Source organism: Hyperoodon ampullatus (assembly GCF_949752795.1).
Source record: "Hyperoodon ampullatus genome assembly, chromosome: 9".
NCBI classification, from domain to species: Eukaryota; Metazoa; Chordata; class Mammalia; order Artiodactyla; family Ziphiidae; genus Hyperoodon; species Hyperoodon ampullatus.
In genome coordinates, this window is record NC_136922.1 from 10344754 (window position 1) to 10459072 (window position 114319).

Consider the following 114319-nt stretch of genomic DNA (forward strand, 5'->3'; position numbering starts at 1 on the left):
TAGATAGTGGGAAGCAGCCGCAGAGCACAGGGAGATCAGCTCGGTGCTTTGTGACCGCCTGGAGGGGTGGGATGGGGAGGGTGGGAGGGAGGGAGATGCATGAGGGAGGGGATGTGGGAACAGATGTATATGTATGACTGATTCACTTTGTTATAAAGCAGAAACTAATAAAAAAATAAATAAATAAATAAATAAATAAATAAATTAAAAAAAAAAAAAAATACTATTCACAGAATGGATGAAAGAAAAACTGAATGAAATTGCAATTTTAAAAGTACTTGGTCTGTTTCCCATATTTGCAAGACTAACCTCTTACCCTAATGTCTTTCCCCAAACAGCAGATTCATATTATGAGAATCTTTCAGCACCACTAATCTGACCCAGTAAATTCTGGCTGAGAGCAAGAGAAAGGGGATAAATAGAAGGCAGGAAAGCTGCCAGCTCAAAGTCTGCATTTCCAGGCAAAAACAAGTAAATGCATTTGCAAAACTGGGTGTATATCCCAAGGGATGCAAATTGGTCATAGGCTTTGGCAACAAGCCTATTTTGCTTTAAAGCACACCTCTTAGTACAAGGTTAGGAAAAGCAGAAATTCCCATATATAAATAATTGATCAAAATTTGTAAGAGAATTTGACAAAAACAACCCCAAACTCGTAGAAACCAGTCAAGGAGACTATTAAATAACTACAGAAAGTAAATGGTTACATTTAGCACAAGAGTCAGATTTAACTTTAAAAGACAAAAAAAAAGCAAGCCACTAATTTTAATTTCAGATCATTGTTGAAAACACAGAATTGAATATTATAAAAAGGAGGGAACAAGCAAAACTTTTAGTCCTAAGATTGTTAACTATTTTGTAGACACAGGAGGCATAAATATGTTGGAAGGGTAGATAGCATAGATAGCCAAGTACTATACTTACACAGGAGTAGAAAGATACAGGGAGAGAGCCAATTAGGGAAGAAAAATGGCTTAAGATTAAACAGCCAGCCAAATGTCTTGTCCAGGCTGACAGTCATCCTTTGGTTACTGCAGGTGATGAGTTTATCATAGGGATAAATGGGGACATGTGAACTCACAATTCAGGACACAAGATGAAGCTACCACAGTCTGAGACCAGCTCTAATGATCCAACAGCACAGCTGGCCAAGCTATCACTCAGTCTCTCTGCCTCTTGACAGTTTGGGGCAGTTTCTGCTTGTTTCTTCTCCCTTCTCCACTATGACTACTTTCTCTCTGCTTTAGGGCTTTGTTAATTCATGGTTTCTTTTGGGCCTCTGCTTTTCTAGCAGCTCTTCCTGCTTACACCCTGTCCTGACTCAAACTTGCAGTAACACAGATTCTGACTGGGTCAGCAACTCACTGTCAAGGATGCAAAGCCTCTACGGGGCAAAGTTCTTGTGCCAGCTGGTTTCATGGATTCCTCAAGGCCTATAAAATGGCTGGCTGCTTGAGGGCCAGGCACCAATTACTGACCCATTCAGCTGTGGCTGAGAAGGAAAAGTGAAATAATCCAACCAAGCTTGACCAACTTCCTGCTTTGTTCAGAGGAGGGCTGAGGGTGTAGAAAGCCCTCACAGAGTCATCTAGCATACGGTGGTCCCATCCAATCTACAACCATTAAATGTCATACTCTAGATTCAAGCACCTCTCATTGAAATATAAATGGTTTATAACATAAAATTGGAAAAGGAAAGACTGAAGATGATGATGGGGAAAACTGAGCAGATATTCTATAGGACGGCAAGGACAGAATCCTGAGCACTGATGGAGAGCTGGCCTCAGAGAGCAACATCTCTTTCACAGAACTGAAGAAGGGAGAAAAAGAATTCATGCATGATGGATCTTATCTCTCTGGTAAAGTTAGAGGAATAAAATGCCGATAGTTATAGGATGAGAGGGATTAGGAGCCTGAGGATAATAAAGGAGCTTTGGAAGAACCATTGTAGGGAACGTACAAGTGGACAGAAGATTGATTAAAGAAAAAACATTGCCAAATATAGGACTCAGAAGTTCCAGTAATATCTTGATAAGCACCATTTGCAGAAAGTCAAGTCAGATGTTCTCCAGCAACTCAAAGTTGAGCAGACAACTTAAGGTTAAGGGTTGAGACCAGGTAAAAGACAAAAAGTCTCTAGGATGTTACCAGTGAGGGAATCTACCATATAAATGAGACAGAGATCTAATAATGAAAAGATATGAATGGAACATGCACCTGATAATTCAGCAAAGTCGTTCATAATTGGATATAATATGTAGGCAAACAAAAGAATGAGAACACTTTCCTTCCACATTTTAGCATGCTGCTTATGAAGAAAAGAAATTAAACATCAACTCCTTGTAAACGAATTCTTCATGTATGATAATTTATATGAAGCATGATTCTTTTTTTTTTCTTTTTATTAGTTTCTGCTTTATAACAAAGTGAATCAGTCATACATATACATCTGTTCCCACATCCCTTCCCTCATGCATCTCCCTCCCTCCCACCCTCCCCATCCCACCCCTCCAGGCGGTCACAAAGCACCGAGCTGATCTCCCTGAAGCATGATTCTTAGTTGTATCTCATATTTGGCAGGGATGCTTATGATATCTTATGTAATATGAATGCTTTAGCTTGCAAATTTTTGTTACTTGTCCTAGGCCATTACTTATTTGGAAGGGGAAGAGAGCCAATCTTTCTCCACACCCAATACATGTCAGTTCCAGTGCTAGGTGCTTTACATATGTCATCTTAGTAATCTTCCTAACAGTCCTGTAAAATAGGTATAACTGTGAGTTATAGCTGAGAAAACCAAAGCTCACAGAGGTTAAGTAATTTGCCCAGAAATGTAAAACAAGTTTGACTCCTAAGCATGTGTGCTTTCCAAGAGGTTACACTGCAGAGAGCTGAAGAGGGAGCTGTCAGATGAATTCTGACTTTCTCCTATTGCCAAAAGCTTAGTAGTTTATCTATGACCTTACTACAAATATGGACTGATTTATAAATATCTTTGTTCTCTCCAGAATATTTTTCTATGTTTAATTATTTTGATCCATCAAGAGGTACAGAGATGCTGTTACAGAACACACCTTTGAAGGGAATAAAGGAGTGTGGGTTCTAGTTGTGGACCCTTACGCAAGCTTTTTAACCTCTTTTGTGGCCTCAGTTCTTTTTATCTGGTAAAATGAGGACTTTGGACGAGGTGGTGTCTGGGTTGTATGTGACTCAAGTCGTCATCCATTCTTTCATTCATTCAGTAAACAGACTGAGATCAGGCACTATTTTATGTGCTGGGAAAACAGTGGTGAATGTAGTTACATTCTCATGGAAATTACACTCTCTAAAATTCCTGATCTTAAGACAGTGATTCTCAAGGTGGTGAGGAATCATAGGTGGAACAAATTTTCAAAGTCACTTAGGGAATACTTTTTTGAAAGTATACCTATACCACATCCTAGATCCACAGCCTACTCCCCACAAAGTAAGCACCGTGGGGAGCCAGTGCTATTGATAAGCATTTGTGGTATCTTTCTTAAAGGCTTGGTAGAAAAAAGGTTGAGAATTAGTGTTCTAAGTGATACAGCAAATTAAAGACATGCAAGTCATATTGCTCTATTTGTAAGGGAGACTCATTAAGAGACCAATTCTAAGCTTAAAGTAAGTTGGAAAGTGCACTTGAATTAAGAGTCCCTGATTAATTTAAGTCCTATGAACACTTGCACCAATCACATAACAGAAATATTAGAATGCTTACCCATGTTATTATTGGCCATAATCTCTTGTGCTGAATTCACGTGCAAAATCACTTGATTAAAAACACCAATATCCTTCTGGCAATTAATTTTAATATCCCAGGCTACAGCCAGTTTTCTGTTTTTAAATACAAACAAACAAGCAAACAAACATTAATGATGTCATAGCATTTTGGTGATGAAAAGCCTGCACACATATTCTTCTTTCATGTTCTGAGAATCAACAAAAACTGAAATGCTGGAAAGTTTTTAAAAATGTATACCCACTCCTCTCAAATCTAACAGTTATACCTAAAGTTTATGCTACAGTAAATATAAAATTACCATAGACATGTGCATGACTTGAAAATTAGAAAAAAAGAAAACACTTCTAGTTTAATACTGTCAGTCATAGAATGTTTTATTTTAAACTTGCTGTTCAAACTTTCAAATATGACACGTGTGGCAAAGAAACAACAGTTAACACACAACATCTGCCACAATTCTATCTTCGAACTGCCTTTTCTATATTATGTGATATGTTACAATTTCTTTCAATTTCTTACATTCCTTGTACTCTTAAAGGCAGCAATGTCAATTTTTCTGCTTTGAAAACATTTCCATTAATGTTCTGAAATTACCTAAAATGACAACTTTTTCCTTTCAGTATTCTACTGCTGCCCACATTAGTGACATAATTCAACATATTAATATGTTGTTGAGAGGTACACTGTACTCAATAAATCAACTCCCAACTCTAAGTTAAAATGAACTTCAATCAAAAACAAGCATCTTCCTAAATCAGTTTACTCAGCTACTTTTCTCAAAAATATTTCCATTCTGAAATAAGTTTTTCTGTGAGATACAATAGTTTCATTTTTATTCCTAACAGAACTCATGCTGTACTTCTTTTTTTTTTCAAAATATATTCGATATATTCTGTGCAAAATGTTAAGTTCTGTATAGGTATGTACCTTATTTTGAAAAAGTTTATAAAATATAATTCCTAGAAACAACCTCAACATTAGACAATAGGGGAAGAAGAAACATATCAGACAAAGCCTAATTTTTCACAGGAGAAAATAAGTATGTTCTTAAAGCTCCAGTAATACATTCCTTGAAAAAACTCAGAATGCACTTTGGTCATTATTAAACATATTAGAACACAGGCAAATAAAACAAAATACTTTTGTTGTTTTCTACAGAAAGAAAATATGGCTGAATTGAGGCTGATCAAAAGGAATGGTGAGAGCAAAGTGATATTACGATATGGCTCTGTTCTCTACACATTCCTGATCTTAAGATGATGATTTGGGGATTAGAACTGCACCAATCAAATAAATAATTTACAATTAATTATTTTAGATTCCCAAAAACATGGTAAAAAATGTGAGGATATTCAACATGATACACCTTGCACCAAGAAAATTCTAGACTGTCTCAAATAAATTCTTTTAGAAACTAGATACCCAGTTTAAAAAAAAAAAAGTTTGCTAAAACATTTCATGTTTCACGTAACTCCTAAAATTTCTTGATTGTACAAACATAACAACTTAAAATCAAGGCCCAATGTAAGATACCATCATATTCGCCCTATTTACCTAACATGCCAACAGGATAAGTTCTCATTTGGAAACTTGGCAAATTATTTAGGGGGGAGGGGGTTAACTTTCTAGGTTAAAAGCATCTAAAATAGCCCTTATATAATTGGGGGTTGAGGGAGGAGATGTACCAGACTAAGTTTAGAAGGTAGAATTTGCAAGCTATAGCTATTTTTCCTGAAAATTCAGATACAGTTTTACAACTAATAATCAGAAGAATATTTAATTGGTTCTCAACCTTATTCTTAAGTTGTTCATTTGAGTGTGGTATGAATAGCATACACTATAGTGTACCATAGGGAGAAAATTATTTTACTTGAGTAAACATAATGTACTTTAGTAATATCAATAGGCACTTCACTTGTGAGATGAGCATATACCTCACTCAAAAGGATACCATATCATGCCCTAGTACACTATAACATATCCCATATAAAGATACGCATTAAAAGTAACAATTTTAAAAAGTGCACATTTTGAGCATGCACAGTTGGAGCTGTGCAAACAGCCCAGTGTTTCAAATAAATACAATTATTACTAGTTAAGTTTTATCAAAATATCTTACAGTATGGTAACCATTTACAATTATTGCTCTATTAAGAGTTTTATCATCAAAGAGCACTTGTTGACCTGTTGTGTAATACCATATATATTAATACTGAAGGGTGCTTAAACTGCAGCTTAATCAATTTAGATCCTGGCATTGTTCCAAAATAATTCAAAAGAAACCCTGACTGGATCTTGATTTACTGAAGAAAATGCTTTATGTGTTTAGCTGAGTCCAATGCTAGGCTATAAAGTTAAAGAAGTTTTCCTCAAGTAAGGCAAGTCACAGCATTGACGGAGAAACAGTGCTCAGCAATGGCTTCTCTTGTCATGATTTGTTATTTTGTCATTATTTACGAGCAATTACCAGGATCTCAAGTATCTGGATATCAGTTTTATCACCCTTTCAACAAGTAAGTACATCAAAGCTAAAAATAAAATATAAAGACTAAAATAAATGTAAAAAACAGTGAACAAAGTGAAATAAATATAAGAATTGCACAGGACAGTCTGATGTAAACACTTCAATTTCCCAGCTGAGACTCCTGAAGCAAAGAGTCAGTGACTGCTTTCAGGCAGCTTAGTTGGTACTCTTATTCTGGAAAAGAGGCTACATCTTCTTTTCTCTGAATTGTCATGATTTAATCTTCCAAAGCTAGTGAAAAAATAATAGAAATAGTGACTATTAGAGCCAGTTTTGATATTGCAACTTACTAAATTATATCGCATAATACTGTTTTTATCTAAATTTCATTCATAAACAAGTGTAGGTTCTACTATTTTAAATTCTTTTATCCTTTTATTTTCAAGAAGTCACCTTAAACAAACAAAAACGTGAAAATCAGATTTCTCTTGCTTTTTTTTACTAGGAAGTGGCAATATACATATACTACTTGTTAATATGAATATACTACACCTTACTCACTAGCAGCTTTGCACATGTTGGAGGATGTATGCATTGCTATATAGATAAATAATATAACTTATGGCCAAAACCAGAAATAGGGCTCTTTTTTTTATCACCTAAATTAGATTCAGATTATAGATGAGTAAAAATAAATACTTCAACTTATCCTATACAAGAGTCCCATTTGTAATGAATACTGTTCCAAATTAGGAGTTCCATCCGTATTATAAACCAAGAATATTATCACTCTTTGAAATTAAATGTGAAATTACTTAATTAATATTTAATATTATACAATATAATCAAAATGACTCCCTTACTGTACATGTGAGATCTCAAGAGTGCTGGGGTAAAATAAATGTCACAAAAATGTAATACGGCACTGAGAAATTTAAAAATACCTGCAGGCTCTTACCTTTAAATTAAATCCAAGTAAGTCACTGATAACACCAGAAACAGCTGACAGGATGACAACCTGGGTGATGTTATAAAGCAGTGGATTCATTGTAAGCCCATATAATCTAAAGGGACTGTCCAATTCCTAGCAAAAGAGGAAAAAACCATGAGCCCAGATTCATTAAGAATTATCAGTTAAATTAATTCAGGACAATAGGCAAAGAGAATTTTTAGAACACTGTTTCAAAAAAAAGTTACAAATTATGATAGTTTTAGAAAGAATAAACTTGGTTGAACTTGAAATAAGTAAATATACTTTTAGGTTTTCTTAGGAGAAAATGACTTTCATGTAAAAGAACTCTGGGGCTTCCCTGGTGGCGCAGTGGTTGGAGGTCCGCCTGCCGATGCAGGGGACGCGGGTTCGTACCCCGGTCCGGGAGGATCCCGCGTGCCGCGGAGCGGCTGGGCCCGTGGGCCATGGCCGCTGGGCCTGCGCGTCCGGAGCCTGTGCTCCGCAACGGGAGAGGCCATAACAGTGAGAGAGAGGCCCGCGTACCGCCAAAAAAAAAAAAAAAAAAAAAAAGAACTCTGTAACCTAAATTTGTAACTCCAATTTCGGTCCCAAATGAATGACTAATAAAGTATCGATCTAGTAGGTACAAGGTTAAAGAATATTTTTTATTGTAAGAATAGAAACTGAAAGAGAACAATATCTTTTGCAGAAGATTTAGAAATTTAGTTAGCCAAATTTTCAGCCAATATTAATACATATAGTAAAAACTCCCCCTTGAGACAATTTTCAAATACATGGATTCATTAATTAATTGACTGATTCAAACTTTTAAAGTTCGGTATGTGCCAGGCACTGTGCTAGACTCTGGGAAGTTAAGATTCAGTCCCCATGCTGAAGGACTTTGCAGTCTAATAGACATGCAAATAAATAATTCAACTACGAGAGTCCCACAAAAGAGATATGCATAAAAGGCAGAGGGCCATCGAGGAAGGTGCTCCTGAAACTTAGTGCATGGGGGGAAAGTGGGTATTCCCTAAGACACACGAGAACATGGCACCTTTGAATTACTACAGGTTGTGCATGGGAAGACGTACCTTACGTACTACTTAGGTAAAGGTCATTCTTTGGGCAAACTGTGCCTAAAGACTGGCACTAAAGGAATTTAACTGAGGGAGTAGTATATCAGATGTGCGTGTGAGAAATACGGATTAGAGAGCAACGAGACCAGAAGGAGGAACGCCCTGAGAGCTCAGTGTACCGAAAGCTCAAGTGAGATATGATGAGGGTCTGACTTAGAGCAGTACCGAGAGGGAAGAGGGGACGAATTGGAAGATTTTGAGAGGTTGAGTCAATGGGCCCAAGAATTTCTTGGCTGTGAAAAGTGAGAGAGAAGGCGCAACCTATATATTAAGTCCCAGGTTCTGACTAGAAGACTGTCGTGCTTTGTATTTTAGTTATTTTTATATTTCTTTCTACTTTGCAACTGAAGCTACTCACAAGTGTCATCTTTATAGCCTCCTCCCGTCTAGCATAGTGCCTACACTATCAAGATACTCAATATTTACTTATCAAAAAACTCACCCACCTCTTCTGAACTCTTTCAATGCCTTATACTGTGATGTGCAATCTATACCCACTTAATGCATTTTAAGACTGAATAATTGACTGAAGAATTAACCATAGCATTGAGACACAACTAATTTCATACCATTCTATGAACACTTAAAAACAACTTCAAGAATTACATTCAATTTGTTACAGAAACTGAGATTTAAAAAAATATTTTCCTTTTAAGAAGAAAAAGCATTACTAACATTGCAAAGCAGTGATAAAGATACTTTATTAAATTACCTCCGAAGAGTTATTATTATGAGATCAGATATACTGAAATTATATTCTTTTTGATTGTTACCAAAATGCTTTGAAAATTTAAATATTTATTGGTGATACCTATTTATTATAATGATTATGTATAACTACTTTTTAAACCAACTCAGGCGAAGCAAGCAAAAGGCTGCTCTGAGAAATACAAAATGAAAAAAATTTGCAAATTAACATCCCATCTTCTTTTTTAAAATCTATTTTAAGTTCCAGGATGCAAAAATTTCCAAAGATGCCAACCTCTACAATACTCTAAACATTATTAAAAGTCATAAAATTTCAAAAATGAATAAAATTTCAAAATGCACTGATTTGGATTACTTGGATTAGCTTTTCAATGAGAAATAAAATGTATATTGCATGAATGTGCTCAAAAATAATTTGGAAAACAATTTCGATAATCATGAAAACCAAACACCAAGTAGGATCCACAAACAAAAAACTAAGATATAATGTTAGAGCAGCAGTTTCTACATCATGTCCATTTTCAATTTCATTTTTACCTTTAGCAGTTTAGTAGCCAGTTTTAAAACATTATTCACTAGTGTCAGTTCCTCCTTTTTGTTAGGTTTCTTCTCCATTTTCAAGTAGAGGTTTATCTTATTAAAAAGAATAAATAATTAAATATACTTAAAATTATAACAAATACTTTGTTTTTAAAAGGAATTTAGAGATATCTGCTAAAATAGTAGTAGTAGTTCTCTGGCTATTATTGAGATTATAGGTGATATTAATATTCTTCTTCATACTTAACCGTATATTCCAAATTTCCTACAGTGAACATATTATTTTACAATAAGAAAATAATAACTGTTATTTAAACTTTTCAAATGTAACTAAAAGCTGAAAGAAGGAAAACTGGATGTCATTATTTAAAATGCAAAACACCTTAGTCACAGAGTCAAATCAACCCTGAGAATAATAACTGGAGTAAGTAAATCAATTGGTTTGTTTGCTACTTTCCCCTTTCCCTCTAATTGACTTGGTCTGACATGGTTACCAATTTTTAAAAATCAAACTATCCCTGACAAAATTACTCAACAAGTTCACCAGAAATAAGTTTGTTTAAATAGTTCCTATGAAATGGTAAGGAAAACGTTTAAACAAATTCATTCAAAATAAAGTTAAGCATCAAAATTACTATCCTTTATACTTTCTATTGAATGAAAGTTTATGCTTATTCAAATATGGCTCTGCTACACTGCAAAGCAAACATACACACTAATGGTTTAAAATCCATCATTTCTACAAAGGCTACTTCATTCTTATCAAATGAATATGCGACATAAAAACAGTAGATTAGACTTGAAGTCTGCATCGAGGCAGAAACACCGAAGAAAGGCTTGTGCCCTATCAAATTTCAAGTTTTGCTCTGTAACACAAATGGTCTTAATCTAATAACATAGGTTCCTGAAAATTTTAAAGTAAATATGGGACTTCCCTGGTGGTGCAGTGGATAAGAATCCGCCTGCTAATGCTGGGGACATGGGTTCGATCCCTGGTCCAGGAAGATCCCACATGCCGCGGAGCAACTAAGCCTGTGCGCCACGACTGCTGAGCCTGCGCTCTAGAGCCCGTGAGCCACAACCACTGAGCCCACGTGCCACAACTACTGAAGCCCGTGCGCCTAGAGCCTGTGTTCCGCAACAAGAGAAGCCACCGCAGTGAGAAGCCCGCGCACCACAACGAAGAGTAGCCCCCGCTCACTGCAACTAGAGAAAGCCCACACGTGGCAATGAAAACCCAACACAGACAAAACTAATTAATTAATTAATTTAAAAATGGAAGTAAATGTAAACATTTTAGTTTAATATGTAGACTATAGACATTAATTTAAAACATAATAAACATGCATTCTCACCTGTTCAGTAAGTAATATTGAGGTATTGCTATATTTTTTACTTGTTTCTGATCCAAGGGTAACAAATCTTAGGAGAAAAAGTGTTAACGAGATGCACCAGATTACCAGTTCCCAATTGTAGTGACAATCAAGGAAGATCTCATGTACATGAAGCAACTAGAAGTGTATGAAAAAGGCAATATGAAGAAACAATATGATTCAAACAATTTCTTTTTAAAAGAAAATAACATTTTACTTCATACAGATAGATCATGGATATAGAATTACATTTTTAAAACATTCCACATTTATTAGGAAATATTTCAAGCACGTAAAAGGTATAATGTAATCAAAACCCATCTAGTTACTTTTGTCAAATCTTAATATTTTGCAATATTCTTTCAGATTTTTGAAAAATAGAAGATTAAAGATTCAGTTGAAGCCCCTTTAAACTTTTCCTTTCATCATTCCCCTTCCTCCCCACCCCTCTGTAAGGGTGATGAATTTTGCATTTATCTTTTCCATGCAGTTTTTATAGTTTAGCTACATATTTATCCTTAAACTATGTTATTTTATATATATTTTAGAATTTATATAAATGCTATCACATTGCCCATATCATCCTTCAATTTGCTTTTTATTCTACTGGATCTTTGTTTTCAAAGATTATCCATTTATCCATGATACATTAAGCTCAAATTCATTCATTCTAACTCCTACAAAGGTATTACAGTAAAAGAATCAACCACAGTGGATTGGCCTACTCTACCAATTAACATTTATTGTGTTGCCAATTTCCTTATTACAAACAGTGCTGCAATAAATATTCTCTTATGCATCTCGTCTCCTTGTGCACATATATAAGACTTTCTCGAGGAGTTAACATCTGGAGTAAAACTGCTGAGTCCTTGGATATTCACACATTCAACTTTAGCAGATATTATAAACTTGTCTCTGAAAACAGCTGTGCCAATTTATACTCTCAGCAGTGTATCAGTCTTCCCTTTGCCCTCATATTTGTCCACACTTGGTATTATTCAACTTCTTAGCACCTGCCAATCTGATGAGTATAAATTGTTCTCTTACTGTTTTTACTTTTCCTGATTACTTAGGGAGAATGAATATGTTTCATATGCTTATTAGTTACTGGGCTTCCTCTTCGGTAAGTTATCTTTTTATATTCTGTATCTAATTTTTTTCTATTACATTGTCTGTTTTTTTATTGATTTGTATACGTTATATATTATGAATAACAAAGCTATTTAAATCATGTATTTTGCCAATCTCTCTTCCCAGACTCTCTTTTGTTGTTTATGGTGCCTTTTGTAGTACTTACAATTTTTAGGGAAGGGCAGGACAGAAGAAGAATATATGAGAGACTGCAGGTATCAGGCAAAAGTCTAAAATATTTACTGCCTGGCCCTTTACAGAGGACATTTGCTGATCTTGGCTTATAGGAAAAAAAATTGATTTTTTTATGTTGATGTTATATCCATTTTTGTTGATCTTGAACTTCTAAAACATGTATATTTTTAATAATTTGTCCATAAAGTTACTTGAATATTCTACACAATCATATAGTCTACAATGCTTTCTTTTCCAATCTTTATACAATTTCTTTCTTTTTCCTGTCTTCACTGGTTAGTACCCTCCATTAAAATGCTGTCTAGAAGTTATAGAGAGGGTACCCATCTCACTCCTGATTTTAAAGTAAATATCTCCAAGATAATAAATATCATATGTATAATGTTTGCTCCAGTTTTTGAAAGATATGCTTTTATCAAACTAAGAACAGTACTTTCCAGTCATTGTATGAATCTCCACTGAAATTTACCAATTTGTTTTCTGTATATATGTAGATGATCAGATGATTTCTCCTTCTTTAATCAATTAAAGGAGTTCAAACTAGATAAATGGCTTTTCTAAAGTAGAAAATCTTTGCATCCCAGGGATAGACTGTCTTGGTCATGGCATATTTACTGTTATTAAATTGCTGGCTTCATCCTTCTAGTATCTTTGTATCTAAGTTAGCTCACTGTTTCCTATTTTCATACTATCTGTCTGGTATTGGTAACAAGGTTATACTAAGTACATAAAATGAGTTGGGGGAATATTCCCTCTTTTCCTACTCTCTAGATCTTTTGTGTAGGATTAGGATTACTTGTTTATTCGAACATTTGGCAAAATTCTTCTGTAAAAACCACATGGGTCTAGATGATTTTTGTTGTTAGCAGAGTTTCAAACTATTGAATCAATACTGGTTTATGGTTATAGGTCTTCTCAGCTTTTCAGTTACTTTTTGAGTCAGTTTTAATTAATAAATTACGCATTTCTACAAAATAGTCCACTTAAGCTTTTAACGTCAATGACAAAAATAATTTATATTAGTATTCTTAAAAAAAAATTCTCAACTGTTTAATACTGTGATTTTTCTTTTTAAAAATGTGTTATTTGTTGGGGGCTTCCCTGGTGGCACAGTGGTTGAGAGTCTGCCTGCCGATGCAGGGGACACAGGCTCGTGCCCTGGTCTGGGAAGATGCCACATGCCGCGGAGCGGCTGGGCCCGTGGGCCATGGCCGCTGAGCCTGCGCATCCAGAGCCTGTGCTCCGCAACGGGAGAGGCCAAAACAGTGAGAGGCCCACGTACCACACACACACAAAAAAAGTGTTATTTGTAAGTATGTTTTGAAATTTTCAAACGTATGGTTTTCTCGTTGCTGTCGTTGTTTTCTACTTTAACTGCATACACCTAGTGGTCTGTATGTTATCAGTTGAGAATCACTTTGTCGCCTAGTACATGAAAAAGTTTTACAAACTGTTCTGTGCCTGAAAAGAATATGTATTGTCCAATTACAGAACTATATTTTTAACTATCTTGTTTAGATACATGTCTCCAGTGTATTTTCGTCTGCTTAATCTATCAATTATGAAAGAAATGAATTAAATCTTCCCAATGTGGTATTCTGTCAATTTCTCACCACAGTGCTATTGATTTTGACTGTATATAGGTATGTTTGAAGTTATGTGATCACATGCATACAAATTTGGAATTATTAGATCTTCCTGATGAATAATCCTCTAAATTTTTGTCAGGTTTCTCTTTATTGCCAATAACGCTTCTTAGGTTAGTCTCCTTCATCTGATATTAATGTAAGTTCACCAGCTTTCTCTTGGCTAGTATTTATCTGCAATATATTTTTCTATGTTTTTACATTCAAAACTTTTCAATGTTACTACGTTTCATGTGTCTTTTGTTGATAGCAATCGATAGATTTTATGTTCATTACAGACAGAACTACTACAGGATGTACTTCAGGAACATGGAAATTAAACCTTGAAGACTGAAATGCAATAAGCAATTGTGAGTAAAGAAATCAGTCTTTTTCCTTTTGGTTGCTTTTAGATTTTTCTCTCTGTTTTTGGTGTTCTGCAGTTTCTCTATAATGTGTCTAAGTGTTGATTTATTTTTATTGTGGCTTCTTGTTCTTGTTGTGCCTCCTAAATCTGAAAATTAATGTCTTCCACCAATTCAGAACAACTCTTAGCCATGACCTCTCCAAATATCGCTCTCCCTCTTCTTTCCATCTGAAATTCCTATTAGGTATATGTTGGATCTCCCAACTGTCTCAATCTCCTTTTCATATTTCCATCTCTTCATCTCTATTCTATATTCTGGGTAATTTCTTCCATCTCCCAGTTCACTAATTATCTTTAGCTGTCTTAAATCTGCTATTTATTCTGTTTGTTGTGTTTTAATAATAATGTCAGTGACCGTATTTTTTTTACCTCTATGAAGCAATGCTTGGTTCTTTTTCAAATCTGTGTTTTCTTAGTGTTATATACATCGTCAATCATTTTAAACCACCTTATAGTTTATCTGACCAGATCTGAAGTAGCTGGAGATGTACTCCTGCTGTGTGTTTATCTGTTGACTCACTCATGTTGGATTGTTTTTTCATGTGTTCTGAAACCTGAAGGGGCTTTATCTGTGGAAATCCTGTGAGGCCTAGGGTTGATGTCACATCTCCAAGACCAGTCTTGGTTTTGTTTCTTCCAGGTATCCAGGAGTCTAGGATTACTTTTTATATTAACTTCTTGACACAGGGGTTACAGGACAAGATCTGTAATGTACATTTGAACCCTGAACCTGTGTGAAAGGCAGACCTACAGTTATATATTCTTAGGAGAGACTTTCCCTGCCTCCTTGCCAAAATCCAGGCAGAATCAGACAAGCTTCCTTATTATCTTTCTGTGCTGTTAGGCACACTGTTTTTCTTATTCCACCTTTTCACTCAGACTATAGCCCTTTGAGGATTCTGGCCTTATAGTGTATGTATAAGGAGGTATGGCAGGTCAAGGCCTCATCTTCTTGTCCTCATATGGGCATAAAATCTCAAATCTCTCAGATACTAACACTGACAGGGTACCTCACCATAACATTAACACATATAATTAATTGCTGTTTTTCAATTTTATCTTCATTTTTGGCCCTTACTGTCTTATAAACTCAGACATATATGTAATATGTATATAAAAAAGCTCACTTATGTATATTAAAAGGCTGTGTTTTTTCCCAGAATTGTATGATGTTCTAAAGCAGAAGAATTTTCAGGTAATCTAGTATGTCTTATTACTTGAAATGGAAGTTTAAATTTCATAGCATAGAATATATCCTGAGATATTTTTGTGCTTCCTGACTAATCTTGGTCAATGAGAATTCTTTTTCAGAGCATGAGGCAGTCAACTCACAGTGACAATTCAGATACAAAATAAAAGAATATTAAATGTGAAGAAAGCAGAGATTCATGGAAAATAGTCTGAAAATTTTCATAACTCTAACTCATAAGTTTGTTTTGGGAAATAAAGATAACCAGGTGAATTGTAGACAAAAACTAATTATTACATGTTCAATCAATAGACACCTGAGAATAAGCTAGCTGCTGTTCATGACATAGATGAGTAACATGCATTTATTTATTCTACAGAAAAAAACCTGTAAAATGTCAATGTCAAATTACTTATTACTTTGATTGTTTATTATTAGAAAGTTGACTATTTATAGATCTGATTATCTAATTTCTACAGAACAAGTTAACTCACCTGGGCACAACAGATAAATACAACTGATATAGTTAATAAGAAAGCAGATGAAACTATGACATCAACTGATCGCTGAGGACCTCGACGCTGGGGAAAAAAGGGAAAACACTTTTAAATATATTTACTAATTAGCAGCTAATTCCATGCTTTCAATTTAGGCATTGATCCATCACTGCACGTTGATCATAGCTTACAGCACTGAAAATATACCTAATTTGTGAGATGAATTTTAATTATAAAGTGTTACTATTTCCTGAGGATTTGCAACACAGTGAAAATGGTGAATATACAGCCTAGAATTCTTAGGTTAACTTCCAAATATTCCATTCTGTCAAACACTAATCATTTATTCAACATGTTTTTTTGAGTATCTGCTCAGAATGAAGCACAGTGCTAGGAGCTGGGAACACAGCAGAGAACAAAACAGACATAGACTCTATCATCACAGGAACTTGTTGGGAGTCAGACATCAAGCTCATAGTCACAGATGTATATATAAGTTGTGAGGAGTGCTACGAAGGAAAGGTATACAATGCTTTGAGAAAACTGGTAGGGAGTTTGGTGTAAATATCACTCCCTTAGGGAGATCTTCCCAGGCCCATACTCCTAACTCCCAAAAAGATTATGTAGGCCTGGGAAGATCTCTCCAAGGAAGTGATATTTACACCAAACTAAGGTGCAGGAGCATGATGGCACATGGCAGTGTTGTTGGTAGAAGGAAGAGCATGTGCAAGAGTATAAAGATCACAGTGCATTCAAAGAACTGAAGCAGTGTAGTACGGCTGGAATGCAGGGAAGAAAGCGTTTCAAAACTAGACAAGAGGGACAGGCTATCCACAGGAGCTAGGTCATCAAGGGCATTATAAGCCCTGCTAAGATCTTGTTCTTCATCCTAAGATCAATGGAGAACCTTCAGAACGCTTTAAGAATATGTTCAAATATACATTTTTAAGACATCTCTGGTAGCAAACTGAAGAAAATATTAGAAGGAGAAAATAGGAATGCTGTGAGGCCAGTTAAAAGGCAGCTGCAGTAGTCCAATGCAGAAGATGATGGGTGGCTGCAATTAGGGTGGTGGAAATGGGAAAAAAAAAAAAGAAGTAAATGGATTCAAGATATATTTTGGAAGCAGAAAGGGTGGGAAATGGTGATAAACTGAATGTTGGAAATGCAAGAGAGGAAGTCAGTACTGAGGATAATTCCTAGGTCTGGAGTTACGTATTTCCCTCACTGAAGTGTAAGCTCCTAAGGGTAGGGATTTTTATCTCGTCAATAGTGAATGGAACATGGTTAACGTTAAATAAATGTTTATTGAATAAAATAATCAATGCATAAAAGAATGCAATACCTACTTAGGGTTGATAATGAGGGGAAATTTTAGGTGGCTTCTCACTAAGACAGGGAACAAAGGTCATATCTATCCTTCCAGAAGCGTCACAGTGAGGAAAAAATAATCTACACCAATCTGTAGCATCTCCCAGTGGAGACTAACTTAGCTGAATTTAACAAGTTAAATAAATAAACAGAATAATGAATTTTTTAAATAGAAGTGTAGACAGTGCATATTTTTTCTACTTCTTTCCTTGTTACTTCAAAATGAAAAGCATTAAAGACCTAAGTATGTCAGAGGATAGTTGGCCTTTAGGTCAATTTTATTAAGACATGATTACTCCATACATAATGAAATTCACTGCTAATGCAACAAATAATGCTCAGAAGAAGTGTTTTCCTAAAACTAATTCAGATGTTTCCCATTTCCCTCCTGAGTTTTTATATCTTAATTCCATAATTAGGAAAGTTATTTTAAAAGATTAAGGAAAAAGAATGGCATGAAAAGGATGGCTTAGAATTGCAAGCTAAAATTTCCAAATAGTAATAGGCCACTTCAGCGACTCACTGACAGATTTTTTTTTTAATTCTTTTTTTAAGCAGTGGGCTCCCTCTGCTGGCTTGTGATAATCATTCTAGGTAGAAACAAAATGTTTAATCCAGCTTTTGAATGAGTAGAAGTTGGCAAGATTTATGAACAAAGATAAATTTAGGACAATCTGATCTTGAATCATCTACCTAAAATGCATTTAAGCCTTTCAGACTTCAGATGTTTTACTGTAAAGGACCAGTTTAACATTTATTTTGAATTTCTGCATACGGATCAAAATGAACACTAAGTGTGGCCTTAAAGCACCATATGAGTACAAATCTGACTATAAATCTAGACATACATACATAATGACAAAGAAACTGGAACTATGAGAGGGAGCCAGCACGTTAAGAGTACTTTTATCACTACCATTCTACCTTAAGATAGGACCGGAGAGAGAGCCACATTTTTATATTCTGTACTTTCTTCAATCGGAAATGGGGAACCTCAGATTTTCGAGCCCTCCTTGCCGATGTTAAATGTCCAAAGAGTTTTGCAAAAAGTAATCGCTAAAAAAGATTAAAATAAAAATTAATTTTCAAGTAGATTACCATATAAAAACAAAAATCAACAAAATAAGGATTATTAAGATTTTATTTGGTTACGTATTATAAAAACAAAATAGGAAAATAATTAGCAGCTCAAAATGATTTAATGAAATTCTAAAATACTTCAGGAATACCTTGAATATTATGAAAAGGATGAAATATTCTCTATTCAGAAGTCTATATTATACCCACCTGTTTATAAGTTCTTTCTGCTACACAGAGCAAAAAAAAGAAAATCCACACAAGAGACACACGAACCACAAAACTTATTATAACCATAGAAAGAACTATGACATCTTCATTAGAACCAAATGCAATCACATAAAGTTCTGAAGCAGAATGTGCTGTGAGTTGATCCAAGTCTGTAGCTTGGGAGAGTCGGAAAACAAATGGAGTTAAACCCAGGATTAGAGAGATTGCGTTTCCAAAAATCTGGTATCCTATTCCTGGTATATGGCTGTTTACCTTTATAGAGAGAGAGGAAAAAAGAAAAAAAAACCGAAATAAATTCCTAATGAAGCATTATTTTATTTATAGCAATATGAAATAATTTTGTTAAAATATATTAGTTTTAATACATGAATAATGAAATTTAAATTTACTTAAAGTCTGTAAGTCATTATTTTTTCAGTTTTTAAAAACACTTCATTATCAGATCTCTAATTCACTAAGTAGATGCAAAAGGATTTACTAACGGGTCTTAACCGGGACCTTGAAAAAAAATTCTATTTATCTCATTAAAAAGTTAGAAATACTTACAAATACTGCAATATTGAAAAGAATGAGGAGGTCTCATATACACTTAAATTCAGTTTCAGAAAAAATCTAGAATTATACTTACTCGATAAATTTATAATTTGCGTTTTTCTTCAAAGAGTTCAATATACAAATGGACATCTCCTTAAACTCTAAAACCATTTCCTTTTATATATATACACATATATATATTTTTTTCTGAAACCATTTCAGAAGAGAGACTATGCTAGAGGGGTAAAAATTAAATAAGAGGGGGGAAAAAGGGCGGGGGAATTATAAAAAAAGGAAGTTGGAAATTAAATAATGGGAAAATATAAAATTGGTAGGACTGGGAGGGATCTTAAATATCATCTAGCTACCTTTTCATCATGATATTACAGAGTATGTAAAAATTCCCAGATAGTTAAGGTAGAGAATATCAACTAGATCCAAGTCTTTAAGGACTCCTTGTCAACAGCTTTTCATAGCTCACACTGAGATACGTAATAGGACGTGAAGTAGATCAATTTCTGAAACCAGTTATTTTAATTCCTGTCCCACATAATGTGTGCACAAAAGTTCTAGTTAACAATACACAAGAAATTTAAAATTGCAACTTAAATCATGCTTAGTTGTCCAGAGGAATCAGGTAAAATTTAAAAAGTAGTAATGATCTAATAAGAGAAATAATAATAGAAACTGAAATTAAAATCCATAGTATTTGTACTCTACATTTCAAATAACTCAAGATTTTTACTAGTTGAATTACTTCTATATATTTAAGTAGGCAAGCATCAATACAAATTTTCCAGTTTTTTTTTAATGTTTTGGGTAGTAATAAATAAATGAACCGTGATAAATTACACAGGAAAATAAGTTTTCAACAACACTTGTATACATCTAGCACCTCCTAAATTTGACCCACTGAAAGCAAAAAAAAATAACATAAAAGTAGAAAATTTTAGACTGTATCATCTCTTCTTAATCAGAATACGAAACACATTAAAAGGTGAGAGTGATTTGGTAACAAATCACTGTTGAAATCACAGTTTAAATACACATTAACTTTTTCAGGTTGAAGAAATGAGGTGAGTAGGTTATATAGTATTTCAGTAATCATTTAATATATTAATAATCACTGTCTAAACAAATAAAATTTAAAAACTCACTCTGTTCATTATCATTCCACTGATTTCAAGTACAGACATGTCTGCTTTCTTGCAGTCATTGCCTTCCCATACAATAGCGCTTATTTTTTCTAATCCCGGGTGGGAACTATGGAGCCAGGGTAAATGACTCTATAAAAAAAAAAAGAAATTGGTGAATATATTTACTGCATTTCATAAATAAGATATATATGTGTGTATACATCTGTATACACACCCAATTTTATCTACACTAAAAAACAGAAATTGGTGAATGCATTTACATTTTATTTATAGAACAAGTATATGTATCTGTACAAAGCTATATCGTGTACAGTTTCAATGACACGAAAATTCTATCTTAGTGCTTCCCTGGTGGCGCAGTGGTTGAGAGTCCGCCTGCCGATGCAGGGGACACGGGTTCGTTCCCCGGTCCGGGAAGATCCCACATGCCCCGGAGCGGCTAGGGCCGTGAGCCATGGCCACTGAGCCTGCGCGAAAAAAAAAAAATTCTATCTTAAAATCAGTTAGCGGGCTTCCCTGGTGGCGCAGTGGTTGAGAGTCTGCCTGCCGATGCAGGGGACACGGGTTCGTTCCCCGGTCCGGGAAGATCCCACATGCCGCGGAGCGGCTGGGCCCGTGAGCCATGGCCGCTGAGCCTGCGCGTCCGGAGCCTGTGCTCCGCAACGGGAGAGGCCACAACAGTGATAGGCCCGCGTACCGCAAAAAAAAAAAAAAAAAAAAAAAAAAAAAATCAGTTAGCATATACACTGAACAGATGGCATAAGGAATTACGTTTATAAAAATGCATAAGTTAAGAACTTTCTGTAACATCTATTAGGCAACCTACTGTTCAAAAATACTCTAAAATTTGTCAGCAAAAGCACTTAGTTGTCAATCTGTCTACATAACTCTTAATATACAAGTGTTCAAAGACAAATGCACATTAAATTCATATTACTAATTGTTCATACTACTGACTGTCCAACTTATGATCATTCAATACGAAGGAATATGATAGCTGAGATATGAACCTCTTTGAAGGACTAAACAGTGATACAATCTCATTCAGAAAGAGATACAAACTTACCCTTAATATTTGATTTAGTTACTTTTCTGATTTTTTAATCTAGCAATTCTCCAAAGGATCAATTTAACTTTTCCCCCCTTGGAGCAGATATTGCAAACTGAAGCACCTAGAGATAGAAGGACCCTCCCAACTAGAATAACGCATCTCTCGAAGTTTCAAGGAATAGAAAAAGGTAAAAAGAAAAACTGAAAGCTTTAATACAAAAATATCAGATACTTAAAGTTGGGGTTTTTTGTTTGTTTGTTTCAGATCTATAATTAAAAGAATAAAACTTCAAAATAGGATAGATGGAGGTTAAAGATGGCAACAAAATTAATAAAACACTAATATTTACATTATCAGATATTGATAGAAATAACACTAAAAGATTAGCCCCAGAATGGGATAAATTTGTTTTATTATATTACATTCTTTCTAAGTTATTTTTATAATATATTTCAGTGAAATAACTTCTAACAATGAACAGAAGAATCTACTTCAGAATACTCTTTGAGGACAAAAACGTGATTGAAATATGGTAAAGATATGCTTCTGTAAACTTAAGGAAGATATTTTCCTCTAGGGGAAGTAAAGTTGCATTCACTCATTTCAGTTAAAGGTATAAAATAATAATACAATAATATGTAAGAAAATAGACATGGGAATTATTCTGACCTCGCACATTAATTTTCTTTATGAACAATTATATAGGCAAACCATAATGCCAGTAGTTATGCTACTGGCAAAGCTCTTTTACATTTAGTTATTTGGCTACCAAGAGGTTTTCTCTAAAAATTTATCTGTTCCAAAGATATAGTATTTTAATACACATTAACCTTCACAGTATATATTTCACTACTGGAGAGCCTTAAGAGCTATGAAATACTAGTTATTAACTATCCATTTAATTCCTCAAATTACATTTTATAATTTTTCCCCAAACAAAATACTCTAGTTTGGGATAAAAATAATTTGCACCAAAATATGTATCAAAATTTCCCTGGAACTTTAATAATTATGAAACATAATGGAACTAAAAAGCTAAGAACAAGTATGAAAAGCTGAATGGAAAGAGTGTTAAGCCACAGAGGTAACAGATTAAAACACCGATATACAGGCTTTTTTTTTTTTTTTAATTCTCAGTCTGTAACAGTGAATTACATGAAGCAAGACATACAATACCAAGAATGTACATCTAGAGACAGAAATAGGAAATCAAAAAGTTCTTCACTCTACTTCCGAAAGTACTCATTTTGCCCCAGTACCTTCTAACTAGCATTTGACAGCATTTTCCTATTTCCAGAAAGGCAAAAGGCAAGAGAGTAGAGAGCAACTAGAAACTGGAGAATTTTAAAACAATTAATTAAAAGATACAGGGGCGTGTGTGTGTGTGTGTGTGAAATGTACTCAAAAATAGGGGATATAGGGATAGATGTATAAGTATAGCTGATTCACTTTGTTATAAAGCAGAAACTAACACACCATTGTAAAGCAATTATACTCCAATAAAGATGTTAAAACAATTTTTTAAATATTGTACAAATACGTACTGCCTTCAGTACATGAGACTTTTTTAAAAAGTTTCAAAGAAAACATCAGAGCAAATCATTCCATTTTATAATTTTATGACATAGATTCTTCTTAGTTACGTTTTTCAAACTAAAATTTGGAACTCTTTCAATGGTTGCTCTTTATCCTCATCAAAATCTCAACTGCTTTGCTCCCTGTTCATTCACAACTGCCTGGAAACCTCAACACTTTAAATGGCAGCATGTTTTATTTCAGATAAATTCACCATGACAGTTGCTTTCCTGAAGTTTCCACCTGTGGGAACGGTAGCCATTAAAATACGGTTTTACCCACTGAAGAATTAATTTCACTTTAATGTGGCTTTATATTTTATTATATACTCAGCCGTGACTACAGGAGAAAATTTTTCTCTTTTAGAAATGTTTCAGTAACTATTTACCAAGAAAATAAAACAAAACTACAAATTTGGTGACATACTGACTAGAACACACTGATTCAAATACTCAGTGCTTCTTCACACGAGGAGGAATTTTTCAGTCTTCATGGTAGGCAGAAAAGGGTCCTCCAAACCTAATACAGACCTTAGTCAAACAAGAAAAAAAGCAGGCAGCCTTTCATTAAAGGGAGCTAATTTCAGCCAAAACTGAAAATATGAGCTTATTTTTTAGGAGCCTGAGAATACAAAATGTGTGTATAATCAAGTATATAATCCAAAAACAAAACCAAAGTAAAACTAGAATACTATAATTAATATGCAGAGTAGAACATTAAAAAATGTTTATTTTACCAAAAAACGAAACAGAGTAGTGTGACAGATTTAGGACCAATTTATTCTGTAGAGCATTCATTCAAACAAATTTTTTAATCATTTAAGAAAGGCCTAATTGGCATGTTTTGAAAATTTTTATTTTGTTTCATTCATTCACTCAACTAATATTAAACACCTACTATGTACCAAGCACTGTGTGATACAACAATGAGCAAAACAACACATGGTCTCTGCCTCTGTGCCACTTATGGGATTGCTGGGAAAATGGCTCACAGGCATTTTCCTAAACCTCAATTCCAGTTATTATCCTCTATGACTTAGATGAACACACAGATGACTCATCCAACACCCTTTTCTCATGCATTGTTCATTGTGTTTTTCACTTCTTAAATTCCAGGGAGCTGCGGCTATTCCCATGGCCACACCCTGGACCCTGTCACCACAAATTGTTCTACATCTGAAATGAGTCTCCAGCCACAACTTCTCATCTTACCAGGTCTCTCAAACCTTCACAATTCAAAACACACTCTTCCCTGAACATACCTATTCTTCAACCTATCAGTCCCTTCTTGGTTTCATTTCCTTCTCAATCTAACATGTCTAGATTTTTACCATATCCATTATTTCAACCAGCATATCATCCCCTCTCCTGTCCCTTGAATAGCAACTATTTAGCACCTACACTGTATGACTTTGGGTGCATTATTTAACTCTGAGCCTCCATTTTCTCATCTACGAAACAAAAAATAACCTACATTGTTATAGGTCATGTGGATTGTATGAGACAATGCATCTAGATTACTTTGCACAGTGGAAGATATATAATAAATGCTTATTAAATGTTTGCTACTATTATAATTATTACAACTATATTCCAGAGAATAGCATACAACTATGTAGAACGGGCAACTACAAATTCATAGTTTCAGATTCCAACTGGACCCTCAACCACGTGGCAGTGTGACTCTTTTTAATGCGTTACTTGGCTTGAACACAAGCAAACACAAACTCTCTCCCCACCATCTCCATTTCCCACAAATGAAAATGTCAAGCCTTCACCACCATCCACAAGCCCCTTATCCTATCATCTCACTTCTTTACTGTTGATAGACCACCTGGCCTCCTGCACATCAAAGAACAGAGATCATCAGGCAGTAACTCCCTCGTGGTCTTACCTGCTTCGTGCACTCTTCCTCCTCCTATTTCAGCAGAGGACATGTTCCTCGACCTGCAGAATCATGCGTCCCCTCCAGAACCCTAATCATTCAACAACTTCTCCTGTACCTCTTCAATTCTTCCCTACTGTTTTTTCTCCTATGCACATAAGTGCTCAAGTATCTCACATCTTCACATTTAGGAGGTGGGGACCAAAACATTCCTTCAGTTTCTCCAACCTGTCAGGGCCATGCTTCTTAAACCTCATTCCTCATTTTCACCCCTCGGCCCTCTTAGCAAAGCTTCTTTCCGCTAAAAGTTTTCCTGAAGCTGAAGCCAAAATGAATGGATATATTTTTAAGAGAAACATTTCAATCAGATCGAGAATAATAATACTTGGCTTTAACATATATTTATTTTACCCCCATTTGCTCCAGGTATTTTAATTTACAAAAATTACAGGCAAAATTGAAACTTACGTTGTACCCTTCCCTGCTCTCATTCCCTTTTTAATTCCCCAGATCTACTATCCTAAATTTGGTGTTCATTATTCCCTTGCATGTTTTTATATGCTTACTGCATATGCTTTTATTCCTAAACAATATATAACCTTGCATGTTTTAAAACTTCATTATAAATGGTATATTGTATGTATAATTCTGCAACTTGCTTTTTTTATTCAAAGTTATATTCACAAGATTTATTCTTTCTGATATATGTAACTGAGTTCATTCAATTTCACTGCTGTATATTGTTTTATCATATGCCATGATTTATTAATTCTACTATTGTTGGCTATTGCATTATTTTCCATCTTTCACTATCACATACAATGCAATGAACATTTTTCAATATGTCTCCTTGTGCCCATCTTCTAAAGTATCCTTGGAGTGAGAAGAGTCTTATAGTATGTAGACCTTCAATTTTATTATAAAGTAACAAAGTGCTCTCCAAAGTAGTTGTGCAGATTTATATTAACATCAGCTTTCAATAAGAGCATTAAAAAATTCTTTTCTTAAAATAGTGAAAAACAAACCAGTATTTTTTGCAAGGAATGGAAATTCCAGCTAGCTCAAATAAAGGTAGTGATTGGATGATGGTGTTTCTCATCAGAAACATTTTGTGGTGTCCAAGGAAAACTTAACGGTAACTAGGACTTAGGACAGAGGAATCAGCGGCCCTGGGGACCCTCTGTGCCTTGTAGACTTTCAGTCAATTATTCTGCCATTAATGTGCCTCAGCTGAACCCCATGTGTCTGTTCCTCTTCTATTGAACTTCAGTTACGTGTTTGTGTACAGACACACGTGTTACAATCTCATTACACATACTCTCTCACAACCCTTTTTCTGATAACAAGAATAGAATTCATTCTATTCCTTGGAAGGAGGAAGCAGAGATAAAGACAGAACTGTTCAACACTAAGTCTTCAGTAGAACTGACTAAAAATAAGATGTTTGATATGAGAATAGTTTTTCCTAAAAATGTGCCAAGTAGTAGCATTTCAAATTTGGGTTGGTGTGAGGTGAGACAGAAGTAGTACTTGCCTGGAGATTAGCCAGAGCAGGGGACCATGAATACACAAACCCGGAGAAAATAACAGATGTTATGCAGCAAGCTTTGGGCTTTGGGAGGGTTTAAGTCAAGTTCTCCTAAGTCTGATGAGCACGAGCCCAGAGGGAGGGAGCCAGGTGCCCCCTTCTGGGCTCTGCTCCTGCGGTGCACCTCCCTGTGAAGGAAGGAGTTTGCAGAGTTGGGGATATGCATATCTGGAACCCACACCCTTCTGGATCCATGGGACCTAGAATCCCCTAGCCTACTGGTCCCAAGCTGCCTTCCTAGGCCTGCACAGGCCTCTTGCCCAGGTCCCTCTGGAGAGGGACCCCACCAGTGTGTATATATCTGGGCCAGAGGAGAGGCCAAGGAATTTGGTTTGGAAGGATGTGGAAGGAAGTTGGGTGTTGGACCCTAGGATGTCCATATTCACACGTGAGCCCCTCCTGATGCTGGATGAAGCCTGGGATGAAAAGACAAAGGGCTTAATCCAAAAGCCTCCATTGATACTTTTACCCTAGTACCTGAAAATCTGAGAAGAAAACTTATCTACGAAGGACAGTGTGGCCCGAGCTGACATTCCATGTACTATAATTTGAGAGGCATCGCAAAACCCTGCTTATAATACAAGGTATGCCTTGGGTAAACCTGTCCTGAGAATTAACCATGAACCTCCTCCCTAACTAATATAGTAATGAAGCAGTGAGAAAAAATCACCTACAATTTTAATTTTCAAAAGCTCATTATGCATTATGATCTTGTAAGAAAAATATTTCATACGCAGCCACCTGTAAAGTGAAAGAGGCTAAAGGCTTGGTTCTCATACAAGGCAATAATTTCTCCATTTGGAATGCTAGCAATGTTCTCTCTCTGGAAAGTTTATAGAGCTTATATCCTGCCTGTTCTCCTTTAATAAAGAAACATTAAATATTTTTAAATAAACTTTCTTTAATGAGCTAGAAAAAAAATTCTTTTCTTACTTAAAGTAACAAGTATTTTTTTCCTATAATTTCTTCTAAATATTTTAAAGTTTTATTTCTTCACACTTAGGAACTATCTGGAATAAATTTTTGTCTTTGGATAATTATTTGACCCACAACCATATACTGAACAGTCCACCCTTTTCCTACTGATTTGTAATGTCACTTATGTCATACATTAGGGATCCATACAAACAGGTATCTATTTCTGGGTTTTCTATTCTGTCCCATTGGTCTATCTGTTTACACACTGAGGCTGTCTGGCCTGCTATAACAAAGTACCACAGACTAAACGGCTTACAGACAACAGAAATCTGTTTCTCGCAGTTCTGGAGGATGGGAAGTCCGAGATCAAGGTGCTGGCATATTTGGTGTCTGGTGAGATCTCACTTCCTGGTTCACAGACTACTCTCTTTTTGTTGTAACCTCACATGACGAAAGGGAAAAGGGAGCTCTCTAAGGCACCTCTTTTACAGGGGCAGTAATCCTATTCATGAGGGCTCTACCCTCATGATCTAATCACTTCCCAAAGGCCCCCATCTCCAAATACTATCACATTGGGGATTAAGCTTTGACATATCAATTTGCGGGGGACATAATATTCAGTCTATAGTGTACAGCTGTACCATACCATCTTAATTACTACACCTTTAAAGTAAATTTTTATACTCAGTAAGAAAAGTCCTCTGTTCTTCAAATTTATTTTTGCTATTCTTGACATTTTGCTCTTTAATGTGGACTTTAAATCAGTCTAAGTTCAACTAAAACACAAACAAACATACATGGTGGTAGGATTTTGATAGCAAAAGCAGTGATAATGGGTATCTCTTTCTTGTTCCTGACGTTAATAAAAATGATCCTAAAATTTCATCATGAAGTATGACAGGTTTTTAGAAGGTTCTTTGACAGTTACCTTTTATCAGATTAAGGAAGTTTCCTTCCATCTCTAGTTGTCTAAGAGTTTACTTGTTGGTTTTATTATTAAGATTTGATGAGAAGTTGGATAAGAGAGAGAAGAAGGTAAGGAAGAGTAACCCCCAGGTTTCTGAACTGGCGAGTGAGTGGATGGAGATGTCATTCATAAGAAAAACAGATTTATGAAGGAAGACGAAGTATTTGGTAAATGTGAAGTACTGGTGGGACATTCAAATGAAGATATCCTATAGACCTGTGCTGTCCAATATGGTATCCTACTCACATGTGGCTAGTGATTACTTGAAATGTGGCTAGTCCAAATGCTGTTAAGTGTTCACAACAGATATTGAAGAAAGTATTAAAAAATGTAATGTATTTCATTACTATTTCTCATACTAGTTATAAGTTGAAATGATAATATTTTGAATATATTGGGTTAAACAAAACATACTTAAATTAATTCCACCTTTTTAAATGTTTTTAAATGAGACTACCAGGAAATTTTAAATTACATATGTAACTCTCATTAAACTTCTGTTGGATAGCATTACTATAGGCACTTGGAGATACAAATCTGATACTCATGAGATGTGAATTTGTGAATTATAATCTTATAGGTGGAGTTAAGGCCACAGGTATAGATGAAACTGACCATGAGGTATGCTGAGTGAGAAAAGGACTAATGCATCTAAAGTACAATTTGACTTACAAAACTCTATTAACTGACAATTTCTCAGGAATATATGTTTGCAAGGTGAGTGACACAATCATTATACAAATACTGAGATTCTATGTTCCAGTGAAGCCAGACCGCAGCTCACATGAAAATAAAAATAATATAGGAACATTATTTTAATTGTAAGTTTTTTCTTCACCTCTGTAAAATCTGTACTTACATTCAAAGGAGCTGGACTTACAGCCCCACATAATCCAACACTGTAAACCAACCTGATGAAAAGGGTCGTCTCTATATTCTTTTTTCACACATGGATTAATTTGAGGATTTTCCACATCTGTCTCACTGGTACAAGATGATCGGCATTCTGCACAATGTAACAAGTCTTCCCATAATACATCTTCTGTTTCAGATTCTGGCCTTGTGCTCTCAGAATCCTGTCTGGAACTTGAACAGCGAGAGCTGCAACTAGTACCCGATTTAGGGGCATCCTGAAATCAAGATATTCTTTGACATTAATACAATTTATGTACCCTTTCCAACTCAAAGGATTCTATCAGAAATATATATTGCTACTTTTTGCTAAAACAACACACACACTGTCAAATGACAGTGAAATAAATAGCAAAGCATTAAAACACATAATATTTTTTAAGGAGAAACAAAATTTCCTCATATCAAAATTTGATTTCACATCTCAGCTCAAGTGTTATTTTGCAGGCAAAAGTTGTGCCTGTTTTCTCTTAAAGTTTATACAAAGTTCAGAATTCAGAGACTAGCCTAAATCCATATGGACTGCATAGTCAGTGAATGTTAACCCACTTTAATTGATGTGTTTAATGGAGTTCTTTTCTTAGTTTTTTTTTTTTTTTTAGCAACAATAGATTTCATGTATCTATTGTTTTTGTTTTTCAAACAGAAGTTCAATAAATTGATTTAAAATTAACAAATAATCTATATCAGGAAGATAACTGCCAACTCATGTTTCTTAATCTATTGTAAAAAAGTGAAAAACTAAAAGGCACAAGTTAAATAATTTCTGATCAATTTGCTTTTTTCCTAAGAGTTTTTAATGTACAAAATAAATACCTTTGACTACATTTTAATTTAAATTAATTCCAAATAATCTTTCCTAAATAAAGAATGGTAATAGCCATCCTTACGTAGTCAAGTATGCTGAAATTTTTGGATTTGTTTTTAGCTATCCTCTGTCACTAAGATTTTGTCAGTTCTACTTTAAAATGTTTTATATTTACCCCTCTCCATTTCCCATGTTATCACCACAGTTCAGACTTCATCATTCACACCTTGTTTGCTCTAAGACCTTCCTGACTGACCCCTACTTGAAAGGCCTTCCCCTCTTTCCAGATTAACCTACCCACAGTGAAGCTATTTTTTCATTCCTCAGACAAAAATCTTTCTGTGGCTTCCCACTGTTCTCCTGCATAAAGTTCACATTCCTTCACCGAGCATGCTTGCCTTCAAATGTGCTACTTCAGATCCTGTTCTCCACTTCTCCTCCAGTGACACTGGGCTATGTCTTAGCCTCTAGACACAGCTTGCTCTTTGCCACTCTAGTCTCTGATCATGTTCCTACCTCTTACTGTAATCCTACTCTCCTTTAAAGCCTACTCAACAAAGTGTCAGGAAAATACCATCTCTACCCCTTTCGAGCCGTCTTACCTTGTTTCTGAGTCTTAGTTTAGCCATCTACCAATGGGGAATAAAACTACCTACCTTAAACAGATATTAAAAATTAAATGAGCACTGTAGCTTTTAATACAAACCTAGTACAAAGGCGCTCGACAAATGTTAGTTTAAAGGTACTCTCTATTTAGAACAATTACTTTGTCCCTGAAGCGAGTTATTATTATTTATATTCATTTGATGATCAATTTTGCATTGTTGTCTGGCATCTGTAATACTGTCTGTGTTAGATGTTCATGTATTTCATATCCTCAAATAAATCATAACTCTCAAATACACTATAAGTCTATGAAAGACAGAAACCAAACACTACGTTTTTTGCCATCATTAGCACAGGTAACAAGATGTCTTAAATGAATGAGATATATTATTGATAATTAATTTATTGATATTAGAATGGGATACTAAATATATATTTAGTGTACTGATAGAGTGTTTGTGGGAGGAGGGTTGTTTGAGGGAGAAGTAAAAATTTTCCAAAAGAGCTGAGCAGGAAAATGAAAAAAGAAAGAAAAAAAATACAGAAAGAGAAAAGGGTAAAAATTAGTCAGTTTTCTTTCATGAAAAGCACTCCAAAAATACTTCCAATTCACTAATGTCAACCAGAATATTTGAAGCATAAGCAGTTTTCATCACAACAATTTTCATTAGATAGCAAGACACAGACTGTATTAAGTAATCAGTAACTGCTAATCGAAAATTTTTGATAAAACTATCTTATTATCTATAACTAATTTCTGATGCAGACTTGTTAATCAGATACAGAAATAAGTAATAGGATTAAAGGCCTGATGACTGTTTAAGTGAAACTAATGGGTGATTTCAGGGATAAAGAAATATCTATAATTCTTTATAAATGTATTTTGTCAAATACTGATTAATAAGTGGGCCATTTTACAAATGTAAAATCTAAAAATTATTGCCTATAATTGCTTACATTTCAAACAGAATTTTATCTGCAGTATTTAGGTAGTGAGTGGCCACTTTAAATTTCACTACAAATTGCTGAATTAAGCCAAAAATAGGAAATTTTAGAACTGAAGGAAATAGCTCAAGTTAATAGCTCATTTAATACAATTTGTTCTGCTTATTTCAAATCTTTAGACAGATAGCTAAAACTGAGGATACAATCATATTAAGAAAGTTTATTTATTTGAACTGAAATAGATGAAGGGAATAAACATTTATAACAGAAATGCTTTGTGTGTGGCAATTATGCATAATCTTATTTAAAATTAACAATCTGATGAGGCCAGTCTCCCTCCCTCCCCACTGTACAGAGGCAGAAACTGAGACTCAGGTAAGTTAAATAATTTTTCCAAAGTCACTTAAGTAGTCTGACTCCATGCCCATGGTTTCTTCACTATGCTTTCCATCAAATGCTTCCTTCATCAGATGAAAAGCTAATCCACAATAGGGAATAAAAATTAAAGATACCTGCAGAGTTAAACAAAGCAAGACAGAGCTAGGAAACAGGACAAGTGCTAAAACAGAGCTACTGGTTCCCCAGGACACCTCCTATATCTCAGATAACCAAGTAATTCTACCATCTTCCCAACAAGAGACTGGAAGAAGCCAATCAGATATAGTAGATAGTAGAAAAAGGCAAGAAACCAGGGTGGGGGTAGGGTTTGGGGGTTGAGGGGTAAGAGGGAGGAGGGTTAGGAGAAAGTCCAACACACTGAATGGCAAGATCACTACCTCATCCCCAACCCCCTTGGTGCCAAACACCATGACAGCGTGGTATAATATCTACCACCCCCATGCCACCAGAAGATTGGATGCTTCTTCCTGAAAAACTAAATGTCCCTAAAAAGTATATCTATAGATGCTGACATCTGGGAGGCTTACAACAAATGGCTGGGTCCCTGACCAGTACTCTTAAAGTGAGGCCCACCAGTCTTACCCCTGCACAAAGTGCTTCCCCAAATGATTTCTTTGTGCCTCACCCTAAAAGAAAACAGTATCACCAGTAATTTGAAGAGTATAGTAATAAATACATATAGATGCAAAACAACGCTACAAATCCTCTGTCTGAAGTTTACTTATTCAAAGGAGGTTGTGTTTTGCTTTTTCAATAAAAAATAAGAACAACTTTGAAGGTGGTTTGACTTGAGAGTAAAAAAATTTGGAACTGAAATACAGCTTTTAAAATATTTTCTAGTCTAAAGTTCCTCACTTCACAGATGAAGAATTTGAAGACCAGATTTTACTTTTAAGTAATTTTTATATCACGTTTAAAAAGATTTAAAACAACCAATGCCTACTAGCTAATTATCAGCCTTACTTAGAATCTGGAAGATTTTAAGAAACATTTATTTAAAAGTTAAGATCAGTAGAATAATGTTTTGCCCTTCAAGAATCTCATTATTTCAAAATATAGTTGCAAACCAAGAAAAGTAAAGATTAGGGGAGAGAAAAGTACCTCTAAAGCCAAGTAATTTATTCTATAGGAGAGTGGAGACCTCCTTCTATAGGAGGTCCTGAATTCTTTCCAGGACCAACATCTACCTGTGCATGGAATAAGACTTTGAATTTCACAAGCATGGTTAACTGGCTTAGGAACACTAAACGGTACATCAGATAATGTGGAAGAAGAGGCAATGAATAGACATACTGGCATTAGTGTCTTTCTAATGGCAGCCACTGAGAGAAGAAACAGCTGTAGTCACGTAGAAAGATTAACTAGAGATAAAACCACAAAGAAGAGTGTACAAAGAACAAGTAACTCTTCTAATCTTAAAACTCTTAAGCTATTCATATTCCAGCACAGCATAATATTAGATTTTTCACAAGTTTGACCCTAAATCATCAAGAAAAAAATATATTCTAATACAGTACAAAAAGAGTAGAAGGTAATGTTTATCAAAAAGTGATGTAAAAAGTAATTCATGTGCCTTCAAGCAAGACAATGTATTGTCCTTAGAATAAAATGTGAAAATACAATTGAATGAAATTTTTTTTCTATTTAAATATTTCAAGAGATATAATAACTTCAAGAGATGTGGTAAAGTTGGAAAAGGGTTTGGAGAAAAACAGACATTAATAAAGAAAAACAGAATCAAAGAAGAAAAAGGAATTGAATTTTATAGCATGGGTGACTTAACTGGTGACAGTAACATGAAGGAAGTCATTTAGAATAATAACTTTGCTACAATCTAAAAGTTATAAAGCCTTTCAAATCGTGGAAAAGACTAACATAGGAGTTCACAGATTCTCTCTCCAGGATCTTCTTTAAAAGGAAACAATAAACTCAATGTATGAGTCTTCAGAAATAATGCACAAAATGAATACAAGTGTGTGGCTATCATGTGTGAAATACATTAATCTAAAACCGCTTCTTTGTAAGTCCAGATCATATAACAGTAAGATATCGAGATTGATGGAAAATATCTGTTATTTCAATAATCATAAATTTGTTGAAAAAAGTTGTAAATTAAAAACATGCAAAATAGATATATATGTACAGATGCAAGGCCAAGTATATACCTCATTAGGGTAATGTTTCTTATAATGGTGTGGCTTTCTATTCCGAAGAATGCTCTCGGAAGTCCTGTCTGCATGACGGCGCAATGGGTATCCTGTTTCTGGACCTTCTTCACTGGAGACTTCATCAGAGACATTTGTTACTGTCCTCTGGGTATCCTAAGTTAGGAGTATAAAAAGAGAGTTGTTGGTAATTTCTGACTAACCTCGCAGCTTTAAAACTGCAAAATTTTAAATTATACACACATATACACAGATACCTTCAAATACCTCTAAAGATCTCAGAGTAATTGATTAGTACTACCTGATTTTCTAAAAAATGTCTTAAATCAGTGACTAAAGTAACTCAATAGTCATTTGTCAAATATTGTTCTATAACATTTCTGTTCACAAAAGGATCTGAAATGGCTTACAAAATTGAGAACGTAAAATAGCATAAAAGCAGAACAGAGACCCTTTAAAGGAAGCCTGAGAGACCTAAAATGAATTACATTATTCTCACAAACTAAAAATGCTATCAATCTTAAGACCAGCACTGATTTAATAATGGGTTATGAGACAATGAGGAGGTGACTGGTAGCTGAATGAAACACATATCAGTCAGACAACACCATGTAAATACTGATTTTTTAGAGATAACCAGATTCCAGAAGTTCTGAAACTGAGAGACTCCAGAGCAGATATTTTACTGATACTTTCATGTTCCTCTTATATGACATTAGTAGGTAATACATACCTGGAAATGTGTTTGAAAACTGCATGACTAAAAACTTAATTTATTTGTTGACTGATGCTAGTGATGTGAGGCTCACATTACCAGAGAGTTAAATGCCTCAAAAATCTAAAATCAGAGTAAGGGACTCTGATTCATTGCTGCCCCATGCTATTTATTATATAGCTACAGGTACTGAAAATACATGTACTGTCAAGCAATAACACATACTTCACTCAAAATAGAGAATCCTCTTTTTTTCCTTTACTTTCCTCAACACACGTGTTCATGCTTACGTTCCTAAATGTAACAAAGGTAACATCTTTTAATTTGACCATATATATATATTGTTTTTTTACTGTAACAGCTTTTAAAGAATAAATTATTTGGGCTTCCCTGGTGGCACAGTGGTTAAGAATCTGCCTGCCATCGCAGGGGACACGAGTCCGATCCCTGGCCCGGGAAGATCCCGCATGCCACAGAGCAGCTAAGCCCATGTGCCACAACTACTGAGCCTGTGCTCTAGAGTCTGTGCTCTGCAACAAGAGAAGCCACAGTGAGAAGCCCGCCCCCTGCAAAGAAGAGTAGCCCCTGCTTGCCTCAACTAGAGAAAGCCCATGTGCAGCAACAAAGACCCAACACAGCCAAAAATTAAAAACAAACAAACAAATAAATAAATAAAAATTTTAAAAAAGAAGAATAGATTATTTAACCAAAATACTTCAGGGAAACAAAGAGAAAGAAGATATTACATCAAGCTTTGTTACAATAAACCCAGGGTTTCTTCCGGAAAAGTAAACAAACAATTGTTATCCTTAGCAAATATTTCCTCAGTAAGACTTTTTTCCAAATTAAAAACAAAACAAATGTGCTGACACCAAAGGTAACAAAGGTAGGAAAAACAAGGTAATATTTTCTTACAGAGAACATTAATGGAAAACCAGGGTCCTAGTTCAGTGTCTAGAATAATTTAGATGTTCCATTTGAAATAAATTCTTACACACACACAGAAATGGGGAAATAAAAAGTAACGTTTAACAAATATCAACTATAAATTATAAAGTGCTTTAACATTTCAGAAAAACTGGAGCCATCAATCAATTCAGAAGGTGCCAAGTTATACTGGAAATCAGGTTTATTCACACTACTTTATCTGATTTTCAGCTTCATCAGTGTGATTTGTAAAGGCTCACAGAATAAATTCTGGAGAAAATACATATACTCAAGGGCAACTACTATGTCTAAGTCACTTCCCATTAACTAACATAAAATCACACAAAATACTTTTAAAAATCACACTTACTTTGCTGGGAATGTTCCTCAGTGTTCCTGTGTTCCAGGTTGCCTCTTCTGGCCGAAGAGTTTCACACTGAAGTTCATGGCTTTGTACTCCATCTTCGCTGCTCTTAACAGTCTTTTTCCCATCAAGGGATACATAGCCATTGTCAGTCTCAGTTGATTTATCAATTGAATTCTTTGCTTTCTTTGATCTAAAAAGGAAAATATGTGAAGCATCTTATGTGGACTTAGCTTATTCTGGATAGGTTACCAGCAGAAATTATGATCTGTTAATAATTAAATCTGGTAGTTATTTCTCAGCATTTTAATCACTACCTTATTTTTACAATAAATAATTCAGAAATATAATATCTATCGTAAAAAATAAACATGTAAATCAATGTCCTACTTCAGCTTATTTTATAAGTTTCAAGGTCTTACAAATAGCAATTGTACGAGACATGCTCTAACTTACCAAACAATTATTGGTCAAAATCACCTGGTCTGGACTTCCCTGGTGGCGCAGTGGTTAAGAATCCACCTGCCAATGCAGGGGACACGGGTTCGAGCCCTGGTCCGGGAAGATCCCACATGCCGTGGAGCAACTAAGCCCATGCGCTACAACTACTGAGCCTGCGCTCTAGAGCCCGTGAAACACAACTACTGAGCCCACATGCCACAACTACTGAAGCCTGCGCGCCTAGAGCCCGTGCTCTGCAACAAGAGAAGCCACCGCAACGAGAAGCCTGCGCACCACAACGAAGAGTAGCCTCCACTCGCCGCAACTGGAGAAAGCCCGTGTGCAGCAACGAAGACCCAACGCAGCCAAAATAAATAAATAAACTTACTAAAAAAATGATTTAAAAAAATCACCTGGTCTTTGAGCAAAATCTAGGATCAAAATTTTAGCGATTTTATTATGGTTAATAATATATTTTTAAGGTCTTATTTTTTTAAGAACTACCTCAGTAATTATTAAGTTGCAATTAGTGGTTTAACTTAGTTTTAATACTCTCCTTTACCCAAATACTTTACCATTAGTATGGATACATAAATATTCTGATAAATTCATTTTAATATACAATGGAGACACAGGACTTTTGTAACACAAAAAGCACATGAAAAAAGGGAAAACTTTGTACAAGATTCTACATAATGGAAGAAGTAAAAACAAAGAACGCAAAGAAAAAGAAGTAACCTCTTTCACCCACTGAAATACTCTAGAAAAAAAGTTAGTAATCATGTAGCTTACAAGTACCTAAAAGACTACAATTGAGGTTCTTCACTTATAGGTATTAAGTTTTTCTCAATACAAAACATATAACATGGAAAATAATAAACCATTTGATTAATAGGCAAATGCTTGAAGAGTCCTCTTCAGAGACTACGGTGGGTGAAAGAATGGCTATCCAAAAGAAATATTAGTAGAAACAATGTAAATCCCACATGAAATTAAAATGTGCTCAATGCAGATTAAGTCTGTCATAAAACATTACTAAAAAGTAATTGTATTTAATTATATTTAAATAAATTCCCTTGAATTTTCTCCAAGTATCAGTTTTGCAAGACAGGAAAAATAAAACTAGTATATTGCCTTCAGGCAGGTCAAAAAACAAAAGGACTTTCAAATGGAGAAAAAATGTTATCTTTAACACTACAGTTACTCAGTTCTATTGGAATCTATCAGAACTGTGCAGGACCTTAGAATTCATCTATGCTAAATATTCATTTTGGAAACAAGGAATCAGAAATATAAAGAGGCCTAGGCAACTTATTTAAGGTCACATAGCCAGTTAGAAGCAAAGCTGACATTAGAACACAGACCTTCTGACTACGAGGTTAATTATATTCTCCACATTACCTCCAAATGCCCACTCTCTGGGAAACTGCCTGTTAGGATTTCTTCTTAACACACTCATCAAAGCCTAGAAGATTTCTGTCTCGTACAAACAGGCCCCTTTCCTTCCTGACCTTCTCCTGCAAGACTACTAAAGGGGACAGACAGGCCATACCTCCCATATGCTCTACAGAGCTCTGATGCTTTTTAAGCATTTTTAAGAACACACCTCAGCAGAGCTGCAAGACTCAAAAGTCTAATCTTCTGACCCTTTTCTTTCTATATTACCCTAAGAGGCATGGAGAGACTAAGGGAATGAGCCATAGAACAAAGATCATTTAAGAATGGCAGAGGGAGGGAGGAAAATGAATTACAGCAGAGAGGAGAAAGGGCAAAAGAGAAAATAAAAGGTGCAGAGAAAAGCTGTGAACTTCTCTGCCTAGAGAAGAAAGAGATAGAAATGCCAGTTATTAACTGTTCCCTTTACCTCTCCCTTGAATATTGTGCAATGTGTACATGTGGAAAAAGACCAAGGGAAGTGAAGTTACTTGATATCTTAAAAATGTGAGAAACTCAAAGACAGTGAAAGTGTGTGCTGGAAAGGTATTTATGAAGCTTCATGGAAACTGTATTGGGCTGGAAAGGGAGGGGGAAGGCGGTGAATAAGGTGAAGGAAGACTGAAGAGTTGATAGAACAGAACCATTAATCAGCCAGGATATGCAAGAAGAGAAATTTATTTGGGAAGAAAGATAGAACGTTGGACCTGAAGTGCCTGGGAACATCCTGAGAAAGATCAGTAAGCAGCTGATAATAACATAGGCCTAGAAGCCAATGGTCAAAGCAAAAAAAAAAGTAGCTGTAAACTTGCAGAGTGAACCAGAACCCTAGAGGGCCAAAAGATACAGGCGTAGTGAAAAGGGCTTTGAATCAGTAATAATGGCTGCTTTAAGAATTTTTCTAAGGGGAATGTATTCTTTCCTTACCAGGACAGAGTAAAGACTATGCTAAGCCAGGGGCAGGAGTACTAGTAGCACTCGTTCTATTTACCTTTCGGCTATCTCCTACTTCCTCCCTACTTCCTCTCTTCCTTATCTCTGCCTCCTTCCGATCTTCTCTGGGTTGTTTCTCTCTCCCAAGATCTCCTCGAAATACAAGTAACACTATCAGAAGATATGAACAGCAAGTTACTAAGCTACAGTAGCTACCTGATGCTTCTCTTCTGCTAAGTGCAGATAATGTGCAAACCAAGCTGAAATAACAAAGAAAACACTAAATGTAAGTACCAACCTCAGAGTTTACAAAGCAGCTCAAAATACAAATCGAGGCAGCTTGACAGGGGCTGGTAATAACAGCACTTGCAAAAGCATTGTTGGAATGGAACAGCAGGAGCAGCCCAGCAACAGCCAGTAATGGCAACTCATTCGAAGGCAATTTTAGGGCAGGGGGCCGGGTGCAGCCCAGAGGGGATGGGAGATGGGCTACATACAGAGGATTAATTGAGTAAGTATATTGAGGACAATAGGAACCAGATTTTTCAGTGATAGAGAAGGAAGATATAGAGAGAAGAAAAGATAAAATGAACTCTGTGATACTGTATCTGAATTGGAAATTCTGCAAATTCCACCGCAAATTCATGGCTTATATCTAAAGAAATAAATATAAATGTAAAAGGACACGGACACACACACACACACACACACACACACACTTTCTAGCTCTGTCCACTGAGAAGGCCCCAGGGTAGCAACACCACAATAGCAATGAGCGTATCCAGCATTCAGATCTTGGTTTCTATATACCACTCTCCTTGAAGAAGTGACTCATTCCAGGCCTGAGGCAGAGGAAGTACAAGTTGAAACTGGAAACATTTTGTTGTGCCATAAAGTAAGGAAGGGTTCAGAGAATGATGAGGACATGCCAAAAAGACAAAGACACTGCTCAAAGGGGCTCCCCTGGCCAAATTGAAGCCAATCTAATATCAAAATAAATAATGACAGCAACAAACTGAAAAAAATAGAAATCCATAAGTAAATAATTAAAGGAAAGCTCTTCCATAAAGTAGAACGCCAAGTAATAAATGTAGAAGGAACGACAGAGTTAGAAAAATTACCATTTGACAGCCACCATAATAATAATTCAAGCAAGAATCATCAATCGATGCTAAAACCAGAAGGTGAAGGTGGGATGAGAAATAGGTTATTTTTATAGTTAATGTATCTCCACATAGGACATTTGTTGATTATAAAGGAAAAAATAAATAAATTTACAATGGAGAAATATAGTAGACACTATCTTAATCGAGTGATTCATATAAATATCACTAGTAAGGGAACAAATCTACATAGTTTGCCACCTGACAGGATGCAATGATATTGCTGCCAAAAATGCATAACTGGGTTTAATTATGAAGAAATATCACACTACTAACTCAGTGGTAGGCTGCTAAATGTTGAACAACCAGCTATCCAGGGGTAAAAAGCTCTTGTTTATAGTGTTCCCTTATTTCCATGGTGTAAATAATCCTACCACGGCCAATTTCAAATACCAACTGACAACGCTGAAGACAGCACTGGGAAGAGATACACATATTGAGCTCTCACAAGTCACTTGGAGCTACATCCAGAAAACCACCTGCACAAACCCGAATTAATAGACATTCTACAAAGTGACTGCCTGCCCTGTATCTTCAAAACTGTGAAAAACATGAAACTTGAGGAAAGACTGAAGTCTGTCCCACAATGAAGGAGACAAGACATGACCCCTGGATGTGGCACATGATCCCAGATTGATCCTTTTGCTGTAAAGGATATTAATAGGGACAATTAACAGAATTGAACTGGGTCTCTGGGGGAAAGATATATGGGAGTTCTTTGCATTGTTCTCTCAACATTTCTGTAAGTTTGAAATTGTTTCAAAATAAAATTATGTATTTTTAAAGGTACAAACTGATTACTTTAGATCTGAGCATCAGGGACATGCTGACAGGAGAAAATGTAGGAGGGCTAAGTTCCAATAAAGCAGGTTGAAGAGGGTCAAAAATTGTGACTGCTCCAGGCAAGGTTTAGTTTTACCACTGACTAGCTATATCATTCATAGTCATTAATTGCTGAAAGTAAGAACTTCACAGAATTATATTAATTTCTCAAAAGGAACACAGGTTACCCAGACTCATATGTTTAAGTAATTCTTCCCATTCCCTTACAAAAGGGGGTAAAATTATTAGGGAAAGACAGTGGGAGTGAGAGATTTATTTTTTAAATATATATATTATGAAATTCTACTTAGAGTATATTTTTTAAAGGGAAGTTACTTCTATTTAAGTGAACTGAAAAATACGTAAAAAAATAAACTGAAGGGAGCTAAATATTTTGATTTTTTTCCTTTCTTTTTTTGGGGGGCAGGGGATCATTTAATAGAATTTCCTCCTTCTCAGGGGAGAATTTAGTGGGGTTTTTTTTTTGTAATTGCATTTTTTTTGTAATTTTTTTTTTTTTTTACGGCATAGTGATTCAATATTAACAGCACGTTGATTTTAAAATAAACACATGATTCTAAATCATCATTCCCTATCAAAAACAAAAGCAGGATAGAAAGAAGCTGGTTAGGAATTATTGTCCTACAATATAGAAAGAAATGGTACTTTTTAGTATTATCCACAGAAAGATCTTACCTTTTGATAGCTACACTTTATGCATATAATACACCCACTTAATAAAACCAGAGTTAACAATAGTTTCTTAGACCAACCCAAACACTATGAGTCACAGGCATCTGGGCAGTGAGGTTAGTAGTATGTTGAAAATGGAGACATACAAGTCTACCATGATTTTACATATTCCATGACAGAAACAGTATTTCCTGCATTTGGATTTTTTTAAAATTGAAGTAGAGTTGATATACAATATTATATTAGTTTCAGGTGTACAACATAGTGGTTCAGCATTTATATACTGCTGCACTGGATTCTGAACAAAAAGCATTTGCAAAGATACAATGTGCAATTTCACTGCCATGGTCATGGCTTATAGTTTTATAACTAGCTAATAACTAATTAACACTTGAATCTTTGGATGGCATAACCTGTGTAAAATTTTCTTTAAAGTATTATGCTTGACATTCAAGAAGGGTAGCTCTGGGCTTCCCTGGTGGCGCAGTGGTTGAGAGTCCGCCTGCCGATGCAGGGGACACGGGTTCGTGCCCCGGTCCGGGAAGATCCCACATGCCGCGGAGCGGCTGGGCCCGTGAGCCATGGCTGCTGGGCCTGCGCGTCCGGAGTCTGTGCTCCGCAACGGGAGAGGCCACAACAATGAGAGGCCCACGTACCACCAAAAAAAAAAAAAAAAAAAAAAAAAAAGAAGGGTAGCTCTATGTCAAAAATACTCTTAGGAGGACATGACTTTACATGTAGTATAATTACCCTAGTTCCTTTGTGAGATATAGTGAGAGACAATTTGATTCTTTTCTAAAAAAATGCAAATAAATGTACAATCTACACTATAAGTAAATCATAAAACTGTATTTTTTCACATAGAAACTTTAGCCAAAAAGTTAACACAACTTTTAAAAACTTACTAGCTTATAAAATATCAAGTGTATTGTGTCAAACATGAAAACCACTGTGTTTCTATATTAAAAAACCTAGTGAGGTAATCAAGAACACTCATGATACTCTGTCCTGCCATGGAAAAAACGTTACAAGTATTTCTTGGTGCTCTCAAAAATATTCAGAGGTATACAAATTGAGCCAACTGAAGATCATCCTTTCAGTATTAAAGGACATTAGAGTTGCTAGGGGGAAGTTAACAGTAACAGATAACTCTTGTTCTAGAACATAGTATGAAATTTCTGGCCTTGCTCTCATTTGCACAAGGTTAGGAATCAAGGAGGAGAGGAGGTTAGAGAAACAGAATGCATAAAATCTCAGATATAAGAAAATGACACAGGGGCCTGCATATAACCATCACTGCTATCTGGAGCTATGCATACACCTTGATTACATACTAACATAGCCCTTCAAAGACTTTTGGGACCCTATGTCTCTCAAGGCATCCTCTACCACACATAAGTTTGAGAGGTGTGTACCAAATTGGGTTTATTTATAGTACCTGTAATCTTTTTAGGACCAGTCCAACTCTAAAATACAGTGACTCTAGCAAATTTAATAAGTTATCTAGTTGTGGCCATAAGATAGTCTTAAAAATCTGGGATATACTGGCATTTACACAGTCTTCATGCTTGTCTGTGGAAGACATCCAATAGACCTTCACCCAGTCTATAGCTTAAATGACTGAACTTTTTAAACTACAGTCAGTAAAAACCAAATTTTAATCCCTGTATCAAAAATTTCTGGTGGAACTGCATACCATCTTAACTTATATTATGCAGTATACTCCATTCTGTGAAGAAAATCAATTTATTGAATCCAATTTTCACTTTAGTGTTAAAAACAGCAAATATGGAAGCTAAACAGAACAGAAATCTTCAAGGTAAGTCAGTCACACATAGGAATTAACAAGTAACCTGGTTTTACTCTGATATCTGTCTCTAACTCACCAAGTCAATTTATATAAGTTACTTTTTCTACTCAAAAAAGAGCATAATTTCTACTGACTTTGTTTTAATGATATTGTGATCGTCAAATGAATCTTCAAGGACATGAAAGAGTACTTAGGATCCATCTGAATTTTGAAATAGGTATTATGCTGAAGAGATGTAAAATCTACTCTTTTAAATATTTATTTATTTATTTTTAGATGTGTTGGGTCTTCGTGGCTGTGCGTGGGCTTTCTCTAGTTGCACAAGTGAGGACTACTCTTCATTGCGGTGCATGGGCTTCTCACCACCGTGGCTTCTTTTGTTGCGGAGCACTTGGCTCTAGGCATGTAGGCTTCAGTAGTTGTGTCTCGTGGGCTCTAGAGTGCAGGCTCAGTGGCTGTGGTGCATGGGCTTAGTTGCTCCATGGCATGTGGGATCTTCCCGGACCAGACGTGAACCTGTGTCCCCTGCATTGGCAGGCGGATTCTTAACCACCAGGGAAGCCCCACGATCTAGATGTAATTCTTCCTATTTAATCTTTCTAGTAGCAACTATAATTATGCTAATTTAAGACAATTAACTGATATTAAAGGGCTAAATCCTTAGGAAATACGGTTGATTTCTACATCTTTTCTAATTGATACTTTGTTTGCCTTAATTTTCTCAGGTTTGTAGAATTCTTTTACAATAATTCCCAATTTTTTTCAAATAAGAAATACTATGCCTTATTTTAAAAACAATAGTTTTATCTTGAAAATGAAATGTACTTAGAGATGATAATAAGTAGGGCATTTCTAACATATAAATACAGGATGTTAAAAATAGTAGTTTCCAGGGCTTCCCTGGTGGCGCAGTGGTTGAGAGTCCGCCTGCCGATGCAGGGGACACGGGTTCTTGCCCCGGTCCAGGAAGATCCCATGTGCCGCAGAGCAGCTGGGCCCGTGAGCCATGGCCGCTGGGCCTGCGCGTTCGGAGCCTGTGCTCCACGACGGGAGAGGCCACAGCAGTGAGAGGCCCGCGTACCGGGGGGGGAAAAAAAAAGTAGTTTCCATTCTAACATCTAGAAGACCATCAAGTCACCAAATACAAAGCTTAGATATTTGTGTGGTTATGCATTTATTTTCTCATCAGTTATGCTAATTCAGATACCTTAATAGAAGTATCCAGCTTTTCAACTTATCACCAGAAACAATTTTAAGTCTCAGTTGATATTTCAGTTTAAGCCCTTTCTGATTTATCAAAGCCTGAAACACCAAGACATCATCAAGATTCCAGAAATCAGTTCAGAACTTCTAAAACTAACATTTTTCTTAAGATCTTTTTGTACCCAATATTTAAAACAGTTTCATTCATATGCTGGCAAACTAGGTCGCAAATGAGACAGCTGAAAATACTGCATCTTTAAAAACATTTAGATTATAGTTGTCATGATTAAAGGGAATAAATCCAAAGGGATTTAGCCATTATAATATCAATTACTAGTAGTCAAGGTCATGCTACAGCCCCAAAAGAGGAAAATTAAACTCTGAAACTCATTTGACTAGAGAAACATGGTAGAATTCTGAAGGCACCAACCTGTTAATTTAGGAGGATTCTGAATACTACATAATAATACACCAGTTTCAGACAACGAAAACAACTAAATGATCCCCCCAAAGCAAAACATATCCACTATGCTATTTATAATTGCTTAACAGAAAGTCTTGAGAAATGTTTAAGAAATTGACTCTGCAGTGATAAAACTATCATATCTTTACTGTCAGAAAGTAGAGCTATTTATATACATTTTTAAAAAAGACTAACAGAGAGAGAGAGAGACAGACAGACAGAATCCAACCCAAGTTAAAAACAAAACAAAACAAGGATTTCCCTGGCCGCCCAGTAGTTAAGACTCTGTGCTTCCAATGCAGGGGGTGCAGGTACGATCTCTGGTTGGGGACCGAAGATCCCACATGCCAGCGTGGTGTGGCCAAAAAAAGCCCCACAAAAAGCAAAAAACAAAACCAAACCTGTATCTTCTCTGGAAGAAAACTAAGTGGCTGAAAAAGTCAGAGAATCAACTTAATGCCACATTACTGCAAACTATCAATATTAAAATTTGGGAAAATTTCCCCCAAAATTACAATCAATAAGAATATGCCATGATACAACTGCTTAATTGTATAATGCATGATACACTTTAACATAAGAGCACAATCACAAACTGATAAAACAATGATATTAGTAGAGAAGTTAACAAAAGTGACCATAAATAGTTACTTGCAGTATCCCTTTTCTTGATTTATTAACTTAGCAACTTTCATCAGTTTTGGTAAATTTTTATTATGGTACAAACAAACAAAAAACCCAAAGTACAAAAACAGAATTTCATATTATAGTATATATTTTATTCTTTCAAATAACAATACCTATATGTTTTATTTTAGATAATTGAGGCTAAAAAAAAGTCATACAACTCACATGCCATTTAATAAAGCCAATTTTACCTATAGTGCCGATAAAAATTAAATACCCAATTTAATAGAAATAAAATAGTGCTTGAGAAATCACAAAAGAAACTAAAATCAAAAAATCCTAACTGAATATACTTTGATGGTATATATTCATTCCCACATAGATGGATTTACATATATATCAAAGTAAATTTTTATGGTCTCTATTTTTTCATTACCTATAGCATTATAACTTATCAGAATAAAATCCATAATAGGGCTGTCATATTTAAAGTCATTAGTACTCATTACCTGAGACTGGAGTGCCAGAAAAGGGATAGTGCATTTCTATGCCATATGAAGTCTTGAATAAATACAAACCCTGATAAAAAGAAAGCAGCATGCCAGAGATCTCTGAAGACAGCGCCAACACTGTAAGCGGTGCTTGTACCGTGGCTCTGAACCGCTCCCTCCTGTGTGTTATCTGTGGTACTAGAACCATCTCCTTCCCTATGTACTTCCAAATGGGCCGCTTTTCTTAATTTCCTTCATTAGAAGAGATTAAGAGTGGAAGGTAGCTTTAAAATTTTAACAACCACTTTCTCGGTAGTACATTTAAAATTTTGCTAAACATAAACACAGGAACTTTAATACATAGTAAACTTCAGATTGCTGGATAAAAGTTATGCCAAATATTAAGTATATATTCAAGAACAATTTCTATAAACGTTAAGGCATTGTTCCTTGCTCATACTGACAGGTCAGTGGACATTAGGTTGTAAGGACAGCATTGGACAGATATTTACAAAAGCATTCCTTCCCTATTTGAATGCCACCTACTGGCAGATGAAGAAAGAAGAAAATTTAAATTGGAGAGAATTGTAATCTGTGTGATCTGCAGTGCTATTTATCTAATGAGGTATTATTTTTTTCAAAATAAAGAGGACTTAAATCTCAATATCCCAAAACTGCAAATGTCACAATCTCTTAGCAACAATATTCAAAAGAGGAATTGCTCCCAAAGACCCTTAAAACAGAAGTCCACTGTGCTAAGTTGCCAGTAAGACTTGCTATACTTACTTAGTCAAAGGGCAATACTAAACAGCTTCAAATGACATTTAATAAATGGAATTTAGCTGAAAAATTTCCCTGACTTTTGTTTTTGCCAAAGTACAAGATTTTGTAAACAGTGGGAATTATTAGCAATGCCAGCTAACGTGTATTCCCTACATTGATATTAAGTGCCTCAGCAATGAGCTTCAAGAAAGAAAACAAAAACAAAAACAGGTATGGGGTCTCAAAATGGCTCTGAAGCAAATAACAGAAACTAAATCATTCAGTCACTGATTCTGAAGCTCACTGCTTTAAAAAGCAACTTTACAAGATAACATTTTATTCAAGTCAAGAACAAGCCTGGATTCAAATTACAAAAATCTACAAAAAGATCACTTTTAAACAGACAGTACCTTCTTCTTTTACCTCCTGTACTTAGCGGAGGTTTAGGTGTTCTCGTTGAAACAATCTGGCAGTGCACAGTTCCCAGGAGCAGCATCAGCCATATTGGCCCAATCACTTCCGTCAGAGGTATGCTATGTGGGCTAGAAGCGGAACAGAATAATACTATTGCGGCAACTATAAAAAGGGAAAGAAAATACATTTAATTATAGATCTGACAGTCACTTCCTCAAAACTTTAAAAGTTGCTCTAACATCGTTCCTTGCCAGATAATTTTTCTAAATTTAAATGAGTCTAAAAGTTACTCCAGACAAGCTCTTTCAGACTATTTTATTGTTTGCCCCTGGCTAACCATGCCATTCAGAAATAAATTCTTGGAACAGGGTAACAGCCAACATGATCTCTAAAGTACACAACTTAATACTACAATGAAAACTAGACACATAAATCTAAAGGCATTCTTGGTAAGATCACAGACACCCTCCTCAGTTTAGAGGAAACGGGGTACATATAAAGAAATAATTAAAACACCTGTAATGGACTGAATTGTGCCCCCCACCTCCATTCCAGATGTTGAAGTCCTGACCCCCAATGTGACTATCTTAACAGATAGGGCCTATATGATGTAATAAAGGTTGAATGAAATCATAAGGGTAGGGCCTTAATCCAAAAGGACCAGTGTCCCTATAAGAGATAGAGATACCAGAAATCTCTCCCAGCTCATGCACAGAAGAAAGGCCATGTGAGGATACGGCAAGAAGGTGGCCGTCTACAAGTCAGGAAAAGAAACCTCCAACAGACACCAATCCTGACAGCACCTTGATCTTGGACCTCCAGCCTCCAGAACTGTGAGAAAATAAATTTCTGTTGTTTAAGTCCCCCAGTCTGTAGTATTTTGTTATAGTAGCCTGAGTAGACTAAAACAGTATGATAGATAGGTAAGATATGTAATTAAACTGGAGGTTTATGAAGGAATTCTGATGACTAACTCTCAGAGTTAATGTAACTCTGAGAGAATAAGTAGTTGACCAAGTACGTAAAAGGAAAAAAGGGCTACCCAGGCAAAGAGAGTTACCCCAAAAGCATATAGGTTACCAAAAAAAAGGCATAGAATGTTTAAGAAAGAGTAAAGAGCTAATTTAGTCTGGTTAAAATTGGGGAAAAATTCAATAAGAGACTGACTGAAAACTTGGCTTTTTATCTTGAAGGCAATGATAATTAGGAAAATTTAGAACTTAAGAGGCTGGTTTGGATTCGTAATTTAAAAGGTAAATGGACAGAAGGTAAAAGACAAGGGCATGATAGAAGCAAGAAGTAGGGATAGAGCTGAGAATACATAGTTGAGATACTTAAAAGGCATGTGTCTGAAGTGAAAAACTGTAAGTAGTTATATAAACCCAGTCTGACTGCAAATAATTCTTCTACTCTTCAGGAGATGAAGGTGGGATAGAGAATGAGGACATAGCTCAGAGCACTATACCCTACTCAACATGCAAGGAGGTGGAAGCACAGGGGTTTCTAAAGGCACTAGCAGACTGCTGAGGGTCATTAGGGTCATATCACAGCTTTGTCACTGGCTACATAACTTGGAACAGGTTAAGTCACTTTTTATTTTTAGTATTTATTTATTTAGGCTGCGCCTGGTCTTACTTGTGGCACATGGGATCTTTGTTGCGGCATGCAGGATCTTTAGTTGAGGCATGTGGGATTTTTAGTTGCAGCACACAGGCTCTTTTTTTGTCATTGTTGTTATGGCATGCAGGCTCTTAGTTGCGGCATGCGGGATCTAGTTCCCTGACCAGGGTTCGAACCCGGGCCCCCTGCATTGGGAGTGCAGAGTCTTAACCATTGGACCACAAGGGAAGTCGCTAAGTGACTTTTCAAACTAAGCTTTGCTAGGAGAGTGTTCAGTGTTCAATCCTTATACACACTAATAATGTTAAACTTCGGTTTGGAACTGAAAATACCTCTTTTTCATGCCTGATCTAAGCTGTGTTCCCTAACCATAACCATATTTAATTTAGGCGAGCCAGTAAGTGAATTTCAGCCACAGTATGTGAACTAGTTACACTGCAAACTTGTTTGCCTTCAAATACTAGAAAGCAACAATATCAAAAAAACACAATGCACAGTGGTTACAATGAATGGTACTGATTAATTATCACTCTAATAAGCAATTGCAATTTCTAACCACTTTAGAAGAAAGTGTTCTCCTCTAGGTAAACTAGATAGCCTTAGAAGATAATTACAAGTTCACTCCCTCTTATGTATATAAGATACACCCTGGCTTAAAAAAACAACTTTACCTAAATGGAAGTCTTTCATTTTTATTGTATTTTCATTTACTTAAAAGATATTATCTTTTACTTAGCATTTGTTGATAAAACATATTTAAATAATCATTCAGGATTCTGATTGTGTTTTTAAAAAAAATAAAAGACATTAAAGAGACTGAAAGGGTACCACCAAACTAAAATCGTTGCTTTGTTAAGAGTGATGGAATGTGAACGGCCTCTTCTTTTAGGCTGCAAGCGCTCAGGAGCACTGGGCATTTTGCGCTGCAGGCTGCTGTGATGGGAGGCAGCGTCCCAGAGGTGTGACGCATGTGGCTCGAGGTCAGACTGCCTGGGCTCGACCTGGGCTCTGCTACCCTTGGTGACTGTGTGGCTTTGGGCCCTTGGGTCCTTCAGGTCCTGTGTCTATAAGCTACACATAATAATAGTACCCATTCTTCACTGGGTTGTTGTATTAAATGAGTGTCTGTGAAACGCACTTAGAACAGTACATGGCATGTAGAATTTCAATACAGAATGAGGACAGTCTCAGAATACAAAGGTTAAGAGGAAAAACAAAAACACTGCTGAGAAAGGAAAAATGAACTTCAAGGCTGCATAAAAAAAAGACTGGTGTGCAGTCAGAATGACCATCATCAAAAAATCTACAAACAATAAATGCTGGAGAGGGTGTGCAGAAAAGGGAACCCTCTTGCACTGTTGGTGGGAATGTAAATTGATACAGCCACTATGGAGAACAGTATGGAAGTTCCTTAAAAAACTAAAAATAGAACTACCATATGACCCAGCAATCCCACCACTGGGCATATACCCTGAGAAAACCAGAATTCAAAAAGAGTCATGTACCACAATGTTCACTGCAGCTTTATTTACAATTGCCAGGACATGGAAGCAACCTAAGTGTCCATTGACAGATGAATGGATAAAGAAGATGTGGCACATACATACAATGGAATATTACTCAGCCATAAAAAGAAATGAAATTGAGTTATTTGTAGTGAGGTGGATGGACCTAGAGTCTGTCATATAGACTGAAGTAATTCAGAAAGAGAAAAACAAATACCGTATGCTAACACATATATATAGAATCTAAAAAAAATAAAATAAAAGGTCATGAAGAACCTAGGGGCAGGACAGGAATAAAGACACAGACCTACTAGAGAATGGACTTGAGGACACGGGGAGGAGGAAGGGGAAGCTGGGACGAAGTGAGAGAGTGGCGTGGACATATATACACTACCAAACGTAAAACCAATAGCTGGTGGGAGCAGCCACATAGCACAGGGAGATCAGCTCGGTGCTCTGTGACCACCTAGAGGGGTGGGATAGGGAGGGTGGGAGGGAAGGAGACGCAAGAGGGAGGAGATATGGGGATATATGTATATGTATAGCTGATTCACTTTGTTATACAGCAGAAACTAACACACCATTGTAAAGCAATTATACTCCAATAAAGATGTTTAAAAAAAAAAAAAAAGACTGGTATGTATGTATATGTTGGGCTGCATTTGGAAGAGACTGTAATTTTTAAAAATCTCTCAATTTGTATTTTTCTTTAGCCATCCACAGATTCAAATTTTCATAAAGTTATTTTGGAAAATAACTGCTTTGTTTTCTCCGACATTTTAAATACCAAACTAGTTGTGTCTTATTAAATGAAATATCACAATAAATGTTTATTTTCATACTCAGTAGTAGTTAGCATATGTTAGAAATAAAAAAGCCTTAGTAATCCTAAGAACAAAATATGCTGAAAGTTAAAAGCAAACTGCATTTCTATCAATTATACCTTGCAGAAGATAAAGGACTAGAAGCCAGAAAAAGATGACTTTTGATGTTACTTGTAACCACCACCGGAAGAAAAAGGGAAAAAATACAACACGAACAATTCCCTTTCTAGTCAGAGAAGTCCATGGACTTTCAGGTTTTGCCTTAGCAAATGCAGACCCTGAGAAAAGTAACAAAATGACAGAGAACATTTATTACTCTTTAATTTCCTTAAAGAAAAAATTTCAACATTTGAAGAACAATAAAACATGAAATTTTATTTTGTACTATGAGTGGGAACTGTCCAATTTTGGATAGGAGACACTTTTAAAAACATTATTCATGTTATCATATTAACTCAGGTACTTTGGAAAAAAAAACTATTTTTAACTGAATAACAGCAAAATTTCTCCCACATATTTTATAAATACAAGACAATGTTCAAATGTCAGTTCCAGTTAGGAATTAAAAATACCACTTTAATTTTTATAACAAGCCTTATCGTTTGCTAGGCAAATATGAGCTGCTTTTCTCTTACACTTATTAGTTCTTGGAATGATTCTTAGTGGGAGAAAAGACTAGTCAAGTGGTATTTAAATGCTTCCATCCTCTCTTTTTTTAAATACTATTTCTGACTTCATTTAGACTCACATTGCTTCTATTTCTACAAACATATATATCTAACCCATTTTGAATTCTGTTTCTTCAAGGTCAATTTCTAACTTCATTAAACATTTGTTTATTCAAGACTCACCTCTTACAAGATCGACATCTATGAGATCTGGTTTCACATGTGCTGTTTTCTTTGGTTTATTCCTTAACCCCTGTAATATATTAAAAGTAGTACTAATAAGAGAGCAGATCTTTAAAGTCCTCATCACAAGGAAAAAAAAATTGTAACTATGTATGGGGACAATTATTTAAACTAGACTTACTGTGGGGATCATTTCTCAATATATAAAATATCAAGTTATTATGGTTTACACCTGAAACTAATATGTCAATTATAACTCAATAAAAAAGTAGTATTGAAATTCATTATATATACATATATTTTCAAAACCCAGAATCAACGCTTAAAAATTTCAATTAAAAAGGAAAACTTTAATATAATGGACAAAAACTAACACGTTATATATTTGTTACAAATGGAACACAACTATAGTATTGTAATAAATTTTATTACCTTCCCAAAGGATAAATTTAGGCGCATATGCAACATGTCAGGCCTATTTATTACTAAAAGCATAATTCTAAAACAAAGACTATTGCTACCAATCAATTTGGATTACAGCCTGAGATGGTCCAGGAGACTGTGGTGGCCCCAGTTTTGCACAGGGAAGTGTTGAAGCTGGCTAGGAGAGCAGTGGCCCTGAAGGGCCCTTAAGGTGTGATGCTGGGGGCATTCCTGCAGAAAGCAGTGGATCACAGAGCTGAGAACAGACAGGGATGCAGATTTCTTAGCAGATGCCAGCATGTAGGGGTGAGACCCAGAGAGGATGATGCACATCTCATGGTTGCCACTATCTTCACATGCCAACCACTAACCAGACCACAATGCAACCTTATCACCTCATAACTTAGATGCCATGCCCAGTAGGAGGAGGAGGGAGAAGGCAGAAATCATGAACTGAATTAGTTTCAGCTTGGAATTACTGAACACTAAGATTAAGTTTCTGCCATCGGTGTACAGAGTTAGTGTAGGGCTAGAGATCAAAATCAATGAAAAAACTATCAAAAAATAAATTACACTTTATAACTTAAGACTAGGATGTTAAGAATTGGAGGAGCTTAGGCTAAACTCCTTGGAATCCAAGTGCTTAGCGATGACACAGTGTTTCAATGATTTGCTTATTGTTCATTCAATCCACCAAGTAACCTGGCAGTAAATCCTTTGTTTAGTCCTAATCCAAGTAACAATGACCCCTTAAATTAAAAATTTGATCAAGTACTGCCTTTATCTAAAACAAAGAATAAGACAGCATTTGAGCTCAGAATTAACTGAGATGTTTAAACCAAAAATGTACCCTGAAATCAAGATGCAATTAACCTCTGAACTCCTTCAAATAGTCTGTCCATGTGAAGTTGCGAACTACCCAGATACAAAAACAAAAGAGAAAGAAGGGTGAGGGCTGAAGACACAGCCATGATAATCTTATATACAGTCAATCCTCATATTCATAGATTCCGTATTTGCAAATTCACCTATTCACTAAAATTTATTGGTCCCTAAAATCAATACTTGCTGTGATTTTGCAGTCATTTGTAGATATGCACAGAGTGAGAGTGGCAAAAAATTTGAGTCACTCAATGTTCACATTTCCAGTTGAGGTCAAACAAGGCAACACTCTGCCTTCTTGTTTCAGCTTTCTTGTTTCAGTTCCTTTTCACAGTCTATTTAACGTCAAATCTTTTGCATTTTTTGTATTTTGTCGGTAATTTTGTGGTTTAAAATGGTCCCCTAGATAGTGCTGACATGCGGTCCAGTGTTCCTACGTACAAGAAGGCTGTGACGTGCCTCACTGAGAAAATGTGTTAGGTAAGCTCTGTTCAGGCATGAGCTGCTGGCCATGAGTTCAATGTTAATGGATCAACAACATATATTAAATAAGGTGTCATAAAACAAGGTTATGTATTGATCAGTTGATGAAAGTGCTGTGACTAGGGACTCACAGGAACTTAACTCTGTATTTCTCCTAAGAGCAAGAGTCAATATTCACTAATTCAGTGTTCATGGCGACTTGAAAGAACATAACTACTGCAGATAATAAAAACAACTCTATCTGTACTTCATTTCCCATTTTAATGTCATGACAGAGTGGCTGATAGACTATAAATCATTCCCAATATTTTGCAAATTGGAAAGGCAATACTAATAATACATATATTTAAACAACAATTCATTAATCAAGCACTATTCAAATTTGGCATCAAGTCTATATGATATTTTACCTTTATTAGCACCAACAAATTTGAAAACAGTAACATATTTTACTTTACTTCTGTCTCTTATATATTATTTTTCTAGCACTTTGAAAATAACCTTACTGCCAATGTTTATAACAAATCTGAAGCTTAATTTACTGCTGTATACCTAAAGTTTTCATCAAGATTGTTTTAAAAACTTAAAGCCCTTATAAAAGGAACAGTAAATTGTTTTGATTTATGCAATTATGTTGTTTTTCAACATGCTCATTCTACTTGACCTTTTTAATATGTGGTTCATTTCCTATTTTATATTTTATTAAAACATTTATTTTGAGCTACATTGTAAAGTCATAGCAAAATTGCCAACTTCGACAAAACTTCCCCCTCAAGGTGGCCTATCAGAATATGTAAAAGGTTTAAAGAAAGATAAAGAAAAATTTCACTGACAAATCTTCTAACATTAGTGACTTTATTCACAAAAATAAAAGATATTAGGACCAAGGTGTCAGCCTTCACAAAAGGTGATTTTAATTAAGTAGATATTTTAAGTAGGACAATTTTTAAATTGGTTTAAACTACATTCACACAAAACAGCATAGCTTTCAGTACTAAATATAATTATGAACTTCAAGAAATCTGAGTGAACAAACAAAAAAGGAAAACTAACTTAAGTTTCAGAAAAAGATTTTTTAAACTACTGGTTTAACTAGAAAGTAGAAATTATCAAGTACTGGGCTTCCCTGGTGGCGCAGCGGTTGAGAGTCCGCCTGCCGATGCAGGGGACACGGGTTCGTGCCCCGGTCCGGGAAGATCCCACATGCCGCGGAGCGGCTGGGCCCGTGAACCATGGCCGCTGAGCCTGCGCATCCAGAGCCTGTGCTCTGGGAGAGGCCGCAACAGTGAGAGGCCCGCGTACCGCGAAAAAAAAAAAAAGAAAGAAATTATCAAGTACTATGAATACAATTAATCTCCAAGAATCCAAATAATATATTCTTTATTGAATATACACTTATACTCCTATAGTACATTCCTAAAGGGCAATGACACAAATAGTATGAAGTTTTGAATTTTTAAAAATATCTAAGCACACACATAATGTTGAGCCAAAAAGCTTACAAGTTCTGTTTAAGTTTAGAAAGTACTTCTGGTCAATGATCCAGACTTCACATGCATGGAACTATTATAATACGTAGACTCTATCAAAGGACATACCCATCAGTTTCACTTTCCGGAAATCCTGTTTAGTTTCCCCCATCCCTTTTTTCCTTTACAATGACTTTAAATAACATAGCTTGTTCTGTTGAAGCTTTACAACTCTAGTACGTACTAAAACACGGGGAAGTCCACATTTACTTTTCTTTTTTTTTTTTTTTTTTTGCGGTACGCGGGCCTCTCACTGTCGTGGCCTCTCCCGTTGCAGAGCACAGGTTCCAGACGTGCAGGCTCAGCGGCCATGGCTCACGGGCCCAGCCGCTCCACGGCATGTGGGATCTTCCTGGACCGGGGCACGAACCCGTGTCCCCTGCATTGGCAGGCGGACTCTCAACCACTGCGCCACCAGGGAAGCCCCACATTTACTTTTAAATTTGGGTCAAGGTGATCAGAAAACTACAGTTTTCAGTTATAATTTCTAAAACGTTTAAGAAAAAAATCACTTGCAACTCAGAAAAGACTTTACACTTTAGCAATATCAACTAGGGTCTTTAATATAAAAAAAAAATTTCCAAGAAATATATTTTCATGGCTTTCTTTGATTTCTTTAGTTGTTGCTCACTGCTTTGACAGATAATAAAAGAATCGATTACCTAAAAGGACAAACTCGATACATTTGTTAGTGTTCTCTAAGCAACAGGTACAGTGTTTTTGTTCTTTTAAATCAAATATTAACATTAATACACCACAGTTACACACTTCTCTACCTTCCTTAGAATAAATACAAAATTATTTTACACTATAAATAATTTGCTTCCACTAGAATGTTTAAGAAAAATGTTACGCTTGTCATCAAATTAACCTTTTTAATTCAAAATAACAAAAATTTTTTTTTTTTTTTTTTTTTTTGTGGTACGCGGGCCTGTCACTGTTGTGGCTTCTCCCGTTGTGGAGTACAGGCTACGGACGCGCAGCCTCAGCGGCCATGGTTCACGGGCCCAGCCGCTCCGCGGCATGTGGGATCTTCCCGGACCGGGGCATGAACCCGTGTCCCCTGCATCGGCAGGCGGACTCTCAACCACTGAGCCACCAGGGAAGCCCAAAAGTAAGTTTTAATACTGTTTTTAGTTCTTCAATTACTATTACAAAGTACTATTACAAAGTATATATATATATATATATATATATATATATATATGTATATATATATTTTTATATTTTGGGGAGGGGGTTAAATTTCAAAAAACATCCAAATGTGCCAACTGGTAACACAATCTCTCAAGGTACTTAACATTCCCTGTCCAACAAGCTAAAGACTGTCAAAGAGAATAAAAGATTTCAAGGCATCTTACTAGACCTCTCTGCTGCCCTTTATTTGTTTAACTTTTCCAGCTCTTCGTGATAGTCTCAGACCGTTGTCTCATGGATCTCTCACTTCTCTTTCCTCCTTCACTTACATCTCTTTTTTTTAACCTATCCATTAAATGTTGTTTCCCAGTGTTCTGTTCTCAGCCTTTTTCTCTTATCATTCAACGTAAATCCACTCACTCCTATAGCTGTATCTGTATAATGTGTATAATACATAAAACACACATATATATATGGGTAGATGAAATACATAATTACAAATGAGATAAATTCAATTAAGAGAGGGATGTATAGTTCTCTATTGGGATGCAAAGTGGGGAAGCAGCCCTGGGGAGGTTAGGAAAGATTTCACAGAGGAAGTGACTCATGAGCTGAGTTTGACAGACATTAGAGAGAATGAGGAAAACATTCCAGACAGAATGTTTTACACACACACACACACACACACACACACACACCCTTTACATATTGAGGACTCCCCAGTCTCTCTCCCAAGTATCACCTGGATATTTCTGAAACAAAATTCTCTATCTGCTCCTCTTCTAATATTTCCCACCATACTTAGTGCTGCCTTAGTGAAGTTGTTAAAATAGAAATTTAATCAGGTAACTTTTTCTGCTTAAAATCCTTCAATGTCTCTCCCATTGTTTTCCAGATTATGCCTAGACTCTTGAGTAAAGCAGTTAAGCCCCTTCAAGATCTGACTTCCATTTCCTTTCATGTTTTACCCCTAATCACTCTAATCGCTCTCCTCCACCCAACCTATTAGCCATCAAGTTCCTTGAGGATTCTGAGTCAGCCATGCTCCTTCCTTCCTTCATGTATATTTTCATATGCTCTTCATTCTGTCTGGAATGTTTTCCTCATTCTCTCTAATGTCTGTCAAACTCAGTTCATGAGTCACTTCCTCTGTGAAATCTTTCCTAACCTCCCCAGGGCTGCTTCCCCACTTTGCATCCCAAGAGAGAACTACACATCTCTCTCTCTCTCTCTTTTTTTTTTTTTTGCGGTACGCGGGCCTCTCACTGTTGTGGCCTCTCCTGTTGCAGAGCACAGGCTCCGGACGCGCAGGCTCAGTGGCCATGACTCACGGGTCCAGCCGCTCCGCGGCATGTGGGATCATCCCGGACCGGGGCCGAACCCGTGTCCCCTGCATCGGCAGGCGGACTCTCAACCACTGTGCCACCAGGGAAGCCCCACATCCCTCTCTTAATTGAATTGATCTCGTTTGTAATTATGTATCTCATCTACAAAATTATAATCTATTTTATCTTTCTGTCCCCATGATTTAATCCTATATTTAAGACATAGTAGGTGCTCACTGCAACTTTGTTAACTGTATTAATTCTTCATGAAAATAGTTCAAAGATTAAAATTAACAAATGGCAAAGAATCTTCCTCTTCATTATAGGTGATTAAGTTGTCTAAACACTGAAATTTTTAAGTAACTATAGACACTGGTTTTCAATCTAATATAAACCTTTCTGCACAAAATATAAACTGTCAAGCAACTAAAGTAACATTCTCTGGGCCAATATTAAGTTTAGCTCGTGCAGGAACACACTGATTAGTATCATCTATGCAAATGAAAAATATAAATCTTATTACTGAAAAGGTGTGACTGCTGAGAAACAGACCAAATTTAGTTAAAAATAGTTCCCATGTTAGCAAGGTAGCCTATGAGAATGTCTTATCAGCGTTAAATGATTACATGTCCAAGAAGAAACTATGAACTACGAAAACATTTCAATTAATGCTTTACTTTCCTAAATTCTTTCAAAAAATGACCAACTTTTCAGCAACTCTATTTGCGTCCAAGTCATTCTGTTAGTAGCACCAAAAAGCAGATCTCAATTAAACAGAGCAGCGTTTGCACAGGATCACTCAGGCGGGAAAAATCCTGAAACACTTACCAGTTTAATAAACTGTACAGAGCAATGACAGCATCAAAAGGGAGGAAAAGCAAACTAGAAGTATAAGGTGACAAGTGAAAGGGAAAAAGAGCTGACAAAAAATAATCATTAGAAATTAAATTTTAAAAGAACAGAAAGATGCTAAAGAACAAAAAGAGAAAAATCATCAGAGGTAAAGACACATGAATATGTCCTCATAAAAGAGTTTACCTCTTTATTTAAAAGTTTGGATAGCGTAAGTAATATTAATTTGTACCTTAAAAGGTCGACAGAAAGATATTAAATAACTGTGGTTAATAATCAATTTATAGAATATACAAAATGAAATAAACTTGTTACCTTGATTTCTCTTTGTTCAACAGATTTTTCCCATATTTGTTGATCATATGCTCCAATCTATGAAAATAAATTAAAAATAATACTACATTAAATGATCATTGTTGGAACCCATCCAACAGGTATAACTGTTGAATTACAAGCAACTTAATGTTTATTCAGCGCAGATTAGATCCAGCTCTGTCTCAGACTTCTGTGATCAACACTGTATGGCAGTGGTTCTCAAAGTATGCTTGCAGGACCAGCAGTTTTAGCATCTTCTCGAAACTTGATAGAAATGGTAACTCTCTGGTTTCAGCCCAGAATTACTCAATCAGAAATAGGGATGTGATACTCAACAATGTTTGTAAAAAACCCTCTAGATTATTCTGATACACTACTAAAGTTTAAAAGCCTAGGGCAGTGACCCTAGGGAATTTTTATTTTGAATAAACATAATTGCTACAGCCCTGGTACATTCAAGAAAAAACTCCCAAGTGATTAATTCTTTATGGAGTTATTTTTAAAGAAAAAAAATATCAATATTCTACAAAAGTAAAAATTCATAAGCAGGTAGACCACAATTACCAATTAGATTAAGGTTTAAATTGAAAAATATAGTCAGGAAAGCAACTGAAGACACAGGGAAAAGCATCAAGAAGTAGAATTCCTTGTACCTTCTGTGCCTATTACTCTTAGATGCTGGGAAAGTCTCTGAACTATACCTTCACCTGGGCAGGATGAACAAACCATTCTTACTGTTCCTAACCAAGTTCTTCTCTGTTACCTCCTATTGTCTCCAGTTTCCACTTAATTTCCTATATCCAATAGGATACTGAAGTGGGTCAACAGCCTACAGTTTAAACTGAGAGTCTTCATTATTAGCATTAATTGAAAATTAGAATCCTGAGACATTAAAATTACTTCAGATAATTACAATTTAGAGACTGGAGACAGAGACCAGAGATAGGCAAAGATATGAGTAAGTTCAGGAAAATATTTTCTGAATCACAAAACCTTTCTACCCAAAAGTCCTCTTAGCTACATGTTATTTTTAAAATCTCGTTTCAAGAAATGAGAAATTGAGAATATGAGAAGGGTTTAAAGATAGATATAAAGGAGCTAAAAAATGATTTATTAAGTCATTTTTTAAAGGTGTGACTTGATATAAAGACTTTTTAAGAATGTACATGTGTTTGTACATTTTCTAGCAGAGAGAGAGCAACACCCAGAGACACCCAGTGTGGATCTGGGGATGTTCCATAATAGCCCGTCATTTCTATTATCTCTCCTACATATTACCTTATTCATTCTAATTTCTCTGGTCCTTTAAATACTGTTCTTTTTCATCACATTCCTGTGACTCCTTTCTTATTTTAAAAAGCACTTTATGATATAATAATACCCTGCATATTAAAATCTTATAACACCTAGACCAAGCCACACAGGCCAAACAACTGACTCATACTTAACCAAAGCTGCCATCAGTCTCTATAAAGCACGATTAATAAGTCCTAGGTAAGCAATAACCAAATGGTTAGACCTAATGGCAGAGCTGACCTGCGGTGACTAATTGCCCCTCAATCATCTTCCTTAAAATCAGAAAAGAAGTATGGGAACACAGATTCCACAGGAGCAGTTCTGCTCTAACTTGATAATTCAGAATGACTGGGCTTGATTCAATTAAAAGTTATTTTTTAAATGTGTAACTATTTCAATGCACTGCATACTCTTCAGTGAAACAATAATCAAAACTAATAAAGAATACGTACCAATACGTTTAATAATTATTTTGGCAGTATTTTGTTTTCACATACAAAACAATTGCACTAGGTTCTCTTTTAAAAGAACTGTGGGGTTTTTTTTAATTAATTAATGTATTTATTGGTCACGCCGTACAGCATGTGGGATCCTAGTTCCCCAACCAGGGATCGAACCTGTGCCCCCTGCAATGGAAGCGTGGAGTCTTAACCACTGGCCCGCCAGGAAAGTCCAAGAACTGTGTTTTTATTTCAAGATGACTCAAGAATATGGACATGGAAATATATATCCCACAGTCCTAAAGTCAGGGAAAATAAAATAATGCATGTGCAATAGACCAAGTCAGAAAAGCATGTCAGTACAACCACAGCATGGTACTGAATAGCTCCAGGTTTTTAAAAAGGTATAGAAAGTCTAATAAACCTTGCAGTGAAGCAGTGACTAAAAGTGGAAAAGTTTTTTGAAGGCTGAGGTTCTTGCAAGCAGCAGAATGGTGATGGGGAATATTCCTATAAAAAGGATATAAAAAGGAAAATGATGGCCTGCTTACTGGCTAATCAACTTTTCTTCAAAGATTTGATGTGTGAGAGGAAGGACAACTTTTACTATAATAGAATATACCTTGTGGGACCTTAATTTTTTTTTTTAACCAGGTAAGTGTCATTTTCAATTACAAGCAATTAAATGTCTCAAAAAGTGGAAACATCAGCTCTCTTTTGCAGCAGACTTTTTTTGTTTTTAAAATACTACCAGAATGGACCCTTTAGTTACATACACAAATTGACTTCTTTACTGAAGAAAACTGTGAGGGTGCCTTTAAAGCTAAGCACAGGTGCTTCAGGAGATGTTCAGGGTTCTGCTTAGTGATGCATATGCCATTAACAAACTACCCTCACATATGAATTCAGACTGAATTGTCTCTGAAAATTGCTTCTTGGGATATGTGTGTAGTACCTCAGAGCCATCATGAAATCAGAGTGGTGGCAGGATACTAGAAGGGACAGGGAAGGAATTCAGAAGGGAAGGCTCCTTTCTGACCTAAAGCCTCACTTTCTTCCACTCTGAAATCTGGCAAGACAGAAGATTAGAACATCTGCAGCTGGGGTCAAGCTTTTCCCTTGAAAGAAACATAATCTTATGGACAATCATAATTGAGCAAGAAAAGAAGTGAAACAGACTGAAGAAGAGAAGAACCATCTTCCCAAGACTTAAGGTCATGGATCAAGAATAATTTGCAGGCTGTGTTAAAAAAAAAAAATTAAAAAACAATTTGACAAGTTTTTCAAAGGTTCTATACTACTTCGGACATACACATACTTGGCAGACTTGACTAAATCACCTAAACTTGATAGTTGTTTCTTTTTTGTATTTCTTCTACAAAAAAAGTAAATGACAAGGCCAAGTTCAAATATAGTTCTCTGTGAAAAATCAGGAGGAAAATAACTACATTATTTTTTTAATGTCATACAGAAGATTAAAGGAAGCTCAGTAGTAACATCTGTCTAACAGAACAGGAGTTTTAATCAGATAATATGTTCTTTAATTGGGAAAAAATATTATGTAATATTTTGGCCACTTTCAAATTTAAGCTACCTCCTAACTGCTCTTTCCTGACCCACAAAATGCCTCCACTGCTTGGGTGTTTAGAAAAGTGCCTAACATTCTATGGGAACAAAAGGATATATATGCAAACAGTGTTTTGTTGGTAGACAGAAATACCTAGGTAATTAATGTATGCGAAGTTCTATGAATTTTCAACCATATTCTTCACGTGACAATGTGTTTCAAGGAGGGAAAAACGTTGTTTCTATTGTATTATAAGAGAGGACTCTGAAATCCTGATTTACATTTGATGTGCAGCGAACTGTTTTGTACCTGTTAAGAAAGTAAAGTTCATTTTCTGGTGCCTGGTTATAGTAAGCAAAGTTTATCAATGCTCTGGTATTACTCCCACAGATGCCCTGAACACCTTAAGCCTCAGGTGTACTCTTACCCAACCAGGACTGATCTACAGTCAGCTTTTCTCACCTGGTCCCAGAAGACCAAACACTGCCCTCTACAGATTCATGCCGTATCTTCAACAACAGGTCTGGCAATCCTATATGGATCACTTACACTACTCCCCATAATGACAGCAAGGATAATTCTAAATTTTCTTTTCACAGGCTTTAATTCCTAATTACTCTGAACATAACACTTCAATTACTTCCACTTCTAAGATCGAAGCCATAAGATGCAAATGTTAAAACCGGTGAAAAAAAAATACAAACAGAAAATATCTGAGGGACCAGTGTCCTGAAAGTGGTAAAAAAAAAAAAATTTTTTTAAGAAAAAAATTAGAAAAGAAATTGAGACACTATAACTTAGTAATATCAAGTGGATTAAAATTGAACTTAAATAGATGCTTTCTGACCTACTGAAAACCTACTTATAAAAGGCAAGTGGATGTAGCTAATATGCTACAGTAAGTATGTATGTAAATATATACAGCAGACATTTTACAAGGATACATGAAAGCCATTAATAGTGAGGACAGCTCTTTTACTTTCTGCTTTATATTCACTGATCCTATATCACTTTTTCTCCCTACAATGGATAAATACTACTTTTATAAAGCAGGATTCTAACCCAGGTCTGATGAACTGCAAAGTAATTTAAATTAGTTAACTAAGAAATTAATATGTTTCTGTCAATGAATATTAACTTTACAAGGAATTATCTACCTCCACCTATCATCATTCTTATTTTTTATCTTTCTATATACTGAGACAAACAAAATGGGGAAGGGGAAAAAGAGGGGCGGGACAAAGAGAGGGGAATGAGGGAGGGGCGGTCAGGGATGGAGAGATAGAGAAGGATGAGAGAAGGAGAGAACTGGTAGGTAGAGAAAAAGATGGTCTTTGTCTAGGTGTCTGCCGGAGTCAGCTCTGACTTCTAAGGGAAAAAAAATTGTAACGAAAATGAAGGTATCAAGAATACAAATATTGGGCTTCCCTGGTGGCGCAGTGGTTGAGAGTCCGCCTGCCGATGTAGGGGACACAGGTTCGTGCCCCGGTCCGGGAAGATCCCACATGCCGCGGAGCAGCTGGGCCCGTGAGCCATGGCCGCTGAGCCTGTGCGTCCGGAGCCTGTGCTCCGCAACGGGAGAGGCCACAAGAGTGAGAGGCCCACGTACCGCAAAAAAAAAAAAAAAAAAAAGAATACAAATATTAAAACCCAGGTAATTAGATGGTGAAGTGCGAAACATGTATCACTTATGGTCCTAGAAAAGAAGTATCTTTGAAAAACAATTTAAAAAGCTACTCTTGGGTGATCTGATTACTACTTAGGTCATCACATTCAGAAGAGCAGTGGTTCAGATGTCAAGAGGCTAAAGAGAAGGTGTCCCTTCAAAAAGGTAGTTACCAGGGCCTCCCTGGTGGCGCAGTGGTTGAGAGTCCGCCTGCTGATGCAGGGGATACGGGTTCGTGCCCCGGTCTGGGAGGATCCCATATGCCGCGGAGCGGCTGGGCCCGTGAGCCATGGCCGCTGAGCCTGCGCATCCAGAGCCTGTGCTCCGCAACGGGAGAGGCCACAACAGTGAGAGGCCCGCGTACCGCAAAAAAAAAAAAAAAAAAAAAAAAAAAAAAAAAAAAAAAGGTAGTTACCAATAGTTAACTAGATTAAGTGCTTAGATAAGAGATTTAGAGTTCACGAATAAATATAAGCAGGGTAAATTGAGGCCCAGATTTGCACGCATACTTTAAACACTTAGTTCTTTAACTAATGAATAGACATGCCATAATACTATATGTTGAAGCCCTAATTTGTCCTACTATTTCCATGCTCAGTTTCATTTTTTGGAATCTCATTTCAGAAACTCTGAAAAGCAGGCTATTAATTCTCACAAACACCAAACTGAATTTAAAAAGGTAACACAGAGCCCAAATCCCCTCCTAGCTTGTCCCCACTCCACAAACGTCAAAGGCCAATCATGCGCCAGGACAAACGGAGTCTACCTCTGTCAGCAAGAGTGTGTCTGTTAAAAGCATAAGAAGAATACCCTCAAGGCAAAAGGTTAAAGAATCCCTTGAGACAGTTTCAAAAGAAAGAAAAGAAGGGAGGGAGGGAGGAAGGAAGGAGGAGAAAGAAAGAAAAGAAAAAGAAAGAGAAGAAAAGAAAAAGTAAAAGAAAAAGATAACCGCCCCCTTGGTGATCCTTTCTATCCCTAAATTGATAGTAAATATATTATCTTTTCTGTGACTGTTTTTTGTACATACATCATCAACCTTTTTAAGACCCTAATAAGCAAAGGTAATGTTGCTTTTATACCTATGATGGTCCCACATTTTAATAGTGATTTAATACCAGCACAACCCAGGATAATTAATTTTTATCTTTGAGTCTTTTTATAAAAATAAAAGTTGTCAATCAGAAAATATCCTTTGTTATATTTAGTGTGTTGGTTTCTTAATCCTTTGTTTTCTCCACTGGCTTAGTTGAACAGCTCTTAATGTTTGCTGACAGAAGTGGAAAAGACCCTAGACTGTGCAAGAGAACTGAATAGTCTTATGGTCTTGGGCAAGTTTCTTGACCCCTGAGATTCTGTAAAATGGGGATAACAGAACATACTTCACAGAACTGGAATATGAAATGATAGTGTCTGGTATATAGTCAGTCCTCTGTAAATGTTAGTTCTTTCTTTTCTTGGCAAATCTCAACAGCTCCAGGCCTCAATTACCTCATTTCTAAATTGATGAAGTTAACTATATTTAAATTAATTTATAACATTTATACTCACTAATGATGAGTTGGATGGCTATAGATAATTTCTTTATGTACCAGTATGGGGAGAGAAAAGATTCAGTGCTACTAAAGTAGAACCAAAAGTGTAGCTAGAGGGCTTCCCTGGTGGTGCAGTGGTTGAGAGTCCACCTGCCGATGCAGGGGACACGGGATCGTGCCCGGGTCTGGGAAGATCCCACATGCTGTGGAGCAGCTGGGCCCGTGAGCCATGGCCGCTGAGCCTGCGCATCCGGAGCCTGTGCTCCACAACGGGAGAGGCCACAGCGGTGAGAGGCCCGCGTACCGCAAAAAAAAAAAAAAAAAAGTGTAGCTAGAAATATCTGGGCAGAAGGTACCAAGAAGAAAGCAAAAACAACGGTGTAAGGATTAAGTGTCCTTTTCTTAATTAATAACCAATATAATAGGTTTTTAGAATAACTTATAGTTTATTAATGAAACCAGAGCTGTCAACACCCAAAATCTCATTTGCCCAGACGACTAAACTATATGGTTTTTCACTCTCACAATGATCTATCTACAAGTATGATAAGAAACACAGACTGAGGAGTTGAGCAAACTAACGAAGTTAAAGTTACTGAACAAAACAGTAGATCTGAGAATACTGATCACCAATGAAACGTATCTATAATCCAAATAATTATGTTGTCATGGTGGACATGCTGAAATTATACAGTACTTCTGTTCATATCACTAAAACATACTGAAGAAACAATTAGGGCCATTTAAAATCATTAGGATTACTGATTAATTTTCAGACAAATCTCTTCCCAGAAGTAGTAGAAACTAATTCTTTGGACTTTTAAAAACTTTTTAAAATTTATTTTTATAACCATTTTTTAATTGAAGTATGGTTAATTTACAATGATGTGTTAGTTTCAGGTATACAGAAAAGTGATTCAGTTATTTATACACACATATATATATTATACACACATATTATACATACACATATGTGCACACATACACACACACACAAATATATATTCTTTTTCAGATTCTTTTCCATTGTAAGTTATGACAAGATATTGAATATAGTTCCCTGTGCTCTAAGTAGGTCCTTGCTGTGGGTCTACTTTATATAGAATGTGTGTATGTTAATCCCAACCTCCTAATTTATCCCGCGCCCCCCCGTTCCACTTTGGTAACCATTTATTTTCTATGTCAGTGAGTCTATTTCTGTTTTATAAATAAGTTCATTTGTATCGTTTTAGATTCCACATGTAAGTGATATCATATGATATTTGTCTTTGTCTGACTTCATTTAATATGATAATCTCTAGGTCCATCCATGTTGCTGCAAATGGCATCATTTCATTCTTTTTTTAATGGCTGAGTAATATCCCATTGTGTAAATATACACCACATCTTCTTTATCGATTCATCTGTCAATGTACATTGAGGTTGACTTTTTTAAACTTTTAATTTCAAAGTAAAGCTCTCAATGCTTTGAATATCAAATAGGTTTTCACTGTTTTTTGCTCATAATTACTGCCTCTCAAACAAATTTGGCTGTTGAATGCCTAGGAACATCTGAGTCCATATAACTGCTCCTATGTAAAGCCTTGTTTCTAACCTACTACGTATCTTGAATAGCTCTCCTATCCTGTTCTCTTGCTTTTACATAATGTCCTTTTTGTGTGTGTGTGTGGTACGCGGGCCTCTCACTGTTGTGGCCTCTCCCGTTGCAGAGCACAGGCTCCGGACGTGCAGGCTCAGCGGCCATGGCTCACACCCCACAACATCCTATTTTAATCAACATATTGTCCAATGTTTCTGATTCTCCATTACACACGCGCGCGCGCACACACACACACACACACACACAAACATTCCTATAATAGTCAGACACTCAGGTAACTCTAATGATGAGGATCAAATAAGGAAGTTGAATCATTTAATTACACAATATAAACTATGAATGATGATGATGTCAGACAAAAAGGTATGGTCTGGGGCTTCCCTGGTGGCACAGTGGTTAAGAATCTGCCTGCCAATGCAGGAGACATGGGTTCGAGCCCTGGTCTGGGAAGATCCCACATGCCACGGAGCAACCAAGCCCGTGCACCACAACTACCGAGCCTGTGTGCCACAACTACTGAAGCCCACGCGCCTAGAGCCCGTGCTCTGCAACAAGAGAAGCCGCCGCTATGAGAAGCCCGTGCACCACAACAAAGAGTAGCTCCCGCTCACCGCAACTAGAGAAAGCTTGCGTGCAGCAACAAAGACCCAACGCAGCCAAAAATATAAATAAATAAATTTATTTTTTTAAAAAAAGGTATGGTCTGAAGGCATGGCAAGAGCTAGTAACTCTTTTGAATGTATAAAAACTACCAAATTATTTTACCAAATCTTTAGCTCTTCTGAATCAGTCTTTTCTTAGAACTCTAAAAAACATATGAGAAGCCAAACCATAGAAGCCTTCTAATCCAATAATTAAAATATTGCCCTATAATTCTAGTTATTGGGGGAAGGGAAGGACCTAAAATGGGTAAGTATTCAAAGTTAAAATACGTTTTCTCCCACTATCCGAAAGTAGAGCATTCCTATGAAACTGTTCGTAGGCCAAAATGGCGTAAAGTGAAGCATCAGTTACCTTAAGACACATCTTGCTAACAGATGCACAAAATAAATCAAGATAAATCACAGATGCTCAAAGACACAGTTCAAAGATATGGCAGCTGGGATGCTTCATGTAGTCCCTGGGAAGGACCTTGGCGGTGCCACTCTTGCTGCTTGGGGTGCATGCTGCCACTTGAACAGCTCACTCACTGCAAAACAAACGCTGAAGGCTATTTTCATTTCTCACCTTTTTTCATAAAAGCAAAAAACCTCTTTGGATTTTTTTCTGGTAGCAAAAACAGGTACCAACGTAGGCTTTTCGTAAAAGCAAAGTGGTGTGAAACAAATTTTCAAAAAGCCGGGGATGGGCTTCCCGGGTGGCGCAGTGGTTGAGAGTCCGCCTGCCGATGCAGGGGACACGGGTTCGTGCCCCAGTCCGGGAGGATCCCACATGCCGCGGAGCGGCTGAGCCCGTGAGCCATGGCCATGGAGCCTGCGCGTCCGGAGCCTGTGCTCCGCAACGGGAGAGGCCACAACAGTGAGAGGCCCGCGTACCGCAAAAAAAAAAAAAAAGCCGGGGATACCTGTATCCTAACTGGTGAAAGAAGTGTAAGTCATGGAAAAAATATGAATAATTATAAGCAAAGAGGTTTCTTTGCAGTCTCTTTGCTTTAACTGTCATTTATTTCTTCTGCTATCACTTATTAGTAGAATCATATCATAACCAAAAGTATTACTACAGAAAAGCAAAGCTGCTTAAGTAGAAGGCAAATTTAAAAAAAAAAAAACTCTTTAAAGATTAAGATCTTTTGGGGTGGAGAATATAATTTTTAAAGGAAGAAAACAGATTTCTGGAATTCAATCCATTTTAAAATACTACATATCTAGCTGGCCTCTGGCATTTGGATCAAAACATCAAAGTTTGAAAACACATCCTCAGATACTAAAATCTTGTTAATTAGCGAAGATTCCATTCATTAAAAGTAATAACAGCTAAGGCCATTTAATCTCTTCCCACAGATTGTGTTAGGCTATGCATCATCTAAAACCACACTCTTCCCTGCATTAACCCTAAGAATAGTGTTTTACAGGCCACATACATATAATCAAATCATGAATCATGACCAAGTTCCTATTGCCTAAGGAAAGCCAGTTAATGATATAGTAAAACACTGATTCAAGTTTAGAAAAAAAGAAGAGTATTCTTTAATTCAACAAAGAGAGATGATCATGGTAGAATCTGCTTCTAAGAAATTATAAATCCAAAGAAAAAATATTCAGTTAGTTATAATTCAAAGCAGAATGAAGTAAGGACTACTGCACTATACATCAGCAAGAGTTGGTCTGAAAATGAGCAGTATTTGTGAGGTAAAATGTACAAGAATAGGAAACTTACTGGGTATGGGGACATGGGAAAGAGATAAAGATGACCATTTCTGGCTTAAGTACCTGGAGCTTCATGGGGATCATTAACCATGACATGGAATAAAAAAATAGGTTTGAGAAAAGCTGTTGGAGCTCTAAGACAGCTAGGAATTATGTCTGAGTTCAGAGAGTTGGGAAGGTAAAAATTTGGAACTCAGTAGCATAAACTAGGTGTTTTGATATTATGTGGTCAATTTGATAATCTAGGGAAATAAAATAACTTAATGAGATAAGAACAAAATGTTAAGAAGGATAAATATTCAACTGGAGGGGAGAAGTATCAAAGTTAGGTAAGGAGACTTAGAAAAATTAGGGAGAGACTGTATAGTATATTAATATATATGATAATTAAATATTATATATATTTATGTATATAAAAGCAATATAGTATATATCTATAATAAATAGCAAACAAGGAAAGAGTTTCAAGAAAGAAGGTAAAGAGAGCTAAAAATACTGAAACATTTTGAAGTCGTTATGTAAACCTATTCACGTCAAATAATCTTAATCTCATTTAAATAGTAGGGAAAGTCATTAGCTGAGATATGGAAGCTGGGGAGTTTGGGAAATGGGTGACAATAAAGAAGGTAAGAAACAACTACTCGGGGAGACAGAATACAGTATCAAGTAGAGTGACTTAGAGTACGGATTCCAGGAAGAGCAAATGCAGCTGAGTTGGTATTAGAAGCAGTCAGCTGGGAGTCAGCTGAGTTATGTTTGTATTTCCTCTTTCACCACCAAGGCTCAACAGTCCAGGATCACGAGGGGAAGAATCAGATACACAAACGCACACACACACACACCCTGCCACCAAATACCTACAATATGCCAAGCATGATGCTATGCACTTGGCAAGGCCCTTCTCTATGTCTTCAAACTGTATAGCTTCTCTTCTCTTTCTCCCTGCTTCTCCCGAACAATTCAGTACTACAGCCATTAGAGGAGGCAGAGTCATGGGGGACCCAAAGCAGGGTGTCAGAGAGTCTGACACGTAGGGGTGACAAGGGCAGGGTATCAGCCAAAGTGGAGTGTAAAGGGGGACCTTGTGGGGTTAGGGGAATCACAGCCTAAGCAGGGTAAGTAGGGTAACCACATGCGGGAGTGACCCAGAGCAGCAGGGCGAGGAGGTCATCCACTTGGAGGATATGCTCATGTGGGGTGTCAGAGCCTAAGAAAGATGAAGAAGGTCTAGAATAAAGAGCTTGAATGGGATGGTATGGCAGCTGAGATGGGAGACTGGTTACATATATAAGGACTGATGTCTCAAAAGCCTGAAAAGGTTCCTCTCTGTTTACTCAAAAATCTCTATCTATAAAGCTATTAAAGAAGAGATTATTAGTTCAATGACATGAACGCTATATGTAAATAGGAGAAGGGTTTAATAAATAAATTATGGCATATTTATGTAACAGAATATTATACTCTTTAAAATTATGTTTTAAAAGGGTATTTAGTGACATGGGAAAGTACTTTTACATGAAAACAGTATACAAAAAAACTAAATACAGTATAATCCTAATTTTGTTGGGGAAAATTCACAATGTTAACAGTAGGGTAATTGTGTGACTTTATTATACTTACCTGCATTTTCCACTTTTCGTATTGCAGACATGTATTACTTTTAAACTATGATTGAAACATCATTTAAAAAATCAAGAGGAAGTGGAAGCTAATATCATCTGAGTAGCATCACATATTAGGTACTGGGCTAGGTGGTTTTGAATACATTTTCTCATGGGAAAGTACTGTGATAGAGGGGGCAAGTCGTTAAGAAAGCAACTGCCACTTCTCAAAATCAATGTGACTCATTATAAAAATAAATAAGGCTTTTCCTATGAGTTATATAACAGAAATTTTCTGCTAAAGTTATATCTTAATAACAAAACTGTCAGAAATTCTAGTACTATAAAAGGGCAGATAGATACATACCTATATCCTAGAATATCAAGGGAAAAAATGAGTTAAAGAGGCAAAATGCTAAAATATTTGAAGTGCCCAAGGAAACAACAACATTCCATACAGGACTCTTGTGGCAGATGGGTAACTTAAGTTGCATTAGGTGGTGATGAATGAATTCAACTGATTCACACAGGAAAGGGAGGGAATGGAAGGAAGGGAGCCTGGCAAACAGCTCTGTGGTAGAACTGGGAGAACTCCAAGTTCTGGAAGAAGCCAAGGAGAGAAGGCCCTCATCAGCTCTTTGGCCTCTGTAGCAACCAGTAGGGGCTAGCCATATGGCAGAAGGAAGCAGCCATGGACTGTCTCTTCTGAATGCTCTCTTGGTATTCCCTTTTAGTCCTCAAGAGATTAAAAAAATAACCCTTAGAGCTAGTGAGAGCTGTGATACAGTGTAATAACAGGGGTCCTCAATAGCCCCCAAGTGTCAAGCCCCCATCTTTAATTAGCAGCTGTAATCTGTAAACTAAAGATTAAAAAGCAAGTATATAGTTGATTTAACACCTCTCATTTATACTTAAGAAAAATCATTAAATCACTAAGAATAAAGGACTGAAGTCCTGCTATACTCTGAGGAGGACTTTAAAGGATCATATCCGTGTAATTTGATCCTATACACACCCCTCCTCCACAGCGATCCCAGGCTAGACAGCTGACTCAAACTGAGCCAGTCAAATTCTCTCTCCATTCCGATGTGAGGTGAACAGGAGAAACAGAGATGGATGACTAATAGAGGTGAATAAAATTAATACAACAGAGCCCTACAGAGAAGTTTCTAGAAATTCTGAGGGGCCCAACATAGTCCTGGTTTGTCGTTCCTTCCCAGGTCTTGGCTGTCTGCTGTTGGCACAGTTTACGTGTGTAGTGAAAAGTAGAAGCAGAACACAGTGGTGTTTTTTCCTGGCCCAACTTTAACCAGAACATTGCTGTTAATGCAAACCAACACCACTCTGCATAATTTATGAAGATTGTTTATTTTCCAACTTGCTGGTACATGGCAGTGTGTTCTCAGTGAATTTATTAATCAAGGTACTATCCAATTAAAAACTTTCCCCAAGAAGTCATCTTGGCAAAGATAATTTAACTTCTACTTTTCTACTTAACCTAACCTTGCATCATGAATTGTGAGACGATCCTGCTAGTGAGAAAAAAAAGATTATTAGTTGCTATTATTAATCATAGGAAAATAATTCAAATATGCCTTACTTTATCAATCAGAGGGTCAAAAACACATTACTCAGGGTGAATACTAGAGTTCTATTTAACAATCCTATAACATTAATTCCCAGGTGTTAAAGCTTTTACAGCCAAAACTATAAAATTTAACATTATACAATTAATAATTATTTGAATTTTTCAATAAATGTTATTTCAACAATTAGAATGGAAATTATTAAAAATAGTTTAAAGAAATTATTAAACTGTTTAAAATAGCTTTTTAAAAGCTATTCATTACTTAAAATAAACAGCTTAGTTTAAAAAAAAAATAAGGATTCATTTCTTTAGCTTCTAAATCTTCAAAATACAGTGAAAGGCCAAATATAAATTCTACTTTGTCTTCACTTTACCACTAACCGTGCTGCACATATTTTATACATCAAGCTTAAGGAAAAAAACTCCCCCCCCCCAAAAAAAAACCTTCATCTTCTCACCTAGTCCAAGACAAGGCATTCAGCGACAACACAGATCATAATTCTCCTAGCCAAACAAGCATTTATAAAAATTAACTTACTTAAATAACAATGACCCAAACCAAGCTAGTCAGGATACGTACAAGACTTCCAATAGACTAAGCAAATACATTTAAGCTAAAATGAGAGTTGTATGAATAAACAGTAACTGCATAACTGCTGCTCCACTTATTGAGCAGTTGTTGCTCTGTCACGGATTACAGTCCAAGCAGGAGACAAGACGCACAGGACATATTTAATGCCACCACCCACAACCACCTGAGAGCCCACAGCAAAGGGAAAGAAAAGTGGCAGAAGAAATAGGCCAGATTTGGATACCATGTTGGGAGCAGAATCACTCTCAATTAAGGGAGTGCAGATTCTGTAGCCTATTCCAACTGGGTTTAAATTCTGGCTCCATCACGCATTCTCTATGTGACTGTGGGGAAACCACTAGATTTCTCTGAATCTTAGTTTCCTCAGTTATAAGTTCAGGATAATGGCAGTAATGCCTATTTCATAAGGTTGTTGTGATAATTAAATGCAGGTAACGTACTTAGGACAGTATGTAGCACATAGTAAGCATTGAATGAATGTCACCTGCTATTATTATTCAACTAGTTCAACAACCATGAAATAGGAAGCCTTGGGCCAATTATTTTACTTATACAATATCATTTAATCCTCATTTTTTAAAGAAAATTAAACAGACATAGAAAAGTTCAATAATTTGCCCAAAGTCACAAGACAGCAAATGAAAGAACCAGACTCAAACATAGCATGTCTGACCACAAGGGCCCTGCTTTTTGTTTTTTTCTCCTGGTTGATTTTCAAGTTATTAAAACTCAGAGTATCTGTATGTGGTACAAATTCAAATTGTGTCAAAGTGAAAGGGAATGTTTATTTTTAAAACTCTCAGACTCTGTGCGAGAACTTTCTCAAAAAACACTCAGACTTATGGTTACCAATGGGGAGGGGGGATGAGGGAGGGATGGACTGGGAGTTTGGGGTTAGTAGATGCAAACTATGACATTTAAAATGGATAAACAACAAGATCCTACTGTATATCACAGGAAACTATATTCAATATCCTGTGATGAACCATAATGAAAAAAATATAAAAAGAATATATATATATAACTGAATCACTTCACTGTACAACAGAAATTAACACAACATTGTAAATCAACTATACTTCAATAAAAAAAAATTTTTAAGTCAACATTTTTACCCCCATTTTGAAGATGAGGAAATTGAGTCTCACAGAGGTTGAAATAACCTGCCCATGTCAGACAGCTTTTAAGATACAGAGTTTGGATCTCATTTACAGACACAGATACCCATAGGCTGGCGTTTCATTACACAGTGCTACCTTCCAAGATAAATCTTAATTTGCTTTTCTCAAAATAATAGCAATCTGTGGAAACTACTATCTCTTAGTAGCAAAACCCATTTCAAATTACTTGTTTAGACAAGAATTAATTAGATAATTATATCTATTTCAGATATATCCATTCTTTGACTTGCCAAGATTTGGGGTTTTTTTAACATTTATTTATTCATTCATTCATTCATTTCATTTATATATTTATTATTATCAATTTATTTATTTTGGCCCCGCCGGGTCCCAGTTGTGGCATGCGGAATCTTAGTTGCGGAATGTGGACTTCTTAGTTGTGGCATGCGGGCTCTTAGTTGCGGCATGCACACGGGATCTAGTTCCCCGACCAGGGATCAAACCCGGGCCCCCTGCACTGGGAGCGTGGAGTCTTACCCACTGGACCACCAGGGAAGTCCCAAGATTTGTTTCTAATCAATCACATTCCCAAGAATAGCTATCACTTTTCCTTTGTATTCATGATTGTAGGTTTTAAAAGTCCAATTTTATTGCTTTCTTTGCATGTAAGACTTAACGCAAACCTGTAAGAATGAGAGAAGATCCCACACCAAGGCACTTCGCGTAGGGTGAGAAAAAAAAAAAAGAAACATAAATGTATATATTTAAAATATCTTCTCAACTGTATTGTTTAGCTACTTTACTACTTTATAAGAGGTATGGGGCATGATTTACCCCCTAAACACAACTTGTTTTAGGTTTAAAGGTTCTGCCAACCTTGTAAATTCCCTGAAGAGCGTTTCATCAGTCTAGTAAAACCAAAGGAGCACATGAATAGGATAATTCCATAGGTGTTTTACTGTATCAAACTGTAGATTAAAATTATAATACCAAAATAATCAATTAAAAGAAATAACTATGCAAATTAAACCACCAAGAGATGGCACTTCACAACCACTAAAATGTCTATAATTAAAAAAGACATGGGACTTCCCTGGAGGTCCAGTGGTTAAGACTCCGCGTTTCCACTGCTGGGAGCACAGGTTCGATCCCATTCAGGGAATTAAGATCCTACATGCCGCACGGCACAGCCAAAAAAAAAAAAAAAAAGACAATAACAGGTTTTGGCAAGGATGTGGAGAAACTAAAATCCTCATATAATGCTTGTGGGAATGTAAAATGAAGCAGTCACTTTGGAAAACAGTTTGGCAGTTATGACCTGGTAATTCCACTCCTGGTTATTATCCCAAGATAAATGAAAATGTATGTCCATATGAAGATATGTACATGAATGTTTATACCTGCACCATTCATAATAGTCAAAAAGTGGAAACAATCCAAATGTCCATCAACTGTGAATAAACAAAATCTGGTACACCTATACAATGGGATTCTACTCAGCAATAAAAAGGAATGGAGTACTCACACATGCTACAACAGGAGTGAAACTCAGAAACAGCACGTTAAGTAAAGAAGCCAGACACAAAAGACACTAATGGCAGAAAAGGCTAATCTATAAGATACAAAAAGTAGATCAGTGGCTTCGTGATGGTGGGGATGGGAAGGAGGAGTGACTACAAATGAGCAATACATTTCTTTTGATAGAAATGTTCTGAAATTAGACTGTGGTGATGGTTGTATAATACCATAAATTTAGTAAGAATTATTGAATTGTACACTTAAAACAAGTGAATTTTATCACTTTTAAGTTGCATGTCAATAAAGCTCTTTTGTAAAAAAGGAATAGCTATGTTTTTGTAAAATTTCTTTAAATAAAATAACATGACAAGCATTTAAAGGAAAAAAAATATATATAGTCAGAATTTGGAATGAAAGGAATTTTCCATTAAGTTTTGACTCCTAGTAGGCTTTCCATCCCTATACCTAGAAGACTGCTTCTGCTTTGTGTGTGTGTGTGTGTATGTGTATATTCTAGATTATTAATTTTAATATTGCCCGAATATTAACTTGAATATTTATAGGATTTACTTCCCAAAGGATTTGAGATATCAAAACATTATGTAGTGAAAATTATAGTTCACTGCAACTAAGAAAATGTTAATATAAAGAAATTGTCTATGCTGTACAAATAGCTGCTAAACTTATATTATTTGGAATTTCAGGATTCCTCTGAAAATGTGTATATGTAACTTGTTTGAAATTATTAAATTTCCCATTTTCTAGAAATCTCTCCCCCAATCCTTCCACTCAGGAAATCATGTAATAATAACATCAGTATCAGGAGTATTGTTTGAAAAATAATACACGTATGAAAATTATGGGAAACTTGAAAGTAAAAGTGAAAAAAGTGTTGGCATTGGGTCATATTCATTGAAAAAAACCTTTTACATCACGCAAGATGTCAATAAGAGGTATCTATCTTTAAAATAACACCTACACTGTAGCATGAACTGACTGGGACCCTAACATGGATGGAAGGCCCCACCCCTGGTTACTAAAAGATATTAACTGCCAGTTGAGGCAGTTAATGCTGTTAATAATAATAATAATAACAAGAAATAGCATTTGATATTTGCCAGACACACTTTCCAGACACACTTTCCATGTACTAACTTAATAAATCCTCACAATTCTATGAAGTAGATATTATTGCTATCCCTATTTTATAGTTACAAAAATTTAGGTTGTACAAATTTTAATAGTAAGTAGCAGAATATAGGAATTCAAAACCAGATGGACTGGCTCCACAAATGAGGCCTTACCCATCAGTAATTTAATTCACATCCTTACACAAAAACCACCCTATATTCTTTTGCCTTGGCTCTGATCACTAAGAAGTATCTGGGAAGGGTGGCATTTAACCCCTAATCATTGTCAGATACTTCTGTCTCTACTGACTCTCCATGGGTGCCTTGCCAGCTGGGAAGCTGTCAGGCCTATTAAGAAAGCAAATGAGGCCAAGCACCTATGGTCAGCTAATCTGTGACAAAGAAGGCAAGAATATACAATGGAGAAAAGACAGTCTCTTCAGTAAGTGGTGCTGGGAAAACTAGACAGCTACATGTAAAAGAATGAAATTAGAACACTCCCTAACACCACACACAAAAATAAACTCAAAATGGATTAAAGACCTAAATATAAAGCCAAACTCTATAAAACTCTTAGAGGAAAACATAAGCAGAACACTCTTTGACATGAATCGCAGCAAGATCCTTTTTTGACCCACCTCCTAGAGTAATGAAAATAAAAACAAAAATAAACAAATGAGACCTAATTAACTTAAAAGCTTTTGCACAGCAAATGAAACCGTAAGCAAGTGGAAAAGACAACCCTCAGAATGGGAGAAAATATTTACAAATGAAGCAACAGACAAGGGATTAATCTCCAAAATATACAAACACCTCATGCAGCTCAATATCAAAAAAAACAAATAACTCAATCAAAAACTGGGTGGAAGACCTAAATAGACATTTCTCCAAAGAAGACATACAGATGGACAAGAGGGACATGAAAAGATGCTCAACATCACTAATTATTAGAGAAATGCAGATCAAAACACAATGAAGTATCACCTCACACTGGTCAGAATGGCCATCGTCAAAAAATCTACAAACAATGAATGCTGGAGAGGATTCCTTCCTACACTGTTGGTGGGAATGTAAATTGGTACAGCCACTATGAAAAACAGTATGGAGGCTCCTCAAAAAACTAAAAATAGAACTACCATATGACCCAGCAATCCCACTACTGGGCATATACCTGGAGAAAACCATAATTCAAAAAGACACATGCACCCCAATGTTCATTGCAGCACTATTTACAATAGCCAGGACTGGAAGCAATCTAAATGTCCATCAACAGAGGAATGGATAAAGAAGATGTGGTACATATATACAATGGAATATTACTCGGCCATAAAAAGGAACGAAATAGTGCCATTTGCAGAGACATGGATAGACCTAGAGACTGTCATACAGAGTGAAGTAAGTCAGAAAGAGAAAAACAAATATCGTATAATATCGCTTATATGTGGAATCTAGAAATATCGTACAGATGAACTTATTTGCAAAGCAGAAAAAGAGACATGGATGTAGAGAAGAAACTTATGGATACCAAGGGGGGAAGGGGAGGAATGAATTGGGAGACTGGGATTGGCATATATACACTACTATGTATAAAATAGATAACTAAAGAGAACCTACTGTATAGTGCAGGGAACTCTACTCAATGCTCTGTGGTGACGTAAATGGGAAGGAAATCTAAAAAAGAGGGGATATATGTATGCATATAACTGATTCACTTCAATGTAAAGCAGAAACTAACACAACACTGTAAAGCAACTATACTCCAATAAAAATTAGTTAAATAAAATATTGATTTCTCAACACACAAAAAAGAAAGGAAATGAGAATATACAAGACTCTTCCTGAAGTACAATCTACTCAGCTCTAAAAATATGTAAAATAGTTAATATTATTAGGAACCACAGGGTAACCGTAAGGATTAAGTGTGCTAATACATATTGAGCTAACAACAGTAACAGACATATAAGAGCTCAAAATGTTAGCTATTATGTCATTTTGATGAATTACCTAATGCTTCCCTTTCCTTAATAACGCAGCATGAGACAAGGAAGGAAGGTATATGCCTTATTTGCATTCTTTTAATATTTATCATAAGATATACTCTGGTTTATTATTCTAAAACATAACCCCGACTAAATGATGCATACATATTATGAATCAAGACTACAGTACCTTCCTTGTTTACATATTTCTAACAGTTTACTATAAATAGCATGAAAAGCTGTATCATATTTTAAAAACAATTTAAATGCCAAGAGTATTAACATATCTTGGTTATATAAATACATTTGTATTTTAGAAAATACCTAACATATTATTGCTGCTCATTCAATCATTTGAAATAAAAAATGAGATCATGAAACATCTAAGTTATTCAAAATCAAACACATTAAACTGTTTAGCTTCCTTCCACTTACCTATATAAGGTAAAATTAATATGGAGAAAAAGTTAAGATAACTTGCTCCTGGGTGCTCAGTCCAGATTCCGCAGAATTAGAATCTGAGGGACCTGGACCACTATCATCATTGGGCAAGAAAAGGTTTGCTGTAATTGCAAGAATCCAGGTAGCCAAAATTGCTACTGAGAGTGACTACAGGTATGCCTACAGAAGTTATACTGTTCATCTTCACTATGTAGAATTAGGAAAAACTGTGCAGGGGAAGAAATGAACCATTTATCCACATAGTACTTTAGACTGTACTAAAGTATTAATCTTTGGTAAGCGCTTTGGAAAGCATCTGCAATCGTATACTGTACATACTAGTACTATATATATTCTTATACTGATGAGACAACTGAGGCTGTCAGAAAGTTCTGCACCTAGTATTTGGGGGCAGAAACCCAAGTTCTGACTTACAACGCCATGCCTTTTCCACTGAACAACACTCTTTTATATAACTTGGCCAGCATTTTCCTAAGTATGTTCCACAGATACTCAGGGGGAAAAAATTAAGTCAAATAAATTGAGAAATTATGTTTCTTCTATTTGCCTCATAGGCAGTAACACTGAACATTATTCAAACTATGAAATTCTGTAATCATTAAACTTGTTTACCTTTGTCTAACTCAATATTTCCCAAACTAATTTGACCATAAAAATCCCTCTATTCTAATAACACCTATTAACATCATGCAGAAAACACTTTGGGAAATGTTACTATAGGCTGAAGTATTATGTTTAATACTTAATGTAATAGATATTCAGCATACAGAGACTTTCATATTTACTACTAAATAAATTAAATCAAATTACTGAAAATAAGTGTCTACCTTGGTACATGGCACATCATAGGCATTCAATATAATAATGAAGAACTACATAAACCAAAAGTTTAATGTAAGTATTGTCTCTTGACAGCACTGTTATCAAAGCAGCAAAATTTACCAAGTACTAAATATAAGGTAGGCACTGAAATAAAAAATGGAGATACAAAGATAATTCCTTCCCCTACCGATTAGCAGAGGGAATTAATTATAGTGCAAGTAAAACTGTGATAAGCGCTAGAATAAACAAACTACCACTGTAACACAGAGGTAGAAAAATAACTGAATTTATACAAATACTACTAGTCATGCCAAAGAGACTCAGAAGCCAATCTGAATAAGCTCCTACTGGCAAGACAACAATCTGAGCATCAATAACTGCAACAGGTTGAAACATCCAATATCTTTAAAGCCAAGAGTTCACAATGATAATTCAAAACAGACAGGCAAAGAACAATGTTGACTTCTGGAAGATGCTAGGTACTATCACATTACTTTGTAAAGTTGTAAAAAGAAAGAAGAAAATAAAAAGCACTATACTACTGCCATGAAGAGAGCACATACAGGGCTTCCCTGGTGGCGCAGTGGTTGAGAGTCCGCCTGCCGATGCAGGGGACACGGGTTCGTGCCCCGGTCTGGGAAGATCCCACATGCCGCGGAGCGGCTGGGCCCGTGAGCCATGGCCACTGAGCCTGTGCTCCGGAGCCTGTGCTCCGCAGGGGGAGAGGCCACAACAGTGAGAGGCCCGCCTACCGCAAAAAAAAAAAAAAAAAAAAAGAGAGCACATACAACTTTTCTATATGAGCTCTGGCAGCAGACACCTACACCTAATCCAGTCTCCACGGGATTATGAAAGATGTCCTTGAGAGGAAGATACTAGCTTTGCCTTTTAAGGACCAACCTGAGTTAGTTTAAAAGAAAAAAAGAGCACAAGTGGGCACCCAAGCAGTAAGGTGAAAAACAGTATGGGGAGACTTCAAAAAGTTTTATTTGTTGGAGAGGTAGAATTAGTTCAGTAAAAGCTGAAGGCTGGAAGAGGCTAGAAAGGTAACTGAAATTAGATTTTTTTTTAAATCCTTAAAAGTTTTGCAAAGAAATGTGAGTTTATACCATATGTGAGAAGTCTTTGAAGAGTGTTATTAAATATGTAAGTCAAAAAATCAAATTTTTATTTAAGATAAATCACTGGTGGCTGTGAGGAGGAAATATTTAACTGAAACAATTAAGAAACAATGAAGGAAGGGAGATTACAGTAAATTTGAGAAATGTTTAGGAAATCAAACTAGTAACAGAATGGTAACTGAAAGAACAAATTTATTTATATTTTGTTTGTTTAGAGGCTAGAGATCTTTTTTTCTTTTTTTGGTATATTGAAGGAATCATCTTTATTGAAAAAACCTAAAACTATGCAGTGTCAAAACCATTCTTGGAAATCCTGAGCTAGGAGTAGTCATAAACCTAAAGTGTGAAATTACAGCCTTTCAGAACTGAGAAAAACCTTACTGACCTTGAACTCAGACTCCATCCCTTCTTTGAGGTTAAACGATGTGCTAGCTATTTGTACAATTAAAAGCCAGTTTTAAAATTCCTGTCTTGATTTCCCTGGTGGTGCAGTAGTTAAGAATCTGCCTGCCAATGCAGGGGACACGGGTTCGAGCCCTGGTCCAAGAAGACCCCACATGCCACGGAGCAACTAAGCCCGTGGGCCACAACTACTGAGCCTGCGCTCTAAAGCCCGAGAGCCACAACTACTAAGCCCATGTACTACAACTACTGAAGTCCACGCGCCTAGAGCCTGTGGTCTGCAACAAGAGAAGCCACAGTGATGAGAAGCGCCCTCAACAAAACGAAAAGTAGCCCCCCGCCACCCCGGCTCGCCGTGACTAGAGAAAGCCTGTGCGCAGCAATGAAGACCCAATGCAGCCAAATAAATAAATTTTTTAAAACTCCTGTCTTGAATTTCTCAGTTGTTTTCTAATCTTTAACTATGGTTAATTCACTTTTAATGCTTATGAAAAAAAAAAGCCCCTAATATTTTATAGCCACCACTGCAGGTTGGATTGCAGGATATCCTGAGATACTGTTACATAGCTAATGATACAATTTATATCTTTCATTCTTTTTTTTCCACATCTTTACTGAAGTATAAATGCTTTACAATGTTGTGTTAGTTTCTGCTGTACAACAGAGTGAATCAGCTGTATGTAAACATAGCTAATGATACAATTTATATCTTTCATTCTTTTTTTCCCACATCTTTACTGAAGTATAAATGCTTTACAATGTTGTGTTAGTTTCTGCTGTACAACAGAGTGAATCAGCTGTATGTATACATATATCCCCATATCCTCTCCCTCTTGAGCCTCCCTTCCACCCTCCCTATCCCATTGTTATAGGTCGTTGTCACAAAGCACCAAGCTGATCTTCCTGTGCTATGCAGCAGCTTCCCACTAGCCATCCATTTTACATTTGGTAGTGTATATACGTCCATGCCACTCTCACTTCATCCCAGCTTCCCCCCATCCCCGCACCACGTGCCCTCAAGTCTGTTCTCTACGTCTGTGTCTTTATTCCTGCCTTGCCACTAGGTCCATCAGTACCACTTTTTAAAATTCGATATATATGCGTTACCATATAGTATTTGTTTTTCTTTCTGACTTACTTCACTCTGTATGACAGATCCTAGGTCCATCCACCTCACTACAAATAACTCAATTTCATTCCTTTTTATGGCTAATATTCTATTGTATATATGTGCCACATCTTCTTTATCCAGTCATCTGTTGATGGACATCTAGGTTGCTTCCATGTCCTGGCTATTGTAAATAATGCTGCAATGAACACTGTGGTACATGTATCTTTTTGAATTCTGGTTTTCTCAGGGTATATGCCCAGTAGTGGGATTGCTGGGTCATATGGTAGTTCTATTTTTAGCTTTTTAAGGAACCTCCATACTGTTCTCCACAGTGGCTGTATCAATTTACATTCCCACCAACAGTGCAGGAGGGTTCCCTTTTCTGCACACCCTCTCCAGCATTTATTGTTTGTAGATTTTTTGATGAAGGCCATTCTGACCAGTGTGAGGTGACACCTCATTGTGGTTTTGCTTTGCATCTGAAAGAACAAATTTAGATGGAACTTTACACGAGCTCCCGTAGTACTTTGAAGATAACTTTGTTGTAGCACTTACCATAAAGTATAACCATTTTTTGTTTGAATTTTGGTTTCCCCATGATGCAGAGTTGCTTTAAGATAAGCACTCAGTGTCCAAATAATAGGTCCATCATAAATGTTATTTAAATGTAGATGGGTGCAAATTGTAACAGGAAATTATTTTTTGTGGAGAGAGGGGAAGTCTTGGTTTAAAAAAAAAAAGGCTTTAATTCTAAGTCAAACTGTACTGATAAAACTAAAGGTATTGAGTTTTCCCTGTATGAAGTCAATGTAATGAGGCTTCACTAACAATTTTTCCTAGTTTTCTACCAGTAAATAAAAATGAACCACATAAAGTGTTAAGTGGCCACAAAGCAGTAATTAAAAATATATCCTTCTGTCTGCCATTTTGATATTGGAAAAATAAGACTTCATTCTCTGATTCCCCAAAACTCTAAAAGAATTAAATTTTAATAAGGCTACCTTACTAACTTCTTCTTTATATACTGTCTTTTACCTGTTTAGAGTTATGCACCAATCCACTTCTCCACAAACTAGGTAAACCAGAACTCTTTATCTATAATTCTAATCCCATCATAGGGAGTGGAGGGAAGAGACACCAAACACAGAAAGCAAACTAAAGCAATATTTCACTTTAAATGACTAAGTATAATATCTCCTAATAAGGATATTAATTTGGGGCAAAAATACAAATAGGAAATTTTTAGGTTATATACCCTCTCCAGCATTTTATTCTTGTGAATCAATCCTTGGTATTGAATTAACAGCTCTCTTTTGAAAAACTCTGTGGGCCATTTGGCAAAAAGCAATTTAGTTTGTAAGTTACCCTGTTAAATAGCATTTATAAATGTCATTCTTTGTGGAACTACAAACATACAGCAGGTTAACACCAGTGTTGTAGATACTTCCAGGCCTTGTAAAAGCTGGTACATTTGCCTAATTTTAGGCTGCCAATGGCAACCTACCAACTTATTTCACCACTATGTCTGTTACCATGGTTAAAGATATACTGACTGCAAGATATTTGGAATATTACTGGCAAACATTATATCCTTGACTAACATTTCTATTTTAAATCTATTCATCAGAAAATGAAAAAGATTAGAGACTAGTTTTCCAGTATGTCATAAAATATTTTTCTTCCCAACTCCTAACAGGTATAAGAAGCTTTATTTATTGGAGAACTTCAACTCTCTTCAAATAACATTGTTTCTTGGATCTCCTCATAACCTGTTGTAAACAACTACTTTAATCTTTAGGCACTGTATCTAGCCACTGCTATAGGCAAATGAATGTTTCCTTTTAAAGGAATAACTATTCCATGTATCAAAAAAAAAGTCATAAGCAAATAAGAGAACTGCAGCATTTCAAAGAAGTTATGTACTATGTAGATATTCCTAGTTCTAGCACACCAAAATATCTGCAAAACAAAACCAAAAACCTTCTATCTCCAAATAACTTTTAAAGAGGACAAACATAAAATACTAAGCATTTGGCTGTTTATGTAGTCACACTGTCTGAACACGGTGAAAGATACCTCAAAAACTTTAATAATAAAGAATTTTCTACTAATATTGTTTTTGTGAACCCAGTATTTTTATGCCCAAGAGTACTAAATATAGATCTGCTTGGAGTCTGTAAACATTACTGTGTAGCAGCCTGGGAGGACTTTGCTAGGGAACAGTGCAGGGTATTTTTTCTATTTTTCCATTTTCTTTACCCATGGGAGTTGACTCTACTATCTCAATTAAGTACAGGTACAGCTTGTTCAAAAAGTGAAATTCTATTAACTCATGGTACAGTTTACAAATCTCTAGACTAGGTAAAGACAAACAAATAAAACAAGACCTGTTGAGTTCCCTTATTTCTCAGGGTCTCAGTTTCCCCATATGTGTAATAAAGATACTAGAAAGGCTAATTTCTAAGGTACCTTTCCCTCTCTACATTTCTGATTCCTTAGTAATAAGGAATAGTAATAAGTAATAAGATTCTAGCACAAGGCAACCTCAAATGACAGCCTCAGGCAAAAAAAAAGAGAAAGAAATGAGGGTTTCTGAGTCACTGAAAGAGCTGTCAGCAAAATCAGTTCATTGGAATACTTGAATTTTTACCCAAGGAGAAGTTTCCTTCAGCCTTCCCTCAGGTTTTGCTTCAGAGCAGTCATCCTTCGGTATCCACAGGGGATTGGTTCCAGCACTCCCAAATCCATGGATGCTTAAGTCCCTTATATAAAAGGCATAGTATTGGGCTGGTCAAAAAGTGCCTTTAGCTTTTTTTTTTTAAATAATTTTATTTATTTATTTATTTATTTATTTTTGGCTGTGTTATGTCTTTGTTGCTGTGGGAGGGCTTTCTCTAGTTGCAGTGCACAGGCTTCTCATTGCAGTGGCTTCTCTTGTTGCACAGCACGGGCTCTAGGCACGCAGGCTTCAGTTGTGGCATGCGGGCTCAGTAGTTCTGGCTCGCGGGCTTAGTTGCTCCGCGGCATGTGGGATCTTCCCTGACCAGGGATCGAACCCATGTCCCCTGCATTGGCAGATGGATTCTTAACCACTGCACCACCAGGGAAGTCCCTAGTTTTTAAGTAAAGATAAAAGACACATTTTTCATTTTCACCAAGATGTTCATTGCACAAGGTATTCACCGTTTTGTTCCACTACCTTCTGCCATTTTTCAGGCAACTTCATAATTCCATCTTCCTAAAACTTTTTATCTTTTTGAGCAAAGAACTGTTCCAGGTGCCTTTTACAGTCTTCCAGGGAATTGAATTTTTTTCCATTAAGAGAATTTTGTAAAGACTGAAATAAATGGAAATCCCAAGGTGCAATGGCTGGTGAATACGGTGGATGAATCAGAACTTCCCAGCCAAGCTGTAACAGTTTTTGCCTGGTCATCAAAGAAACACGCAGTCTTGCGTTATCCTGATGGAAGATGATGCATTTTCTGTTGACTAATTCTGGATGCTTTTCGTCGAGTGCTACTTTCAGTTGGTCTAATTAGGAGCAAAACTTGTTGGCATTAATTGTTTGGTTTTCCGGAAGGAGCTCATAATAGAGGACTCCCTTCCAACCCCACCATATACATAGCATCACCTTCCTTGGATGAAGATTGACCTTTGGTGTGATTGGTGGTGGTTCATTTTGCTTGTCCCACTATCTCTTCCATTCCATATTATTATACAGTATCAACTTTTCATTGCCCGTCATGATTTTTTTTAAAGAACGGAACGTTTTCGTTATGTTTAAGTAGAGAAGTGCGTGTGGAAATATGGTCAAGGTTTTTTTCACTTAACTTATGTGGAACCCAAACATCAACGGGATTAACATAACTAAGCTGATGCAAATGATTTTCAACACTTGATTTGGGTATTTTGAGTATGTTGGCTATTTCCCGCATGGTATAACGTTGATTGTTCTCAATTAATGTCTCAATTTGATCGCTATCAACTTCAGCTGGTGTACCCAAGCGTGGAGCATCATCCAGTGAGAAATCTCCAGCATGACATTTCACAAACCCTTTTGACACGTTCGATCGGTCACGGCACCTTCTCCATGCACTGCACAAATCTTTTTTTGCATTTCAGTTGCATTTTTACCTTTCTTGAAATAATAAAGTATAATATGCCAAAAACGTTGCTTTTTTCTTCCATCTTCAACATTAAAATAGCTACACAACAATTCACCAATTTTGATAAGTTTTTTTTTAAACGCACACTGATATGACAGCTGTCACAATACAATCTAACAAAACTGTTTCCAGTGAAGTTAAAGACAACTAAGCGCTACTAGAGCCACCTTACGGAAAAAATGGGATGAACTTTTTGGCCAACCCAATATTTGCATATAACCTATGCACATCCTCCCGTATACTTTTAATCCTCTCTAGATTACTTACAATACCTAATACAATGTAAAATGCTATGTAAGTCGTGGCTGGTGCTTGGCAAAATCACATTTTGCTTTTTGGAACTTTCTGAAATTTTTTTTCTGAACATCTTTGATCTGAGGTTGGTTGAATCCGTGGATGCACAACCTGGGGATGTGGAGAGCCCACTGTAATTAATTTACCTACAATTTTACTAACTGATTAAACAAATGGGGATAAGGCCAAAGAAGTGAAAATTCACGGCAAAGAAGCACAGGTAAACCACAATGTATTATAAACCAAAGCCACTATTAATAGACAATAACAACTACAGATCAGGAAAATATTAGAAAGTGGTCATTTCTATTCCATTTGCAGTTAAAGAACTTTTGGAAAGAGTCAAAATTTTTTAAAAGTTTGGTTATTTAAAGAAAGATACCCAGAAAATTCATCAAATAGTATTGTGCATTCCTCACAATTGCTATGTAAAATTTTAGGTGGTATTAAACTTAAGAAACTCTCTGTCCTTCTACTTATTTATTCTATCCACTTTTTAATGCATCATTTATTTTGTTCCTTCCTAAAATACCTCTCCTTAACCATGAAAAAAAGTACTTCAATTGATCTCAAATAAAGAATGATATTTTCTGAGAAAAACAAAATTACTTGTGCTAGAAATTAAAGCAAAGGGTGAAGGAGAGAGCAACTAAATGCAAATATAGAATTATCAAATATACAGAAGAAAACTGACCACTTCTTCTGATGGTGTTTTTCTATTTTAACAGATATAGAAATGTTCAATTTACAAGAACTATTAACCAAAACCTTTAATTATCCAAATTTTTGTTAATAACAACACTCCATATTTAGCAAGAGGGAACAGAAGAGAAAGCACAGAAACAGAGTGAAGAAGGCAATGTGAAGTTGAAGGCAGAGGCTGGAATAATGCATCTACAAGCCAAGGAACACTAAGGATTTTGTTTCCACAGAAGCTAGAAGAGAAGCACAGGACAGTGTCTCCCCAAGAGCCTCCCTACAGAAGGAAGCAACCATGCTGACACTGTGATTTTGGACTGCTGGCCACCTGAACCATGGGAAAAAAATACATCTCTGTTGTTTTAAGCCACCCAGTTTGTGGTCATTTGTTATAAAAGCCCTAGAAATCTTATACTACTTCTTATAATATCTTGATATAGCCACCGAGTTAATCCATTTCATTACCACAAATCAAACCATGAAAATATATATGGAAGCACTCTGAAAAATAGATGCTGTTTAAATATGTGGTGGTACTAAACATCTTCATTATCATCATCATCATCCTATCATTAATGTTGTTAAATCAACCCCTATCTACATATAATACTAATTATATCTTTCTTTAAAAAAAAGATGTAGCGGGCTTCCCTGGTGGCGCAGTGGTTGAGAGTCTGCCTGCCGATGCAGGGGATACAGGTTCATGTCCCGGTCTGAGAAGATCCCACATACCGCGGAGCGGCTGGGCCCGTGAGCCATGGCCACCGAGCCCGCGCATTCGGAGCCTGTGCTCCACAACGGGAGACGCCGCAACAGTGAGAGGCCCGCATACCGCAAAAAAAAAAAAAAAAAAGATGTAGGGACTTCCCTGGTGGCACAGTGGTTAAGACTCCACTCTCCCAATGCAGGGGCCCCGGCTTCAGTCCCTGGTCAGGGAACTAGATCCCACATGCATGCCGCAACTAAGAGTTTGCATGCCACAACTAAGGAGTCGGCAAGCCGCAACTAAGGAGTCAGCAAGCCGCAACTAAGGAGCGCCTGAGCTGCAACTAAGGAGCACACGTGCCATAACTAAGGAGCCCGTGAGCCGCAATTAAGGAGCCTGCCTGCCACAACTAAGACCCAGTGTAACCAAATAAATAAAATTAAATATATATATTTTAAAAAAGATGTATACCCCTTCAAATATTCTCACATCAGAAATCATCTTTTTTTAAAAAAAACAACAACCACCTCTGAATATCCATGTAAAGTGCAGACAGTAAACCATGTTCCTATAGGGGTCAGACAGGTGACATAAATGTGAGGTGAGGTCGGTCCAAGTGCACATGTCCTTACCATTAGGAATGTAGCAAACTAGACAGCACATCCCCCAAATTCTGATTTTTGTCTGAAATGTCTGAAATCTTTCAGTGCTGACTTGATTTTTTAAAACTGAGCCAACTAAGCGAAAACCATCTCCAAGTCCTGTATGGCCCTAGGGTTCTCCAGGTTTCTCCCTCCAACGTAAATAAAGCGCTAAGCCCAGTGTTTGACACCCAGTAAATCCACAAGAAGCACTGGGTGTTATTATACTAATGGTCTATTATCACTGCTGACCTTTGTGAGAGCGCTTCCAGCAGAGCAGAGGCAGAAGCCAGACTACAGTGACTTGAGGACCGATGGCTAAAGTGGCAGCAGAGACAACGGCATAGCCTTTTCTAATTGGAAGTTGAGGAGTAGTGGGAGGGGATAAGCAAGGACAGAAGCTGAAAGAGGAATATGGGAACATAAACATTCTTCATTAAGGTCTGTCTACAGATTAAATGAAGAGCTCTTTTAAACAGGCAAAAAAAAAACCTCTTCAAATTAAACCGATGAATTTTATAAAAGTTTCTTCAGTGTGTTTTTCAAAGCAACTTTAGTACAGGAGAAAAGAGTGGCCTGAAAGTCAGCAGATCTGAGTTTTGGTTTTATCATTAATTCATGACTATGATCAAGTTATGAGATCTACAGGCATCAGGTTTCTCATCTGTAAAGCAAAATGTTTAACAGGAACTAGATGATCTCTAAAGTCAAACTATCTGGACAACTGCATAGCATAGTTTCTTTCTTCCTTGTAAATAAAATTCAAACTCGAATTATTTTTTTTAGAAATACCCAAACTGGAGAGAGGGTGAGGGTGGAAAATTTTAAGAACTTCATGACCAAAATGCGGCAGAAAAATCTTAGGTGAAAAGGTACATATTTCAGTAACTAAACTAACCAATGTATTTATGCTAGGAAAAGACTTATTTTTGGCAAGTAAGTGACACTGAAAAGGAAATGGTGGAAAACATGAGCATTGATTGAAGCAAAGAAAGTTGAGGCTTATAAATTACACTTAATCATGTCTCTGCTGTACAAGTGTTAGACAAACATCAACTAAATACCCACTGTTCTAATACTGGATGGATATTAGAAGACTGACATTTTAGGTTTCTCGTTTACAAGTAAGAATCTTTTTAGCCTCATGAGAATTTTTAGAACCCATGAAATAAGCACTCTGACAAAGTTTGGGGAACAATTCCTCTGATAAGTGTATGAATATGAGATAATAATAATAGAAATAACTCTCATTTATTGAAGGCTTACCCTGAGCACTTTGCTAACACTTTGCATATATCATCATCATTTTAAATATAAAAGTCAGTGTTTATATATATGAAGAAAGTGAAATTCAGAGACACAATCTGTCAAGAATTACACAGGCTTTCAAGAACAAGGATTCACATCTCTGCTTTCCAACCCCAAAACCCATGTTCTTTTTACCATGAAGATATACTGCCTCCTACACTGGTCACTCTCAAAGGGGTCAGGCTGCGACTAAAAGGGAGCCTGAAGGTTTTGTAAAGCTGGTAACATTCTGTTTCTTGATCTGAGTCCTATTTTATAAACAGGATACAAACAGTTCTGAACACAAGCAGTTGTTCAGTTTGTAAATATATGTGTAAGTATGTAAATATATTATATATAATAAATAATAATCTGTGTGGTTTTGAGTATATATTATATACCACAATAAAACTTATACATTCTCTATGCATTAGTCGGGACTCTCTTTTACAAGTAAAAGTCCAATTCAAACTACCTTCAACAAGAAGGGGAAATTCAGGGACTTCCCTGGTGGCGCAGTGGTTAAGAATCCGCCTGCCAATGCAGGGGACACGGGTTCGAGCCCTGGTCCGCGAAGATCCCACATGCCGCGGAGCAACTAAGTCCGTGTGCCACAGCTCCTGAGCCTGCGCTCTAGAGCCCGCGAGCCACAACTACTGAGCCTGCGCTCTAGAGCCCGCAAGCCACAACTACTGAAGCCCCTGTGCCAAGAGAAACCACTGCAATGAGAAGCCCGTGCACCACAATGAAGCGTAGCCCCTGTTCACCACAACTAGAGAAAGCCCACACGCAGCAATGAAGACCCAATGCAGCCAAAAATAAACAAATACTTTTCTTTTCTTTTTTTTTTTTAAAAAGGGAAATTTATTGGCTAAACAACTCAAAGGTCAGGGGTGAAGCTAATCCCAGGGTGGAATAAATCCAGGGACCAGAGCACCTGCTGGCCCGTGGTTGTCTGCTGTTTCCCTATTCCTGACCACTCTCTGTGCTCTCTCATTCTCTTCTTCTAAACCTTTTTCCATGTTGTGGTAACATGCTTAGGTTTTCATCCTTCTAAATGAAAGTTCCTAAATGAAAGAAGCAAAAGAGTCTTCTCCAGCAGCTCTAATTAAAAACAAAACAAAACAAAACAAAAACAAAAAACTACAGAAGGACAGTTTGGGTCGTCAGATTTACCTGGACCCATCACTGTGGCCAAGGGAATGAGGTACCATTTCTGGTCTGGTCTCAGTCACATACCCACCTCTTCGGTCAGATGGAAGAAGTATGTGCAACACATACTCCTGTTGTTAAAGAAACTGCAGAGTACTGACCGCCACTCTAATGTCTCATCTACTGTATTCCAAGTCATAAGACGCATTACTAGTATTATTTTTAAGAGTGATACTTCATATTTATTCAACAATTCATAAACCAATTTAAAAACCTTTTGAAAAACTATATTTAAAGTTGATTCACTCCTTCATAACCCTGTGAGGCACAGAGAGCAAGCACTACCATCCTCAGATTACAAAAGAAGGAACTGAGGCTCAGAGAGATTGAGTAACACATTCAATATTACAAGCTGATAAATGTCACAAAATCAGATACAAGTGCTCTTCCAACCATATCATACTATAAGGCACAGTAGTTTAAAATTACATTAAAGATTTAATGGTACCTATGAGAATATGGTTCAAGGGGAAAAAAAGCTTAAATGAGAAACTGTGATAAACCCATTTGTCTGAGGCTCAGTACTTCTATTTGGTAGATCTTAATTTTATATCTACTACTATAAGCATTCAAAGGCAAAAGAACACTATACAGGAAACCGCATACCATCAGAAAGCATGTCTTGGTTATCACTTAGCATGCCTTCAGCTGCAGGGAAATAAAATTAAACTTCAAGTGACTGAAAAAATAAGGGGATTTATTATCTCATACAGTAAGAAGTCCCAAGATAAGACATATCCAGAGTTAATTAATTCCATGGCTCAAAAAGTCCTGAAAAACTCAGGACCTTTCCATCTTTCAACTCTGCCAGGCTTGGCCTGCTGTCAAGCTCCCTTCTGGGGAGCAAGTTCATTACAACAGCTTCAGGCAACAGAGCTTCACCCACTAATGTCCACAGACAGGAAACAGACCCTCTGTCTCATTTCATTCATTTACCTATGTTAAATTAGTTAATATATGTAAAGCATCTAGAAAATGCCTGACACATAATAAATGTTATATAACTGTCAGGGGAAAGACTGACTGAAACCACCCACCCTGGCCAGGTACCACAATAACCATCTGCATGAGTTGTTTTACAACAGGAGGTCCTGGTAAGGAACACGGAACTAACAAGCCACCACCAACTGGAAGAATTCGGGAAAGGTCAATAGGAGACGCCAGTCCATATGTCCTACCAACCTCCCAGAATCCTCCTCACTGGAATCCATCTTGGCTGAGTGATGCGTGTGCCACCAGGAAGGACCCTGAGTCAGAATGACTGGCCAGAGACAACCCAAAAACTGATCCCATCACCATAAAACCCGAGACTGCAAGCCACGTGGCAGAGCCGTCCTCCCGGGTTCCCTTACCGTCCTGCTCTCCACCCGGGTGCCCCTTCCTAATAAAGTCTCTTGCTTTGTCAGCATGTGTGTCCCCTCAGACAATTCATTTACGAGTGTTGGACAAGAGCCCACTCTCGGGCCCTGGAAGGGGTCCCTCCTGCAAGAAAAGGATTTTTTTTTTTTAATAAGCCTCTATTTAAGAGGAACCCAAATCTGTATGACCAAAGAGCAGTGAAGGAACTCTCAGGCTGATGATAAAAGGAAATACCAAGATGGCAGATGAGAGGCATGACTTGAGAACAATCCATCCAAGAATGGGGCAGGAGGATACAGAGTTCTAGGAGGGTCATTCCCAAGAAAGAAAAAAAAGAAATTGGTAGAATACCTGAATGTGACTGACTACAACAGAAGTTGTTCCGTTCTGTCAGAGACTTTCAAGAACTAGAACAACAAAGCAGAACGTAAAAACTGTTGCACAGACAGGAAACATTATCACAGATACTACATGATGTTGCTCTAAATACTGCATACACAAACGTAAGCCTTGAATACTGATGTAACCAAAAGTTTAGTCGCTGGGAGGATGCAGCAGGAGGATTGGGAAGAAATCATAAAAGGCGAAATCCTTATCGTACAGTCAAAACTCAACAAAGAACTTCTATAATGTCGGGGCCTCGTCCACTACGTTCTGGAGACAACTGAGTAGATTCTAAAGAACAGTTACCACTCGGATTGCTAAACTGTGTAACTATTTAATGACAATTAGTTGCTTTGTGGCAGAGGCTAATAATCATCTTAAATTTGAAGGCTGCCTCAGAGACCCAGATTTTCCATAGCTCTTTCTCCCTCTTGTTCCCTCATGGCATTTTGGCATGGAACTAGCAGGGAGAAGAGAGAGGAAGTTATGGTATAAATATGGGTATCTGGTCACTGATTTTGGTTGTATGACTTAATTTCTTTTGCACCTTTATAACTTGGGCAAAGTAGGTATGTATAAAAAAAAAGTAAATACCATAAAAAAAACTAAACAGTGTTATTCAACAGGGCATTATTCCATTTTTAGCAGGGCAGTTCTTTTTGGTGCCCTAAGATAGCTCTATGAGGCTATCTCAGAGCACAGGGATGCAAACTAAGGCCTGTGGACCAAATCTAATGTATTGCTGGTTTCTGTAAATTAAGTCTTATTGAAACACAGTCATGCCACTCATTTCATTCATTTACATATTGTCTATGGCTGCTTTTGTCCTGTAACAGCAGAGTTGAGTAGTTTCCACAGAGACCTATGGCCCTCAAAGGCTAAAACACCACGTGATCCTTTACAGAAAAAGTTTGCCAACTCTAATTTAGAATATTGCATGATATTTTGTATCTGATTCCTACCCACAAATGTCAGTATTCCCCAAAAAGTAATTAGGAAAACCCCCACTTCACACCCTGTATTTGCAACCCACCGTCCCCTACTCCCTACCAGGATGAAGAGTAGAACTTCGAAACACCAACTGCCTCCAGGGAGCAGAACTCAGAGGTTGGATAAGGATAGGAAAGGGTACCAATAGGGGCTGTTATTTTTGTTTTCAGAAAGTCTTAAAATACTAAATCTTTCAAAGTATTCACACGTATTCTTCAAGAAAATTAAATTTAAAATCAAAAGAAAACAATAGAGCAAATCAAATCTGGTTAATGGTTCTGGTGACTCTCTAACATAATATGTGATTATATTTGCTAGATATAATTTGTTTTATCTGTTAGGGTTGCTCTGGAGAATTTTTTGGTTGCACATATCCAAAGCTGCTAGATAGACGACCCTCAGATAAGAAGGGTGTTACTGTGCTAAAACTGAATGTGAGTATAATATTTGAAATTCTCCGATTTCAAGAAAGGTCAATAATCTAACACATCCTACAAATGATCTTCAGTGAAGTTTGAAATGTTTAAACCTAAAAAGTCTGATAGATAAAATGTTTAATAAATATTACTAACTCTCATAAGTAGAAATTAAGAGAAAAGCTTTCAAAAGATCTATGTAGGAAAAAAAATTAGTTTTCTTTAATTCAGCTTTCTTTTAAGTTGACTGGAAATTTAAAAGATGACACTAATATAAAAACATAAAAGACTGAATTAATAGTATGATCCACATCAATACTTCCAATTCATTACTTTACGAGAAAAATGTGACACTGTATATCTGTGGTATGTTCTACCCAGAAAAGACATGACACATCCAAAGACAGACTGTATTCTTAGGTATGTCTAATCTTTAAAGTGTGCTAATTTACCACTTATTTACAATTTAACTAAATTTTAAAATTGTCTGATTTTCCCATACATAGGAAAAGCTTTAAATATATAATTATCTTTGTTAATAGGGACCTAATGAATAAGGCATCAAAAACGTTTTAAAATGTGAAAACAAACATAATTCACTATATAAGCTAAAAATCTAAGATACCACATAAAACAACAATACATTTTAAAGAGTGTAAACAACACTCTTCAGGAATAAACAGCTTACTGTATCTTCAAAAAAGGCATCAGAATCTGTACTTTATAAAGAAAACATTACATTGGTAAAGCTTATTTTGAAACGTAGGATAACACAGCTAGTTAAGTAGTTATGACGACTATTCCTAAAACATCAAAATAAACATTTTAATATTTCAGTTTGGAAAATACAGTCTCCAAAGGTTTATTCTACTGAAAAGATTCAGCTGTTGAATTGTAACTTACAAGAAATAGACTTAAACTAGTTTCCCTTGTTATAAAATTATAACAGCTGTTAACCTTTCTTCAAAAGAAATTAATGCAAGAAAAATTTAATGCTTTCATAAAATGCTAACTGTATTCATAATCCTGGAAATTTGGTTTATATTTTAACTGAAAATAATTAATCTAGCTACTTTGATAATGTGGAGTAAAAAGTAGAGAAAAATATTTCTAAGCACCACCTTTCTTATTTTAGGTAATACTTGACATAAATCCATCATATTAAAAAAAAAAGCATGCGTTTTTAGAATAAAAACATTTAAAAGGTTAAAAGCTTTGACTATCAACTTACCTTCTTTTGATACCACACTATAGCATCTGTGACTTTGGACGCCATTTATTCCACTGAGATCACACATTCGTCATTTTAGGCTGTGCAAGAGAGAAAAACATACAAAGGACTTGACTTCCACCTTCTAAAAGGAGACTGAACAACATGTATACATAGCACTCTGGTTACTTGCACAGCAGGGGTGTATGACTATACTTATATTACACCCTTCCTCATTACTATTTTAGCAACAGGTTCCCTTAAGTGAACAAAAATCAGTTGCCATAAGAAAAGGATCTTTCTACATGAATATAACACTTAAATTTTCTTACAAAATAGTTGAATTGTTTTTTAAAAAATAAATCTTCTAAATAAATTTCAGAATTTTCCAGGTTATACTGGAAATTTTTCATTTATAAATTCACATATGATAGGAATCAACCCATTCACTCAGTAACAGATCAGTTTTGCTTCAGCTTCTATCTAGGAGCTAGCATCAATTACTGTTGCTAAAGGATGGCTTGATAGATTCCAAAATTTATAATCATATTTAATTTTCCCTGATACTCAGTAAACACAAAGTTGAACTAAAATCAAATAGCTGGAGAAACCTAATTAATGTATGTTAAATAATACTAAGCTAATATTAGAGTTAATTACACAGGAATAGCTACTATTAAGGACTTCTCAGATATCACAGTTTGCTAATATTCAGAAATTTACCACAGACTACTTCATAAGCATCTTTCTGGATACTAAACTTAATGGTTCCTTACTCGTAGAGAAAATTAATTTCAGACTGATTCCAGCTACCTCTGGAATATTCTTCTAGTCTTAATACTACACCAGCATGGAGGGCATCTCTGGCAGGTGTTAAGGATGAGCTTAAACAGGTTCAAACGCAGAATTCGTTGCAGAACTCATTACAAATTAGGATCATCCAAGGCCAAACAGGATCTCAAGAAAATTCTGAGTAGAGGACCCTGCTCAGCCAATCCTAGCACATGCAGCTCTGCAACCGGCGAGATGCTAACACTACAGAGTTTGCCCAGAGTAAACAAAATACCAGAGGTTTTATACTCCATTCTTGGGAGCATATAAGGATTCAAATATAACGACGATTATTACCAGCAAGTTCAAATATTCAGATCAACTTCTAAAATTTAAGGCAGAATTTACTTACTGCCTGTATTTTTTTAACTTTTATTGAAATATAGTTGATTTACAATGTTGTAACTGCATATATTTTTGACAGTGTTAGAGACCAGATTATTTATTACCTTTCCTAAGATACTGATTGCATCTTTAACTGATCAAATTCAAGTAAACTATGTTTTGAAAACCTCATAAATTCCCTGGCATCATGGAAACAGGAGGAGCATAGAGTCAAAAGATGAGGATTCAAATGGTTCCACTAATATGCAATATTGAAGAAGTCACTTCACCTCTATGATCTAGTTTCTTTCACTTATAAAACAGGAGTAACTGTACCTATCTATACCTTATAGAGTTTTTGTGATTAATAAATAAGACAATATACATAAAATGTTTACCAAAGTCTAGGACATATAGATGGTCAATTATAATTATTTTATTATTAATTTTATATTTAAAAATTCCCCAATTCAGGAACTGGGAAATATTTATATTTCCTTTTTTAAACATGGCAAACAGGTTAGATAAGGAAAACGTGCAATCAGCTTTTGTTGACAGTTAAAATAAAAATAGTTATTATGATTATCCTAAGATTGCAATGTCAATTCTCAACTCCATACACATGGATTATTTAGAGATTTCAAAGTTCACCTCCTCTGAAGTTTCTCAGTCAGATGTGGCTACCTTTATTTCTCTTACCAGGGTTCTGAGGGGAAGCCTGTCCTTACTGACTTAAAATCTTCCATTTTTTGTTTTTCTGTCTTGGAGGCCTTTGGGAGTAATTCATTAACTGAAACCACATTTTGTACTAGAGGTTTTACCTTGATTCGGTCAGCAGACTATTCATTACAACATTACACCTTCATTATAATTGTCTGTGAGGACTATTGTTTATGTTTTCCAAACTGGTTATAACTCTCCTCCCTCTCCTGTCCCCACCTTGCCAAATGCAAACTACAAAAAATGTTACAAAAAGTATGAAAATATCAATTTTTCACTTTACTGTCCTTTAATCTCACCGAATCTTTACTGACAAAAATTCCAGCTTATCTACCAAAATAAGGATCCTCTTTCTAATCCCCAGTGGTGTAAATAATATGCATTTCATATAGAAAATGTGAAAGGATTTTTTATTCAACCAATCTATTAAATATATAAGATATTTAATATATTTGGGGAATATTTAAATGGTCACATATAAATAGTATATATATATATTTTTTTGAAAAAGCTTCAGTGGAAGTGAGGAAAACAGTACCTGGTTCAAATAAAATAATCTCAAAGTTTTTTTTATATACTTTGGTTTACACCAAGCTACACTAAGAAATAAATTTTGAAAATCAACTGTAACAGTACACTAGGTACATAAAATGTTCTAAATATTTTAATTATATTCATTTGGATTTATGGACATAAAATTTCAATCAATTTTGTTTAAAAAAAGAAACAACCTTTTTTCAGGTAATGGTAAGTTTTGCTCTACAAACTCATTTCACAGTTCTTCCATTGTGTCAACAACCTTTCAGTGACATGGAGTGGCTCATATCTATTTTTAAAACAGGTTTTACAGCATGCTAAGACAGATTCCTGAATCAGACATCTGACAAGGCACAGACACATGAGTATAAACAACAAGAAATAATAAATCAACAAATGATTTCATGAATAATAAAGATTATTTCTAAAGCTTTTCCAACTTCTTTGATTCTAACGGTCCAGGAATACAGGTTTATAGTCTCTTTTATCATGATAGTTCATGATAAATACTTTTTATGCTAAATTGACACTAAAATTAATTTACAGAAAAAAGTAGAATATTAAGCTTATTGGGTACCTTAAACAGAGGATCTTAATCTTTTTTGATCAAATAACTTGATAGAAAGATGATATTAAGATATAAAAATAATCCAATTGTGAAAACACAGAGCTAACCATAGGCATAACATTTAAATATTGCCATAGACAGTTACTCTGAGCTAATTCTCTCAACGCTGCTTTAGTCATCATACTTGTCAAAACATCTGAAATTACTCTTTACTATGTCAAGGTCTACACAAAATGCATTTATAATGCCAAAGACTAGGATAGAGGGAAAAGATGACTATGAAGAGACTGTATGTTAAGTCTGCTTTAATAGAATCTCACTATCAGGGACTTGCCTGGTGGTGCAGTGGCTAAGAATCCACCTGCCAATGAAGGGGACACAGGTTCGAGCCCTGGTCCGGGAAGATCCCACATGTTGCGGAGCAACTAAGCCCATGCATCACAACTACTGAGCCTGTGCTCTAGAGCCCGCGAGCCACAACTACTGAAGCCCGTGCCTAGAGCCTGTGCTCTGCAACAAGAGAAGCCACCGCGATGAGAAGCCCGCGCACCGCAACGAAGAGTAGCCCCCAGTTGCCACAACTAGAGAAAGCCCGCACGCAGCAATAAGCAGCCAAAAATAAATAAAATAAAATTCTATTTAAAAAAAGAAAAAAAAAAGAATCTCACTATCAAATACCCACAAGTATTCTTTGCACAGATATAGCCAAAGAAAAATCAAGTTTTTAACCACTCCCTATGTTAGAAAAAAAAAAAATCAGTCTATGGAATACTACATAATGTTACAATGTACTTCTCTCATAATTCTAAAACAAATTCCTCTGTTCCAGCATGATTCTCACTACTCTCAGAAAATAATTTATGCACACCTCTGACACTTCACTTGTGCTGTAATTCTCATTCCTTTTCTCCACTCATCCATCCTTCTAGATCCGTTCAAATCCTACTTCCTCTAAGATGAAGCTAGCTTTCTGTAAGTGTTCATTTGGAACACTTGAAGCTGGATGTCTCTTCCAGCACTGATTTGTACTAATAAATCTGGTATTTAAATAAAAATGCAAAGCAATATAGCCACACATGTCATTCAATCATATGTAAACACCCTTAAGGAAAAAAAGAGGCATCCTTCTCCCTTTGTGTCTCACTAAGTACCCAACACATTATAATATGCAGAAGAGGAAGGAGAGCAGAGAAAAAGCAATGACTAAGCATCAGGAGAACTGGGTTCTAGATTCAAGTTCTGACACTAAGAGCTAGGGCTTTTGAATTAGTTACTGAGTTCTCTGGGCCTTCTCACCAGTGCCATCTAGTCAAATATTCCACAACTCAATAAAGGTTAAATAAAAATTCGAATAATGTACAGGAGTTCCTGTGAATTCCTTTACTAACACACCCAAAAATATTAACATTAGTTAAATCAGTCATACATATTTGGAATCTCATTATTATGCCACTCAGCAACCTTGTGTCACTCCCCACTGCACTTAGAATTGTATTTAGACCCTCTAAAGTCTCACACTAACCTACTTACCCAACATTATTGCTCACTGTCTTCTCATACATCTGTTTCAATCATACCACGCTTCCTACACTTTTCTACCTCTGTGCCAAAATTAACAGTTCTTCTCTTTCCAAAACAAGGAAGATTTCAAGAAGGCCTCCTAAATTCTACTTTCTCTATAAGTTTCTCCCAACTTCCTCCATAAAATACTTCTCATCCTGTTCTGTATTCCCATTACACTTAATATGTTCTGTTTTGCACAGACTTTTGTATACTTGTCTGTATATGTGCCCCTACCACTATCCATAAGTTCTTTGAGAGCAGTCCAATGTCTTTACTACCTCAGAACTCTCCGATAGCTTTTTGTATATATTAAGCACAAATGTTTACAAACCAAATTAAACAGTTGCCAACCAAAGTATTGGTACCATCACAGATGAATGAATTTAATTTTTCTATCAACTGAAAAAAAAAAAAGAAAAAAGCACAACAATGAGAGTGGTCAGTTAAGTTTTATTTGGGGCAAAATGAGGACTACAGCCTGGAAGACTAGCCTTTCACAAAGCTCTGAGGAACTGCTCCGAAGTGGTAGGGGGTGAGGTCGGTATATATGTGATTTTAGTAAAGGTGGGGATACACGCAATTAATCACACATTTTGGCAGAAGGTTGCTACTAGTCACAAGAAGACCGCTGCTAGTCACGAGGAGCAGATGTCTCCCTGAATGATTATAGTGCTTTTCCAGATATGGAAGTATACAAGAAACCGCGCTCATAAAATCTTCTGAAAATATCTAACTACATGAAGGCCTGTACTGCCAGTTTTTCCGAGAGCACAGAGTGCCTCATTCCTGATCTCCACAAACTCCACCCTGGACTCCTTTCAGGGTGTGTTGAAGGTCAGCAACCACAATGGCTAACAACTTAATTCTTGTACTGCCAGATGCAGAGGGACAATTTTTAGTTGGCAGGCCAGAAATTAAAAATTCTACCTGTCAAACTCCTGCACTACCCCGACATGCATATAAACATAAGAACATACTCTTCCCTAATACTAAAAGGTACAAAAACATTGTAAGTTTAATTAATATGGCTGGTTTATTTGCTGACATGTCACTCAATCAACCAATATATAAGGATTTGCAGACCTATAAAGTACAATGAACAGGAGTAAAAGTCAAACCTGCCAAGTCTAGTCTACCTCTATTCCTAAATGCTAAAGTAAAGTTATATGTAACTCAGTTGCCTCCTCCAAGGCTAAAATAAGCAATTTTTAGACTTCAGAAACTAGGAACAAACTTTCCTTAAAAAGGTAATAAACACGAAGGTTCAAACCAAATTTTTTCATACTGATATTGAAGTTAAAAAAAAAAAAGTGACGGCTTCCCTGGTGGCGCAGTGGTTGAGAGTCCGCCTGCCGATGCAGGGGACACGGGTTTGTGCCCCGGTCCGGGAGGATCCCACATGCCGCGGAGCGGCTGGGCCCGTGAGCCATGGCCGCTGAGCCTGCGCATCCGGAGCCTGTGCTCCGCAACGGGAGAGGCCACAACAGTGAGAGGCCCACGTACCACAAAAAAAAAAAAAAAAGGGAAATTCTGGTAGGAGGAGCCTGGTGTGGGCAGAAGGAAACCTACTAGTTTCAGGGTTTCTATTTTCTAATCATATGACCTATAAATTGTCACAATTTCTTGAAAACTTACAGAATTCTTCATCTGCAACAGGATTTTATTTCATGGAAATGTTGTGAAGAATAAATACCACAAACTATATGTTTAAAGTCACTTCCAATCTTAGGATAGAAAAATCAAATGCAAAATGAGGTCTAAGAGGTATACACTTTCTATTATACCAGTTCATAAAAGGAATATTTGTAATTCTTATTTTCCTTCCTGGAACCAACACATAGTCTGTGTATTTAAGGGCTACAGGAGAACACCTAACCTAAGAAGAAAAATTACAGCCAAGTAACTTCTGTGTAAATCTGTATTTATAAAAACATGCTGTACTACTGTGAAATCTAAGAGAATAACTAGAGTTATAATCTTAATACCCACAAAACCCTCTGTAGGACTTCCTGATGTGTACAGCCAACCCACCCTGTACGTCCTTTAAAAGCAGCTCTTTGAATTTCAAGTTTCTTAACTTTAGCACATACCCACAAAATCTCTACCAGTAGCATTCCTTTGGACTTTTTTTTTTTTTTTTAATACTTAAAAGGTCCTTCAAATACTTAATTGATAGTGTATTGTGTAAGTGATTCTTGTTTTGACTATTGTGCCATTTGGAAAAATCAATAATGAAATACAATCTAAATGGCTTAACTTCCTCATTTACTCACAAGAAATTTTTTACATCAACTGTTCAGTCATCAAATATGGATATGTTATTAGAGGCCTCTAGTAAAAACATTAACTAAATTAGTGTTCTAGGTACTCCATAACAAAATGATAATGCATGAAATGATAATCAAATGGTTTAAAGATTTAATAGATCGTCAAAATGAATTTATTTAGATTAAAAATTGCTACCTATACCTCATTAAAAATACCATGAATAAAATTTGAAAAACACTACTTTAGAGACGTTTCAGCTAGTATCTAATACATTAATAAATATTAATATAAATATTAATTAAAATTAATATATTAATAAAAACATTTACTGAACACTTACTAATATTGCACTGTTGTAGGCGCTAAGGTCACAACAGTGAACAAGAAACAAGGTCCCTGCCGTGACGAAACTTACAATACAGAAAGAGATGATAGAAAATGAACAGCAAACAATATAATTTTGTGTTGAGGTGGTGCTATCAAGGAAATAAACAGGGAGATAAAGTTGGGATGGAGTGGGGTACTTTTGGAAAAGATAGCCAAAGAAGTCCCCTCTGAGATGACACGTGAATTGAGATCTGAAGGATGAGAACAGCCAGTTATGCTAAGAATTGAAAGAGGACATTCTGAGCAGAGGGAACAGTAAACACCAAGACCTTGAGGTGAGAATGAGCTCAGAATTTTTCAGGAACAGAAAGGAAGCTTATTTATGGGTAAAACCAACAAGATCTAGAAATGGACTAGGATGGGGCAGGTTGGGGGAGGGATTAGGGAAAAGAATCTAGGTTTTGGGTTTGAGCCATTTTTCTGAGATGGATGCATATTTTTTTTAAAAAAAGGTTTATGAACAACATTGTAAAGTAACTATACTCCAATAAAAATTAATTTAAAAAAAGGTTTATGAAAGTAATACAAAAAAATAGTTTTAGACCTGTTAAGGTGACAATACCTATTTGACATAAAAATAAAGATGTCAAACAAGTAGTTACATACTTGAGTCTGAGCTCAAGATAAAGATGGAGATATGAGTATGGAAGCCATGAACACACAGTCAATATTTAAAATCAGAGGTGGGTTACACAGGTATATGCATTTGTCAAAACTAAAGTATACTTAAGACCTGTGCTCAGAGATGACTTCAATAAAATCACGTGACTGACATATCAACTAAGAAGAGTATAATTAGCGAAGAAAAGGGTTCAGCCTCAAGTCGACTACTATTCAGAGAAGTGAAACAAGAGAGGCCAAGAACAGAAAATGAGTAGAAAGAAAGCAGGTGAGTGTGATGTCACAGAATCCAAGAGAGGAGGGTCTTTTACAAAGGAGGAGGCTGCCAACAGATCACTGGATTAAGCAAAACAGAGGTTAGAATGAACTTGGGAGGAGCAATTTAAATGGCGTAGAGGAGATAGAAGTCAAGGTGAAATGAGAAGAAGAAAGGGCTGACAAAGAAGAGGACACCTGTAACAAAAAAAATCACCAAAGATCGCTAAGTGACTCCCATTGTTCCATCTTCCTTTTCCTTTTGCAAACATTTTGCTGGACACATTGTTGCCCAAAATAAAGACCTTTCCTAAGCCAGGTGTGGCTGTGACTATGTTCTGGTCCAGATACGGCGGTGTTAGGTGCAACTTCCAAGTTAGGCCCCTAAAAGAATCTCACTCAGTTGGAGAAAGCCCTTGGTTCTTTCCCCCCTTTCCATTTCCTGATCCCTGGAATGCTGTTTTAATGGCCAAAGCTCCAGCAGCCACCATGGACAGTGATGTTGAGACCAGAAGCCAGGTGTATTCATAGATAGGAAGGAACCTAGGTTGCCGGATGAAGCCACCTTACCAGTTCTGACTGTCTACCTCCATATTTCTTGTATCCAAGATTATAAATCCTTATAGTTTTAGCCATTGTTATTAGCAGCCAAACCTAATCTGATACTGCTGAGTATAATACTTTTGATATATACTTTTTTTTTTGCCATCAAAACTTTGTAAATTTGTTGAAATGTCTTTTGGAATTGTACGTAACTGAGAAGTTTGCAGTCAGCTAGATTCCCCCCCACACCACATATAGGTCAGGTTTTCTTTTTGGCCAGGATGCCAAAATAATTCTCTGCTTATTTCTGAAGTTACTAACTACTAGGGTGTAGTCATTTTGCAACATTTCACAATTTTTTTCCTGGTGTTCAGAGCGTTTCAACCTGCAAACGTAATTTTTGAATGATATTTCTGAAATCTTTTTTCTGTTCCATTTGGTGGAGTCTCTATTCCAGGGATATAAGTTATGCTTAAGTAGGATAGTCTTACTGTCTTTTCATGGTCATCTCTTTCATTTATTTTTTTCCTGTAGTGTATTTGTAGAGTTGCCATGCCATCTTTAAAAAAAATCTTGATCGTATTTAACACGGGGAGTGCTACACTGAGCTCCTACTTATTTAGATATCTAATGGGTTCTCCTTGACAACTTCAACATCCTTTTTACCTTAGCTGGGAACATTTTTATTTCTATGCACACATGTGCATGCACACACCACACACAAACTTCAATTTGAGATCTGGATACTGCTTTTAATCTATTTTTCTATAACCCATCAATGCAGGAAATGGACAAAGAAAGCTAAGTTTGGACTGAGTACAGCCACTGCTGAAACGTCATTAAGTGTCCTATACCAGGATCCATCCCCCCAGTCAGAGGGCTATCCTACCTTCATGGGCTTTGGTTCTTGCCCTTAACAAGAGTACCTTTCAAAATGTCAATGCTCCCTGACAGTGTGAGAGGCTCAGCATTAGTATGCGGGTCTTCTCAAGGATTTTTCGTTGACTTTTTGTTTCCTACTCATCTCTTAGATCTGCTTCCCTGGAGAGTGTTAGTGAGGATACTTCCTGTTTTGCAGGCCTCATCTTTCCTTAGTCTGGCTTCTGGGATATGTGGCTGGAATTATAAACCTTGACAGATACACCCAGTATCTTCTCATTCTTTCCTGGCCTCCACTTTTTGAAGTATTTGGCATAAGGTTGTACATACCCCTTTCTCGTGCGCTTCTATTCCATTTTTTTGCCCTCTCCTTCCCCCACCCACTTTTTCCTATTTTCATTTGGTTTTTAGTGAAGGGAAAATTCTGTGATTCTACTTCATTTTTACTCATAAATACCTAAATTTATTTTTTAACATTTATTTTTTAAGTGCTAATGACAATCTTTTGAGTTACTGACTCAACTGAAAAGCAAAATTTAAATATTCTAAAACAGGATTCTAAACTAACAACAGCTGCAACTTTACTTCTGTTATTTCTAACAGAGGGAAGTAAAGGGAAGACACCCAGTTTCAATTCTTTTTATAAATTTAAGATACTAAACAGAAAATACAGAACCAAGCTTAAGCTCTTCTGTGAACCTGTTATAACTACCTCCAGGGAAAACAAATCTAAAATGCATTTTTCCTCCTCCAATCTACTATTCTTTTATTATCTACTCAATTTGGTACTTAAGCAAGGAACCCTAGAATCTTTGTCTCCTTCCCTTTCCCAACACCACCAATTCTCTACCTGGCACACAGGAACCATTCAATAAATATGAAGGAATAAATCAATGCATCTACCTGTCACACTGCCAAAACATCTCTCATATAACCCCTCCCTGGCCCCACTACCACAGACCTGGTGCAAGCCCATATTATCTACTACCAGGACTACTCTGACAGTCTCTTATTATTTCTTCACTTTCACCATTTATCTTTCTAAAATACTGACCTCAACATGTTTCTCTCCTTCTTAAAAATCTCTAATGATTTCCTATTACGTAAGAAAAGGGTTTAATCAGCATAGTATACAAAAGACCTTCTTTTACAACCTTATCATAGATTCACTGCTTTTATAATCAGTAGCATCCATCACCTCTACCTTCTTCCACACACACCCTACCCACTCCAATCTGCCATCCACATACATATCCTAGAGTCAGGCCATGTGGGTTACCAAATATATTTTCATGATTGCCTTCTAGACCTGGTGATAACTCCTCTGTCTAAAATGACTTTCTCCTTGTTCTGACCTATTTGACAAGTTACTTTGGATTCTTCCAGGCCCAGATCATCACAGGAAATTAAGTTGTAAGAACATATAAGGAATGGTGTGCAAATGACTTAATTACTTAAAGAGTAATTTAAGATTTAAATATTTCAAACCACCAGGAAAAAAATGGTAGACTAAACACAGGGGTCTAACAACTTCACTCCCTTACAATAAGTAACTGAAACTACAGCAAAAGCGTACACATATAAGAAATGAGCTTGGAATTAGTTCTAAGAAGGTGGATGAAGGGTTAATGGTGAAATAGAAATAAGAACCAAATTGTCCCCTGGGTTTTCTTTCCCCATAGTTATAGTGGCCAATTTAAAATTTGGACATATGGCTTTAAATATACCAGATAACTTCTTATGGGACAAGTGAACTATTCTTGGAAACTGAGTCATTTTTAAAATAATGAACATATGGTTGGTCATCAAATCTCACTATTTCATGTAATACCATTATTAATATGTCCAGATCATCAATTCAAGGCTAATAAAAATGAAGTTTGGGGGTTGGGCTTCATATTACTACTAACTACCAAGCCAACTGGCCCAAGCTGCCTGGAAACTCAGGAATGCAACACAATTTAATAGCCACTACACTGATAACATTCTTCTAACCTGAGGGAATTTTGTATAAATCAGGAAACCAACACTTCAATTTCTAGCCCATTCAAATCCATACCACAGAGGAGAGTACTTTCTAAACGTACTACAACTATTATTTAACCAGAATCATGAGCTCAACTATGTATAGCTTATTCTCTTCACTGCTGCCTAATCTCTTCAACTATACAGCACTATGCCATTTTATATAAAGGACTTCAGCACCAGAGGATTTTGGTATCCCCAGTGGGGGGTCCTGGAACCAATCCCTGCAGATACCGAGGGATGACTGTATAAGACACAAGGTATGTGCTCAGCAAATGCAACTATTCCATTTCTCTTCTTCCCTTCACAGCAAAATTTTGCTATCTCCTCCAATTTCTCCACTTCCTCTCTTCAATCCAATCATGCCTTTACTCCCCGCACTCTACTGAAAGTTCTCTTTAAGGACACGAATAAATTCAGGTTGCTAAATCCAATGGTCAGGTCTCAGTTGCTCATACGACACAGCTGACTATGCCTCCTCCTCTTGGAACACTATTCACTTAGCTTCTAGGAAACCACTCTCTTGGGTTTGCTCCTAACTTTCCGGCTACCCCTCAGTTTCTTTGCTGGCTCCCGTCTTCTCCCTGAGCTCAGTCCCTGATATCTTCTCTGTCTTCACTCAGTCCCTTGGTGATCGCTTCAAAATATCTTAGTTTAAATACCATGTGTATGTAATGACCACTATATATGTAGATTACATCTCTAGTCTAACCTGTCTCCTAAATCCACTACATTAGAAAAAGTCAAACAAGTTTTCTTTGGACTTCCCACAGCCTACTATGTTGCTGTGCATTATAAATATACAAGAGAAAACTCTGTATACATTATTTCTTACATATATTTAGACTAGAACCCCTTCCTCATGATGCATCTCATGAGACATACAATTAACTAAGCCACTAAATACAGCATACTGAGACATCTTTCAAGTAGTTCCAACTTCTCACAGCACAAATTAACTATACGAAAATGGGCAAACTTTTCTTCTGATTGAAGAGAGGTAATAACTGAGTTTGAGGCTTTTTTCAAGGCAGTTCACTCCATTAGAAGAGAGCTTGCCTCAAAAATTTCCTTATTCAGAGATAAATTGGTCTCTCTTAAATTCCATTCACCTGTATTAGTTATATACTCTAAATGGGCACAGAATAAATTTACATCTTCTGCCTTCACATAAAATAATATAGTAAGTAGATGCTGTTGTAATCTCTTCTTTTTCCAGATTAAATATTCCTAGCTCCTTCAACTGTTCTTCACATAACATGCCTTTCAAACCTCTCACTATCCAGGTCATCTTCCTTATCAGCTAAGATCTAAATTCCTGGAATCTAGTTGGCCAACAAAACAACCTATTTGAAGAATGCAAAACACCGTGAACTTATAACTTCTACTAATAGGGACATGATCACTTGGTCATGCAGCCTAAGAATATATTCACTTTTTAAATTTTTAGCAGCCATGACACTGGTTAACTCAATAATCCTTTCTAAAAAATATAGGTGTATTACACACATCCACACACATAGATGCTCACACATATACAATGCACTTAGCTATATCCACTAAGAGGGCCTAGACACAATGATTCCTCAGTAGCAATAAGCACATCTAACAACCAAATCTCTAAATACTATTCTACAGTAAGAATCAAGGCTCCTTAGAGAAATGTCTGTTTCCAGGGCTGGCATAGAGACAGTGTAAGGTGATCCTGGAACAACTTGTTGGGTCAGAAATTAAAGCGCTCAAAGAATAATAGGGAAAGTGTCAGAAGAATAAAATAAGAATCAGGGCTTCCCTGGTGGCGCAGTGGTTAAGAATCTGCCTGCCAATGCAGGGGACATGGGTTCTTTCCTGGTCCGGGAAGATTCCACATGCCACAGAGCAACTAAGCCCGTGCACTACAACTACTGAGTCTGTGCTCTAGAGCCTGCGAACCACAACTACTGAGCCTGTGTGCTGCAACTACTGAAGCCCGCACACCTAGAGCTCATGCTCTGCGACAAAAGAAGCCACCACAACGAGAAGCCTGCGCACTGCAACGAAGAGTAGCCCCCACTCGCTGCAACTAGAGAAAGCCCGCACACGGCAATAAAGACCCAATGCAGCCAAAAATAAAATAAATTTTAAAAAAAAGAATTAAAAAAAATCAATGAGCCTATACTGATACAAATAAATGAATGAATAAATAAATAAGAGAAGGAAGCTTTCTTTGTAGCAGGAAGCCTTCTTTGTACCAGGAAGCCAGCTAATAAACACAGAAGAAATTGGTGAACTGGAAAAAAAAAAATCACTATTTGGCAACCATCTTTTTTTCCCCCAATGTTAGTGAGATATAATTGACATAACATTGCATAAGTTTAAGTCGTAGAACGTAATGATCTGATATATGTATATACTGCAAAATGATTACCGCAATAAGTTAACAACCATCACCTCAGTTACACAGTTTTTCCCTTGTGATGAGAACTTTTAAGTAACCATCTTGAAAACTGATTTGTACAATAATCATCAATAGATATTAAAGCCAATGGGTAAGTTTGAGAGTAATAGGATATTTACATAATCAAAGTATCTCTCCACAGGTACTTAATAGTTACAAGGAGGGGCTTCCCTGGTGGCGCAGTGGTTGAGAGTCTGCCTGCCGATGCGGGGGATGCAGGTTCGTGACCCGGACCCGGGCGGGGGGGTGGGGGGGTGTCCCACGTGCCACAGAGCAGCTGGGCCCGTGAGCCATGGCCACTGGGCCTGGGCGTCCGGAGCCTGTGTTCCGCAGCGGGAGAGGCCGCGGCAGTGGGAGGCCCGCGTACCGCAAAAAAAAAAAAAAAAAGTTACAGGAGTGAAATAATGACTTAGCTTTGGAGAAACCTGGCAGATACCTTCTTAACTAAATAATCAAAGTTATCATCACCAGTAATAGGAGAAACTGCAGCATTTGCTTCTTGATACAATGTACTGGAAAGAACATTATGTCTGTGATATTCCTGCCAAAAGTATATAACCTGACTCTAGTCTTGAGAAAAAAATCAACCAAACTAAAATTGAAGGACATTCAACAAAATAACTGGCCTCAACACTTTAAAAAATGACGATATCATGACATATAAACATAGCTCTACAACTATTCCAGCTTAAAGTAAATTAGAGAGACATGACAACTAAAGGCAGGATGTGATCCTGGATTTTCTCTTGCCATAATGGACAGTATTGTGACAATTGGTGAAATGTGAATAATATCTGAAGATTAGATAATACTATTGTGTCAAAGTTAATTTCCTGATTTTTGATCATCATACTTTGCTTACGTAGGAGAATGACCTTGTTTTTAGGAAATAAAACTGAGGTTCACATAGTTAAAGGATTATCAAGACTCAAATGAGTCAGGAAAAAAGTAATGTATATCTGTATACATAAAAATAAGGATAAAGCAAATGTAAAATGTTTAATATTTGGTTAATCTCTGAAGCATATACAGGAATTCTTGTAACTTTTCAAAGTCAAATTATGTCAAAATAAAAAAAGAAAAGAACTATAGTAATTTTTAATTGTTTTAAAATACCTCCTTTCTCATGTTAATTTTCTACACACAATCAACTTAATACACATAAAGCCTTCCTTTATTATTATTATTTTTTTCCCCCCGGTACGCGGGCCTCTCACTGTTGTGGCCTCTCCCATTGCGGAGCACAGGCTCCGGACGCACAGGCTCAGCGGCCATGGCTCATGAGCCCAGCCGCCCCGCGGCATGTGGGATCTTCCCAGACCGGGGCACGAACCCGTGTCCCCTGCATTGGCAGGCGGACTCTCAACCACTGCGCCACCAGGGAAGCCCAAGCCTTCCTTTTATAATTAAGTTTATTTTCTCATGTAGTGTAGTTGCAGTGAAAGGGATGCACAGGGTAGACAAAAGAAAACTGGCTCTATGTTTTGATTTTACCAATTTACATAATTCACCTCCATCAAAAGAAAAAGGCCATTTCAGTTGCCTATGATCAATGAGGAGACATTTTAGACATACTCTTCTAACATCTTAACTCCATTTCCTCTACAGAGATTTTTAGCAACCTTTAATACCTATTATTTCCAAAGTTAAGTTACACTGACCTCTCAAAATATAAAAGGTATTTTTGGATCACAGTGGTATTTTTAGTCTTTGTGGCAAATATTTTCCAATGATGATAAAATCTGGATTATTACACCTTTAGAGAAATATTAATACTTACTTCTCATTAATTTGCCCTAGTAATAATATAGCCATGTTTTTCACTCTCTCACATTTTTTGTCAATGAGAACTGGGTTTTAAAAAGAAGAAAATGCAATTAGTTGTTTCATTTTGACTCACCATACATTCCTACATTTGTTTCAAGTGCAACGGGAATGCTGAGGAAGCTGAACATAAACACATTTATCCAGTCAAAACATACAGTATACTTTGGTTCTTGCTATCCAAAGCTAATACATTCTAAAATCATGGGTTTTAATTAAAACAATACTAAAAATGGTACTTTATGTATTTTAAAGTATTACTTTAAAATTTAATGAAGAGGGGTTTCCACTTCTAGCCACGATGGAGTCTCAGGGACCAGACTAATCCTCCCACCTTTTATTTTTATTTTTTTGGTTGTACCATGCATCTTGCAGGATTTTAGCTCCCCCACCAGGGATCGAACCCAGCCCTCCGCAGTGGAAGCACAGAGTCCTCACCACTGGACCGTCAGGGAATTCCCCCTCCCACCTTTAAAACTAAAAAAAAAAAAAAAAAGGACAAAATATGTGAAATCTTTTCAGACATTGGACAACAGGCTGTGCAAGACAATAATCTTTGAAAAAGGAAACAAAAGAGTGAGCCCTATTATTTCCTAATAGTACTGCCTGCAGAGTTTCCAGGACACAGTGCTAGGAGGGGAAAACCAGAGCCTGAGAGTCTCCCCAAGTTGAGAGGACGGATTTGAGCGTTCAAGGACACCAAAACAACTAGAGTTCTCAGGGCAAAGTACCAGAGAGGAGAGAAGAGCACAAAAAGAGCTCTGGAGCTTTGCAGAGGATTCCCACTGAGTCTTCAGCTGATTATTGTTGATCAGCACACTTATGAAGAGAAACTACCTAAAGCCAGGAATAGAACCACCAGAAAGGAGCAGGCATAACAATCACCAAAGTTCACACAGGGATGGTAAGAGTTCACAGCCAGAGTGGAGAAATCCTGTAATAATGGGCAATAGCTAGAATACTGAGAAGGGCAGTGCCCCAGTAATAAGGCTAAATGAGCCTTGTACTAAAGGATGCTCAGGACTCATCTAACAAAGCTTTAAAAGCATGCCTTGAGGAACTGTTTCTAATAACATAACTGTGTTCCAAAACAAAGCTCAAAATATTTATAAGAATACAAAGAAAAGACAGCTCCAAACAACAAAATTCACAATGTCCGGCATCCAAACAAAACTTAGCAGGCATGCAAAGAAAAAGGAAAATACGACCCATAATGAGGAGAAAAATCAGTTACAAGAAGCGAACCCAGAAATGACAAAAGTGCTATGATTAAAACAGCTATTATATACAAAATACTGTGCATGTGTACATACACCTTATGTGTATGTATATGTATGTATATGTATACATTCACACACATGCGCGCACACACACACAAATGGAAAGAAACCCATGTTAATGATTGGAAGACTTAATATTATTAAGATGTCCATACCCAAAGCAATCTATAGATTCAATGCAATCTCTATCAAAATTCCAATGGCATTTTTTGAAGAAACAGAAAAATTCATCCGGAAATTCATATGGAATCTGAGGGACCCCAGTTAGCCAAAATAATTTTGTAAAAGAACAACAAATTGGAGGAATCACACTTTCTGATTTCAAAACATATTACAAAGCTATGGTAATCAAAAACAGCATAGTACTGGCATAAGGACAAACAGACCAATGGGACAGAACAGAGTCCAGAAATCAACCCTTGCATACATGGTCAAATAATCTTTGACAAGAATACTAAGACCCCTCTCAATGGGGAAAGGACAGCCTCTTCAGCAACTTGTCTGCAGAAAAATGGATATCCACATGCAAAAGAATGAAGGTGGGGCTTCCCTGGTGGCGCAGTGGTTGAGAGTCCGCCTGCCGATGCAGGGGACACGGGTTCGTGCCCCGGTCCGGGAGGATCCCACATGCCGCGGAGCGGCTGGGCCCGTGAGCCATGGCCGCTGAGCCTGCGCGTCCGGAGCCTGTGCTCCGCAACGGGAGAGGCCACAACAGTGAGAGGCCCGCGTACTGCAATAAAATAAAATAAAATAAAATATAATAAAAGAATGAAGGTGGAC

General features: G+C 36.5%; 1 protein-coding gene across 6 annotated transcripts; it reads right to left on the reverse strand.

Annotated features, from left to right (window-relative positions):
• Positions 1-6497: 6497 nt before the first annotated feature.
• On the reverse strand, positions 6498-96543 carry PHTF2 (putative homeodomain transcription factor 2; the record flags this gene model as incomplete). Of its 6 annotated transcripts, XM_079711003.1 has the most annotated exons (18): positions 6498-6518; positions 7186-7311; positions 9564-9659; positions 10922-11077; positions 16001-16087; positions 18299-18430; positions 18662-18934; positions 20374-20502; positions 29268-29486; positions 34192-34347; positions 36204-36390; positions 46365-46529; positions 47450-47615; positions 51522-51680; positions 52254-52323; positions 58861-58872; positions 59200-59256; positions 96499-96543. In XM_079711003.1, the coding sequence occupies 18 exons, from the start codon at positions 96541-96543 to the stop codon at positions 6498-6500; spliced, it is 2256 nt and encodes a 751-aa protein (XP_079567129.1). The 6 variants fall into 6 exon arrangements, with proteins under 6 accessions (XP_079567129.1, XP_079567128.1, XP_079567131.1 ...); XM_079711002.1 differs by lacking the exon at positions 58861-58872; XM_079711005.1 differs by lacking the exon at positions 20374-20502.
• Between the last annotated feature and the right edge of the window lie 17776 nt (positions 96544-114319).